The following is a 118,574-nucleotide window of genomic DNA, read 5'->3' as shown; positions in this document are numbered from 1 at the left end:
AGAACTTGTTACAATGCTTGGATCTGTACTTTACAGCCCTATCAAAAAAAAAAAAAAAATCCATATAAACATGTATATCATAGAATCGTATCACAGAATCATAGAATGGCTTGGGTTGGAAGGGACCTTAAAGATCATCTAGTTCCAAACCCTCCCTGACACAGGCAGGGGTGCCACCCACTAGATCAGGTTGCTCAGGGCCCCATCCAGCCTGGTCTTGAACACCTCCAGGGATGCAGCATCTACATCCTCTCTGGGCAACCTGATGCAGTGCCTCACCACCCTCTGAGTGAAGAATTTCCTCCTAACCTCTAATCTAAATCTCCCCTCTTTTAGTTTAAAACCATTCCTTCTTGTCCTGTCAATATCTGATTGAGCAAAGAGTTTCTCTCCATCTTTTTTATAAAAAGTCCGCCTTCAAGTACAGAAATGCTGCAGTGAGGTCACCCCTGGAGCCTTCTCTTCTGTAGGCTGAACATCCCCAGCTCTCAGCCTGTCTTCGCAGGCAAGGTACTCCAGCCCCTTGATCATCTTTGTGGCCCTCCTCTGGACTCGCTCTAGCAGATCAACCCTTCTTGTGCTGGGGGCCCCAAAGCCGTACACAGTACTCCAGGTGGGACCTCACAAGGGCAGAGTAAAGGGGGACAATCACTTCCCTTGACCTACTGGCCACTCTTCTTTTAATGCAGCCCAGGATGCAGTTGGCCTTCTGGGATGCAAGTGCGCACTGCTGGCTCATGTCAAGCTTTTCATCCACCAGAACCCCCAAGTCCTTCTCTGCAGGGCTGCTCACAATGAGTTCTCCCAGTCTGTGCTCATGTCTGGGATTGCCCCGGCCCAAGTGCAGCATCTTTCACTTGGACTTGTTGAACCTCATTAGGTATGTGCATATATATATACACACACACACATAAATTAAAGCTCTTCCAGGTCAAAAAATGTAAATACCCTTAAGCAGAAATATGGAAAGGATGTAGTTAAAGAATCCTAAGCACTTAAAGACCAAACTCTTCAGTATGTTGCTCAGTGGTGGGAAGTGCACAATTTTGGAATGACTAGCATGGATCACACTGGTTCAACACCAAACTTCTCAAACCAAAACTACCTCCTTTCCAAAGTGTCAAGTGACGCAAGCACTTGCGCAGTCATTTCTATTTGACTCAATGACAAGATACTCGGGGCTTTTTGCCTAATCAAAAAAGTGGTCAGGACACATGCATCCACAATGGGAAGAAACAAAAGGTTGAAACATTCGAAACAGGAATCATCAGGTAAAATTCTCTATCTTTCATTAGGTCAAATCACAGATCTATTAGGTCAGACTATGCTTATCAGATCAGGAGATTCTTCTGAGGTTTTATTTTATTTATTTATTTATTTTAAGCTCTAACCATTCCGTCTGAAGGTGTAAGATATTTAATGTCCCCAAACCAGCAAAAGGTTGTCTTATTTCAGTTTACAAGAAAAGCAGATCCTGAATTTGAGTCCTGTGCATCATGGGCTTTAAGGAAACATACTTCACTTGTAATTCTTGCTCCTATTAAACGCACCAGGACCATCATATACATATACATGTCATATACAGTCTTACAATACCCTATTATTAACTTTTGTTCTAATGGTAGGTAGATTATAGTAGTGAATATGAACAAATGTACCTGTCTTTGGCTACAAAGCTGAAAAAGAACAGTATGTTTTAACTGAGTCCCACCTAAGTTAGTGGCATATTTCCATCTTGCTGGTGCTAATGCCCCTGACTTTCTTGGGGGTTGTACAACTCTAACAGGATGCACAGTTCAGTTAAATCTATGTAAGCATAAATAGAAGTAAACCCAAGCAGACCTTCAGTTTTATTTGAATTGCTTTCAAAACTAAATTGCTCTTTCCTTCTTTGGTCATTACAGCTAAAGTGGAAAAAGGCTGATAAGTGAGATAGCAGAAAAGGTCATCTTCATGAATGTTCAAATAATATGAAGAAACATATGTTCTGTAATTAACACACAAGCAAGTGCACACAAAAATGACATACAGTTCCATGGTGGTCCTGTAAAAGGCATTCTATAGCAGCACTACACCTTCAAGAGACCTCTGACATATACATGACAACGTTACACGACTTCCATCTGAAAATAATCTTTATTATGTACAGGAGCACATGCCCCAGGAAGCTATAGGCAAAGTATTTGGTCGCAGAATTTTATGCAGTTGAGGAAATTCACACAAATCATCAAGGATAGTGCACTAATGGCTATTTTGTGCCAGTGTTCTGCCAGAGATCTAATTATTTTAGCTACAATGATGAATTCAATCCATCCTCAAACAGGTTTTATTCAGTGCCTAGAGACTCTTAGGTTACCAGCAATATCAAAAGGACTCTCTCTTTCCCATGTGAAAAAATGCAAACATGAATAGTCCAGCAAAAGGCAGATAGAATCCTTCTGCCAAGTACTCTGAACAGAGCGATGGCTTGGTCTTTGACAAGAAACTGGACTAGCACTATCTTCTTTGCATTCAACATTCTCCCTTTGGAAGAGGGCACTGTCTCAACTCCAGGACATTTTCAGGAGTTCTTTAGAAAAACACAGCTTTTCATGTATCCTATTTGATCAAGTCCATTTACATCAGTTTGCTTTAGTCAAACAAGTCCAATGATCACAATTAGCATTCTACAAGCTTTTCTTAAAGCAACGATGCCAAAGGCCTCAGAACTCTGTTCCATTCCCCAGCACAAGGGGAACAGTTATAGTTCAAGTTCTTCTGCATTTGATTTGGACCCACATACCACATTATGGAACCCTTCAACACAGCCTGTACAGGTTTAATCTTGTGACAACGGTACAGTGGAGCAGAATGCAAGAGCACGGCTGCTCTCTTTTCAAGAAGTATGCAAGCACTTTCTCTCTTCAGTAAGAGGTGCACAAATGCTATAAGCAGCAAGGTTATTAACTTGGAGCTAAACAGTTTCTTCCTCCTATTCCTCTTCAATAATTACATTTCTGAAATTATTTTACAAGCTTGTCAGAGCAGACATACAACTGTTTTTAAATGGATTGCTCAGTAGGTCCAAACATACTAATTTTGTCCCTATTTCAACAGGCAATGCAACTGAGCAGGAAGCATGATTTTGAAATTCATATTCCTGAAAGTGTCCACAAACTCGTTAGGACATACATTTCAAATAGCACTGAGCTGTGGAGCATGAAATAGGGTACGAAAGAAAGGGAAGAAGCTTTCCTTTCTTGTACCTAGTTTTCTCAACCCAGCTCACTGATTCAGTCTAAGAGGGTGAAGATCCTGCAGTTCTTAGAAGCATTGAATTACTGCAGCAATTCATGAATATCTGATTTATTCCTACCATATCACGATATTACATAAAATGAGTGATGCTACCTCCAGGTATGGGATCAGATGCTGTCCTTTAAACTGTTAGCTTGAGGACCCCAGTTCAGAAAATGTACTGCTCAATCATTTAAAACCACTGAATGGAATGACAGACGTCCTGGAAACATACCCCAGGCATCAGCACTGGCTGCTGCATATTCAGATAGCAAGCAACTTGTGTTCAGGTTGCTGGGTGGTGCTGCCCCTTAAGGGCTGATTTGGAAAGGGAAGGCAGCTGGGAGGTGTGCTGGTTACAGCTACCTGGTGGATAGGGAGTACAGGCTCAGGGATTACACAGAGGGCTGTGGCTCAAGAAAAGGCTGTTGTTCTGTTCATAGGTGGCCTGTAAAGCACAGGAAGAGCAGGGCATGAAGAGCAAGCAGATACATGGCCACTAGCAAAGGCAAGTGGGTCCGGGAACGGAAGAGAGAGCATAACAAGCGTCGTAGTCCAACAATATTCCGAGTCTGGAAGAGAAAAAGAGAGACCAATCAGTGTTAGGAATGGCTAAGTCCCTAGCAACCTTCACCAAAAGTTCTCCATATCACAAATATAAGATTGTTTAAGCTAAATAAGCACAAATTTTCCCAAACCCATTCCAATGTCAGATTCGACCTCTAGAGCCAATCCTCACTGAAATACTCCCCTTTCCCATTTTCAGGTTTTCCCCAGAAAACCTGCTCTCTTCAGATTTCTCATGAACTAGCTCTCTCCAATTTCGAATGAGAAAGGACAACAGAATGCAGAATGTTTCCCCCTAACATTTGTTCTCTACAAATTCCTAGCCCCTCCCAGTGAAATACAGACAAACTGATCAATGGTACTTTTCTGCTAGAGACTCAAACTATTAGGAATCCTGATTCACCCATCCTCTGGGCTAGAAGAAGAAAATGGTTATTTATTTGATGAGATCTTTCATCCTTGCAGCTGAAAGGACTTTGGATCCTGTTGAATGCGCTGCCCTATGGTGATCTTATACTACAGGGGCCTTCAAGGAATCCTCAGACAATGTAACATCTACTGGCAAATTTCCATAACAAAGAGAAAACTGTCTATTCTAGTGACAAACCTCCAGCATTAGCAGAGGGTTCCATCCAGTTGTGGCTCTTGCCCTACTTCCAGTGATGCTGCTCTTGGGAGCAGCACCCCCAAATGCTGAAGAGATAAGAGGCCAAGCTCTTCAGCAGGGTTTATTCCTTAGCAAAACAGGACAAGTGGCTGTCAGACTCTTATTCAGTACAGTGAAAAAGCATCTCTCCACTTTGGATCCCAGCCTGACACAGGCTGAAAGATCGTGACTGAGGGAAAACTGAGATGGTTGCTAAATAAAAGGTCAGGCTCTCCAGACATTGCAGATGCTGGGCCAGTAACATGTATACTTCGTATGTAAGATGTTTGCACAGACTTTGCCTGTTGCTCACCATTGGGGCCTTGACTATGCCACAAGGAACCTGGGACCAGATCCTGGGCACAAACAATGCTGTTCTACATTTCAGTGGCTTCTGAAATTTACTCTGTTTCTGCAGATTGTAGCAGAAAAACAATTAGAACAGCATGTGGCTTTTGGCATGGAAAGCAGAGCAAGCCAAGAGCAGAAACCCACCAGACCTTTACAGACCTAAATATGCCTACAGAAGGATTTAGCTGCTATTGATTCAGAGTTTTCAGTTCACATTTTCTTACATCAGCCAGGGCTCACGTCATCGAGAGCTGTGAATGAAAATTCTTACTTTGCTGAAATTATTATCCGTGGAGTCAATCAGCAAGGAATGCTCATGACCTGGAGTCATATCAATGCTACCACTTAAGGAAGATGTCCACTCACTCGACTGCAACCTGCCACAAAAACAAACAAACAAACATTAAATCAATGAGTAGAAGGACTGGGTGATCCAAGTAGCAACAGTCCTCTTTCATTTTGTTAAATATGGTTTCAAAATTAAATTATTGCCAGATTTTCTGTAGGCTAGTGAAAACGTAACAGAGTTGGCATATTGTTAATCCATAATCGTTATACTTGCTCAGTGTAGCCTCTTTCTGTGTCCAAAGTCAGAGAAAAATTGAAAATTTCCATATTGCATGATTACCATTCCTCACCAGTAGAGGGAAGTTCACTTGTTGGCAGTGAAGTCCTTTCTCTCCTAATTTATGTCCTATAAATTCAGAACTCTTGATTTCTTTTTTGGTGCTGCTTTTCCTCTTCAGGAATTTCAATCTCTAACTTAACTGAGGTGTCTGTGTTGTGCATGGGGGCTTTTAAGTGAAATTTAATAGCATGTGATTTGAAAGAAGACAGGGCATATGATTTAATTATCTTAAATTCCATGAAAATATTTTGGAAGCCAGCTCAGGTCCCAACAGTGCTGGTTCTTGCTAACTATTTCCCAGTAACATATCTTCAAGACTGGTAAGATACTATTAAAGGATGAAATGCACAAGCAGCACCGTCAAATTTTAACATCTAGTCTATGTCAGACTCCTTTTCTCTACTGACTGTAATGGTACCTGTCAAGTAACCTGGGATAAAGTGGGCATAAACGGCAAGGTTTTGGTAACAGGGAGCTGCAGGGGGAGACTGTGTGGTAGGAAGCCATGAATTGCCCTGTGTCATTGACAGATGTTTTCATCTAGCTTGGCAATGGATGATGACACCTCACTGCATGCCAAAACATCAGAGGAACATATCGTGCATTTGCTTATTTAAAGAAAGGGTGGTAGCTCATAGGGGCAGAAGGAAGACACACATGTGGGCACAGAAGAAGATACATGAGGTGGTATGTGGAAAGGAACATTCTGGGCAACACAGATGGAGATTCACTCTTGTAAGGAGACACTCCATGCTGGAGAAAGCATGTCTAGGACTGTGTCTCAAAGATAAGACATGCTGGAGTAGCTACATCCCCAAAGGGACTGTGGCCTATGGAGGAAGCTACACTGGAGCTGGTGTTCCCCTAAATAGCCTGCAGCCATGATGGGAGCAGTTATGGGGGTAACCTGACTGTAGTAACAAAAGGTCTGACAACCTGAGAGCCAAGCCCAAGAACTTGGCCTAATTAAATGAGCCTGGGAACCAACATCCTTGAAGTGTGGCTGAATACTCATAATGGGGAGGCATCCTGAAGATACCACGCCGTTGATCAGTACAAAACAAGAAAAGGAGAACGACTTATCATCTGAGAAGGTGGGAATCGATGTGAGAAATAAGTTTTTGTTTAAAGGAAAATAGCAGAAACAAGAAATTTTATTTATTGACTCTCTCAGCAAGAAGACCACTACTAACAGCACCTGTTGATTACGTAAGCATGCTGTCCTACTCCTTCTTATGTCTCAATAATATAAAATGGGCCTGATTTTCACCCAAGACAGAGTTTTTCTCTCTGAGAAACATCTCTTTGTTTCCTTTGTTCCCTTTTCCCTCCTTAAACAAGTTGAAGTTTTGCTGGAACTTTAGGTTAACTTTGTGACTTGGCCAGGTCTACTCCTAACCCCCCTAATACTCCTCAAGTGGTGACACTTCAACTTTGAAGTGTGACTCTGTTACTTTATTCCCTTTCTGGGCCCCTTGGGGTTGTCCGTATTTTGGGGAATTGTTTTGTTTTTGACCTGTTTGGTAGTCAGTCTTTTTGGACATTGTTTTATTGACATTACCACCAGCCCCTTCCTTTGTTCCCTTTTAGGATCTGTTTGATGCATTCAGTACTGGTAGTTCTATGAATATGTATGTATATAATCTGTCGTAAGTCTAGAATTGATAAGGGTAACCTATCGTAAGTCTGTTTGCTGTCAAAGTATTGATAGGTTTGTCATAAGTATTTTCACTGTCATAGTAATACTGATAACTTTGTAAAACCTATAATTACTCCCAAATCATATCTGCTGTTACATTACTGATTTTCTTACCTCAAATTGCACTTCTACTACTCTTAAGTGATATTACTATTAATTGGTACTACATCCTTGACACTTGTTGCATATATCTATACCTATGCATGCTTGCTTCCTGGTAATATCTGTAATAGCTTGTTATCTATCTTTCATCTTAGAATCACAGAATATCCTAAGTGGAAGGGACCCATGAGGACCATCGAGTCCAACTCCTGACTCCACACAGGGCAACCTAACAGTTAAACCATACACCTTAAGAACATTTTCCAAACACTTCTTGAACACCAACAGTACATCTTCAGTACAGAAGGGAAGGTCCAACTAGAGAAGGACGTATTTATTTTTCCCCCCAGTGGCACCAATCAATTTTGTCAGAAATACAATTCCATCTGTATTTGCCTGATTAATCATAGCATTCTTGCTAGTGGTGATTCACACTGATTAGTAATAAATACAAATTCTTAGTGAATAAAGCCTGTGTGTCCTTGTGTATCACAGAATCCTACAAACTCACTGTTACGATCGTTACGATCATTGGGTTGGGCAGTTTCCTTCCCTCTTTGGATCATGATAGGCCAGTAGAGGAACCCACAGCAGAGCAGAGGAAATAAGTAAGAAGCAAGGAACTGCAGAAAGAAATCATAGCATACTGACTCCAACCTCTTGTGCTGCCTTTTGCCTCACTGAAGGAAATGAGTATAATGTAAGGTGCAAACAGGCATGGAGACTAGGAAAGGGGGAGGAGAAGTGTCTACGCTGAAGCTGAGCCTGGGGTAGGGAGAAGTGTTTACCCTAAATTAGTTGTTTCTCAATACCCAAAGTTTATGTTCATTGGCAATAAATTTAAATTCAGTGAAATTCATCAAGTCAAGATTGTTTTGCCCAAGACAGATAGGTGCTTACTAAAGAGACAAAACCCTTGGAAATATTGGGTATTGCCCTCTGTGTTAGGGAATGGATTGATTTGGAAAAGTTAAGGACCAGACCAATAAAGGGCACCTTGTGGTTGGGGTCTGCTACAAGCCAGCTGATCAAGGGGAGCCTGTTGATGAGGACTTCTTGCTTCACCTACAAGAAGCATCATGCTCACACACTCTCATCCTGATGGGGGACTTCAACCACTCAGATGTCTGCTGGAAAAGCTACATAGCAGGCTGTAAGTAATCCAGAAGATTCCTAGAGTGCGTTGAGGATAACTTCCTGGTCGATGCATTAGACAAATCAACCAGAAGAGAAGCGTTACTGGACCTGGTGCTCATCAATGCAAATGGACTCATTGAAAAGGTTAACATTGGAGGCAGTCTGGGCTGCAGTGACCATGCCCTGGTTGAGTTTGTGATCTTGAGGAATATGGGCCTGGGAGAAGAGCAAAGTCAGAACCCTGAATCTCTGAAGAGCAAACTTTGAGCTGTTTAAAGATCTAGTGGACGAGATCCCCTGGAACACTGTCCTTAGGGACAAAAGAGCTGAACAGAGCTGGCAACTCTTTAAGGATGTTTTTATCAGAGAACAAGAACTCTCCATCCCCCTGTATGTATAAAAGACCATGCAGCGAGGCACAAACAGTCCAGGAAGTTCCTGCAGAGCACTGATGGTAACTTTTTGATGCAGGTGGTCGAGGAGCCAACGAGGAGTGGTGTGCTGCTGAATACTGTGCTTACAAACAGAGAAGAGCTTGTTGGAGATGTGAAGGTTGGGGGCAGCCTTGGCTACAGTGACCATGAGATAGCAGAGTTCAGGGTCTTGCGAGAAGGAAGCTGGGCAAGAAATAGTATTACAATCGTGGACTTCAGGAGAGCTAACTGGCCTCTTCAGGGACCTACTTGGAGGAATCCCATGAGTCAGAAGGTCCAAGAGAGCTGGTGAGTATTCAAGCATCACTTCTTCCAAGCTCAAGAACTATGTATTCCTATGAGCAAAAAGGCAAGCAAAGGGGGCAGGAGACCTGCTTGGATGAGCAAGGAGCTCCTGGAAGGACTCAAATGGAAGAAGGATATATAGAGAATGTAGAAAATGGGACAGGCCACTTGGGAAGAATATAGGGACACTGTCAGAGGATTCAGGGATGCAACAAGGAAGGCCAAGGCCCATTTGGAGTTAAATCTGGCAAGGGGTGCCAAGGACAACAAGAAGGGCTTTTTCAAATATATTAATAGCAGAAGGAAGACTAAGAAAAATGTGGGCCTGCTGCTTAACGAGGTGGGTGCCCTGGTGACAAAGGATACAGAGAAGGCAGAATTACTGAATGCCTTTGTTGCTGAATGTCCTCATTTTTAAGACCAGCCCTCAGGAATCTCTGGCCCCAGAGACAAGGGAGGAAGTCTGGAGAAATAAGGTCTTTCCCTTAGTCAAAGAGGATCAGGTCAGAGATCTCTAAGGCAAACTTGACACCCACAAATCCAGGGGCACAGATGGGATGCATCCGTGAGTGGTGAGGGAGCTCACGGATGTTATTGCTAGCCCACTGTCCATCACCTTTGAAAAGTCATTGAGAGGTGCTTGAGGACTGAAAGAAAGTCCATGTGACCCCAGTCTTCAAAAAGGGCAAGAAACTACAGGCCAGTCAGCCTCACCTCCATCCCTGGAAAGGTGATGGAATTACTCATCCTGGAGGTCATCTCCAAGCACATGGAGGAGAAGGTGATCAAGAGTAGTCAGCATGGGTTCACCAAGGGGAAATCATGCTTGATCAACCTGATAGCTTTCTATGCTGGAAAGACTAGCTAGGTGGACAATGGCAGAGCAGTGGATGTTGTCTACCTTGACTTCAGTAAGGCTTTCAACACTGTCTCCCACAACATACTCATAGGCAAGCTCAGGAAGTGTGGGGTGGATGCGTGAACGGTGAGGTGGATTGAGAACTGGCTGGATGGCAGAGCTCAGAGGGTTATGATCAGTGGTGCTGAGTCTAGTTGGAGGCCTGTAGCTAGTGGTGTCCCCCAGGGGTCTGTACTGGGTCCAGTCCTGCTCAACTTATTCACCAGTGACCTGGATATGGAATAGAGTGCACCCTCAGCAAGTTTGTGGATGACACAAAACTGGGAGGAGTGGCTGATACACCAGAGGGCTGTGCTGCCATTCAGAGGGACCTGGACAGGCTGGAGAGTTCAGCAGCGAGGAATCTCATGAAGTTCAACAAAGGCAAATGCAGGGTCCTGCACCTACGGCAGAATAGCCCCATGCACCAGTACAGGTTGGGAACTAACCTGCTGGAAAGCAGCCCTGTGGAGAAGGACCTTGGATTCCTGGTGGATAGCAGATTTACCATGAGCCAGCATTGTGTCCTTGTGGCCAAGAAGGCCAATGGTATCCTGGGGTGTATTAGGAAGAGTGTTGCCAGCAGGTCGAGGGAGGTGATCCTGCCCCTCTACTGAGCCCTGGTGAGGTCTCACCTGGAGTACTGTGCCCAGTTCTGGGCTCCCGGTACAAAAGGGACACGGAGTTCCTGGAACAAGTCCAGCAGAGGGCTGTGAAGATGATGAGGGGACTGGAGCATCTCTCATATGAGGAGAGGCTGAGAGAGCTGGGTTTGTTTAGCATGGAGAAGAGAAGACTGAGAGGGGATATTATCAATGTGTACAAGTATCTGAAGGGTGGGAGTCAAGAGGATAGGGCCGGACTCCTTTTAGTGGTACCCAGTGACAGGACAAAAGGCAACAGGCACAAACTGAAACATGGGAAGTTCTGGCTGAATATGAGAAAACATTTTTTACTGTAAGGGTGACAGAGCACTGGAACAGGTTGCCCAGAGTCTCCTTCTTTGGAGATATTCAAAACCCACCTGGATGCGATCCTGTGCAACACATGGTAGGTGACCCTGCTTGGCAGTGGGGTTGGACCAGATGATCTCCAGAGGTCCCTTCCAACTTCAACCATTCTGTGATTCTGTGTAAGAAAGCAGGCAGGAAGGACAGAAACTGGGATGGCTGTGCAAAGACCTGCGGGTCAAACTGAAGTGGAAGAAAGAAATGCACAGGCACTAGAAGCAGGGACACGTGTCCTGGAAGAGTACAGGGATGCTGTCCCGATGGGCAGGGATGGGGTAAGGAAAGCCAATGCACAGATGGAAATGAGCTTGGCAAGGTATGCAAAAAATAACAAGATGGGATTCTATAGGTACATTGGCCAGAAAAGAAAGGCCAAGGAGAATGTTCCCCCTCTGATAAACAAGAAGGTAAAAAAAAAAACAACAAACAACCAAAAACCAACCAACAACAACAACAACAACACTGATAATGACAGGCATGGAGAAGGTTGAGGTACTCAACAACTTCTTTGCCTCAGTCTTCACCTCCAGCCAGGCTTCCCACATCTTTCATTTCTCTGAATCTGTAGATGAGGGCTTAGGGAGCAAAGTCCCTCTCACTGTAAACAAAGAGCAGATTTGAGACCGCCTGATGTAACTGAACAGCTACAAGTCCATGGGTCCCGATGACATGCATTCCAGAGTCTTGAGGGAACTGACTGATATAGTTGCCAAGCCTCTGTCCATCTCCATATTTGAAAAGTCCTGTCAGTCAGGTGAAGTCCCTGGTGACTGGAAAAGGGAAACAACACTTCCATTTTTAAAAAGAGTAGAAAGTGGGACTCTAGGAACTACACACTGGCAAACTTCACCTCTGTGCCTGGGAAGATCATGGAACGAAATCCTCCTGGAGGCAATGTCAAGGCACATGAAGGAAAAGGAGGTGATCCAAGACAGCCAGCATGGCTTCATAAAGGGCAAATTGTGCCTGATCAATCTGGTGGCCTTCTATGATGGAGTGACTGCATCAGTTGACAAGGGAAGACTGACCGATGTCATCTACCCAGGCTTCTGTAAGGCCTTTGACATGGTCACACACGACATCCTGATCTCTAAACTGAAGAGAGATATGGATTTGAAGGGTGGACCATTCAGTGGATAAAGAATTGGCTTGAAAGCCACACCCAGATAGTTGTGGTCAATGGCTCTATGTCCAGATGGAAGCTGGTGACTCCCTCAGGGGTCTGTCTTGAGACCAGTACTGTTTAATATCTTTATCAGTGACATAGACAGGGGGATCAAGTGCACCCTCAGCAAGTTTGCAGATGACGCAAAGCTGAGTGTTGCAGTTTATATAATAAAAGGAAGGGATGCCATCCAAAGGCACCTGGACAAGCTAAAGAAGTGGGCCCATGTGAACCTAATGTGGTTCAACAAGTCTAAATGCAAGGTGCTGCACTTGTACGTGGAGCAATCCCAGACATGAGTACAGACTGGGAGAACTCATTGAGAGCAGCCCTGCAGAGAAGGACTTGGGGGTTCTGATGGATGAAAAGCTTGACATGAGCCAGCAGTGCATGCTTGCAGCCTATAAGGCCAGCTGCATCCTGGGCTCTGGGGAGACCTCACTGCAGCTTTTCAATACTTAAAGGGGGCTTACAAAAAAAGATGGAGAACAACTATTTGCTTAGGCATACAATGACAGAATAAGGGGGAATAGCTCAAAACTAAAAGAAGGGAGATTTAGATTAGATGTTAAGAGGAAATTCTTCACTCAGAGGGTGGTGAGGCACTGGAAAAGGTTGCCCAAGATAAGCTGTGGATGCCCCATCCCTGGTGGTGTTCAAGACCAGGCTGGACAAGGCCCTGGACAGCTTGATCTAGGGGGTGGCATCCCAGTGCATGGCAGGGGGTTTGGAACTAGGTGATCTTTAAGGTTCCTTCCAACCCAAACCTTTCTATGATTCTATGAAATACCTGAAAACTCCTTTTTTGTCTTCATCCAATTCTCATATCCAAATTATATTTTCCAATAGTTAATATAATTCATTAAGAAAATTGGCATTCCTAGTCAGAATTTGTCTTACATGAGTTTTCACTCAGTTGTCTCATTCAGTCTTTGTCTACAGTTGAAGGATAGACATGGTATAGTCATTTCAATGTCCAACAGTGTAGAGAACAGTCATACTTGTTCTGAGAAGCACAAGCCATGGGCAAAGAGGAATTGAGCATCTTGTTCTAGTTTATCTCTTATACAAACTTCGTGGTTGGAGGTCCGCAAGCTTGATGAGAGGTTGCTGAAGGAGGGAGTTTTGTGTTGGTGGGACAGCCCTGTTTTGGCAGCAGAGCAGAATCTTAAGGGCCACTGTGCATGAATGTAACCTTTTGCTTCATTATGTGTAACATTAATATTAAAATTCACATCGCTGAATATGATAATGAGCTTAAAGAAGTACATGCTAAACATGTACGATTATAGTACTCAACACTTCACCCAGATCATGCTAAACGTCACCCCAGGGAGGGAAGAGATGATAGATAAGGTTAGGATATAAAAGAGTGTTAGGAGTTAGTGTACATATATAGGAGAAGAAAAAAGAAAAAAAATGAGAAGATGAAGTTAGAGTGAAGAGCTGGGGGGTTGGGGGGGGGAAGAAGAAATTCTAAACGTAGAAGAGGATGTGACCTTTCTCCTCCACCAAGACAGGGACACCTTCTTGGTAAGCTTTGTGCCTTTACCCTTTGTTGAGGAATAAACGGGATAGAATTTTGCTGGCGCTATTATCATATATTAGCACTATTGCAGTAAGTGAATTTATTAATGACAATCCCAAATCTGTTATACCTGTCACGTTATTAAATACATTAAAATATTGTTGAATGTCATGTTGAACATATGAATGTAATGAAGTGCAGAAATGAACAAAGAGCTATGATCACCATACTCTTATGGTAATACTGCCCATTTGGTCAAGCTCCCTCACCTCCTGATCTGATCCTGTGCTGCAGAGAGTGCTTCCTCTACAGCAAGACGACGGTCCCGTTCTTCCTCCAGTTGCTCCTCTAAATACCTCAGATCTTGCTTTGTGCTGCTGTGTAAATTTTCAGTTTCAGACAACCTGTCAGAAAATAACCAAGCACATGTGAAAAAATGGGCTAATTCACAGACTATTCTGTTTCTATTCAATAATGCAGTATGTGAACAGATTCCAACTCCCTTCCACTTACAAAGAAGATGGGTATTTTTCATGAATATATTTAAATTATTTGGAAATCAAGAGTGAGAATATAAGCCTCTTAAAGATTCTGTGTCACATCTGGAATGAGCTTCTTGGCTTTGTCATCCATGACCCCACCTTCTGCTAACTGTTTTGAAAGGGCACAGTGAATCATGTGCTAGGTTTCAATTCCAGACACACTCGCAACAACACTGAGACCAGGCTAACAACTAACAACACTGAGACCAGGCCAAATTAATATACTTCGGCAGTTACTGAGGAACCAGCCCGTCAAATCAAAGATGGTAGTTCGGCTGGTGATGGTGAACCGGAATTGCTACTGAATGTTGTCTCTTCGTTGTTTGAAGTTCTATGCAAAGAAACAACTAAATATAGCTGTCAAGCATGTGTGACAGTACCTCCACTTCAACAAAGTCCTAGTGTGGAAATGAGCTGCTGAAAGCTCTGACAAAGTGTAACTCAACTGTGCTCTTCCCAGCCTGAAGATCTCCGTCAGGACTAACACTCCTCCTGGCCCCCCAGTTTCTTAGGCTTTCTTTACCTCAGCTGCAACTCCTGTAGTTCAGGTGTGTAACTCCCTCCAGGCTCATTCTTTTCTTGGGGTGCTCCAGGAGCAGCATCTGTTGTAAAAGACTCCTGAGAGAAAGCATGAATATATGGCATAGGGCACTGGAAGAAGATAGAAACTAGCTACAATGCTGCACGCTTAGTGGAGCCATCTGCAGTAAGTTTTGCACTCTCTTGCACCCAGAGGAAGACCCTTACCATGCTCTTGTCTGCAGACTGCAGCTCCTGGAGCTGCCTTTCAAGCACCAAGCAGCGGTTCAGAACCTCATTGTAGTGCTGGTGACTATCACAGATGTTTCGACTGCTACCACGCAGCTGGAGGGAGAGGGCATTTTTCTCCTCAAATACCTGAGAGAGCTGAGAAGAGAAGACAACTGTTGAGTAAAGAACTCAAACGTTTTTGTGAAAGTGAAATTTTCTGTGTAACTGAGGCTAATAATTCTAATGGGAACATAGGTATTACCACATTGTACATTTCTAAGGTTCATAGACCAGTGATAATCTCCAACAGTAGCTTGTGGCTAAAGTTTCCAGCATACTTTTACTTTCTGCAACTTGGGGACTTGCCAGTGAAGACAGGCAAAAAAGTCATTGAGTACCTCAGCCTTCTCTGTATGCTGGATAACTAGGTCTCCTGTTTCCTTCTGGAGAGGGCCCGCAGTTTCCCTAATCATCATTTTATTGCCGACAAACCTATGGAAGCTTTATTGCTGCCTTTCTCACTCTTCCTCCTTCCCCTGCTTCCCTTCACTCCCTCTCCCCTTCCTCCCCCCCAACCCTTCATCTAGCTATCAGTTGGACAAATGAATTGCTACATAGGCCCAAAATTGGCTGGACTCAAAGGTAGTGGTCAATGGCTTGACAGACAGCAATGGACAGAATACTCCTCTGGCCTGCCTGAGGTACATACTGCTAAGTACTGACAGCAACATAAATTGACACAGTATAGCATCAGGAAATTTGCAGGCAATATTGAATTTGTGGGATTGGCTGACATAACAAAGACTGAAACTTCAATCTAGAGGGACCTTGTACCAACAGAAATCTTTAGTTCAATAAAGGGAAGTGCAAACTTCTGCTCCTGAGGCAAAACCCACGCATCAATACAGGATGGGAAGAGACTGTCAAGGCAACAGCTCTGCTGTGAAGGACGGGAATTACAGCAGCTGCCCAGCTGAATACAAGTCAAGAGGACACTCTCATTGTGGACAAGGAAAATTGTATCCTGGGTTACATTAGGAGAAGCAAGGCCAGCAGACTGAGGAATGCTACTACCTGATCTGTTTGGTAACAGTAAGACTGTACCTGGAATACGGTGATTAGTTTTGGGACCCAGTTTCAAAATGGACAGAGAGAGTCCAGAAAAAGGCTACAGTGATAGTCAAAGGATTGAAGCACATGATGCCTGTGAGAGCTGAGCTGCTTTATCCTGGTAAAAGGAGTCTTAAGGGTGATTTTACAGTATTTTACAGTTACCTTAAAGGGAGTCATAAAGCAGGCAGATTGAAACTCTTTTTGGTAGTGGCAGAAAATATAAGAACAGACCATAGACGGTGGCTTACAGAAGTCAAGCTGGACATTAAGAAAAACATTTCATTAAAATTGTAGAGCAGCACTGGACAAGGACCGAGAGAGGTTCTGGAATATCTGTTCTTGGTGGTTTTCACCACTTGGCTAGGGAAGGGCATGGATGACTTCATCTAATGTTCCTGACAGTGTTGCTTTGAGCACCAGAAGGGTGTACTAGATCATCTCCAGAGGTCTCTTCTAACTAATATTTCTGATTCTGTGTTCACTTCAGTGAACGCCCACAAAAACAGAACGATCTATTCCTGCTCCCTGAGCCTTATTCAAGCCTACCCTCTTCCTCACGTTCCTCAGCCCAAACTCTGCGAATAGAAAATGTAATTTGTACCTTACTGTTTAAATGCTGAATTCTGAGTTCTTTTTGGTGCAGTTCTTTCAGGCAGTCACTTAACTGGGACTGGAGATGTTTTGTCTCTGTTTCTAGGCTTGAAAAGTCCCCTCTCAGAGCTTCTGGAGAAATCTGCCAGGGAAAGTATAATGAAGAACATATCACGTGCCAATCTATTCTCATATTATTCCTCCCTGTTTAGTACTTCAAGGTTAAAGCCCTACATTATTCCTAGACTGGAACTTGATCTGCCCAAGCAAAACAGCAAATGGCAAATAAATAGAAATAACCCAAAAGCCATCTGAAAAGCTAAACAATTAGGAATGATCACTCTATGTGCACATAGGATGGGTCTTTCTCAAAAGCTGTCTCGGGCCTGTCTACAATACAGGAAGAAAAAAAAAGCATATGGAAGAGAACAGGAAAACAAGACAAAACACAAATCAATGTCCTGATTACTCTCATTCAGCACAGACTAAAAGGTTAGCACTGAAGCATTCTCCTGGGAAAAAAAAAAAAAATCACATGCACATTGTTCTAGCTTTTTCTTTGTGTATATGCATGTGTGTCAAAGGGATAGGGAAGGTTTCCTCCCTCCTTCACTAACAGAAAAGCTTTTCACTGAACTGTTACAGATATTGACAGGAGAGTGCTTTCCTTATTCATAATGTTAAGGTACTGCACACGCAGCAGGGAAGTGTCTTTCCCTAGACCAAGCAAAACAGTCAACTTATTCCACTCTTAGGACTGCCATATGAAAAAAAGAAGGCAGAAAGTGCAACATTCAATCCTCAACCTCTCTGGGCTTGAGTCAGGATTGTAGATTCCTGTCACAGTACAAACAACAATAAAAATTCTGTAAAAGACTTAAAAATTAGAATGTGACACTACAAAGGACTAAAACAGAAAATAAGATTTCAGACTCAAAAACAGTGCAAGAGGCAACTCTAAAATAGACAGATTGAAAGACCTGAGAAGATCCAAACTGCTCAGAGGAACAAAGGTGCCTATGAAGCCCCATCTCTTTTACTCTCTTTCTTGAAACATTAGGAAAAGTGAATAAAAGGAAGTGCATATAAGGTTATGTCAGAGTTTTCTAAAAGTTTTCAACAATTCAAGTTACAACACTGGTATAGCCCTTGAAGGCCACACAACACAATACAATACTACACTCTGGAAAATGTTTGATCCCCAAGATCTAAATACAAGCAACACACGCTACTTTGGCTGAATTTCAAACCTCACATTTCCATGCAGTACAGAATCTGTATATTTCTACTCACCTTCTTTTGGTACTGCTCCTCTACAGTTTGAAACTTGGTAAGGGGCAGCCTCATTTCTTGCATGATCTTTTGGAAATGGTTCAGCTGCTTGTCTTTTTCTGCTATGACCATCAGGTACTGCTCTTTGATGCTGCAGATCTGCTTTTCCCAAGTAATTTTCTCTTGCCTGCAAAGCACCATGCAAAGGAAGTTACCAGGAAGTTACTAGTATTGCTTATGACATCCAGGCACCCAGCTTAGAATGAGACAAGAAGGATTACAACTATTTCCTACCACTATTCCATGCCAGATAAGAAGTTTTATAACGAAGACAAACCGAAACAAAAACCACTGAAGTACAGGAACCTTAAAAGCAAGTATAAGGAAGTGTTCTCCATTCAGCTCAACAGTGCAGATTGTTCAAGGCTCATAGTTTTGGTATTCCTGGATATTGTCTTGTTCTTGCTGAACAAAGCTTTTTTCTAGGATGCTATTAACAATGCCTCTTGTCATTATAACATTAGCACTGCCTCAGTCACATATGCACAAGAACCACAGCATGGATCACAACATACAGACTTGGGGCCTTAGTATCGCTTGTGTTGTAAAAGCTATCCAAGAAATAACCCTTTTCTTCTATCAGGTGATACATAAAATTTGTAAGCTGCTTCACACTTAATGAGATTTGTTTAGTTTGGAGGTCAGATTTGTGGGGAAGGGAAAAGGAGCACTAAAAGCTGTTATATAACTTTGGACAAAAATAAGCCATACATCTTTCTACCAAATGCCCCCTGCTCTTCCCCCTCCTCCCCCTTTCACTCCAGGTTCAGTCATTCTTGCAGTCATTCTTCAGGATCTCTGAAGTATCTGAAACATTTTTTTTCCCCATTTTTAGCACAGAGCCTATTTGTCTGATTAGTTTTAGTCCAATGGGGGATGACAACTTACTAGACTTAAATTACAGACATTTTTTAATACAAGATGTAAAGCAAGTGAAACAAAGGATTAGACAGTCATACAAAATTAGTATTTTTCATACAATGATATCAGAAAGGTAATAAAGGGTGTTCATTCTATTATCAGCTTTGAATGGAGGGTGCTATAATTATATATAAATAAATTCCAATAAAAGAAACAGCTTAAGTTTCCTCTGAAGCAGATAACATTGGCCACCACTGGAGGAAGGAAATAAAAATTAAAAGGCCATTAACTATTTCACAAAGGCTCTTCCTTCCAGTATGTCAGGCTGTAAATCTCCACTCTAAGCGTGAAGTAAATTGCTGAACAAGGGAAATGTGTGCCCACGCCTGAATAGGGCAGGTGATTTCGTGACAGTAGACACGTGTGAGGCTGAGGTACTCAATGTTTTCTTTGCCTTCTGCCCACAATGGCATTTGGAAAGAAAGAAATGATACATTAACAACTCTGAGAAAGAAAGAAGATAATTCTCACCTAAGCTGCTGGAGCTCCTGCTGGTAGAAAATACTTTCTTGCTCCAGCTGCTCTTGGAGATGGTGCTGTTTATCTGCTTCTTGCTGATATTCCTGTACTTGTGCCTTTAAGCGAGAGTTTTCAGCTGATTCTATCCCAACTAGTATGTATTGCTGCTGCAGATTCTTCAGCTCTCTTACCTTTAATTAAAGGGAAATATCAGTGTGCATGACAACTGAGCAAGCAGCTATGTTTACTATTTCCAAGCATTTAAGAACATTTGTCACTGTGGCATCTGGAGAAAAAGTCATATTCAAATGACAGAGAAACTAGAAATTGACATCAGTGATTACAACAGGCTACTAAGAAATGCTCAGAAAAAAAAATATCAGAGAGTTCTGTTGTGAATAACAGCATAGTGAGTTTTGAGACCTTCCTGGAAGATTTGACACACATCAACAAAAAGACCCTGGACTACAACATTAATTTACGTATTCAGAGGAAACCATAAAGTAAGACAGAAGGAGCTGGTTAAGAATAAATCCTGAAGATGGTACTTAGTGTAAACTAGAGCACTGAGGAACTAAAATCCTTCCAACAGTCTACTCTGACTGGAGTTAGAATAAGTTGTCATTACATTGCAACCAGTTTTTGAGGTCTAGATGACATGATTGAGTCTGGAGACATAATGAGCCAGATCTCTCTACTAAGGCTCTCTCTTAGTATTAGCAGTGCTACACAGGTATGCAAGTTCAACAAAACAGTAGCAGAAGAGACATAAGTCTACAAATAACTGAGATATTAAATGGACAAAAATGGTCCTTTGTGAGGAGGGCCACGAAGATGATCAGAAGGCTGGAGCTCCTCTCCTCCAAAGAAGACAAGCTGAGAGAGCTGGGGATGTTCAGCCTAAAGAAGAGAAGGCTCCGGGCTGACCTCATTGCAGCTTTTCAGTACTTAAGGGGGGCTTATAAAAAAGATGGCGGGAAATTTTTTGCTCAGATAATGACAAGACAAAGGACAATGGTTTTAAACTAAAAGAGGGGAGATTTAGATTAGAGGTTAGGAGGAAGTTCTTCACTCAGAGGGTGGTGAGGCACTGGAACACGTTGCCCAAAGAGGTTGTGGGTGCCCCATCCCTGGAGGTGTTCAAGACCAGGCTGGATGAGGCCCTGGGCAACCTGATCTAGTGGGAGGCATCCCTGCTCATGGCACGTGGTTGGAACTAGACGATCTTTAAGGTCCCTTCCTTCCAACCTGAGCCATTCTGTGATTCTACAAAAAAAATAAGTGTTTAAGACAGTATCACAAAGTATGTTGTGAATTAACAGAACAAAGAGAAAACTAAGACCAAGCATCAGTGGAAAACGATGGTAAAAGTCTGTCATCTGAGCAGCAACTAGAAGTCAAACTCACTGAGCTGCATTGTGTCAGAGAATACACAAAGACAGACACAATAAGTATGCAAGCAAGGATATTAAAATGAAGTTGCAATGTCTTGTACCTGTCTTGAGAATCAGAAATCAAGAGGAGAAACCAACCCTTGTCTTAGATTACTAGCAGACTATAGCAAAGACCAATGCACGAGCTTCCACAGATGGCAGACTAACAGGGAACACATACCTTACTTCTATGGTTCCATGTTTTAAAAGAAACTAATAAGAGAAACTACTTTGCAAAGTTAACTATGAAATCATAATTAAGCTTCCCTATGTCAGAGAGGGTAAGATAGATGGCACATACTAAGTTCATGGGATCCAATGGAGTGCACCCACAAGCAATGAGGTCACTGGCAATTCTCAATTACCTTTGAAATATCATGGCAATCAGTAGAGGTTTCTGAAGACTGGAAGAGGTATCATCCCTACCTTCAAGAAGGGCAAGGAGGAGGATGTGGGAAACTGCAGGCTGGTCACCCTCACCTCAATCCCTAGGAAGGTGATGGAGCAACAAATCCTTGAAACCATTTCCAGATATATGAAAGAACAGGTTGTCCAGAGGACTTGTGGAATATTCACCACTGGAGATACTCAAAACCTGAGTGGACACTGTTTTGGGCAACCTGTTCTAGCTGACCCTCTTTAAGCAGAGGTGTTGGACTTGATTTCCAGAGGTCCCTTCCAACCTCAGTGATAACTGTGGTTCTGCAAGGACAATGATCCGTTTTTAACACTGTGAATGACAGATTAAATGTGATGAATTCTGAAGATCCTAATCTCCTACGGAGCTTTAAATAAGAGCAAGAAGAGAAAACAAGGACGTACTAATCTGTCTCTGTCATTCTGCAAGGAGGACAGTGCCTTCTTAAGACTCTGCACTTCTGAAGGAGTCGTCAAAGTGCTCCCTTCTGCTCGCTGCTTTGCTTCTTCAATCTTACGCGTTTTGTCTAATTCATTCAGCAGACGGTCTCTTTCATCCTGCAGGCTTGCCATAGCCTTGGAGAAAGATTTGACTTGGTTGGAAGAGCCTTCCAGTTCTGAAGACAAATGGAGAAGCTCATCATCTTTGGCTCTGAGCTTCTTATAAAGTATCTCAATCTGGGCCAAGAGACCTCTTTCATCAGTGGCTTTCTGCAGTTCTGTCAGCTCAGACCTCAATGTGTCTCGGTCCCTGGCAGTAGAATTTTGCTCCTCTTGTAACTGAACCATCTTTTTCTGAAGCTCCTGCACTAGACTCTGTTGTTCCTCCAAGTCTGCAGAGTATTTCTGTTTCAAAACTTGAAGCTCTTCATTGGCCTGGTCCCTGCTATCCTGAAGAGAGCTCATGGACTTCCCAAAAGACTGAATTTGGGCTCTCAGATCTTTGTTTTCATCTGTAACTGCAAGAAATTTCTGTTCCATTTCCATCAGGTCCCGTGCCAACTCTGCTACTCTCTCCTCTGCTGTTTCTGTTTCATTCCTCATTATCCCTGCATCATGATGCAGGTACTTTAATTCCTTTTTAAGCCTGTCTTCAACCTCTCCCACTCTTCTGGCTGCATCCCTTTGGACACATACTAGTTCTCCCTCAAGTTCCCTTATTCTTTTCTGTGAGAGGGCAAGCTTATGATTCAGTTCTTGTGCCTCTTCCTGTTGGGCCTTCAGTTGTGCTTGACACTCCATGATAGGACCCCCCTCACATAATGCTGCCATCTCACTCTGTACCCGGGACAGAGAGGATGTAAGGGTTTCAACCTCTTGAGACATACTGACTTTATCCTCTCTCAAGACTTCCATGCACTTCCTGAGATTATCCTGAGTATGCTCAGACTCCTTCAGCTGTGTTTCTACTATTGCCTTCTCCTTTTCCAGAGTCTGTATCCGCTGAAGCTGTGTTTTGAGAAGTTGCTTCTGTTGGGAGTCCTTTATTGAAATTACTTGGTTCAGATCTTCTCTGTACCGCACCAACTCTGCACTCAGCTTGGCATTCTCAGAGTTGAGGTCATCCATCTGGCTATGAAAACTTCTGATTTCTTCCTTGAGTTTATTATTTTCAGCTGCAGCCTCTTGAATTAGTTGGTCTTTTTCCAAGATTATAACAAGATGACGTTCCTCAAGTTGCTTGTAGTCTCTCAGTACACGATCTCTGTCATCTTGCAAAGATGACATGGATTTGGTGAAGGATTCCAGTTGTGCCTTCTGCTGCTTATTTTCTTCTCTGATTATCTTAATCTTTTCAGTGAGATGATCAAGTTTGTCAAGAAATTTGTTCTTCTCATTTTCCAAGGCTTTTTTATCTTCTTCCTCCTTAGTTAGCCTATCCTCCATCAATGTCATTTCTTCAGAATATTGCTGCCGTAATTCAGATAGAGCTGCTGTAACTGCTTCTTCCTTGGCAGACAGCAAACTAATGATCTTTTGATCTTTGGCACTGGTTTCTTCATGCAGCTTATTTGTTAAGTCCTTGGAAGCCCGCAGATCAGCCTCAAGCTGTTCATAGCTGAATTTAAAATTCTGGATACTGGTCTCTTGCTGCTTGACCATACTCTCCAGCTCTTCTCTGACCAATTCACATCTGGCAAAGGAACTCTGCAAGTCAGCAAGTTGGTCTCTCAGACTCTGGATTTCTGACTCCAGTTTCTGCTGTTCATTCTGAGACTCCTTGTACAGTTTCTGAGACCCTTCTAGCTGAGTTAAAAGCTCCTTTTTTTCTGCCTGCAATATTTCGCATGTCTTTTGATGATGCTGAATCTCCTCCTTATATTCAGATTCCCAGTCTTTCTTATTGCATTCCAGCCTGAAAACAGAGAAAAGAAAATCAGTCACAAATCAATGAAGCATCTCAGTATTCAAAACCACACAGAAAAGCCACACAATTAGTTTTACTGTAAGAAAATTATCTAGAAATATCCAGATTATTAGCTTCCCTCAATTTAAAATTCAAAGTATCAGGCGCTCTTCTGGACCTCATACACACCAACAAGCGGCTTGTTGGGAATGTGGTGGTCAAAGGCAGCCTTGACTGCAGTGACCATGAGACAGTGGAATTAAGGATCCTGAGGACAGGGAGGAGGGGGGAAAAGGAAGCTCACAAGTCTTGATTTTCATGTCCCTTCTGCTCAAGCAGGGACACCTAGACCAAGTTGCCCAGGACCATTTCCAGATGGCTTTTGAAGATCTTCAAGGTTGGAGACTCCACAGCCTTTCTGGGCCGCTTTTGCCAATGCCTGGTCACCCACACAGGGAAGGAGTGTTTCCTAATGTTCAGATGGCACCTCCTGTGTTCCGGTTTGTGCTCATTGCCTTTTGTCCTGTCACTGGGCACCCCCCAGCGTCTTCTGGTGTCTGGAGTTGTTCTGCCCTGGGTTCAGGACTTTATACTTTTCTTTGTTGAAATTCATGAGGTTTCTATCAGCCTGTCCAGGTCCTGCTGGATGGCAGTATGACGCTCTGACAAACATAATCATAGAATGGTACACACCTTAAGTAGCAAACAAAATCTGAGCCTCACTGTGCATGGAAATGAATTTCTCCTATAAAAGACTGAAGATGAAACAAGCTGTAGCTTGGAATGGAAAGGGCATAATATTTGCATGTTCTAGAGAGGACCATTGTGTCTTGGCTAATGTAATTATAGAATCATAGAGTCATTTATGTTGGAAGAGACCCTTAAGATCATCAAGTCCAACCATCAACCTAACACTACCAAGTCCACCACTAAACCATGTCCCTAAGTGCCACATCCATGTCTCTCTTAAATACCTCCAGGGATGGTTACTTAAGCACTTCCTTAGGCAGCCTGTTCCAATGCCTAGCCTCCTTTTCCATGAAGAAATTTTTCCTGATATACAACCTAAAGCTTGTGCAACTTGAGACCATTTCCTTGCATCCTATCACTTGTCTCCTGATAAATGAGACTGACACCCTCCTTGCTGCAACCTCCTTTCTGGTAGCTTTAGAGAGCAATGAGGTCTCCCCTCAGTCTTGTTGGAGTATCAGCCACTCGTCCCTGTTTTGTGTCATCTGCAAACTTGCTGAGTGTACACTCTGCCCCATCATCTAGCACATCAATAAAGATGTTAAATAAGACTGGACCCAGTACTGACCCCTGGGCTACACCACTAGTTACTGTCCTCCAACTGGACTTTGTGCCACTGCTCATCACTCTCTGGACCCAGCCATTTAGCTAGTTTTCAACCCACCTCACTATTTGCTCATCCAGACTGTACATCAAGAGCTTGTCTATAAGGATCTTATGCGAGACAGTGTCAAAGGCCTTACTGAAATCAAAGTAGACAATATCCATTGCTCTCCTCTCATCTACCAGGCTGGTCATTTCTTTGTAGAAGCTTATAAAATCAGTCAAGTATGAATTCCCCTTGGTAAATCCGTGGTAAGTGTTCCTCATGAACATGAGCCAGCAGTGTGCCCAGGTGGCCAAGAAGGCTAATGGCATTCTGGCTTGTATCAGGAATAGTGTAGCCAGCGGGACCAGGGAGGTGATCGTCCCCTTGTACTCTGCTCTGGTGAGGCCACACCTCGAGTGCTGTGTTCAGTTTTGGGTCCCTCACTACAAGAAAGACACTGAGGCCCTGAAGCATGTCCAGAGAATGACTACAAAACTGGTGAAGGGTCTGGAACGCAAGTCCTATGAGGAGTGGCCGAGGGAACTGAAATTGTTTAGTCTGGAGCAGAAGAGGCTCATGGGAGACCTTATTGCTCTCTACAACTACCTGAAAGGAAGGTGTAGGGAGCTGGGGGTTGGTCTCTTCTTCCAGATAACTAGTGATAGGACTAGAGGGAATGGCCTCAAGTTGTGCCACAGGAGGTTCAGGTTGGATATTAGGAGAAATTTCTTCTCAGAAAGAATAGTTAGGCATTGGAATGGGTTGCCCAGGGAGGCGGTGGAGTCACCATCCTTGGGGGTGTTTAAGGAAAGGTTTGATGTGGTACTTCGGGACGTGGTTTAATGACTAATATTGGTGGTCGGGGGATGGTTGGACCAGATGATCTTGGAGGTCTCTTCCAACCTTAACGAATCTATGAGTCTATGATTTTCCTGTCCCTCATGTGCCTGGAAATGGTTTCCAGGATTAGCTGTTTTATCATCTTCCTAGGGTTTGAGGCGAGGCTGGCCAGGCCTGTTCCCTGGGTCCTCCTCCCTGCTCTTTTTAAAGATAGGAGTGATACTTGCTTTCCTCCACTCTTCAGGCACTTCTTCCTTTCACCATGATCTATCAAGGTTTATCAAGAGTGTCCTTGCCATGACATCTGCCAGCTGCCTCAGCACTCATAGGTGTATTCCATCACGGCCCACAGTGAATGGGCCCCATGAATGTCCAGTTTGCTTAAACCTGATACAGTCTGATCCTCTTTCTTGGTACATCTTCCTTGCTCTGGCCTTTCACTCTAGTCTCTGGGACCTGGGATTCCTGAAGGGAAGTCTTGCCAGTAAAGACTGAGGCAAAGAATGCATCCGAGTACCTCAGCCTGTGTACCTTTACCCTGTCCTGGGTACCCTGGTACCCCATTTCATACAGCAGCAGGCCCACATTTTCCTTAGTCTTCCTTTCATTACTGGTGTACTTACATAAGCCCTTTTAATGATCTTGGCCAGACTCAATTCCATTCAGGCCTTAGCTTTTCTGACTTCATGCCTAAATGCTCAGACAATGTCTCTGTATTCTTCCCAGGTTACTCATCCTTGCTTCCACCCTCTACAAGCTTATTTTTGTGTTTGTACTTGGCCAGGAGCTTCCTGTTTAGCCATGCAGGCCTCCTGGCATTTTTGCCGTTCTATTCATTAGGGTGGACTGCTCTTGAGCCTGAAGGAGGTGATCCTTGAATATCATTCAGCTTTCTTGGGCCACTCTTTCTTCCAGAGCCTTATCCCACAGGACTCTTCCAAGCAGAGCCTTGAAGAAGCCAAAGTCAGTTTTCCTGAAAACAAGATGCCAGATGTCCCTTTCAACCTCAAACATTCTGTGATTCTGTGAATATTTTTCAGTGTTCAGTGAAATAAATCTTTATGTCAATATTGTCAAAAATTGTGAAGGTTAGATGTTGAGTATTATCACCTCCTTTTCATCAAAATACTCCTTTCTCTCACCCATTTCATCTGGGAAATATAAATCAACGAAGTTGCTGTTCTCAGTTGCTTGATACTCATTTCACTTTCCAGCATACAAAAGTAGAGCATTTTGATTGCAAACTTTGTCAAACGATTTTCCTCATGAAAGAATGGGTTGGTTTTTAATTTGGGAAAATAAAAGATACGCATTTCATTATATTTCTCTTGCTCCATCTTTCCCTCAAAATCTAATTTGGGATTAAACTGGAATTATGTATCCCAACCCTCTATTGACCTGCCAAGTTTAATCTCTAGGAGTGACAATACGATGCAAAAGAATATTTCAAATTTCAGAGTACTAAAGACTCGGGATAATACTCAGTTGGCTACTGCCTGTTACAGGGAATAGATCTAAGAGCAGTACTCTCATGATGAGAAGGGGGAATAGTTCACAGTGTTAATCCCCCTGCATCTTTGTGCATTCAACAAATACATACTAACTCCCTACAGCGTAACTCCAAACCTCTTTTCTGTTCAAATGCAAGTGATCCAAGAGATGAGACTAATTATGTTTTTTTTAGGAAGAATAATTCTGCTCTCCATCTTAGGCATTCATTAATTTTGCCAGCTGTCATGTTTAGCATATTTCTGTATTCATAATTCTTTCTTTACAGTATGTTGCAAAAGGAAGTGGAAGTCCTTCCTTACCTCTGTCTGCTGCTTCTTAAAAGGAAATACATTAATACCAGCTTAGTCATTATCACCTTCTTTACCTGGATATATGAATCTGAAGTTCTTCCACACGTACAGTCATCTGCTTCATCTGGTCCTTTAGCATAACACACATTTCCTCTTTTGAACGTATTTCTTCCTCCTTCTTTTGAATAGTTTCTGTGAATTTCTTCTCCCATGTTTTGGATTCATCTATCACTCTATCCCTGTCATCCTGAAGGGAAGACATGCTCTTGGTGAACGCTGCAAGTTGGGCTAGTGTTTTGTTTAGGTTGCCTTCCAATTCCTTGGCTTCTTGATCCTTTGTTGTCAAGGAGCCTTGAACATCACGAACAGTTGTTTCCATGTAGTCTTTCTCCCTCTGCAAAGTTGCCAGCTTTTCTTCCATGTTCTTGATTTCCTTTGAGTGCTTGTTTTTCTCCTGTTCCAGTCTTCTTTCAAAGTCCTCATCTTTTTTCTTCATTTGAATTTGAATATTCTCTTTGTTTGCCCGTAACTCTTCTTTTACTTTGACACTCTCTGCTAGAACCCTTGCTGCCTCACTCTGTGTGTCATCCAATACTACTCTGCAGAGAGCAAGCTCTTTCTGGGCTTTACTGGTGTCTTCAAGTGCTTTTGCTAAAGTCTCTTTGGCTGCTTCTAGATCTTTCTGAGACTCACTCCGGACAAATTCCAGAGCTTTAACAGTTCTTTCTAAACTACTGATTTTTTCCTGGCTTTTAATACAGTCTTTCTGCAGCTGCTTAATCTCCTGCTGTTTCTGTCTCAGCAATTCCTGAAGCTCCTTTACATGTGTGCTACTGTCTCCCCTCCACGTGTTTTTTAGATTTTCTAAATATTCCTTTTGCTTTTCTGAACTTGCTTTACTATTCTCCTTTGCCATCTGACGTTTCTCCTCCTCTACTTCATGTATCATTCTCTGCAAACTCTGAAGCTCACGTTTCAGTTGCTCATTTTCAATTTGGAACTCTGTTGCATTTTGCTGATAATTTCCAATACTCCCATTAAGTTCTGCCAGCTGATTCATGAGCCGTTCTTCCAAATCATCCTTCTCAGCCTCTAGAGTGTCTTTCAGTTCAGACATCCTGATGAGGTCTTCTTTTGTGTTTTGAACTGTTTGCTCCATCTTTGCTACTGTGTCCTGGAGAATATTCAGTTCATGGACTTTCACTTCCATTTGGGTCTCTAAAGCCCTTTTCTCACCTGCTAAAGTCTCCACACACACGCGGATGTCACCCAGCTGTTGTTCTGAAGCCCTCCTATTATCTTCTAGTTCTGTGATACGCTCTGTGAGCTCAGCTATCCTTTTTACATAGATATTAAGATCCTCAGATAAGCTACTATCTTCAAAAGCTTTTTGTTCCAGCTCTGCATTAGGAGATTTTGGTCTAAAGCTTAAGTCCACTTGATTTTCAGTCCTCTCCATAGGTGGTGGCATGACAACTGCCTGATTTGTTTCTTCCGCTGTTGTCTTCTGGGCAACATACTTGTCTATCAGTTCTCTGCTTTCCTTCAGCTTGGATTCTGTTAACTCCAAGTGATGCTTTAAGTCTGTGATCTCTCGAGTAAGAGACTCTTTTTCAGCCATTACTGTTTCAAGCTGAGTAGAAAGAGACTGATAATCCCTCCTAGAGCTCTCCAGATCTTCTTTCAGGCTAATATTTGTAAATAAAGATACATCTCCGGTCCTGTGTAGATCCTCATCTGTAGAATGCATCTCTGATCTAAGCTTCTCATTCTCCTCCTCTAGTTCCAGGATCTTTTGTTGCTTTGATTTTGCAAATTTCCTCATTTTCTCCTTCATTCCATCAATTTCCTGCCCAGCTTCCTGCAGCTGCTTATCTGTTTCTTCTCTTTTTGCTTCAGCACTTTTCAGCTTAATGAAAATTTCCTGCTTTTCCTGTCTAACAGTTTCCAAAACACGCTGAATCCGCTCAACCTCATTGCTCACATTTTCATATGACTGCAGGAGAGTTTCATATTCTGTCTGAAGCTCCCTGTATTTCTCACGCCACTCAGAACTCTCAGCAGCTTGAAAACATTTCAAGGATTCCATCTCCTTCTCCTGCTTCTCCTTCTCTAGAACAACTCTGTCTAGAGTCAATTTAAGGTTTTTACAGCATCCATCAAGATTCTGATTTTCTCTAACTACCTTATCAACTTCTGCAATAAGTTTTTCTCGCTCTTCAGTGAGACCCACTAACTTTTCTGTTAAACTATCTGTTTCTTTAACATGGCCACATATTTGGCTTTCCATATTTGTCAACTTGACAGAAAGATTCTCAATAATAGTTTTGGCATTTGCCAGTTCCTCTTTCAGAGATTTGCTCTCCTTTAATGCTTCTTTTCTAGAAATAAGTGCAGCTTGCAACTTTCTCTGCATTTGATTCTTCTGTTTAGCTGTTTCTGCATTGTCATCTTGCTTGTGCTGAATTTCAGGCTGCTCAGTTTGCAGTCTCTTGCTTTGTTCCTCATGTACCTGAGCTTGAGTTTCAAACTGACTACAGAGTCTCTTGACTGAATCTTCTTTTTCCAGCAACTGTGCCTGTGCGTTAATGAGAGCTTCACTTTTCTGCCTTAACTGCAAATTAAGGAATTCAATTTCTTCATCCTTTTGATGCATAAGTGTTTTCAGGTCTTCCAAATTGCCTTCTCTAGAAACTTTTACTTGACCTTCCTCCAATTCTATCTTAAGTCTTGCTGTGTCAGCTTCAGCTTGGTCAGAGGTTCTAGTCAGTCCTTCTGTCTCCGGAAACAACTGTGCTATGCGCTCTTGCAAATGAAAGACTAATTCTGATTTGCAAGCAAGTTCACTTTCCATATGGCTGACCTTATGTTCCAACTCCTCTTTTTCCATCTGCAATTTCTCAAATTTTGTCTTATACTCTTCCCCAGAAACACCTGCAACTTGTATAAGCTTGCTGTTTGTAGTATTTTCTGCTTCCAAGCACGAAGAATCCAACCAACCTTGATTCTCAGGAATACTCTCTGTTGATCCTCTCTGTTCTTGGAGTTGTCTGAGCTGAGCTTGGATGCTTTCCTTCTCTTTGCTTTGCATATCAAATTGTTCTTGTAGAATGTTGTAATCATCTTTCTGCTGTTTAAGCTGTTCTCTGTGATGCCTGTCTTTTTCTTGAGCCTTCTTTATAGTGTCTTTGCGAGACACCAGGGCTTCCTGAAGTTTTTTTTGAAGTTGTTCTTTTTCTTGTTCAAGAGTTGAAATCCTCTCTTTCAGAGCAGACTTCTGGTTTTCTTCAAGATTTGTAGCTGCTGAACAATTTTTTTCATTTTCTTCATAATCTTCTGGGCTTTTATTGGTTTCAGTTAGTTTGTCAGCAATTGTCTGACTTTCCGTGATTTCAACTTTAATTGAATCAATGTTTGTCTTTCCTTGCAAGCTTTGCTTCATTTCCTCAGTCACTGCATGTAACTGTGCTTCAGCAGTTTCTTTATCCAGCAGGTCCTTCTGGATGCTCTGCAACTCAGATTCCTTTTCAGAAAGCAGTTGAATTAGATATCCCTCTCTGGGATGGCTTTCAAGATTCACTTCTTGGCTTATTCTAATTGTTGTATTTTCCCCTCCTTCAGCTTCTTGAGCCACTGAGTTTTCTGATTCAGCCTCTCTTCTCAGCTGTACTAATTCGTTCTCCAATTTGCTAACCTTCTTCAGGAGCTCCTTCCTGTTAACAAGTGCTGCTTGCAGCTTCCGCTTTACTTGTTCATTTTCTTTTTTCAGAAGTTCAAGTTCACTTACTAACGTCTCACTTTCTTTACATGCTGCTTCTGTCTCATACTGCTGCTCAGATGATTCACGGTTCAGGTATGTATCTTTTGCTTTTATGTTTTTGTCTTTTTCCTCCTCGGCTTTTAATAAGAGGCTTGTTTTCTCTTTGAGACTCTTTAACTCAGTTTCTAGAGAAAATTTTTCTTCATTCAGCAGTACTATTTTCTCAGACATGCTGACACTGATCTCTGTCATCTGTTCTTCTTTGTCAAACAAGGTTTGTTGCAGGGTCTCTATACACCTGGTACGTTCAGCAACAAGCTGTTCTAGGCTTGCTGCTTCAAGGCCCTTTAAGGCTAAACTTTGGGAAAGCTCTTCAATCTCAGCTGTGTTTTTCCTCAGAAGTTGCTCCAGATCAAGTACTTCACATTCCTTGTTCTGGACCTGGCTTCTCATATCTTTTAGTTGCAGGTCCTGATCAGAAAGCTGAAGTTGTGCTTCATCCAAATCTTTTTGCAAAGCTTCAATTTTTCTCTCTTTGGATTTAAATTCATGTTTTAGGCTTTGGATTTGTTCTCTCAGAAGACTGCTCTGACTGTCTGACAGTCTCTGCTTTTCTGAATGAGCTAGATTTTCCTCCAGTTGCTTCACTTGCTCCTTCAGTTCTGTTATGGTAGAAAGGTCCTTCGCCTGACAAAGGAGCTGATCTCTTTCTTCAGCCAAAACACAAAATGCACTGTCAGAATCCTCTATCTTTTTTCTGTATTCCTCAGCCAACTGGTTTAGCCTATTTATTTCTTCATCTTTTTCTCCCAGATCTTTCTTATAGGATTCTTCTGATTTCAGCAGAATTATTTGCAGTTCTGTAACTTGGTTTTGCAGCTTTATCAGCTCTTCACATTGAGAGATGCGAGGCTCTGAAACTGTTGTAGAGACTTCCTGTGTTGCTTCCATTTCCCTTCTGTCATGAACAGCACTCCCCTGGGGCACTTCTTGAAGACTGGTTTTGTTTTCCTGAAGTGCACTAATTTGCTGTATTTCTGTTTCTCTCAGCAATGAGCTATTGATCAACTCATTTTGTGCATCTGAAGCCTTTTGCTCTTCCCTGTCAAGATGCCGTGTCTGGGAATTATCTTCCAGCTGGTTAGTTTCTTCTCCTGCTTCATTTACTGCAGAAGTTTGACTGTTTGGGTCCTTGAGCTGCCCTTTCAGAAATGCTATTTCTTCTTGGGCTTCTTTCAGTTCCAGCAGCAAAACTGACAGCTCCTTCTGTTTCTCTGCAGCAAGATATTCTAGAATTCCAGACATACATTTTTCCCCAGTAAACTGCTCACTTCCCCTGGGAAAGCCATCTGTTCTTGCCTAAAACACAACAAAAGGTTTCAATTTTCCTTTGAATCCTGTCAAAGGGACACTTTTCATTGTTCTCAAAGTATCTGCTTTCCACATTTTGTAGCTTAAGGTTACCCTTACTTGTGCTAGCAGGTGCAATACCCTTATTAAAAACAGGACTCCTCCTCAGGTCATTTCAGTTCCTGAATATGTTAAGGACAATATAAGGACATGGTTGTATTAGAGCAAGTCTAGAGGAGGGCCACAAGGATGACCAAAGGGCTGGAACATACCTCTCCTATGAAGACAGGCTGAGGGAGGTGGGGTTGTTCAGCCTGGAGAAGAGAAGGCTCTGGGGAGACCTTATAAGTGGCCTTCCAGAACTTAAAGAGAGCCTACAGGAAAGCTGGGGAGGGACTCCTTATCAGGGAGTGTAGTGATAGGACAAGGACTAATGGCTTTAAACTAAAAGAGGGTAGATTTAGATTCGATATTGGGAAGAAGTTATTTACTATGAGGATAATAGTAAAATTTATTTACTGGAACAGGTTGCCCAGAGAATTTGTGGATGCCCCATCCCTGGAATTGTTTAAGGCCAGGTTGGATGAAGCTTTGAGTAACTTGGTCTAGTGGAAGGTGTCCTTGCCCACGGCAGGGTGGGGGGGGTTGGAATTAGATGATCTTTAAGGTCCCTTCCAACCCAAGCCATTCTATGATCCTATGAAGCTGCAGCATGAAAGACTCTGTTTTGAGGATTAAACCATAAATGTAACTTCCTGTTCCCTTATTTCACATTCTTTCTTGGTTACAGGATAGTATGATTCTGAAATGTCTCAGTTCTCCTGTAATTCTCAGATGTATTCCACTAGACTTATACGCTGTATCCATAGTCTCTGAAATAGGAGGTTTTGTCCCCTATTCTACTTGCCCATTTAACATGGTTAAGAAATAATATAGAAACCCATATTCCAGTATGTGTCTATCTCCAAAGTATGAACACTAAACAAAACAACTGGTCTAAAGTGCTTGATTTTTTCCAAATATTAATCTTAAAGTTTTCTGCTACCCCCCAAAACAGATGAAAAGACAAAAACAGTCACAAATCCTGGCCATAAAGCATGGATCACCAGTACACAAATAAGTCAGTATCTTGTGTTGCAAAGGCTGTCCATTCTACCAGGTTGGAGGGCAGAAATAATTTATCAGGAACTATTAAAAAAAAGCTATGTGTTAAAGCTTACTACACCATTGCAACAACTAGTTGTTATTATGGGACGCTAAAACAAAAAACTGTTCTTTGGGGCTTCTGAAATTACAAGTAGTTACCATATCCATGGATGCATACAATATTGAGAAGTAAAAAGTATAGGGTAAAATTTGTACCTCAGGTAGCACCGAAGTATCATCAAAAGGCTTTTGCACTTCTGAATTCACCATCTCTCCTGACACACCTAGTCATAAAATGTACATGTCACCATAAGTAAATGAGTTGTACATTAATTCAGTAGGTAATCGGACAGACAATTTACAGGACTGGAGTTTCTCCAGTTTCCAAGGTAGGAAAGAAAAAAAGGTCAAGAGTTTGAGCCTATGTACTGGGTCCAGACATCCCCAAGCTCTGCAGATGCAAAAACTACTGCATTTACTGCATGCTGGCATCACCCAAGTCTACAGTATATCTAACCTCTACAGAAGAATGAAGAGAAAAAGAGAAAAGTGAACCAGTACACTTGCACCCTTCAAAAAAAAAAAAACACACAGGATTTAATTATGAATCCTGTAATTACACCTCTTCTTTGAGAAAATAACTTTTCTGATAGCTAACAGCTAGCTCTGTCACACTGCTAGAATTATCATTAAAAAAACTCTGAAACCTCAGTTTCTGTTTTGTTTGTTTGTTTTGGGTTGCTTCTTTTTTTGTTGTTTTGTTTGTTATTGTTGTCAAAAACAAAAAAAAATAGAAAGCTATAAACGTGTGCATTAAGAAAAGCAAGGTTGTAAATCTAAGCTCTTAAATGCTAGGAAACACCAGAGATTATAGTAGTTGCCCATTCAGGTTTGACTTTGCTATTTTGTACGTATTTTCTCCAACTACCTGAAAGGAAGTTGTGGGGAGCTGGGGGTCAGCCTCTTCTCACAGATAACTAAGGACAGGACTAGAGGGAATGGCCTTAAGTTGCACCAGGGGAGCTTTAGGTTGGAAATTAGGATAAATTTCTTCTTAGAAAGAGTAGTCAGGCATTGGAACGGGTTGTCCAGGGAGGTGGTAGAGTCACCGTCCCTTGGGGTGGTTATGGAAAGGTTGGACATAGTGCTTAGGGATGTGGTTTAGTGGGTGATATTGGTAGCAGGGCGATGGTCGGACCAGATGATCTTGGAGGTCTTTTACAACCTTAATTATTCTATGATTCTATGATTGTTGGCAACAGCTTAAACGTTCAAGCAATTAAGCAAGTGATCATCTCTTCATGAAGTGCAAGAAGGTAGAGATATGAACATTTAATCATAGCATTACTAATTTTTAGAAGCCTTACTCTGCAACCACCCAGGTAACAGTTTTTAGTTGGTGGTGATGGTGGTTGGTTTTTTTGTTTGTTTGGTTGGTTTTTTGTTTTTTTTTGATAATTTAGGGGTAGGGTGGGGAGGGGAGGCAGTAGTACCAGAGACAAAAAAAAAGCTTGCTAGTTTGAAGACAGGAACCCAATCCTTCATCTTACCTTAAGTCTCTTCCATGTACGACACATCAGTCTCTGCATCTACAAACAGCCTCCTTCAAAACGTTCTCCCTTTCTCATCTTAGGGACTACTTTTTTCTTCTCTTCTGATGTATTACTTCTTGCCTGCAATAGTGTTTTCTCTTCTACCTCCTGTGTATCTTTGCTAATTCCTGTATATCTTTAGATTCTGACTTCAAAGCTCCTCTTTCCAGATTGCCTTGGATTTTTCCATGACGATTCTCAAATTTCCACAGTTTTAAGATCAATGTAATTTATTCTATGTCCTTACCTCTCAGCGTAGGAGAGCAATCTACATAAGAGGCTGGATCTTCCAGAGTCTGCAAGTCTTGCATTTTCACCTCAGATCCAGCATTTTTGTTCTATTGGTGGAAGAAAACATACTTAGTTTTGAGCTACGATCTTTGCATTGGAAGACAGCTATCTTAGCTGCTATTCTGCCAAGCTTTGTGTAAAAACTGACATTTCCTACTTTAAACCCATCTCTGATGCCTAACAGAAATAAAATTAAAAAAAAAAAAGATTATTTATGATGTTAAGCAAAAGACTAAGATGTCTTTCTAAGACAAAAGACTAAGACATCAGATTAGGGTATCCGATCAGATTTAGGATATGAGTTCAGGATATTAATGAATGCAATTAATCTCCTTCCCACCTTGCTTCCTCTTTCATCTTCAGTGCTTCAAAGCAACTGACTATAGATTCTTAACTTTTCACTGAACCATCCAAGCAGTGAATGTGAGAAGTCATGTGTTTGTCACTCTATGCTTTACTGTTAGAGCAGATAAAGAACCTCCAGTCTCTCAAGGAAAGTTACACTAGGCTACAAAACATAAACAAATGAACTACTCATCAAGAATCTATTAACTGCTATACATCTCCTGCTTCTCTTTCAGATAGGAAAGAACCTGACTGCTGAAGTTGGAGCATACTGCTAAGAGAGAGGAGACTTTGCTATTTCACAGACACAGACTCCTTTTGCACACAAAAATATTGAATAAAACTCAGGAAATTGGTTAGTTTGCTATTGACATTCATAAAAGAAGTAAGACTTACAGGTCGAGTTGCACTTCGAGCAAATTGCAATATTCCATGACAGTTCCTAACATACACTGTCTCTCACAACAACTACCTCTGTGGGAAAAGGTTTGAACTAGAGTACAAAGGGACTACGAGTCAGAACTAAGTAGAAATATTTTGTTTGTCTGGGATAGAGTTAATTTTCTTCATAGTAGATCATATGGTGCTATGATTTGGATTTGTGATGAAAGGAGTGTTAATAACACACCAATGTTCTTTTAGTTTTTGCTGAGCAGTGCTTGCACAGCATCAAGACCTTTTCTGTTTCTCACAATGCCCAGCCAGTGTGTAGACTGGGGATGCACAAGAAGCTGGGAGGGGACACAGCTAGGACAGATGTCCCCCGCTGACCAATACGGTATTTCAAATATGATGCTGTGCTCAGCAATCGGATGAAGAAATAGTGAATGAAATCAGATGGGAAGTAGTGAATGAACTCCTTATTTTGCTTTGCTTGTACACACAGCTTTTGCTTTACAATATTAAACTGTCTTTATCTCAACTCTGGAGTTCTCTCACTTTTACCCTTTTGATTCTCTTCCCCATCCCACTAGGTGAGAGTGAGCAAGTGGCTGTGTGGTGCTTAGCTGCTTACTGGTGTTAACCCACAACACTAGAGTAAAACATCTTTAAAAAAAATCTACTCCTCTCTCCTCTTGAAAAACAAAGACAAAAAAACATCCCAGCAATGTAAGGACATAAAACAAAATGAAGTGAATAGAATTAACACTTGCTGTAACTATCTAGAACGTAAGTACATGGGGTGCTAACAGGTTACCCAGTCATACAGAAGCAATCTCCAGACCCACATTCTAGAGTACTTTTGCCTTTGCAAGCTGCACACACTGAAATGAAATGTATGGGCTGCATTAAAATAATTTGTGTACACAACACAAACGCATGTACTGGATTTGGATTCATACATATCTTTGCCTAAAGTAATGGGTCAGGAGCATAAGTGGCAGGATACAGCTGTCCAAATGTGAACACTCCACAAAAACTATTTATATAGGCATATATATGTATGAAGGCACTGAAATGGACGCTTCCAGAGTTGGATTCGTCAACTGTTTTAAACACCCACCTTGGTCAAGGTGAATCATATGCTAAAGTACCTATTCACACCAATGCTTATAAAGGAGCTCTATAAAATAGCTCAGAGGCTTATAGCTGCCCTTGAAAAGACCACATGCATGCATGTGTTTACGCGTGTATGTACCTGTTGATCCACTAGATTAGACCTCAACAATAGGCAATTGGAATGTAAGGCTCTGAAGTCAAGCAGGATGAACTGACTCAGAATGCATGAGTCCCAGATGTCAACTTTTGCCCTAATTACTTCACAGCAGTAAAAACTTAAGGAAACAGTCTTTGGCATTTTCATATGTAACACCTTCCATCCCCATTTTTTAAATCAAAAGCTAATAAAAAAGTCATTAAATATGAAGCTTGATATTTTGCTATGCAATTACTGGAGAAGGAGAGAAGCTGGAAACTTTAAACCACCAACTCTCTCAGTTGGAGAGGACTGTTTTAGATAAAACACAGCATCATCTTCTTCCCCCTGCAGGCAGACTGGAACAGAGCGTGGCAGTCTGGAAAGAGCCAAGACCTTGCTCTAAGCTGACAAACAATTCTACAACAAATTCGTACTACAGGTATACACTGGCAGCCATCTCCATCACCTGGCTGACTGAGTATAAAGCAAAGTAGAAGGCAGGCAACCCTGCACTCTTCTCACCAATGGATTGCCTGCAACTGTACCTAAACCTGTTCACAGTGAAAGAATATAAAGATACAGTCTAGTCTCCTGTTTGACAAAGTGAACTCAGCTTCTTCCAGTCAGTCTGCCAGATCCCCAAAAAGGCAGCGGGGATAAGTAGGGTTTGAAAGGTATCCTATAATGACAATTGAACCTTTGGAATCGTGTTTCCTGAGACTTCCCCCAGTTTAGCCTATGATTTTGCTGCAGAACTAACTCATAAGAGGTATAAAATAGCAAGAATATGGATTGGGTGAATGAAGGACACAAGAATTCCACACAGACAGCAAAGGGAAATACAGTCTGATAAGAACACAGGACAAGCAGTATTTGGAAGCTATTTCTGTCTTTCACCATTAATCCGGTTAATAACAACCTTTCAAAGAGGATTGTTAAAAAAGGCCATAACAGCTTAGCTGTTTTAAGGCCAGTCCTTGACCTGTTTTAGTTTTGGCTTATTTCTGCTGCTTAATCATTACCTCCTTTGAATTTTCTGCAACCATCACAGCTTCCTGCTGAGGCTCCTGGAGAACAAGTTGCAAGCGTTGTATCTCTGAAACATTCAAAAACGCATGCACATGAAACAATTTCTTTGAAAATTAAAACTCTCGTTTAGAGAGTGACATGATATTCTTTCAGGAACTTTAGAGAACAGGACACATGGCTCCACACAGCACTTCTGCACAGAAGATATATAACATTATCATTGGATAACGTGTTAGTTATTTTTTTCCCTGAAAGAAACAAACCACCAAAACAAATTAATGATTTTAAGCACCTTTTAGAAAAGAAAATTTATTGTTCTTTTCCCTTTCTCCTTCCCCTGAAGAGGGGAAATAGAGAGAGATGTGATGGTCTCTTCTCTCTGGTAACCAGTGATACAGAATGTGTGGGAATGGTATAAAGCTGCACCAGGGAAGATCCAGACTAGATATTTGGAAAAATTTCTTTACCATGAGGATGGTCAAACACTGGAGCAGGCTTCTTAGCAAGGTGGTTGATGACTAATGGCTGTCAACATTCAAGAGGCATTTGGATAACGTCCTTAATAATATGCTTAAACTTTGGGCTAGCCCTGAAGAGGTCAGACAGGTGGACTTGATGATCTTCGTTGGTCCTTTCCAACTGAATTATTCTATTCTATTGTTATTTAGATTGAAATTAAAGGATAGCTGATAGAGCTTCAAGTTTTAAAAATCATTCTTAAAAAGTAGGAGAAAGAAAGAATTATTGTAGCAGAATGCTTCAAATTTCATTAGCATAAAAATGAAAAGAGAAATTGTCAAAACTGGGAAAGAATAAAAACACTGGAGGGCCATTGTCCAAATCAAGAACAGTACAAGAACTCATCTGCTGTTTGACTCAGGATATTTTTATTTTTATTTCTGAGAACTGGCATATAAACACCTTTCATGATAGGTATGTCACTATACTGTATATGATGAAATGACTGGACTGGTAGATAAGGGGAGAGCAGTGAGTATTGTCTACACAGACTTCAGTAAGGCTTCTGCCACAGTGCAACATAAAATCCTTACAGACAAGCTCTTGAGGTATGGGCCAGGCCCAGAGGATGGTTTTTAGCAGAACGAAGTCTAGTTGGAAGCCAGTAACTAACCACAGAGCCAATGTGTCAATACTGGGTCCAAGGCTAGTCAACCTCTTCATTAATCATCTAGAGACCAACAAAGGCCACTAAGATGATTAAAGGGTTAGAGCATGTCTCCTGTGAGGAAAGGCTGAGAAAGCTGGGACTTTTTAGCCTAGAGACCTGAAGGGGGGGGGGGGGGGGGGGAGGGGTCAGAGAAGATGGAGCCAGGCTCCTTCCAGTGGTGCCCAGTGACAAGACAAGAGGCAATGGACACAAATTTGAAACACTGTCTGAACACACAAAAAAAACATTTTTTGTTGTCTTTTTTTTTAAAAAAAACAAACTGTGAAGGTAACCAAGCACTGGTATATGTTGCCTAGAGAGGCTGCGGAGTTTCCCTTGGAGATATTTAAAAGACAGCTGGACATGGTCCTGGATAAGCAGCTCTGTGTGATCCTTCTTGAGCAGGAGGGATGGGCAAGATTACCTTCAAAGGTCCCTTCCAACCTTAACTGTTCTACAATACTCAAAACATTCTGATACTCAAAAGCAAAAGAAAGGCAAAAACATGTCCTGTACCGTATAGAATCATAGAATGGTTTGGGTAGGAAGGCACCTTTAAAGATCATCTAGTCCAACCCTCGTGTCAAGGTTAAGGACATCTTTCACTACATTACATCACTCTAAACCCCATTCAACCTGACTTTGAACACTTCCAGTGACTGGGCATCCACGACTACTCTGAGCAACTTGTTCCATTGCATCACAACCTTCATCATGAAACACTTCTTCCTTATGTCCAATCTAAATCTACCCTCTTTCAGATTAAAACCTTTGCCCCTCCTCCTGTCACTACAGGCCCTAGCAAAAAGCCTTTCTTATCAGCCCCCTTTATAAATTCAAAAAGGTCTCCTCAGAGGCTTCTATTCATGTCCAGGCTGAACAACACCAACCTTCTCAACTTTTCTTCCTAGAAGAGGTGTTCCAACCCTCTGATCATTTTCGTGGCCCTCCTCTGGACCTAATCTAACACGTCCATATCTTTCTTGTACTGGTGGTTGTAGAGCTAGTTACAGTACTCCAGGTGAGGTCTCATGAGCAGAGTGCAAGGAGAGAATCATCCTTGACCTGCTGGCCACACTTCTTACAAAGCCCAGGATATGATTGGTTTTCCAATCTACAAGCACTTGTTGCGAGCTCATATCCAATTTTTCATCCACCAGTATCCCCAAGTCCTTCTTTGCAGGGCTACTCTCAATCAATTCATCATCCAGTCCATACTCATGTTGGGGATTGCTCTGATCCAGGTGCAGGACCTTGTACTTGACTTTGTTGGACTTCATGAGGTTTACATAGGCACAGTTATCACACCTGTGAAGGTCCCTCTGGATGGCATCCCTTCCCACTAGTGTATCAACTGCACCATTCAGCTTGATGTCATCCGCAAACTTGTTGAGGTTGCATTCAATCCCACTATTGATGTTATTAGTGAAGATATTAAGTTGTATTGGTCCCAGTACAGACCTTTGAGGGACAGCACTCATCACTGGTTTCCATTTGAACGCTGAGTCATTGACTGTAACTCCTTGGATGCTGTCATCCAGTCAATTCGTTATCCATCTATCAGTTCATCCATCAAAACCATATCTACCCAATTTTGAAGCAAGAGTGCTGTGCGGGACTAGAAAGGCATTATAGAAATCCACGTAGATGACAACAGTTGTTCCTGCCTTGTTCACTGATGCAATGATCAGTTATGGAAACTGGGGTCCACAGTGACTGGAAAAATACAAATGTTGTATCCTACTTCAAACAAAAGAACAAAAAGATGATCTGGAAAACTGCAAGCTGGTATGCCTTACTTTGGTCTCTTGGAAAAATTACAAAATGTATCCTCTTGGTAGAGAGAATCATAGAATCATTCAGGTTGGAAAAGACGTCTAAGATCATCTAGTCCAACTGTTCACCTAGTACTAATGTCCACCACTAAAACATGACACTAAGGTCTAAACATACACAGTTTTTGAAGACCTTCACAGGTGGTGACTCAACCACTTCCCTGGGCAGCCTATTACAATGCCGCACAACCCCTTCAGTAAAGAAATTTATCCTAATATCCAACCTAAACCTCCTCTGGTGCAACTTGAGACCATTTCCCCTCGTCTAACCACTTGGTGCTTGGGAGAAGCACCCACCTCGCTACAACGCCTTTAAGGTAATTGTACAGTATGGTAAGGTCTCCCCTTAGCCTTCTTTTCTCTAGGCTAAGCAACCCTAGGTCCCTCAGCTACTCCTAATAAGGCTTGTTTTCTAGACCCTTCACCAGCTTCATTGCCCTCCTTTGGACACACTCCAGCACCTCAATGACCTTGTAGAGTGAGACCCAAAACTGAACACAGTATTAGAGGTGTGACCTCATCAGAGCCAAGTCTCATCAGAGCCAAGTACAGTGGGACGATCACTTCCCTAGTCCTTTTGGCCACATTATTTCTGATACAAGCCAGGATGCTGTTGGCCTTCTTGGCTACCTGAGCACATTGCTGGCTCATATTCAACAGGCTACCAGCCACCTAGAGAGTTTTTAATCCAAAAAAGAGTATAGCTGTCCAAGCCATGAGCAGCCAGCTTCTTCAGGAGAATGCTGTGGGAAATGGTGTCAAAAGCCATACTGAAGTCTAGGTAGACCACATCCACAGCCTTTCCCTCATCCACTGAGGATGACACCTTGTCGTGGGAGATCAGGCTTGTAAAGCAGGACCTGCCTTTGATAAACCTATGCTGACTGGGCCTGGTCACCCGGCTGTCCTCTAAGTGCTGCATGATGGCTCTCAAGATAATCTGCTCCATGAGCTTCCCTGGCACTGAGGTCAGACTGACAGACCTGTAGTTCCCCAGATCCTCCTTCTGGCCCTTCTTGTAGATGAAATGTATCACATTTCATAGAATCACAGAATCATTAACATTGGAAAATACCTCCAAGATCATCTAGTCCAACTGTCCCCCAATATAAACCACTAAACCATGTCCCTAAATACCACATTGAACCTTTCCATAAACACCCCCAGGGACGGTGTCTTCACCACCTCCCTGGGCAACCCCTTCCAATGCCTAACCACTCTTTCTAAGAAGAAATTTCTCCTAATTTCCAACCTGAACCTCCCCTGGTGCAATTTAAGCCTATTCCATCTTTTTCTATTTCTAGCTATCTGTGAGAAGAGGCTGACCCCCAGCTCCCCACAACTTCCTTTCAGGTAGTTGGAGAGAGCAATAAGATCTCCCCTGAGCCCCCTCTTCTCCAGACTAAATAACCCCAGTTCCCAGTCCCCTATTTGTTCCTCACAGGACTTGTGTTCCAGGCCCTTCACCAGCTTTGTAGCCCTTTTCTGGACACTCCACAGCCTCGATGTATTTCCTGTAGTGAGGGGCAATTTGCTAGCCACCAGTCAACTGGGACCTCCCTGGATAGGCAGACTGCTGTTAAATGATGGAAAGCGGTTTGGTGAGCATTTCTGCCAGCTCCCTCAGTACCCCTGAGCAGATCCCATCTGACCCTACAGACTTGCATACATCTAAGTGGAGTAGCAGATAGCTAACCATTTCCTCGTGGATTGTGAGGTCTTCATTCTGCTCCCTGTTCCTATCTACCAGCCCAGGGGGCTGAGTACCTGGAGAACAACTGGTCTTGCTGCTAAAGACTGAGGCAAAGAAGGCATTAGTTACCTCACCTCAGCTTTTTCCTCATCTTCTGTCACTATGTTTCCCCCCCACATCCAATAAAGGAAGGAAATTCTCTTTACTCCTCCTTTTCTCATTTACCTATTTGTAAAAACATGTTTATTTTCTTTAACAGTGTCCTGGTTCCAGTTAGGACAGAGTTAATTTTCCCTCATAGTAGCTGGTAGGGTGCTATGTTTTAGATTAGGATGAGAAGAGCGCTGATAACATGCTGATGTTTTAATTGTTGCAGAGCAGTGTTTACACCAGGCCAAGGACTTTTCGGCTTCTCGCTCTGTCCTGCCAGCGAGCAGGCTGGGGGTGCAGCAGGAGCTGGGAGTGGACAGACCCAGGACAGCTGACCCAAACTGGCCAAAGGGGTATTCCATACCATCTGACGTCATGCTAAACAATATATAGGGGTGGCTGGCCGGGGTGGGGGGCCGGGCTGCTCGGGGATAGGCTGGGCATCGGTTAGCGGGTGGTGAGCAATTGCATTGTGCATCACTTGTTTTCTTACACATTATTATTATTAATACTATTATCATTATCACTATTATTATTGTTATTATTATATTCCTGTCTTAATAAACTGTCTTTATCTCAACTCACCGGCTTCACTTTCCCGTTTCTCTCCCCCATCCCAGAGAGGGAGGGGGGAGGGTGAGCGAACGGCTGTGTGGTGTTTAGCTGCCAGCCGGGTTAAACCACAACAAACAGCAATAGTCAGATTGAGCTCAAATCGGGCTTTGGCCCTTCTAATTTTGTTCCTGCAGAGCCTCCTGACGTTTGTAGTCCTCCTGAGTGTCCCCTTCTTCTAAAGGTCATGAACCTTCTTTTTCTTCCTGAGCTCTAGCCACAACTCCCTGTTCAGTGAGGCTGGTCTTCCACACTGGCTCACCTTTTGGCATGTGGGGACAGCCTGCTCCTGTAAGTTTAGGATTTTTCTTGAAAAGTGTCCAACCTTCCTGGATTCCTTTGCCCTTCAGGACTGCCTCCCAAGGGACTCCTCTAACCAGTCTCCTTATCAGGCCAAAGTCTGCCCTCTGAAAGTCCAGGGTGGCAGTTCTGCTAACCCCCCTCCATACTTTTCCAAGAATCAGAAACTCTATTAATTCACAATTGCTGTGCCTGAGGTGGCCTCTAACCTCTTGAAGCACATTACCACGCACAGGGAAGAGGAAGTGGTGACTGAGAAATAGTCAGCATGCATTTACCAAGGGCAAGTCAGACTACTTGATTGCCTTCCATGCATTTGTGGATACAGAGAGAGCAGGGAATGTCATTTACCTTCACTTTAGCAAGGCTTTTGCCAGTGTCTCACAAAATATTTTTGTATCCAAGATAAGAGACGGTCTGGACTTCAGGACAACTCGATGCATAAAAAAAAAATGATTGTATGGTCAGGCTCAGAGAACAGTGCTGAATGAGTCATTCACTATCTGGAGGCTAGTAACAAGTGGAGCATCACAGAGGTCCATCTTGTGACCTCTTCCATTTAACAACTTCATCTATGACCTGAAGGTGGCAGAGTGCACACTCAAGTTTGGAGAACACATCACACTGGGGAGAAACAGTTGATACCCTCAAGGGCTGGGCTGCCGCTTAGAGAAACCTAGACAGGCTAGAGGAAGGGTGTTAAAGAAACCTCATGAAATTCAACAAGGACAAATGCAAAGTCCTCTCCCTGGGAGTACAGGCTAGGAACTAGTTCTCTGGGAAAGGATCAAGAAAATCGGATCGACAGTAGGCTAAATACCAGCCAGCAGTGTGCCTGGCAGTACACATCACCAGCAGCATTCTGGGCTGCATGAACAGCAGTCTAGCCAGCAGATACAAAGATATTATTCTTGTCTACCTGGCACTCGTTAGACTGCATTTCAACTACTGTATTCAGTTTTGTATGGACAATACAGGAAAACATTGATAAACTGAAGCAAGCTTAGAAGACCATCGAGATGGTCATGTGGCTGGAGCACTTGCCATGTGAGGAGAGGCTGAGGCAACAGGGCTTATTTAGCCTGGAGAAGACACAGCTTTGTAGACACCTAAAAGAAGCCTTCCAAAACCTGTGAAGAGGTTCTTGAGAAGACAAAGCCAGGGTTTTTAGAGTGATGCAAGTTATGAGGATGTAAGACAACAGGCATATGCTGAAACAGAACAGGTTCCAACTGGATATCATAAAAATCATTTCTGCCATGAGGACAGTCAAGTGTCAGAAGAGTTGTTGTATAGTCACCATCCTGGAAGTTTTCAAGACCTGACTAGACAAAGGCCTCAGCAACATGGTCTGATCTCATAGCTGACCCTGCTTTGAACAGGAAGCTTGACTACAGTCTCCCTGAGATAACTTCCAGCGTAAATTATTCTGTGATTCATCTTTGTTCTAGCTAATTCTATTAGAGGTGCTGCCTGAACCCTTCAGTATAAGAGCTAATAAATTCTACTTTTAAGAACTGGAAAGGATTAGCATTTTTTAAGATCTTGTCAACAAAAGCATATTGAACCAGTAACCGTGGACATGTTTTTTTATCTAAAATAGATAAGAAGAAGGATAATAATACCATCTTCAGTCTTCCGTCTTTCCACGTTTTCTGTGGATAGTAGTAAAGTCCCAGTCCCATCTTCCTTCTCTATCGTTTTTTCCTGTGAAGTTGTTTCATCCTGTTTAAACATAGGATGGAGGAGAGAGACAAGTTTGCACACAGTTTTTACAGAAGCATTAGTCTTTGATTTTTCAGTTATCCCTTTAATGTATCAGTTGGCAACTTCTGAATTAGTCAGATTGTCTCCTATTTTTGCCCAGGCTCTTATAGTCATAACACGTCTGCCCATGAGCTGAGAGAACCCAAAAGAATGTTTCTGAAGCAACACCACATGAAAAAGAAATTCTAAACATTTCACTCTGTTTCAGTTCCTCCTCAACATATGGGAAAATTTTACGAGACCTATGAAAATACCATACCTCTTTGTTCAATTCAGAGACCTCCAACCAGGATTTCAGCTTATTCTGACAGCATACAAATTCTTCAGATTTCTGTATAAGTTCATCTAAAGGAGGAAGGAAAAAAGGGAGTTAAGGCGTATCTTTTTTTTGCTGAAATATACCCAGTTTAAATGTATGCACTACAGTACATGGAATCTCTATATCCCAGTCACTGCTCCAGTTTTGGGACCTAAAGTAGCTGGAAAAAATCAGTTTGAAATATTAGCCTCCAGTAAGATTAGTATTTTTAGTTCTGATTCAATATAAGCGTACAGAGAAAAGTGGTACAGTTTGCTTTCCTTGGTTGCTTGTTTAACATTTCAGTAGAAGAATCTGAAAGATTTTGAAGAATGTGGCACATCCAAGAAGAACTCGCACAAGTCGATGGAAGAAAAAGGAATCCAATAAATTATTAAAATTAATTAGAAATATATATATGGCTCAAGAAATTAGCAAGTCTCAAAAAATTATAGGCTACGACACCACAGGAAGAAAGTACAACAAATGCTACCCTTTTCAAATAATATTTGGGAAGTTGTGGCAGCCTGGTGAAGTGCCAGTGACTGGAAAAGGGGAAATAAAACCCCCATTTTTAAGAATGGGAAAAAAGAAGATCCAGGGAACTACAGGCTTGTCAGTCTCACTTCTATGCCCAGTATGACCATGAAGTAGATCTGCCTGGAAACTACACTGAGGCACATGGAAAACAGAGACGACTGGTGACAGGTAGCATATCTTCACTAAGGTCAAATCGTGCCTGACAAATTTGATGGCCTTCTACAGTGGGGTTATAGCACAGGTTAATAAGGGGAGAGCAACTGATGCCATCTACCTGGACTAGTGCAAAGCACACAATACTGTCCTGCACAACTTTCTTGTCCCTAAAATGGGGAGACATGGATTGCATAGATGGACCATGTGTTAGGTAAGGAATTGGCTAGACGGTTGGATTCAAAGAGTTGTGGTCAACAGCTCAATGTTCAGGTGGAAACCAGGATATCCTGGCTTTTATCAGAAGTAGTGTGCCCAGCAGGACTAGGGAAGCGATCCACTCAGCTCTGGGGAGGCCGCACCTCTAATACTGTGTTCAGTTTTGGGCCCCTCACTACAAGAAGGACATCGAGGTGCTGGAGTGTGTCCAAAGAAGGGCAACAAAGCTGATGAAGGGTCTAGAAAACAAGTCTTATTAGGAGTGGCTGAGGGAACTAGGGATGTTTAGCCTAGAGAAAAGAAGGCTACGGGGAGACCTTATCATACTTAAGTAGGATATTAGAAGAAATTACTTTACTGAAGGGGCTGTGCAGCATTGGAATAGGCTGCCCAGGGAAGTGGTTGAGACACCACCCCTGAAAGTCTTCAAGAAACATGTAGATTTAGAACTTAGTAGCATGGTTTAGTGGTGGACATTAATACAATCTTAAAGGTTGATGATCTTAGAGGTCTTCTCCAGCCTGAAGGATTCTACGATCAGTAGTTTCTTACGAGCCATCATAAAAGCAAAGCCAAGTAGAAGGCAACCCAGTGATTCTTCGGTTCTTGAAAACCTGCTTCACCAAAATACCATGCTTACTCACCTTGTAGTTTCTTTATTGTAGTACTGTTCTCAGCAGACAGCATCAACAGCTGGTCAACATCCTGTTTCAGCTTATCATTTTCAGCTACAAGGGCAGCATAGCTAGATTGGAGTTCTTGCTCAGCCACCTTTAGACAACTGATCTGTAGGTTTTTCTCTTCCACCTCCTGCCTTCGTTTCTTCTCCAGGCCTCTGTATCTCTCTAATTCCACTTGCGCCCTTCTTGTCTCTTGTAGCTGTTCTGAGAGACACTGTACCTCCTCCTGCAAGTGATGGCAGGACAGCTTCCTCTCGGCTAGTTCCATCTCCATTTTCTCTCTAAGACTCCGAGACTCTCGTCTCTCTGCATCTAGCACATCTTTCAGGGAGCTTAGATCCACTGACATCTTCTGGCATTGATCTTGTAACATCTGTAAAAGGATATGAAAATTAAATTAACTCTTATCTAGATCAATTCAGCACCAAAGCGAAGTACCTGAATTAAATCTTAAAATTGCCATTATATCCTCCTCAAATATTTAAGTAGCAGAAAGAATGAAATAAACATGAGAGGAATCTCAATTTGTTAGAAAGAACCTGCCCTACTACTTGCTTCTTGAAAGGATATAAAGCTGGGGTAAACATGAACTCACAATTTGAGTTCAACTCCCAAAACTAAAGAAAAGAAAAATCTAAATTTAGTGCAGGGGAATAGACAGGAAGAAAACAGTAGAACAGTTACCATGAGTTGTGTTTTAGAGGGAAGAAAGCTTCCCAAAAAGGTGAGGAAGCACTACAACAGAAAAAGGAGAATTATAGACGACAATTAACAAATGGAACAAAAGTGTATATGTGAAATTGGGTTAAAAATGTTGAAAAAGGAAGCCATAAGTGACAGAACACTCTACACAATGCCCAGTGATTCATGAAAGATCTCAGAAAGCTGGTGGACACTGACCACAGATTTAAGACAAACAAGGAACAGACACAGAACCTATACTTGCCAGAATTCCTTTCATCAAATTTCCTTCTCCTAGGCCTATGTATGGTCAACATAGTTAGTTTCTGGAGGAGGCTGATGAGGAGCTCCTTTTACACTATGGGTAGGAAGAGAAGCTTCCACCCCATGGCCTTAGGGTATAGGTACACCCAGATCTCCTGATGACCATATAGTGGGCACAAGGGGATTCAGGGCATAGAAGAGGAATCAGGGGACCCCAACAACCATGCCATGAAGATATCCATGCTATCACTCCACAAAACTCTTTGGCAAGCAGTATAATCAACAGTGAGTACAAGTCAGCTCACCGAGGTTCTTCACCTCTTCTTGACAGTAAGAGGTCCCACCACTGTGCCTGGTTGGGACACATGAACAAGAAAATAGAGTGGTGCATAAAAGTTTTAAAGAAAAGAAAAAAGTTTCCGAAGTGAGGCTCAGCACTGGACGGGCTTTGCGGAGTGCTGTGTGCGGAAAAGCTATGAAGGCTTGCAAAACAGATGCCCATGAGGGACATCTGGGTATCACGTGGGAAATATTTTCTCTCGGCATGTGACTGAAGCAAGACAGGACTCCTGGCCATTGCTGGAGGAGTTATTGGGCAGGCTACAATTCTGACTCATTATGGTGACTCCTATGAGAAGAGGTCCAGAGCATCTTGCTTACTTGTAAACTGTATCGTAATCTAGCATTACTCTACCACTGGGGGATGGGCTATAAGTGGTCAGAAGAAAGCCATTGTGAAAGAGCTCCAAATTGTGTTTACAAAACCTGTTGAAAATCAGAGCTCTTCAACCAATATACATGAAAGGAACAAAAAGTGGCTTCTTGCCTCCTCATCAAAACTACATTTCATCCACTAAACACCTTATGCAAGTTCTATAATAATAATGATAATAACAAAATACACGTACATTACCCACAAGAACCACCAAAATAAACGTATGTTTCTCTGTTCATTGTCTTCAAGGTCTAAACAGGAAGAAACTATTTCCAAGATATTTAAGAAGTTTCCAGCATTTTGGTCAGAAATCAATTTCTTTCTGCTTCTCTCCAAACGTACAAGACAATGAATCAGCTCACATTTGCTCCCTACAAATACCTTGAGAGTTTTCAAAGCCTGACCAAAAAATCTGGAAGTAGATCAACCTGTTGTGTTCTGATAGAGAATAATTATAAATAAATAAAGGAAGAGAGGTGGTAGAATTAGATATTGCTTTGAGACCAAGGATATTTATAATAAAAGCTAGCATTTCTCCAGGAAGAACAATATTAATGTTCAAAACTTGAATTAACTAAGGACACTGGAGGACAGCACAACCAATGACAACAGTAGAGGTCCCTTTTGTTTCTAAGTAGAAATGATGAGCATTTGAGCTTAAAAATGAATTTGTAACATATCTGCTTGTTTGACCAGAAGTGCAGCTGATGTACTGCACCACCCTCCCACGAGACTGATAAAGCAGAAGTTCATTCTGAACGGTGGAGATTTTCAGTTGTGCTACTGAGGAAAAAAAAAGGTACTCATCATATATCTGCAAACAAACCTTTTAAGGGATCTCATCTCAAGGGGCACATGTATATATAGTCATGTATGTAGAGACTTGATCTCATTTTATTCACACTCCAAAATGACTAGGTGAGAGCCAATACCACTGCAGAAGCTGTGTCATATTACCAAGTCCTTCACAAGTTGCACCAAAGAACATCTGTCTTTGATCTGGCCTGGACATTGTATTCCAGAACAGTGTAGCTATATTAGCACCATGCTAGGTACTTTTGCCTTAGGTGAAGCACCGTGTATTTGTCAGCTTTGAATGCACCAGGCCGCACTGCACAGTATGGTTAGATTTTGTCCCTGTTCACATGCACAAAAACTGGGCTGCTAGAGAGGTCTTCTGAAGCATCTTTATCCCTGTTGCTTGGCTGGACCAACTGTAAGCAATGCACAGAGACCTGTAGCTCTAAAACCTGCCTTAGAAAAAGTTCAAGTTCAGTGCAGATGCACGTGTTAGTGTGGTGGCTAGAGCCCCCTAAACAGCTATCACCTGGAAAATCTATAGCTAGCCACAAAACCAGATTAATAGTTACAGAGCCTTGTAGTCCAATAATGTAGCATTGACACTACTAGTAACAGGACTCAAAGCTTTACATTGCATTTACAAGTCCTCTGGAACAAGGCTCGTCAAGCCTGCTGTTTGAACATGCCTTAAATTCCTGGAAATGATTTTACTCAGTTTAGCTACAAAAATATTTTCTCTTACCATGTAATTAAGCAAAATTTGTTTTACTTATCTTCATCCATTTACATTATTGCAGCTTTTTTTGTTTTTCTGTAACAGATAGCAGCTACAAAGACCTACTCTTTGTAAAATGAAATAGGTATGACTAACAACAGTATAGTGTAGAAAAATGCGGGCCTGGTGAGACAGCAGAGGCACTGAGAAGCAGGAACACAGAATGGGATGCAGGAAGTACATGAAGGCAGGGAATGATAGAAGGTGAGGCACACATTGGAATTGGAGACCCCAACGCTATAAACACTTCACCAGTGGTCAGTTGAAAAAATGCAATCTGGGAACTGGAGAAAATTGGATAGAGTAGTAACAAAATAGACAAAGAAATAGAACTCTATTTGATGACATAAAGCATGACATATAGACAATATCATTTTATTTCTATGACATAAAACACATCATGTATAGTAAAATCAGATGCAGCATGAACTTGCTTTCTAATGAAGACAAAACAAAGTGTAAAACCATTTTAGCAAACATAAAAATAACTCCAAGTGGATCCTGGATTGAGGAATAAGCTACGGACACAAAATTCCTCCTGTTTGGAGATTTGTGGTGCTGTCAACTCGCTGCAAGCCCTTATCCTCAACCAGACAGAAGCCATCAACTTTTGGGGAGACTATACAAGGCTGAGCATAAAGCCAGAAATAAGGTTAGAAAGTGTGCCTAGTAATCTTTAATAGCAATATTATTGAAATCTTTTCTGCATAGTAGTAATCATTTTCTTTTCTTTTCCAGAACCAAAAAAATCTGTCCTCTTCTTTGAAAGGGAGGAGTATCTTAATTTTGAGGTAACAATCACATGATTCCCCACTCAGACTAAATTTTCTCTTATCCAAGAATTAACATTTTTTCTCTCTGAGCTGAGGGATTTGCCAGCTTGATTTCATGCTCGAAACTTGGTGCCAGAAATAAGCCGGTCTGGTAACTGGCTACTGACAAAAGTCCAGTCCACCGCATTCAGTCTGGTGCACAAAAAGTTTGACACGAGCCAGCAGTGCGTGCTTGCAGCCCAGAAGAACAGCTGCATCCTGGGCTGGATCAATAGAGGAGGGGCCAGCAGGCCAAGGAAGGTGATTTGGCCCCCTCTGCTCTGCCCTTCTGAGGCCCCACTTGGAGTGCTGCATCCAGGTCTGGGGCCCCCACAACAAAAAGGATGTGCACCTGTTAGAGCAGGTCCAGAGAAAGGCCACAAAGATGATCAGAGGGCTGGAGCACTTCTCCTATGAAGAAAGGCTCAGAGAGCTGGGTCTGTTCAGACTGAGGATGAGAAGGCTCTGAGGAGACCTCACTGCAGCTTTTCAATACTTAAAGGAGGCTTATTAAAAAGATAGAGAGCATCTTTTTGCTCAGGCAGGTACTGATAGGATAAGGGTGAATGGCTTTAAACTAAAAGAGGGGGAATTAGATTAGATGTTAAGAGAAAATTCTTCACTCAGAGGGTGGTGAGGCACTGCAACAGGTTGCCCAAAGAAGCTGTGGATGCCCCATCCCTGGAGGTGGATGAGGCCCCGGGCAGCCTGATCTAGTGGGGTGGCATCCCAGTGCATGGCAGGCGGTTCAAACTAGATGATCTTTAAGGTCCATTCCAACCCAAGCCATTCTATGACTCCACTAAAGAGACATGACAGTAAAGCAACAAGCAAAACATGAAAAAGTACCTGTTTTTGTTGTTCAGCCATATGCAATTCCTGCTCCAGAAATTCTACCACCTGAGTTTGTTCTAGCAGAGCTGTTTCCTTTTCCTGTAGCTTTCTCTGAAGTGTATGCAGGTTCTGTAAGAGAGACAGCACTGTAACAGTAATCTGAGAGGCTAACATAAGAAGGCTAGATTCCCTTGTTTCATCCATAGACCTACTTTTCATAACACAGTTACTTTAACAGCCTAAATAACTTTGTTCTTTATTGACATTTATTCTGGAACCATGGTACAGTAAGAGCACACCACTGTTTCACAAATAGGGAACTAGAGCTCAATAAACGAGTACTTCTTAACTGTGACAGGGAAGGTTTTATAGCAAATCAGCACACTGAAGCTGGAACTCTGAAAGTCTAAGATAGCATCCTAAAAGTAAACAACCAAAAAAAGCAGACAATCAGATCAAACCCCTTCTCGTCCCTTCTGACTTACTTTGCTGAGAACTGCTTTCCCAGTGAGTCCTCAGACTAATAAAAATTATTTTCTTTTCTCTTCACCTTCATAAGATTATAATAACAAATATACCTGCTGCATCTCTACATCCAGATTTGACTCAGCCGCTATCTTCAGCAATTCAGCTTGGTGCTGTTGAACCTGCTCTTTTAGGAAAGCTTCCTTCTCCTCAATTACTTCCTGCAGGTGACTCAGCTGAAAACATAAGCCACAATATATATATATATATAAACAAACAAACAACAAAAACAAACAAAAACCTGCACAACAACAACAAAAAAAACAAACAAGAAAGTTATGAGCTTAACAAATGTGCAGGCCAGCTTTCAACATCAGCACACCACGTGTGTGTGTGATGATGTCTTCAGCTTGGTAATCCTTTACGTCACCTTGGTCACACGGTATCTTTAACCTCCTAATATATATACGTTAACTGATATTTGTGATTCCAGAAAGCAGAAAATGTAGAATTTTCATTTACAACTACACAGAACGATAAAAGATATAATTTCTATATAAGTCCAACTTCATAAAACTTCTGGTTTTGTATTTGCGTAGGATACAGTCTATTTCACATACCAAAACCTAAAACTGACATCCATAGTATTAACATAAATCATTTTATAAATAAACACAATAGCAGCAACAGCTGTTAAGTTATGTGATAAAAAGCTCATCTACACATCCATGGCAGAGCAGAGAGAGGCAATGGCAGGTGTGGGAGTCAAAAATAATACTGTGTCCCAGCTACTCCAAAGCCCATCACAGGACAACAATAATCCCACCAAAAGCCCACCTACGCAAGCCTAGAAGCACAACGGCAGGCAGACAGGAAACCAAATTCTGACTCAGAGTAAGGGACACCCTTCCAAGGGCTGCTTCCGTAGTACTTCTTCCTCAGAGAGCCATCACTCCCATTATTCAAGCATGAGACTCATTAAGATAACTGCAGAGCACTTTTAGCAGTGGCTACTGCCTAGGGATACAGGATGTATTAGTGGAAGCAGCCAAAGAGGACTGCAATTCTGGGACTGTACAAGACTTATTATGGGATGTTTAGAAGAGGAAGCAAGGGCAGGGAAATGGATGGATCTAGGATATCTGGAGAGGAGCAAGCATGAAAAAAACCAGGCAGTAAAGGCATACAAAAATAAAAGTCAGTTGTGTGTGCAAACAGTGGCTTCCCTGGCCATGCCCTGTACCTGATCAGCAGTCTGTCCGATCTTCTTATAAAAGTCCATTTCTCTTTTTCTTTTCTGTGGGAAGCACCCTCTATCCAGCGTGCATGTGTGTGTATCACGGGGAGGGAGGTCTGAGTACCAGTAACTAGAATCAGACCGTGGGTCAAAGGGCCCATGTGTCTGTGGTGCCAGCAACTGTAGCAAGTGTCAGCATGTAAATGAGTGTATGATCACTTTCTAATACCAAGCCAGACTATCTGGCAAGTAGGTGAAGAGGCCTGGGAGCCAGGACAGAGGGTGTATGGTGCCCAAGGACAACCACAAGCAGACTTGACGACTGGATGGCCAGGGGAGCTTTAGCTAGCTACCAGAGACACCACTGGGTCCTGGTGAGGTTCTCTAAGAGCAAGACCTGCCTTTGTGTATTTGCATGTCCCTGAGGGTGAGACCACAGGGAGCTGGCTACTGGAAAGACCAAAAGAGTCCTGGTCAGGGTGTGCATGAGTGTATGTTATGTATGTCCATTAGTACACCTGTACCTCTCCAAGGCAGGTACAGAGAGTTAGCAACTGGAGGGACCAGGGGAGTCCGAGTCAGCTCTGTGCGTGTGTGTGAGCAGAGGAGTGGGGCTGTGGGCCCTGTGGGTTTGCATGTCTACCTACAAGCAACTGGAGAGACTAGGATCCAGGGGGCAGTTACTGGGCAGTGTCAAAGCACAGCTGCTGGTAGGAAACAATCTCTGTCTGTACATATTCTCACTATTCTCTCATCTGAACTGAGAGGCAAATAGGGTGAGGCTTTTGATACTGCGTGTGTTCATGCAAGTGCTGGTGCTTCATTCTGTGCTGATCTGTATGGCTGTCTGTGTACATGTATAAATGAGCTGTACATGCATAGCTGCCAGGAATTGCATTTTCAGGCTGCACCTGGGATCATGGAGCTATGGTAGCCTCACTTCTGTCAAGACTGCCATATTTGGCCATATCCCCTAAGCAGCAGCATGTCCTCAAGAACAACTGTCCTAAATTATGCCAGTGTCAGTGGTGGAGTGAGAAACACATAAAAATAGAAGCCTTTTCGTGTACCTGTGTCGCGTACTTGATTTCAGCATCATTAAGATTCATCTTGGCTAGAGCCAGCTGTTCCTTCAGATCCTGAACAGTATCCTCTTGTGCCCTGAGCTGCTCTATTAGTCCTTTGACTTCATCTCTGTGCCCTTCATTTGTATTTTGATTACTCTGACACTGCAAGAAGAAAGAATTGAGAAGAAAAGAAACACAAGAAAGAAAACTGATTGGTACTATTGCTCAATTTTGAAAATAAACAAAATAAATCAAACATGAAATGCTACATCACTCTTTACTCCTAATCATAAAACATTTTTTTATTTCTTTACTTATTCTTTGTTTCTTAAAATGAAGTTAGGCTACATTAAGTAACATTTTTCCTCATTTCTATATAGGCATGTACAAGATGTCTTTAATTGGGAAGTGTTTCCTAAGTGTTTGCATTGACAAATCTGGTGGCCGCCTACAATGGGGTTACAGCATTAGTGGATAGGGGAAGAGCAACTGACATTATCTATCCGGACTTGTGCAAAGAATTGGATACTGTCCCACATAATAGCCTTGTCTCTAAACTGGAGAGCCATGGATTTGACAGATGAGCTGCTTGGTGGGTAATGAATCGGCTGGATGGTTGCACTCAGAGTGTTGCAGTCAACAGCTCAGTGTCCAAGTTGAGATAAGTAACAACCGGTGTTCTTCAGGGGTCAGTTTCTTTGTCACTGAAATGGACAGTGCACAAGCAAGCCTGCCAACAACACCAAGCTGTATGGTGTGGTCAACATGCTAGTGGGAAGGGATGCCATCCAGAGGGACTATGACAGGCTTGAGAACCTCATGAAGGTTTGTACAGGTTCATAAGGCCAAGTGCAAGGTCCTGCATCTGGGTCCTGCATCTGCAAGCTGTGCATACCCCATCCCTGGAGGTGTGTGACATCAGGTTGGACGAGGCCCTGGGCAGCCTGATCTAGTGGGTGGTATCCCTGTGCATGGCAGGCATTTGGAACTATATGTTCTTTAAGGTCCCTTCCAGCCTAAGCCATTCTGTGCTTTTATGTCTAGGTCTTTCTTGTACTGAGTACAGGGGAAGGATCACCTCTCTTGACCTGCTGGTGATAATTTGCCTAATGCAGCCACTAGCCTTCTTAGCAGCAAGGGCACATTGCTGACTCATGTTCAACTTGGTGTCTACCAGGAGTCCTTGGTCCTTTTCTGCAGATCTGCTTTCCAGCTGAGTAGCCCCAGCCGGTACTGTTGCCTGGGGTTATTACAGTGAGGAGAAAGCCCCTGTCATGGAGAGGAGAAAAAAGGCAAACCAAATAAGAAAAAGTTTTGCTGTGTAGATCCCTCATGATTTCCTAGTTGAACCACTTATGTTCAACACAACATGCAACCCTAACCTGAATGTTTTTTTTTTCCTTCAAGTAACAAGATATCTCCCGTGGAAATATCACCATTACTCAAGGCAGCATCTTCTTAGGTAAATAATTATAAAGGAATCTGTAGCTTCTCAGTAGGCATAGCCTTAAAACAAAATATTTGGCAAGTTATTTCTGAGTCAAATACATAATATTGCCAGTAATTGTCCTAACATCATTTCTCTGAACTAAAACCCGGTAACACTCTGGTGCCCAACATTTCCGCTGAATGCTGTACCAAGATCTCTTTCTTCTAATTAGAAGCTTTTTCTAAACCATTTTTCTTAATAGATAATTAATACCCACTCATTCACCTGTCATTATGGTCCTTTCACTTTGACAGTTCTGTCATTTTCTTGGTGCTTACTTTCCTCACACAGTTCTAGAAAAAAATTGTGGCCTCTAAGCCTTTGGCTGACTAAATAGCCAAAATATTTTGCATGTCTAGTAAAAGCAGTTGCTAGTATGACTGGGAGACAGAAAGTCCTTTGCTGCTGTCAGAATTCATCTTTCCTAATTCTAAGTGATCTGAACATGAATACACTCCATATTAAGGCCTTGCCACTCTTGATATAATGGGACAACTGTTTGCCTTAAACAAAAACCTACCCTTTTAATGAAAATCTACATCACATTGATTCACTGGTAATAAACTCTCTCTGATTTTGCCTTCAACTGATGAATTTGAATTTTGCAGCAGAAATGCTCATTAGTCCATAACAGTCTACATAAAATAATGCAACAGCACACCGGACTACACATGCTACAGCCAAATAAGGTAAATAAAGCCTCAGTGAAATAAAGCCTGAGTGACATATCTACACAGACTGAGGATTTTTTTCCATGGCCTTGCAGTATACAGTGGCGGGATACCAAAACTGCTTGATCTCCTGTTTGTTAAATTGTCTCATTTTCATATTATGTTAATCCTCAAAATCATCCAGTTCCTCCCGTATGAAAACCAAGTGCTACTTTGTATTGAAAAAGGTTATCAGATGATAGTGTAAAGCAATTTACAGCAACAAATTCCTGTAATTTTTGTGATGTCATCCATCAACAATATTAAGTACAAGTCACGTAGCCAATCATTACTCCATTAGAATCATAGAATATCCTGAGTTGGAAGGGACCCACGAGGATCATCAAGTCCAACTCTTGGCTCCAGACAGGACCACCCATAAATCAGAACATATGTCTGTGTTACCCAAATGCTTCTTGAACTCCATCACACTTAGTGCCATGAACACTTCCCTGTGGAGCCTGTTCCAGTGCCCAACCATCCTCTCAGTGAATAACCTCTTCCTAATATCCAGCCTGAACCTCCCCTGACACAGCTCCATGCCATTCCCTTAAGACCTGTTGCTGGTCCCTACAGAAGAGATGAGCGTCTGCCCCTCCACACTCCCATCATGAGGAAGCTGTCGGCTGCCATGAGGTCTCCCTTCAGCCTCCTCTTCTCTAGGTTGAATGAGTTAAGTGTCCTCAGCCACTCCTCATGCATCTTGTCCTCTGGACCCTTCACCATCTTTATGTAGTCTTCCTTTGGACACTAAGAGCTTTATGTCCTTCTTATATTCTGGCACCCAAAACTGCACACAGCACTCACGGTGAGGCTGCACCAATGCAGACTAGAGCAGGACAGTCACTTCCCTCAACCAGCTAGCAATGTTGTGCCTGACGCACCCCAGGATATGGTTGGACCTTTTGAAGGCCATGACACACGGTTGACTCAGATTCAGCTTGCCATTAATCAGAGCCCCCTAGATCCCTGTCTGTGGAGCTGCTCTCCAGCCTCTCATCTCCCTAGTCTGTACATATATCCAGGGTGACCCCAACCCAGGTGCAGAATCCAGCACTTGTTCAACTTCATGTGGTTGGTGATTGCCCCGGTCTCTAATTTGTCAAGATCTCTCTGCAAGGCCTGTCTACCGTGGATGAAGTCAGCCACTCCTCCCAATTTAGAATTGTCCACAAAGTTACTTAGTATACCTTTGAGTCCTGCATCCAAGTCCTTTATGAAAACGTTAAAGAGAACTGGCCCCAAAACAGAGCCCTGCAGAATCCCACCAAGTGACTGGCCACCAGCCTAATGTAACCCCATTTACTATAAACCTTCGAGACTGACCTATCAGCCAACAGTTCACCCACCGTACTATGCATTTGGTCAGCTGTATACTGGACATTTTGTCCAGAAGGATACTGTGAGAAACAGTATTGAAAGCTTTACTGAAATCCAAAAAGATTACATCAACTGGCTTCCCTTGGTCAGCTAAGTGGGTACCTTGTTACAAAAGGAAATTAAGTTCATTAAACTGGTCCTTCCCCTAGTTAATCAGTGTTGGCTGTGACCAATGACTGGACTGTCTTTCAGGTGTCTTTCAATTAATAGCCACTCTTTACCTGACAGTTCACCATTAAATATCACTTACACTCACCTTTTAACATCTTCCATAATCTTTTAATCTTTTTTTCAATGTTTCTATTAGCCCTCATCTTCCCTAGTGTAATGAAGATCATCTGCAGCCAGTTCTCTTTAGTATCTTTAACAATGAAACGGACAAGAGGATCAAGTGTAACCTCAGTAAGTTTGCAGACAACACCAAGTTGGGTGGGAGCATTGATCTTCTTGAGGGCAGGAAGGCTCTACAGAGGGATCTGAACAGACCGAATTGATGGGCTGAGGCCAGCTGTATGAGGTTGAACAAGGTGAGATCCTGCACTTGGGGCACTACAACCCCCTGTAACACTACAGGCTGGGGGAAGAGTGTCTGGAAAACTGCCTAGCAGAAAAGGAACCTGGATGTATTGCTCAATAGCCAGCTGAACATAAGCCAGCAGCGTGCTCACTTGGTCAAGAAGGCCAACAGCATCCTGGCTCACATCAGAAATAGCATGGCCAGCAGGACTAGGGAAGTGATTGAACCCCTGCACTCAGCTCTGGTGAGGCTGCACCTCAAACACTGTGTTCAGTTTTGGGTCTCTCACCCACTACAAGGACATAGAGGTACTGCAGCATGTCCAAAGAAGGGCAACAAAGCCAGTGAAGGGTCTAGAGAACAAGTCTTATAAGGAAACATTGAGGGAACTTACTTAGTCTAGAGAAAAGGAGGCTCAGAGAAGACCTTATTGTTTTCTACAACTACCTCAAAGAAGGCTTTAGCAGGATGGGGGGGTCAGTCTTTTCTCCCAGGCAACAAGCAATAGAACAAGAGGAAATGGCCTTAACTTGCACCAGGGCACGTTTAAATTGGATATTAGGAAAAAAAAAGTCCTCGCTGAAAGGATTGGGAGTCACTGGAACACACTTTCCAGGAAAGTAGTTGAGTCACCATCCCTGAAGGTCTTCAAAAGACGTGTAGATGTGATACACGGGGACATGGTTTAGAGGTAGACTTGGCAGTACTTGGTTAACAGTTGGACTTGATGATCTTAGAGGTCTTTTCCAGCCTACATGATTCTATGAGTCCAATGTCCTGTGATCCGTTTGGACTTCTATTGCATTTGCCTTGCCTAGTCATATTAACTTTTTAAAGAAAAAAGTATGTGGTCAGCAGAACAATTTCAAAATTTTTCAGAAATTGCCAACCATGGTAGTTTCTAGCTAGTAGCTAATAGCTTCTTTCTCTCTACACTCTTTCTCCCTACTTTTACCCAGTTTTATATGAACAGGTCTTGTTAGTCACAAAACTTTGAGGTAGCACAGCAAGCTACATGGCTTCAAATGCCTTTCAAATTTAATGACCTTCTTGTTCTTGTATTCCAGCCAACCTCATCTTTCCTTTGCTGTACTTACATGACAGGTAATCTTTTGAAACTTACAGCTTAGACACAGAGATGTGATTTCTGCAGGGAAAAACTTAACTGTAACAGATTACCAAAGATATGCCAAAGGTATGCAAAGTGAAACTGGCCCACACCCTTGAGGACATCAAGCTGTGCACCCCAAGGGCATCTGTAGTACAAAAAAGCTAGACAGACCAGCTTCCTACAGGACAGACATCCTAGTTGGAACTATGAATGACCTGCTAATAACAGAGATAGGTCCTACTAGCTCTCTGGGACCTAAGATGTAAGAGAATACCAAACTATATATAGAGGCTAACATCTTTTAAGTAGCCCTGTTCTCCCAACCTTAGAATACACTTGTTCTTCTGATAAGGTCTGTGTAGGCATCGGTGATCCTTTCTCTGTCAACTCCTCAATGCGTTTGTTCAGAGAGGCCAGTTTGGCTTTGGCCTGAAGTTTCAGCTTCATCAGTTTTGCATCTGCAGCCTCCCGCTCTTCCTGTAAAAGAAGGATTCAAAGGGATTATGCTTAAAACACATACATATCTTTGGTTACGTGCCATAAAACCACTGGACTGCTGGATGGCTGCAATACAGCCCATTCTGTCTCAGATACTCTGAACTGGAAAAAAAATCACAAGAGATATTAGTATTTTTTATACTAGTATAACAATATATATGAGGACTCCATGTGGGCACAGAGGAGCTCCACAACAAAATACATGGCATGCAATGTATCTACTCTAGAGGCAACTACACCTAAGGTAAGTGTAATCCTACATCTCTATGGTTAGCGCACATTCTTTGGAATTTAATCACTCTGAAATTGATGCATTTAGTAGTGCAGATATCTCTAAGGCTTGGAAGAAAACAGAGACTGACTTGCACAGAAAGCTGATGCAGCATTTCACTCTTGTTCCCAGGTCCCCACTAAAAGAAATGATACCTTGAGTACGGTTTCTTTTTGCTGGAGCAGAGCATCCTTTTCTCGGATCAAATCCTTCAGCTGGACAACTAGTTTTTCTGTTTGAGCTAGGCGCTCCAGTAACTCCCCAGGTGCCTCCTCCATGCTTTCTGCTCCTGACTCTGAAGTTTGTACCTGAAATGGTGAAATGAGCACTCTGGAGGAAAGAAGTCCAAAAAGACTGAAATATAGCATCCAAATGGTATCTTCATTGCCACTCCTAAATGCTGCACTCTTTCATGCAGCCTACAGAACTACACACAATTAGGTGAAACCAGGAGAAAAGCTCGGGATAGCCTTGAAAAAAAATATACAAGAAAAAAAAAAACAAAACATTTGCCAAAGACAACAGCAAATCTGAAACAGTTTGGGGGGGATGCTACTACCCACATGTTCTGCACTGTCTCAGGTATCAGAGAGCAACGTGCAGATCAACCCTTCCACTGTAACCCAATTATGCAGAGCTCCCTTTTAAGCTTTACAGAATATTTAGCACTCTCATAAGTCTTTCTTCACTCAGAATTTTTTTTTCTATATGAGGTGCTGAAACTAAGACTATGGTCTGCATCGCAAAAGTGCTGACTTAAGAGGTCAGAAATACAGGAAACAGAGTGGAATGCCAGTTCGGTCTAGCACTCAGCAGCGAAGAAACAGGAAACGGTTTTCACTGAAACCACATACTTTACACTCCCCAAGTAACTCTCAATAAGATGTGAAAATCTTTCCACTACAATGTACTTACAGTCACAGAGGATTCAGTAACTGCATCTGCACCATCACCTGACAGCTCCTGTAGAACAGTATTTGCTAAACCTGACAAACGGCTCAGCATCTTCAGCCTGAAACAAAACAAAGAGTCAGAATACAGTTGCAGTCAAAACTGCTAGGATAACGCAGGTATCCCTCCATGCTGATTTTCAGTGTTACAGAGGAGACCAGTCTTATAGAGAATACATCTCTTCTGCCAAGAGAGTGTCATGGCTTTGGATGGGATAGAGTTAATTTTCTTTGTAGAGGCTCCTATGAGGCTGTGTTTTGGATTTTTGATGAAAATAGCGGTGGTAACACACCAATGCTTTTCGTGGATGGAGAGTAGTGCTTACATAGAGTCAAGGACCTTGCTTCTTATGCTGTCCTACCAGCAACGAGGCTGAAGGCACACAAGAAGACTGGAGAGGATGCAGGTAGGACAACTGACCTGAAATGACCAAAGGAATATCCCATACTATATGACATCATGCTCAGCAATAAGAACTAGGGTAAAGAATCATAGAATGAATCATAGAATGGCCTGGGTTGAAAAGAACCTTAAAGATTATGTAGTTTCAACCCCCCTGCTCTGGGCAGGGTTGCCAGCCACTAGAGCAGGCTGCCAAGAGTTGCATCAAACCTGGCCTTGAATGCCTCCAGCGATGGGGCATCCACAACCTCCCTGGGCAACCCATTCCAGTGCCTCACCACCCTCTGAGTGAAAAACTTTCTCCTAATTTCCAACCTAAATCTCCCGTCTTAGTTTAAAACCATTCCCCCTTGTCCTATCGCTACCAACACATGTAAGCAGGTGTACCCCCTCCTGTTTATATGCTCCCTTCAAGTACTGGACTGCCGCAATGAGGTCTTCCCGGAGCCTTCTCTTCTTCAAGCTAAACAAGCCCAGTTCCCTCAACCTTTCTGCATAGGAGAGGTGCTCCAGCCCTCTGATCATCTTAGTGGCCCTCTTCTGGACCCATTCCAAGAGCTCCACATCCTTCTTGTGCTGGGGACCCCAGGCCTGCACGCAGTATTCCAGGTGGGGTCTCACAAGAGCAGAGTAGAGGGGGACAATCACCTCCCTCTCCCTGCTGGCCACCCCTTTTTTAATGCAGCCCAGGACATAGTTGGCCTTCCAGGCTGCAAGCGCGCACTGCCAGCTCATGTCCAGCTTCTCGTCCATCAGGACCCCCAAGTCCTTCTCCACAAGGTTGCTCTCAAGTTCCTCTTCTCCCAGTCTATATAAATACCTGGGATTGCCCCAGCTCAAGTGCAACACCTTGCACTTGGCCTTGCTGAACCTCATTGGGTTCTCATCGGCCCACTTCTTCAGCTTGTCCAAGAAGGTGGACAGCAGAGACGTTTGGAGCGATGGTGTTTGTTTTCCCTATGTGATGAGCTCTGCTTTCCTGGAAGTGGCTGAACACCTACCTGCTGATGGGAAGTAGCAAACTGATTCCTTGTTTTATTTTGCTTGTGCACAAAAGTTTTGCTTTACTTAGTAAGCTGTCTTTACCTCAACCATGAGTTATCACATTTTTACCTTTCCAATTTTCTCCCCCATACCACATGGGTAGAGTGAACAAGAGACTATGTGGTACTTACCTGCCAACTCGGGGTGAAACCACAACAGAGAGAAAAGCCAAAGCCAAGCCTCAGGAGTTGTGTTGGGTTTACATGGCAAGGTTTTGGTAGCTGGGGGGGGCTGGCCTCTATGAGAAGAGTCCAGACGCTTCCCCATGTTAGATAAGAGCCAGTTCCAAACAAACTGGTCCAGCTCCAAAAGGGACCCGCCATGGGCCAAAGTTAAGCCAATGAGTAACGCTAGTTATGCCTATGTGAGAGCATGTTTAAGGTTAAGAAATGCTGTACAACAGCAGCTGAGAGAGATGAGTGAGAAAACGTTGAGAGAAACACCAAGGTCAGTGAAGAATGAGGGGGAGTAGGTACTCCAGGCACTGGAACTGATCACCTGCAGCCCATAGAGACAACCATGGTAGAGCAGGCTGTCCCCCTGCAACCCATCTCCCTGCAGCCCATAGTGTATCACAGTAGAGCAAATATCCATGGAGGAGCCCACAGTGGAATAAGCAGGTATGGCCTGAAGGAAGTTGCACCCCGTGGACAGTCCATGCAGGCAGAGACTCTGGGCCAGAACTGCAGCCTCTATAGACAAGCCAATGCGGTAGTAGGCTGTCTGGCAGGAGATGCAGCCTGTGGAGCACCCATACTGGAGCATGTCCATTCCTGAAGGACTGCACCCCATGGTATAGACCCACATTGGAGCAGCTCTTGAAGAACTGCAGTCTGTGGGAAGCCCATGTAGAATCAGTTCAAGGAAGGACTACATCCTGTGGGAGGGACCCCACTCTGGAGCAGGGAAAAAGAATACGGATGAAAGAGTGGCAGAAATGAAGCATTATAAACTGACGATAACTTCCATTCCCCACTCCCCTGTGCTGCTTGGAGGGAGGAGGTATAAGAAGGTGGATGTGAAGGAGTATTTAAGTTTGCTTTTAGTTCTCACTGCTCTAGTCCATTTTTAATTGGCAATAAATTATATTCGTCTCCCTTATGCTGAGTCTGTCTTGCCCATGACAGTAACTGGTGGGTGATCTCCCTGTCCTCACCTCAACCCACAAGCTTTCTTTCATCATATTTTCTCTGCCTGTCCTTCCGAGGAGGGGGAGTGAGGAAGCAGTGTTGTGGTGTCTGGCTGCTAGTCAGTGTTAAACTACCAAAGGAATACATAAGTGGTCACGTAACCAAGAAAAGCCAAACTCTTTAAACACATAAGCAGATGTATTGTTAAGATAAGATGGTATCTTTACCACTCTACACGCGTTATTGCAAAATACATTTTTATACAGGATTTCAATTTACCCTCATAGTTCATTCTTGACCTTCCTTAACAATGTCATTACATAACCACAGACAAAGAATCGTCAAGGTTGGAAGGGACCTCTGAAGATCATCTAGTCCAACCCCCCTGCTGAGCAGGATCACCTAGACCACGTTGCACAGGATGGCATCCAGACAGGTTTTGAATATCTCCAGAGAAGGAGACTCCACAACTTCTCTGGGCAATCTGTTCCAGTGCTCTGTCACCCTCACAGTAAAGAAATGCCCTCTCACGTTCAGCCAGAATTTCCTGTGCTTCCGTTTGTGCCCGTTGCCTCTCGTCCTCTCAATGGGCACAACTGAAAAGAGACCAGCTCCAGTTTACTGAATTATAGTTATTCAAAAGAAGAATAACTGACTCTTACACGAATAGACGCTTCTTTCCAGGCCAAGCATATATACAGGCAACAATACCTGCAAAACAAGCTTTCTAGTTATAAGTAGTGGGAATGCTGAACTGAGTCCTGATGCTTAAGTAGATGAAGGTATGTCCCATGAGAAAGAGGAGACCTTTGCATAACACATATATGACAGGACAGGACCTTGACATAGAGATATAGACTGGAGAGGGCATATATTCCCTGGCTGACACTTAGCATACCTTCTTTCCTTTCCTTGAAACTCAGAAGCCAAAATGGGGCTGAAGAATCACAAAATGGCAGCCGTAACACACAGCAACACAATTTGCCATCCTGGGATAAGTGGCAGAATATGATCTTCATTAATAACCTGAACAAGGGGATGCAATCCACCCTCAAAAAATTCTCCAAATTGTGAGGAGCAGTTGATAAGCCAGAGTACAGAGCTGACAATCAGAAGAATGTCAGCAGGCTAGAGAAATAGACTGATTGAAACCTCATGAAGTTCAGCAAACTCAAATAGAATCCTACACGCAGGGTAGGATAAACATATGCAGAAGCACAAAATAGGGGCCAACTGGCTGTAAAACTGTGCTGCAGAAGACAAACTTGGGATGCTTGCAGATAAGTTTAAGACAAATCAGCAGTGTTCCCTTGCAGTAGAGAAGACCAAGTACATACTGGTTTGTATTAATAAGACTGTACCAAGTAGGCTGAGGGAAGCAATTCATCCTTTCTATTCAGCACTTGTAAGACTACATTTAAAGCATAGTGTCCACTTTCAGGCTCCTTGGTACATAAAAAAGGTCAGGAAGGAAGTGGAGCAAACACAGCAGAAAGCTCCCATGATGATCAGGTTCTGGATTTTAAGACACAGAGAGGCTGAGAATGCTGGTTTGTTCAGCTTTGAGAACAGAGGGCAAGAAGGGACATATAATCATTGTCTTCCCTGTAATAGAAAAGGACCGAAGGAACAGCAAGAAGCTACATCAGGTGAAGTGCATATTGGGTATTAGGAAAAGGTTCTTTACTGATAGGGTGATCAGTCACTGGAACAGGCTCCCCAGAGAAGTGGTCACAGCACCAAGCCTGATGGAGTTCAAGAACTGTTGGAACAAGGCTCTCAGACATATGATTTAGTTTTTAGTTAGTCCTCTGTGGAGCCAAATGTTGGACTCAATGATCCTTGTGGGTCTCTTCCAACTCAGGATATTTTATGATTCTGTGATTCTATAATCACAGAACGGTGTTTTCTATCCATCAGGTAGTTGAAGACAGAGCCAGACAATTCTAAAAGGTTCACAGCAAAAGGATACGAGTCAGTGCACACAAGTTGCATGCAGTATATGGAATTTCAATCAGAGAAAAAAAAATAAACAGCAAAGGCGACAAAAGAAAACAAAACACACAAAACCACACTGGAATAGGCTTACAGCAACCTGATCTAACTTTAAAGTTGGCCAGACTAAAAACAGAGGGTTGAACCAAATGAACTCCCAAGATCCCTTACGACCTAAGTTATTCTAACATACTATGAAGACCAGGTCACATGGGACATTTGACATCTCTCTTAACAAAAAAACATGCTATCTGTCCCAACTGTAAGACATGCAAGTATCACATTAGATATAAACTCTAGTTCATATTAGAATAATTATCTCCACCATACAGAATCTTTCAGTTTGACAAGATGTATGTTTTACCTAGAGGTAGGCTTCTAAGGCTGGCTACAATGATCTACTTATTCTTGCCCCCATTTATCTTTGTAAGCTAATCTTTCACATTACATTGCCACTTAAAGCATGGAAATACTGACAGTTAAGAGGACACCGGTGCATTACTTTTTTGTAGCAGTCACCTTTTAACTACCTGATTTTACAGAAGTAGAAAATCATAGAATCATGGTAACAATGCACATTTCAATATCAGTAGCAGAAAAGGCCATGTGAACACCAACCTCTCCCATGCACTGAGTAGCTGGTAGGTATGCTTATTCAGCAGTGAAGAGACTTCCAGACAGTACTATTCATCATGCACAGGTCCTTCACACCATTCTTTTTTTTTTTTTTTTTTTTAAATCTCTTGGATACTGACAGGTCACAGGAACCAAGATTCTTGGGGAGAGAAGAAAACAATTTAACAGTAAGGAAATAAGCACATTCTTCATCCTACACAGCACACTCTTGGATTATTACAATCACTCATTTGGAATAAGCGTAAGAAGTGAAAAGTCTTCCTTGTTCATAAAATATAATTTCTCCTGTTCTTGCAAACACACACTCTGATTTCTAATGCTTAATGGCATGAACTTAAATCTCTGCAGCCTACAGAATAAAATACTTACGAAGTTAGTGAAGCAAAAAAAAAAAAGAAAGAAAGAAAGAAAGAAAGAAAAAGCCAGGCCTCAAATAGACTTTCCTGCAAAGAATTCTGGAGATGACACTGCTGCTGGAGAAGGACACCGTCATAAAGCTATGATTGCACATGTTCTGTATCAATATGATAGCCAGTGAAAAAAAGCACTAGCATTTTGCACACATCTTAGCTGGCCCTGCACGAATCTAAGTCATAGAACTCCACAGTAATATAGGCTTTATAATTTCTACCAGAGACATTTCTTCCTTCAGCATTAACTGGTCACCAAGTCAGTAATACAAAAGACTCATTCAAAGACCTGAAATCACTGGTTCATAAGAACAATAAGCTATTAAAGAATAAAAATAATAAAGGTGGCTTGTAAACCACCACCCCCACCGTCCTCCAATGAGGAACACGCCCTACTCTCTTGGCAGTGGTAAAAGCATATTTCTAAAATGTCAGCCAAATGCACAAATGCCTATTGGTGACAATCACCAATATTTGAAGAGGATGACTCTGATTTTCCTACTGACCATTAGGCTACATCTCAAAGTCACAAATACACAATATGTGGCTGAGAGGTAACATGAAATATCATACAACATGATTCAGGATTGATAGAACTTAAATGCTACACGAAAGAGGAATTATTAGAAGTGGTATTAGAAACATGGGGGAAAAAATATAGAATCTAGGCATCTGCAGGCATTCGTTGTAAGCAGAATGTGTTATAGGGCTCAACACGTATCTTTAGTCTACAGGAATTACAATTTCAAGCGTCTGCACATGGACTTTGAGGAGAAACTTAAGATTCCCTGGCCTATGTCCAGACTGACTGCAATAACCTGATACTGAACTACAGGTTCTTGCCAGTCTTGGCTCAAAACTGGGCTCCTCAAGATGCAAACAGAGGAGCTGGTACCTATTTGCATAGACATGGAGTTTAATAACATGAGCTCAAGTCTTAAAGATTCATGTCTTTCTAACTCACTTTTAAATTATTTTCTCAGGTGAGTTGAATATGGCAAGGGATGCAAAGAACAACAAGAAGGGATTCTGCAAATACATAAACAGCAAAAGGAAGTCTAGGTAAAACATGGGCCCACTGCAAAATGTGACAGATGTCCTGATGACAAAGTGCACGGAGTGCTGAGGTACTCAATGCCCTCTTCCCCTCGGCACATACAGGTAAGACCTTCAGGAATCCCAGTGCCCTGACAACAGACTGAAAGTCTGGAGCAATGCAGATTTACACTCCGAAGAGGACCAAGTTAGGGAGCACAAACTGGTCATACACAAGTCCACAAGGATGTACCCACAAGTGCAAAATGAGCTAGCCGATACCATTGCAGAGCGTACCCTCAGCAAATTTTCACAACACACAATGAGGAAGAGGTGCTGATACACCAGAGGGTCATGCTGCCACCCAAAGGGATCTGGAAAGGCTGAAGAAACACATTGACAGGAACCTCATGAAGTTCAACCAACAGAAATGCAAAGTCCTGCACCCGGGGAGGAACAACCGCAGGCACATGCTAGGGACCACCCAGCTAGAAAGCAGCTCTGCAAAGAAGGACCTAGGGGTCATGGTAGACAACAGGTTGACCATAAGCCAGCAACACAGCCTCATGACAAAGACGAACAGCATCCTGGGCTGCACCAGGAGCATCGCCAGGAGTGAGGTGTTATCCTTACTCCCCACTCAGCATTGGCAGAGCCGTAACTGGAGTACTGTGTCCAGTTCTGGTCTCCCCAGTACAAGAAAGCTGTGAACTTGATGGACCAAATTCAGCAACTAAGAGAAAGCTGAGCGGAGGAAGATCTTTTTCACAGAATGGTTGAGGTTGGAAAGGACCTCTGGGGGGTCATCTTGTCCAACTCCAACGCTAAAGCAGGGCCACTCAGAACCACTTGCTCCAGACTATGCCCAGTTGACTTTCCAAGGAGGTCAACTCCACAGTCTCTCTGCGAAACCTGTGCTACTGCTTTGTCACCCATGCAGTTAAAAAAAAAAAAAAGTGTTTCCTGATGTTCAGAGAGAATCTCCTGTGCTTCAGTTTGTGCCTGCTGCCTCTTGTTCTGTCACTGCTCACCACTGGAGAGCTTGGCATCATCTTCTTTGCTCCCTCCCTGAGGTTAAATCCAAGAACAAGCTTAACACCTTCAAATACCATCCCAAAGCCAAGAGTCAGCAGACAAGCTGGTAGCTGTCCTATACATTAGCCTCACAGACCTGTAGCAGAAATAGCCTGGTGCTTGCACTTCATATTTACTTAGAATCATGTAACGGTTGAGGTTGGAAAAGTCCCTTAACATTATCAAGCCCAAGCACCACCTAATACTACCAACTCCATATTAAACCATGTCCTTAAGTACCTCTAGGGATGGCAACTCCACCACTTCCCTGGGCAGCCTGTTCCAAAACCTAACTACCCTTTCCATGAAGAAATTCTTCCCAGTATCCAATCTAAACCTCCCTGGTGCAACTTGAGACTGTTTCCTCACATCCTATCACTTATTATCTGAGAAAAGAGATCGACACCCTCTTTGCTGCAACCTTTCAGGTAGTTGTACAGAGCGATGAGGTTTTCTCTCAGCTGCCTTTACTCTAGACTCAACAATAACCTTCTTACAGTGAGGGGCCCAAAACTGAACACAGTACTTGAAATGCAGTCTTGCCTGTCCTGTTTACAGAGGAACAATTCCTTCCCTCCCTAGTCCTGCTGGCAACACCATTTTTGATACAGGCCAGGATGGCATTGGCCTTATTGGCCACTTGGGCACACCAATGGCTCCTGTTCAGCCATCTGTTGACCAGCACCCCCAGGTTCCTTTTTTGCTGGGCAGCTTCCCAGCCACTCTTCTCTAAGCCTGTACTGCTGCACTGGTGTTGCTATGACTTAAGTGCAGCAGCTGGTACTCAGCCTTGTTGGGCCACATCCCATTATACGGCATTCATCTATCCAGATTCCCCTGCAGAGCCTTCCTTTTCTCAAGTAGACCAATATACCCACCCAACTTGGCATCATCTGCAAATTTGCTGAGGGTGTACTCAATCTCTTCATCAAGATCATTAATAAAAATGTTAAACAAAACTGACCTCAATATTGAGCACAAAAGAATACCACTTATGATCGGCCACCAACTGGATTTAACTTCATTCACGAGGACCCTTTGGACCCAGACATTTTTTTTTTCTAACCCAGAGAACAGTACATCCGTTCAAGCCATGAACGGCCAGTTTCTCCAGGAGAATGCTGTGGGAAACTGTATCAAATTATTTGCTAAAGCTGAGCTTATAGCAGTAAAGCATTACATAGTGCTGGCCAATTTCCTTATAAACAGAAGTAGACAAGCACAAAAGGACACAGGTTATTCTGTGCTCCACTGCCTCACCCAAATAAGTAAACAGTACAGCTGGCAGAGGCAAGCATATTGCTCTTCTGGTATCATACTGACTTGGATTTCCATTTTCGCATACAAGCAATATATTAGGCATAAATGTATCCATTTCTATCTCTACGTATCAATTAATGATGAAAGCCTTGACAGTATCTGTAACTGATTTATTCTATTGTAACTTTATTATACATAAATTAACTTTAATTCTTTGTGGGTTTTTTTCCCTCCTTTGGGAAGCAAACAGGCATTGAAAGCACTGTCGCTATACAGAAGCCCTGGGACAAACCTCTCACGGGGAGCAGAGAGTCCCTAAAAGCAACACGGAACGAAGGAGCACAACAGGCACCAACCACCGCCGCCTGCCCACAGCTCCAGATCTCAAGGAGCCGGCAGCAAGCCCTGCCAGCGGGTTCGCCCGCGCGTCCCAACGACAGTGCAGCTACGGGAGCGTCCGGCTGCCCCGCCAATCCCGCACTTACCGGCGAGGACAAGGTGATCGCTATGCCTCCGGCGGGGCTCACGGCGCAGAAACCTTCCCAGGAAGGGCTCCACTGCTGGTTAAACCTGGGCACCGAGCTCAGACCCCCAACAAAAGAAGCTCGGTCGTAGCGCGGGCACCGGCATGCCGAGACCAGGCCTGACCACAGAGCCCGGTGAAGGCGGAGACCGCCGCCGGCCCAGCCCGCCCGGCCGTTCCTCACCGCCCTGGACCCCAAGGAGCCGCGAACCCGCCCCGATTCCTCCCACACACCAGCGGAGCCGCTCCCGCCAGAGCTGGCAGCGGTGCCCAGCGCCGCACAGCGGCCCGTGTCCGGTCCAGGTCCAGGTCCGCCGCCGAGAGCCGCGCGGCAGCCCCACAGACCTCACACAACCGCAGGACGGCACCAGGAGGCGGAAGGTACCGACCTACCAGCAACCGGCACGCAGCGACAACCGAGCCGCCACGGCACCGAGCCCGCCCCAGCCACCTCAGCACCGGAACGCTCCGCCGCGGCTTCCGCCTCCCGTCCGGCCCCGCCTACCCGCCGGAGAACAGCCAATCGGCTGCGGGGCGCAGGAGATCGCTCAGCCAATCGCGGCGAAGGACCCGCCTCGGCGCCGCGGTTGCGCTGACACACGGCACAAACCCACCAACCCCGAGGGGGCCTTGCGGGCCCGCCCGATAACGAGGAAGCCGCCCGTTAGCCGAGGCTTCTGAGGCATGCCGAGGGCTGCGGGGGGACGGCGGGCGGGACCGTGCATCTCGTCCGCGCGGGAGGGCGGGGCCACCCCGACGCTTGGACGCCCCGCCCCCGGCTGGCCCCGCTCCGAGGGCCCCGCCCCCGCACGGCCGCGCCGCGCCCCTCAGGCCGCGCTCTGAGCGCTGAGGGGCTGCGCAGCGCGGCGTTGGCTGCCGGCTGTGTTAACGCGGACGCTCGAACGCGCTGGTGTTTCTGCTGCCGATGTGACCACGATGTAACAAGGCATTGCTATGGCTAGGAACAGAGCGTCGGCTCTGTATTGAGCTCATAAGGCTACAGGACTGAGGCTGGTCTGAACTGTCTGAACCTTTGCGGTCTGTCTCTGGCTTCGTTTCACTTTGTTTAGATGAGAGAGCAATTTCTCTAATTATCAGGTGCCTATGGCTAATTTATTTACTTTTGTTTGTGTGGTATAATCATAGTTTCATATAGGTAGTAATAACAAGCAATTATTCTAGAACGATATTTAAAACTCTAACATTAGATGCAGAGTAGAGAAATGCAGGTCTGGTACACCGGCTGAGGTCTTGAAAAGTAGAGACAGTATTTGGTGTAGAGAATAGGTGCAGGATAACAAGAGGCATGGCACAGGCTCCAGTGCTGGAGACCCCTTGTCTATAAACAAGTAACTAATGATTAGTTTAATAATGTAGAGCTGGACAAAACAGGTTTTGGTATGTGTGCGGGGCACCATATCAAGTAAATTCAGATGTAATGGAGCTGCAGATCAGTGAAGAAAGATGCAGGCATAAATGTAGGTTACAAAACATAGATAAGTAAGCCTAAGGGGAAGGAAAAAGAGGAAAGGGAAAAAAAGGAGAAGGAAACCATCCACAAGGACATCACTTTCCTCCCAGTGAAGGGCTCAAGATGCTGACAACTGGCTATGACACCTCCCCACTGCCAACGCTACAGTGAACCTCAGACTTTAGGACCCAGAGCAGTGGTCTGGTGAATGTAAAACCAGAAATTGTGTCGAAACCATGTGTGTGTTTTGCAATATTGATTGTATCATTGCTATTAGTACAACTTTTACCTGAGTATAAGTACTCAATCAACATTATTTTTCTTTGTTTTTCTGTGATTAGATCTAGACTTACGATGATTCTTGAATTAGACTATTAAAATTTCCATTACACTAATAATAAATTCTTGGCTTTACATACGTACGTAAATTGTTCTTCCTCTTTGCCCATAAACAAGATTTTGAATGTGACACTGCAGTCTAAGTCTAAGAATGTTTAGTAATGTTTTCTAACAGAGACAGAAGCTATCTCCTTTATGTACTTATGTCTGTCTTACATGAATTACCATTGATATTTTTCAGGGCTCAGTTCCAATAGTATCACACTACATTCACTAACACCAACATTTTTGAATGGTCACAATGATTTTTTTTTTTTACATTATATAATGCTTCAGTATAAGTAACTGAAACATTTGTTATACATAGTTTTGTTGCATTGATTTAATATGCTCCTGAGAAAGTAAATTTATGTACTGCTTACATTGTTATATGATGCTAGACGTAAAAGATAAGTACATGCATTGTTTAGTACTGTTAATTGTTTCATCATCTAAAATTACTTCTGTTTTATTATAAAGTGTTTCTGTTTGAGGGGTTGTTTGTTTGTTCATAAATTACACTATAAAAATAAACTATTACTGTGTTTTAACAGAAACCAGTTTTTGAGGAAAAAACTTGGAATTACAACCATTCCTAAGTAAAGCAGGTAATTGTCTCTGATTCTTCTGTGCTGTTGTTAGGAGCTGCCAGATCTCCTGGCCTGATAGAAGTGAGGCTGCTACAGCTCCATGCTCCTAGGCCCAACCAGTTGCAAGGCTAAGACTGCGTTCCTAATAGGCACACTCACACAAACACATGTATATAATATGTGTACGTTACACCCAGCAAGCAACACAGACAGAAGCACCCAGCACTCACAGAAACACAATTAGCACCAATGGCTGCAGACTGTCCACGACTCTGGCTGATCAGGCTGATGATCCCTTAGAGGGAGATAAAAACATATACGCAATGCAGATCCTTCCATTAGTGGGGCTGAGATACTTGGTCTATGCTGTAACTAACCCTGCAGGCCCAGTCTCCCCAGCACCTGTGCATGCCAGACCCTGAGGCCCACAGTCCCACTACAGTTGTTAGTGTTCATGAAAACACATAATCCACAAAGTGATTATATAAAGGTGCTTTATTAGGCGCCGGAAGTTAGGAGCATGCCTGCCCAAATCTAACTTCGTCCGATTTGTTCACTCAGTTCTCTTTTATCTCCTAAAATATTACATATGCATTAAGTTTCACAACACATCTATGCATATTAATTTCCTAGCTCCACCTAGCCCCGCTTCGTATGCTAATTATCTTATCAGTCCTTCTGCGCTTGCGTATTACTCTCTGGTGGTCGTCGGGATGAAGTAAGATGTCTTCATCAGAGTTGAACTTTTTAACCTTTTCTTCTTACGCATGCTCTCTGAGCCCTCGGTCTCAGTCCAAACTGCAAGGTTGGTTTGATCCAGTTCCCAGGGTCCAAGAGGCCCCAGTTATCTAGATGTCTTGCAAATTGAGCATTCTTTTAGTCCTCCTTACTCCTCATCATGAATCGGTGCATTCTCCCATGGTATCCTTGCACATATATTTTGTATCTTCCAAGCGCAGCCCCGGAATAGTACATCGCAAATGTAACACATATTAAACAATATTGTATTATTTCATCTTCTATTACCAACACAGTTGCTGCTAAAGATCCCCTTGCACACACCCACACACAGAGAGGCACATGCTCTGTGGGTCCCATCAGTAATTGCAATACGACTCAGGCCATCCAGTAGCTGGCCCAGGATCCTTGCTCTGAAGGCTGTCTGTCTCCTGCACAGAGAAACACAGAGGAGTGGGTCTCAGTTGACTGCATGCCTTACAGTCTCTCCAACAGTTGGGCTGGACCCCAGGTCCTTCTCTGGTGGTTAACTCCTCCAGTCGTTTCACTAACATACACACGCACACATCTGGTTCCCAAATCAATAAACCTATCTGGTGCCTAGTCCATCTTGATATTCATTAACGATCCCATGACCACATACCGACAAGCATACTCTCACTTGCTCCATTTGCTGGCATCCAAGACATGCTGTCCCCACTCCAGTTCTAGTCCATCTAGTCCAACTCTCTGACCTCTTCAGGGCTAACCAAAAGTCAAAGCATATTATTGAGAGCATTGTCCAAATGCCTCTTGAACACTGACAGGGATGGGGCATCAACCACCTCTCTAGGAAGCATGTTCCAGTGTTTGACTACCCTCACAGTAGACATTTTTCCTAATGTCCAGTCTGACCCTCCCCTGGTGCAGTTTTGTGTCCATGCCCATGCATCCTGTTATCAGTTACCAGGGAGAAGAGATTGGTGTTGTCCTCTCCACTTCCTCTCCTCAGGAAGCTGGAGAGAGCAATGAGGTTTCCTCTTTGTTCTCCAGACTACACAACCCAGGTGTCCTCAGCCTCTCCTCATAAGGCATGTCTTCAAGCCCTTTTACGAGCTTTGTTGCCCTTCTCTGATGCTTTCAAGGACCTTAACATTCTTTTTATATTGTGGAGACCAGAACTGCACACACTGATGTTAAATATAGTATGAGAATCACCGCTTTTGACCAGCTCTCTATGCTGTGTTTAATGCATCCTAAAATGCAGTTTGCCCTTCTGGCTGCCAAAGCACTCTGCTTGCTTATGTTGAGCCTGCTGTCAGCTAGCACCCCCAGATCTCTGGATGTTTAATAAGAAGACAAGAGTCTTCCAGCATCCCCAGAACTCTAGAGTTTAATAAGAAGTCAGGAAAGACTGTGCTGATCTGGTGCAGGGCATGCATACTAAACAGCAATCTGTTTACATTCAACCAGCCCCTTTCATCCATTTTCCTTCTATTCTGCCGTGCTTGTTCCTTCCCAGACCACCTAGACCCATCCCTTTCCCTACCTTTGGTTCCTCCCCTAACCACCCCATAGTCTTGTGCAATCCCCTCATTGCCCTTCCCATGCAACCCACAATGTTTTCTATGCCCCTGAGCAGTAACCCCCCAGTCAGCAAGGTACTCTGGCAACCTGTCCCATTGACTCATGGTGATGGGTGTCACCTTCAGGCCGATGGGGCTGATGGGTCTCCTATGACAGCCTTAGGAGAAGCTGAGGCAGGGGCTTATTCTCTCTTACTAGGTTAATGGGCTTCCCTCCCTGTTATTGTCTTTTTTTGCTCCTTCCTGTTTGTGCAGTTGTCTTTTATGGGTTGATTGCCCCTCTGTAGTATCTCTGGGGCTAGCCAGATCAGGAGACTAATTTGGTTCCCCCACCTGCTGTTGTTCTTCTATGCCCCTTCATGTGTGTGGAGATGAGGTTTTTCCCACATAGCTTAATACTTATGAGGGGTCATTTATGTGAAATCTTTTGTTCCTATACTCTAAATTATTCAAGTTCTCTAGCTGAGAAGACTCAAATCCAGTTAGAGGAGCAGATCTTCACATCAAATACACCATCGTGTAGCTTTTTCCTCTCATCTTCATGTATAATTATATAAATGTTAAAAATAGGGTAGTGTACAAAACCAGTATAGCTCCTGATGTATCTGCTTAACCTTCTCACCCCTTCTGATTTGTCTCCTGAAATAGCAGTGATTTACTAGATTATCTCACACCTTCTTTCCATTCTAAGAAGACTGTTTGTATCATTGAAACTTTCAGGTTTGTAAATCAGCATTTAAGAAGATTAACATTTATAATTGGCTTGGGGAAGGTTAGATCTTTACTTATCTAAGATTAACGTTGAATGTGGAAAGGAGCAAACGGGCATTGCTGTGAGAGCTACAGGACGAAGAGGATCATTCCTATAACATCCATTCTTCTGAACACACGTACATATGGGGAACAATAGCAGCTCCACAGTGGATGATCTGCAGGCTGTTGAGATCCACCACTGGTACAAAAAGTTCATGACGGAGTGTCCTTCTGGACAGCTGACAGAGCATGAATTTAAACAGTTCTTTGGGCTTCGAGGGCTGGATCCACAGGCCAATGAATACATTGAGCAGATGTTTCGCACATTTGATATGAATAAGGTGAGTTATCCAGCAAGGAAATGAAATACCTTGTACTGCTTAAAAGTAAACCAACTCTTGCAACTTTTGGGAGTCCCTGTATTTTTTTATTTTTTGTTTTTTTTTCAAAACTGCTGAGGGATGTCAATGTAAAGTAGCAGAATGTAAGGGGCAAATTAACAAGTGTAGATAATGGCATAGATAACACCCATAGGTAATAAGACCTCATTATCTAACTACCTTGTTCAAGTTCACCCTTGAATTTTAAGAATTCCTTATAGTGTATTAATTGGTTTGGCCTTGTTTGACTAGCAAAATGCTAATAGAAAGAGATGATGCTGAAATCTAGAGCTTTTAAAGCCTTTTATTATTCTTCAAAAATACGCATGTTAGATAGTAGATGATTCAAAGTCAATAGAAATCTTTATAACATTTGTAGAGGAAGTAATTTCCAGTTATTTCACAGATGAAATTAATCTTGCATGGGGAGACAATCTGTCTCAACGGCTCTCCTGAGCAGTAGGAGGTAGAGCACACAGCAGCAGCTAGGAGGCAGGTAGTATTTCTCACTGTGACAGGTGACCTCTGGCTGTCCCATGTAAAAAACAGTAGCTCCCATAATGTCTTTAATCATTAAATGCCCCTCATTTTTGCCTGTTTTTTATCTGTATATACTTCATCCTGTGCTTGCAGGCCTGTAATCTCAATGGCAGATAAATTTGCTCATATAGCAACACAGGAAAACTCAGCTCTGCTCTGTGTTCCAACATTCTGAAATAGCCCGAATCAAGGAGGAACTAGGTGCTGAGACATGTGAAACAGGTGGGAAATCTCAGGGTAAGTTTTGAAGAAGGAAAGGCTGGGGACTGAGGAAGGAATGGCAGTTTGGACAATGTAAAAAGGCACATGGAGTTAAGGAATGCTAAAGAATATTGCAAAATTACTACAGAAAGGTAAGAGAGGAGCAGCTAGACTCCATTAGGGTTGCTGAGATATTGTGGTGGATGTAATGACTGCAAGTGACTGCAGACATCAAAGAATCTTCTTTCTCATTCTAATGTTCTCAGTGCCCAGGATAGTGATGGTGATGAGAAGCAGTTTTATAAACTAAACCAACATGTTTACAGTTCTTGCACAAGCTTTTCCCTTTACCTCTGTCATTTCTTGAGAAGTTTAAGGATTTGAATATTTGTTCAAAAACGTTGCACTGTCCAAAGTTCCTCGTGAGCTCCAAGTTATGCAGTGAACGATGTTTTAATAAAAGTTTCAAATTCAAATTAGATCATATTAAGATAAAAAGCTATCATCCGAAGAAAATGATTTCAAGAGGAATGAAGTAAGAGTGTGACAACCAGTGGGGTTGGACCTACATCAGTTAATCTTAGCTTGTTAATAGCCATTTAATCTACGTTCATTTTATAATCAATGGCAAGGAACAAAAGCACCCAGGGGAAGAGCCACCCTGCAGTAATACAGATATCGACACTGGATGAAATCACCTGCCTGGATATTCACATTCTGAGAACTCTGCTGAGGGCAAAGAATAAAAATTTTCAATGGAGTTATTTTATAAATTACAATTATCTTCTCCTTCCCATATTGAAAGTTGGTTATCTGTGTTTTCTGTTATTTTGCTCAATGAAGTTATGAAAAACTCATGTAATGGGAATATGACAATGATCCTGAATGAATATTCTAAAATATTGTGGTCCTTGCTGTAAAACGGTAGTGCTCTGCTAGTCTACCAACATTTGCATTTTACATATATTAACATGCATTCCAGAAAGGCATCTGACTTTGCTTAAATAAAGTTTCATTTTTTTCCTTTGCAATTTGTTGAAGTAGTTACTCAGAATCACTGAGGAACATATGCACTTTGTTTTTTGTTTTTTTGTGTCTAACTAATATAAATTTTAGTCAGTGTTAAATCTAGGGATTAGAAACCTTTACTGTAAAAAGAGCACTGGCCACGAGGAATGACATGTTCTATCTGCAGTTGGTGATGACAGAGTATCCTAGACATGTAATAGATCATAAGTACAGGAATCCAGGTGTTTAGGAAATCTTAAAGGCAACCAGAAAAATAGTGTGTATATATTCTTGTTCTAAAGCTTGTACATACATATGCGGTTCTGTGACATTTGTTTTTCTCTTTTAGCTGCAAATCTACACAGGAATAAGGTAAAGCAGTTCCAGAGCCACAACTCCCTCTGTTTGTTCCTGTCACAAGTTGGTTTTTGTTTTGCCGTAGGATGGATATATTGACTTCATGGAATACGTGGCTGCCCTCAGCCTTGTTCTCCGTGGGAAGATGGAACAGAAATTGCGGTGGTATTTCAAACTGTATGATGTAGATGGCAATGGCTGCATTGATCGACATGAATTGCTCAACATCATTAAGGTGAGTCTCCAGGGGTACATCTCTCCTCTCCTCTCCTCTCCTCTCCTCTCCTCTCCTCTCCTCTCCTCTCCTCTCCTCCTCTCCTCTCCTCTCCTCTCCTCTCCTCTCCTCTCCTCTCCTCTCCTCTCCTCTCCTCTCCTCTCCTCTCCTCTCCTCTCCTCTCCTCTCCTCTCCTCTCCTCTCCTCTCCTCTCCTCTCCTCTCCTCTCCTCTCCTCTCCTCTCCTCTCCTCTCCTCTCCTCTCCTCTCCTCTCCTCTCCTCTCCTCTCCTCTCCTCTCCTCTCCTCTCCTCTCCTCTCCTCTCCTCTCCTCTCCTCTCCTCTCCTCTCCTCTCCTCTCCTCTCCTCTCCTCTCCTCTCCTCTCCTCTCCTCTCCTCTCCTCTCCTCTCCTCTCCTCTCCTCTCCTCTCCTCTCCTCTCCTCTCCTCTCCTCTCCTCTCCTCTCCTCTCCTCTCCTCTCCTCTCCTCTCCTCTCCTCTCCTCTCCTCTCCTCTCCTCTCCTCTCCTCTCCTCTCCTCTCCTCTCCTCTCCTCTCCTCTCCTCTCCTCTCCTCTCCTCTCCTCTCCTCTCCTCTCCTCTCCTCTCCTCTCCTCTCCTCTCCTCTCCTCTCCTCTCCTCTCCTCTCCTCTCCTCTCCTCTCCTCTCCTCTCCTCTCCTCTCCTCTCCTCTCCTCTCCTCTCCTCTCCTCTCCTCTCCTCTCCTCTCCTCTCCTCTCCTCTCCTCTCCTCTTCCCCCCCTCTTCCCCCCCTCTTCCCCCCCTCTTCCCCCCCTTCCCCTCCCTTCCCACACAAGTAGGACTTCTGACGTTCCTCACATGGATGGTCATGGTTGACATCTTCTATAAAAGCCATAGTCCAATAAGCAGACTTAGCAGTCTTCTTTACCACCATAGCATATATTACTGCATAGAATCATAGAACATCTTGGTTTGGAAGGGACTTTAAAGATCATCAAATTTCAACGCCCCTGCCATGGCCAGGGACACCTTCCACCAGACCAGATTGCTCAAAGCCCCATCCAACCTGGCCATAAAGACTTCCAGAGATGGGGCATCCACAACTTCTCTGGACAACCTCTCTCACTGCCCTCATAGTAAAGAATTTCAGCATGTCAAATGCAGGGAATGTTTGACAGTGTTTATTGAGCCTAGTGCACCATAGGGTAGTAGAAGGTGGATTATCAAAAGAACAAGGCATGCAAGGAAGTTAAATTGTGTCTTTGTATCATGTTTAACTACAGAGGAATCTAGGAAGATTCACATAGAAAATAGAGTATTTTCGTGCCTTTTCTCAATCAATTCATGTGTGGAATACTTCAAAAATGCATAGCATTTGCAATTATACTTGATAATATGAACTGTTAGCAAGATTTTCTGTGTGGAGCATGAAATCCCAAAGGGCTGCGAGTGATCTTTTTATATCCAGTGCTTCACAGATAAATTTGAAGGTTTTGCTTTTAACCTGTCAGATTCTGAAGGTGTAATTTATTCCATCTTCACTTCACACCTGAAAAATGATAATCTAGTTTTAGATTTGGCAAGATTCGGCTGCAGTGGATGCATTGAAATGGGCATCTGTAGAGAGACGTTCATGATATCCATCTAATAGTTCTCAGTACAGAGTAAATTGGTCTCTGGAAATGTGTCTATCAATATTCTTATTTTGTTTAGAGGTAGCATAGATGGCCATCTTATATCTGTGAATGTAGATGGCTTAAGTTAGGTATGTTTGATCTGGGTAAGTGGCCGTGATCCTGATTCTGCCATATCTGCAGTGCTAAAGCTCTACCGAAGCAGATTTAGGGCAGTCCTCTGGTTTTAACTGCTCGTTACATGCTCCAGAACCACTCTTCTTTCCTACCCTTCAGTGCAAACCATAAGGCCAGATGATGTCTGCTGTGTTTTTCCTATGATTATGGCATGGAAAGGTACCATGCATGACTACCTTGTTCTGAATCTAGGCTGACAGGCTGCAATGGAGTAGTCTGTTGTTCTGGGAGTCAATAGGCAGCTTCCCATTCTTGCTCTTTTCTTTTAGGCTATTCGGGCTATCAATGGTGGTGACCATGAAACTAGTGCAGAAGAGTTCACCAACAGAGTCTTCAACAAAATTGATGTGAATGGAGATGGTGAGAATGCTATGTCTGTCATCCTACTTAGATAGTTTCAGTGCTAAAGAGAGAGATCCATGTTTTCTTTTCTTTCTTGAACTTTATGCTTCTTCATTTTATATTTGCTTGTTACATGAATCCATTTTTCATGAGTTTTGCTAAGATACTTTTCTCCTTGAATCATACATAATCAGTACTATAGAATTTGTTCCCTGGTACTAATTCTTAGCTACATTTTCTCCACATTAGTTTTGTAGGGTTTCTTTTTTCCTTCCTTTTTGTATGTTTCTGTGTAACTTATGTCAGAATTAGAAGTGGGTTGGGCTAACAGGTGCTCCCAGCTGCTCCTAACTCTTTCAGCAACAGGAGAAGGAAGAACTGGAATTTAATGTTGAAGTTCCGAATTCCTTCACTGAGACTGTTACAAGCTGTACAGCAAGTACTTTAAGTGCTATGGACCAGTCAGCCAAAAGATATTCAGTGGCACTGTAATCGTTGCATGTCCCTGAGAGGTACTTCTTTCCTTGCTACTTCATGTGCTTACCTTATCATACGCTCTTGTTATTCCAGAAGAATTCTGCTGAGCTGCTTCCCTCAACAAGATCTTATTAGTCTAGGGCAGAAAACCTATTTCTGACTGGCACAATTCCTACTGTCACTTCTTTTAACATGAAAAACAGCAATTATGGGACAGGTTTAGCAGTATGACAGGTTACACCAAAAAGAAGCAGACTAATCCAGCCTTATAAATAGGAATCTATGACCCTGTTCTTTAGCCACAGTTTTCCTGTATTTTTTGTAATGTACTCTCCCTTGCAAGGGAAAAATGTGAGAGTTGTAGTTCCTGGATATCGGCTAAGTTTCAAATAAAGTTGAAATGACTCTCAGGCCTCTTGGTGCATGAGAACAGTGTATGTATACCACGTGGTCCCTAATGTCAGATTACTGTACTCCTTTTACTGTTCAAATGTGGATTGGCATGATTCTGAGGTCTTCTGTTTGTGCCTGACACAGGTGAACTTTCTCTGGATGAATTTGTGGAAGGAGCAAGGAAAGACGAGGAGTTCATGGAGGTTATGATGAAAAGTTTGGATCTGTCGCACATTGTGGCCATGATCAACAACCGTCGGCATAGTGTATAAATCAAGCTGGGAGAAAATGGTGTGCCAATAGACCGAAGACTGTACACATACCAGGAAGGACAGAGGTTGTTAAAAAACAAACAAAATTTCCATAAGCATACATATGGAAGTAGGAACAGAAAGAAACTGTTATATGTGTGTACCTGAGTCCATGTTCTTGTGCAAGCATTGAAACTCAGACACACATATGCAGGGGAGGTTCAGAAAAACTGGGTCTGTGTAGCAGTATTCAACTTGACTTCCTAAACTCTAAAGGGCAAGTTTCAAGACACAAATTACTTCCTTCTGTGTCCCAGATTGTCACTTTGCAATGGACTAACGGTAATCCTAAATTTGCAAAGAGCACTGGGAGAAAGGGGCGATGGGCTGTGGAAAATATCAGATGTGTACAAAAGAAGAGCTACGAATTGTTATCAATGGAGAGAACTGTCAATACATTGTAACATCCCCTGTTCTTGTCATGATATTAGATCATAAACACCAGCAGGCTTGTCTGCTGCAGACGTGCTCATATTTGGTAGTCTCTGATAGCCTTGGTAGCTTTATCCATAAGAACTTGAGAGCTGAAAGAAACATCAGTCTTTAAGGCTCGTAATGACTATTCTGTTCCCAGCTGCACTGTCAGTAATGCTGCCGTTTGCAGCTTTCTTTGATAAAAGTACTCTTTACCAAACTAGTCAATAGTTTACGAGCAACTTCAGTAATCAGAGAAAACATGCCAGTCATGTTCTCAAAGAAAAAGAATTACCTGAGATATCAGATCTTTTTTACATTCCTTGTAATTCCTACTGCTGTGCTCTCATACAACTGAATAAATGAAGTATGTGAAGATGATCCTAAGTATTGTTGCTTCACACATCCTTATTGGTCATTCTTTTTATTCTTGGGGAGAAAACCTGAGAAGCAAAAGGCAACTCAGTAAGGTGACTTGTGAATTCTGCTGTTCATGCAATTGGTGAAGTTCATACTATAGATCAGTGTTGCCACAAATGACCATGCGTCTTTGTAGATGATGGGATGAGTAATGTAGCATGGATAGAAAATGAGCCATGTAGCATGGGTAGAAACTGAGCCAACTGTTTCTTGTTCACTGATGTTAGGTAAGGTCAGAATCAGAGGCTCCTTTGAATCTGGAGAGAGAGAGAGAAGGTAAGAGAACACAGGAAAAGTTCAGCAGAGTGCCTGTGCCACAGTTGTGTATGCGATTCCTGTGCAGAAGGAAGAACTTGCAGATCTATAACAAGAAGACTTTAGACATTAGGAGGGGGATTAATCTTGCTTATATTTTAGCTTCCGTGATGTACCTATATATACTTAGCAAAGTGTCTAAGCTTTCATCTAAGTCAAGGAAGATTTAGTCAGGATTGTCGCTAGAGCTTGAGAGAGTGACTGATCATTTTTAGCCTAGGTGCCAATATTTTGCCAAGGGGGCTTACACTCTGGGTCCCAGTGGCATGTACCCATCTGTAGTCTTAGAGCTGCTGAGAGGAATCACAACCTGGATATTAGCAAACATTTCTCAGTTTTCCAGAGGATTATTATGAACATACGCTGTTGGATTCTGCTGTCCCTTTGTACTAAGGAAGACAGACTTTTTTTTTTTTTTAAAAAAAAAAAGCACCTCTATTAAACCTGTCCTGTACCTGTTACAAGTCCTCGCTCTATTGTACCTTTGTCACTTAGCTACATGTAAAACTGCACTTTTAGTATCATCTGACATACAGAAAAAAATATCTAATTTTAGTTCTTAGGAAAGTAAAGAATTTTTGTAAGTTTATTTGTAATAGACACAAAAAAATATCCAATATATTATCATTACACTCAGTTGCAGACATGCATTGTGTTCTCAGTTTCTAGATTTTTATGTCCTTCTGTTACTGGATGATTTCACTTATTTTTGGCTCTCAAGCAAGCATGTTTTTTGTGACACCATGCTGACAGTGTATGTGCCTTTGTCAGAACCTACACGGAAGAAAACTGAGGGTGCAGGAGAGAGGAAATCTCTGTAAAGGGGACGATAGTTGTTTTCTAACCTATTTGGCTTTCTTTGTATATAAAGGATTAAAAAAGTATAAAAAAATCTACCTTGGAACTGTTCCCTTTGTTAGAAGAATAGAATCACAGAATCGCAGAATCACAAAATCACAGAATCACAGAAGGTTAGGGACTGAAAGGGACCTTGAAAGATCATCTAGTCCAATCCCCCTGCCAGAGTAGGAATACCTAGATCAGGTCACACAGGAATGCATCCAGATGGGTTTTGAATGTCTCCAGAGAAAGAGACTCCACAACCTTTCTGGGCAGCCTGTTCCAGTGTTCTGTCACCCTCACCGAGAAGAAGTTTCTTCTCTCATTTAAGTGGAACTGCCTATGTTCCAGCTTTAACCCATTGCCCCTTGTCTTCTCATTGCGTATCATTGAGAAGAGCTTGGCTCCATCCTCCTGACATTCACTCTTTACGTATTTATAAACATAAACGATGTCACCCCTCAACCTCCTCTTCTCCGAGCTAGAGACCCAGTTCCCTCAGCCTTTCCTCATAAGGGAGATGCTTCACTCCCTTAATCATCCTTGTGGCTCTGCACTGGACTCTCTCAAGCAGTTCCCTGTACTTGAACTGAGGGGCCCAGAACTGGACACAATATTCTAGATGCAGTCTCAGCAGGGCACAGTAGAGGGGGAGAAGAACCTCTCTCGACCTACTAACCACAGCCCTTCTGATACACCCCAGGAAGCCATTGGCCTTCTTGGCCACAAGGGCACAGTGCTGGCTCATGGTCATCCTGCTGTCCACCAGGACCCCCAGGTCCCTTTCCCCTATGCTGCTCTCCAACAGGTCAGTCCCTAACTTATACTGATATCTGGGGTTGTTCTTGCCCAGATGCAGGACTCTATACTTGCTCTTGTTATATTTCATTAAATTTCTCCCTGCGCACTTTTCCAGCCTGTCTAGGTCTCACTGGATGGCAGCACAGCCTTCTGGTGTGTCAGCCACTCCTCCCAGTTTAGTGTCACCAGCAAACTTGCTGACAATGAGCTCTATTCCCTCATCCAAGTTGTTGATGAATATACTGAATAGTACTCGTTCCCGTACTGACCCTTGACGGAGTCCACTAGATACAGGCCTACAACTAGACTCTATCCTATTGACCACAACTCTCTGCTTTCTTTCCTTCAGCCAGTTCACAGTCCACCTCACTACCCAATCGTCCAGACCATGCTTCCTCAGTTTAGCTGCGAGGATGCTGTGGGAGATGGCGTCAAATGCTTTACTGAAATCAAGATAGACCACATCCACTGCTTTATCATCTATCCACCTGGTTATGTCTTCATAAAAGTCTATCAGGTTGGTTAAGCATGACTTCCCCTTGGTGAAGTCATGTTGACTGCCATAATGACCCTCTTATCTTTGATATGCTTAGAGATAGTGCCAAGGATAAGTTATTACATCACCTTTCCAGGGATGGAGGTGAGGCTGACTGGTCTATAGCTACCTGAGTCTTCCTTCTTGCCCTTTTCGAAGACTGGAGTGACATTTGCTTTCCTCCAGTCCTCAGGCACCTCTCCCATTCCCCACGACTTACCAAAGATGATAGAGAGTGGCCTAACAATGACTTCTGCCAGCTCCCTCAGCACCCACAGGTGCATCCTGTCAGGACCACGGATTTATGGATGTCCAGATTGCTTAATTGGTCCTTAACCTAGTCCTCATCAACCGAGGCAAACTCCTCCATTATCCTGACTTCCTCTGGGGCCTCAAGGGTACAGGGCTCCTCAGGACAGCCTCCGGCAGTATAGACAGAGACAAAGAAGCACTTGTCTTTGCCCAACAGTTCCCTGTTTAACCATGCAGGTCTCCTGGCTCCCTTTCTTGACTTCCTACGGGTTGGGATGTTCTGATCTTGAGCTCGGAAGAAGCAGTCCTTGAATGCTAACCAACTACCTTGGGCCCCTTTACCTTCAAGTACCCTGTCCCATTGGATTTCCTCTAGCAATTGCTTGAAAAGGTCAAAGTCGGCCCTACTGAAGTCCGGGGTTGTGATTCTGCTTGGTATTCTGTTCCTGCCACGTGATATCCTGAACTCCACAATCTCATGGCCACTGCAACCAAGGCTGCCCTAAACCTTCACCACTTCAACCAGACCCTCCCTGTTAGTGAGAATAAGATCCAGCAGCGCTCCTCTCCTAGTTGGCACATCCACCATTTGCATCAGGAAGTTATCACCAATGCACTGGAGGAACCTCCTGGACTGTGGGTGGCTGGCTGAGTAGGCTTTCTGCAAATATCAGGGTAGTTAAAAGCCCCCACGATAACCAGGTCCTGCAATTGCGAGGCTGCTATCAGCTGCCTGTAGAAGGCCTCATCAACTTCCTCATCCTGATCTGGTGGCCTGTAATAGACACCCACAATAGTATCACCCATGCCAGCCTGCCCCTTAATCGTCACCCACAGACTCAACTTGCTCCTCATCCGCCCCTGGACAGTACTCAATACACTGTAGTTGCTCTCTCATGTAAAGATCAAATCCACCACCTTGCCTTGCTGGCCTGTCTTTCCTGAGGAGGGCATAACCATCCATGACCACTTTCCAGTCATGTGAGCTGTCCCACCATGACTCTGTAATTGCCACCAGATCATAATCTCCTGACTGAACATGGATTTCTAACTACTCCTGCTTATTCCCCATGCTCCGTGAATTGGACTTCCCCACTTCCCCTTCCTCTCTCTGCTCATCCTAGGCTTTTCCTTCTCTGTCCTTGTCGTTCTTTTCCCCACTCTGTCCTTCGTTCCGTCTTTCTCAATTATACACCAATTCTCCCCTGCTAATGTGTCACTACCCTCATCTGCCCTGCTCTTTGCTCTTGTGGTCCTTCCGCTCCTTGTCCTACCCGTCTGCATGTCTCTGTCCCATGGCCTCTACCATCGTGCCATCAAGCCCTCTGTCCAGCTTGCTCACCTTTTTCTTCTGTGCCCCTGTCCTTCTCCCCTTCCCTTGACACTCTTTTGCCGTCTCAACCCTGCTGCACACTGCTCTCTCCTTTCTCATCTCTGTCCCATTCTGAGACCCCTCAGTCTCAGTGCTCCAGTGTTCTCCCCCTGCCCACTCCCTCTAAGAACTTCTCAGTTCTCCATCTCTCAGTCCTGTTGCCCCAGCAGTATTTGATTTTTCTCAATCTTTCTTTCCTGCTCCTTACGCTCTTCACTGAGAGGGTTGTTGCGCACTGGAACAGGCTCCCCAGGGACATAGTCACAGCACGAAGCCTGTCAGAGTTCAAGAAGCGCTTGGACTGTGTACTTTGTCATATGGTCTGAATTTTTGGATAGACCTGTGTGGAGCCAGGAGTTGGACTCAGTGATCCTTATGGGTCCTTTCCAACTCGGGATATTCTATGATTGTATGATTCTATTTATCTTGCAATTTCTTTCTGTCAGTTTTTTCCCACTTTGTCTACCTCTGCTTTTCTGTGTTGTTACATCCTGTTCCGCTCCACTGTTTCGATTGTGCTTCCTTGCTCTCCACCCCTCTGTTTCAGTCCATCTGTTGTGCTCCCTGTCGCCTTTCCCAGTCAAACCCCACGTCCCTGTGCTGACCTTTCTCTGCACCCCACACCCCCCGTGATTCTCTCTCTCCCTCTTTCTCGTGCCTCCCCCCCCCTATTCCTCTGTCCCAGTTCCTGTCCCTTTCCTCGTCTTTGTCTGCCTCAAAGCATAGCCCAGTTGTTCCTTTGCTTACTTTTCTCTGTCACTCTGTCCAGCTTCCTCTGCCCCTGGTGTTTCCTGATGCACCCCTCCCTGTCCCTGTGTTTATTCTCACTTCTGGTCCCTCTCTGTTCTGCTTCCTGTCCTTATCTTTTCTGTCTCTCTCCCCGTGCTGTTTCCTATTTCCTCCTTTCTCACTAGACCCCCATATTCAGCCTTTGACTTCCTTTGTCCATTGCTCGGTCCTTCTGGCCATCGCAGTTGTGCCTCTGTTCTGCTCCCAGTCCAATCCTCTTGATCATCCCTGTCCTGCTCCCTATGTGGTTCTGTCGCTCTGCCCTGCTGTCTGTCGTCTGTCCATTTTCTCGCTGCTTGTGTCCTTTTTCTTTGCCCTTCCTCCTTTTGTGCTTCAGAGCCCATGGCTGCAGGAGGCAACTATTCCCTGCGGGATGGATGGACAGAGGGAGTGAAGCTGCTCGATGCTGGAGCCCTGTGCCCCCCCCCCCAGGGGAAGGGGAGAACGTATGGGCAGAGAACCCTGCCACAGCCTCCCTCTGGGGAGTCCTGCGCACGAGTTAATAAAGAGTTGGTTTTCTGGCTTGCGCTGCTGTCTGTGTTTGTGGCCGTGGGTAAGTGGCCATCCCGGTGTTGGTGGGTGCAGGTTCCGTAGTGGGGTGGGTGGCAGAAGGGTGCAGAGGCTGGTACCCAGTTCCTGGAGCAGGGCCCCAGGTGAGGCTGTGGGGGCTGATAGATGCGGACTGCTCCTTGGTGTGTGGGGGCCACCTTGCTGGGGGGCTGCAGGCTGTTGGGCCAGGGGAGTGGGGGGAAAGCGAAGGCAGCAGTGGGGTAGCCCTGTGCTGTCTTTGCTCCCTGGGGTAGGTATGCTGGGGCTGGTCTATATGGACGGAGTGGTTGGCAAGCGTGGCGAGGGCTGCTTCTGCTTGCAGGGGAGAGGCAAGGGTGTCGGGGAGGCTGGGACAGAGAAAGCCTCTGGTGGGGGAGCAGGGCTAGCCGCGGGGGTGGGGGCGGGTCACAAAGCCCGAGGCTGGCTCCGGGACATCCGCATCCGCAGGGTCAGGTGGCTGTGAGCGCCGTGCCCCGCAGCATGCCGGGAGTTGTGGTCTTTGGGCTACGAGCGTCCGCTCAGCCACGTTGGTTTCCAGGGCAAGCCGGGAAATGTAGTTTCACGTTGCCACTCAGCTTTCGAGCCCACAATAGCACTGCGCAGTTCGGAAGGGCAGTTCATCCCGCATTAGTGGAGCGGGGTGTCTTTTCTTGCCGTTTTCGTGTGGTGTTCCGCAGGGTTCCCGCTGCTTCCCTTAACGAGCAAACGGTCTCGGAAGCTGTTCCTGCAGCTCTGACTCCGCGCATGAGCAGAGCAGGCTGGCTCTGCACGGGCGCCGGGACGCTATCTGGTGCCACCTGCTGGCCGAAGGTCGGTACTGCGGGCGCAGAAGCGGTCCGCGCTCTCTGCTGCCACCTGCTGGCGAGAACTTGGTACTGCAGGAGGAGAGGCTTCTCGCATGCGCAGTACCGGTGGCTAGCCGTCGTGCCCCACAGCATGCCGGGAATTGTCGTCTTTGGGTTCTGGGTTTCCGGTCCGCCATGCCGGTTCATGGGGCATGCCGGGAAATGTAGTTTTGCGTTCGTGCTCGGCTTCCAAGCCAGGAGCGGCACGTTGCTCTGGGCAGTTATTTCCTCCCCTAGATAGCGTGGTGTGCGTGCTTTTTGCTGTTTTTGAGCAGGTACTGCAGGCTGAGCGGCACCGCGCATGCACGTTTTTTTTTCCTGAAAGTGATGTTACTATATTGATTTTTTTTGGCATGTAATCTGTTATGCTCCTAGATTTTTCTTCCTGTGTAAAAGAAAGGTTTGAGCTAATTCCAGTTGAAAAAGTTTCAGTTACTTGCTTGGTCATATTGTCCTTTCAATATTCAAAGCTGAAGCAAAAGCATGGGGATTGTTGCTTCTAGAAACATCCCAGTTCTCTTGTCTGCACTCTGCTACGCTAGAAAAAACAAAACAAAACAAAACAACAAAAAAACACAGCGGCTGCTCCTCCTGCTGTCTTTCTAGGTTCTTGTGCTTTGCCCCCCCCCTTTCCCAGGTGATTGGCTTTGGGTTCCAGGCAGGGCCTAATGGTAATTGAGTCACAGGCATCCCATCAGAGAGCTCATTCTGCCTGGGCTGCACTTTAGGGTAAATGCTTTGTTTTTCCTTCAGTCAGTTGCAGGGTCCTTTAGGTGGGTCAGAGTCTATGGCCTGACGTGTTTCCAAGTAGAGGCCAGTACATGCTTCTTTTGGAGGTAACAACTAGTAGGATCTGTTAGAGTAAAGCAATCTGTATAGTAGTAGGTGCATTTATTGCATGCAGCTCCTCTTCAGGTGAGTAATTGTTATAGCATGTTTGTGGATAGGATAACACACGTTATCCACGTTTGTGGATAGTAAACACAAGTTACTTTGTGTGTTTGCTTTGTGGTTCTAGGTCCCTTATGATTTTTGCAGGATTACAGGGCAGATGCTATGTAGTATGATAAATGCATACTTCTAAGCATTTATGGCCTTTTGGCATTTTTGGACCGCGGGCGCCTGCCAGGTCTACCCGTGTTTTTTTTTTTCTTTCTTTCAGGCGGCCACCAGTTCTACCTCTTCTTTTTTTCTTGTTTTTTGTTTTGGGGCGGCTGCCAGGTCTACACGGCAGCCACTGACGGCAGAAGCGGCTATGTGAATGGCAGGAAACCGAGGGCAGAAGTGACGTTAGGGCGTGCCTTCACTGAGGGCCAAAGCGGCTCCGTGATTGGCTGGACCATGAGGGCGGATGTGCCGTTGGGGCGAGACTTCCCTGAGGGCAGAATTACTTCGTCATTGGCTGGGAACTGAGGGCGGAAGTGACGTCTCGGCGAGCCTTCTGTGAAGGCGGAGGCACTCCGTGATTGCCTGGAGAAACCCGGGGCGGAAGTGGCGTCACGGCGTGCCTTCACTCAAGGCGGAAACGCTCCGTGATTGGCTCGGAGGAACCCAGGGCGGAGGTGCCGTACAGGGCGTGTTGGCACTGAGGGCGGAAGCTGTCGGGCCGGGCCGGGCGGCCGAGGCGCGGTGCCGCAACGAGGTTGGTGGTCGGTGCCGGGACGGGCCAGGACGGGACGGGAGCGGGTGAGGCGGCGGGCGGATGGGGCGCCACGCGCTCGGCGGCTTCTGCGGAAACGGCCCTTGTGCGGGGCGGGGGCGGCGCCGCACCGGACCGGACCGGACCGGGCGTGCGGCGGGGTCTGCACTGCGCGGGGCTTCGGAGGGCTGGGGGAGAGAGGGGCGAAGCGGCGCGGGGGGGGCGGGCGGGCGCAGGGAGGGCGGCGGGGGGGGGGGGGGGGGCGGTTGCGTGCGCGTGGCCGACTCGCCTGTGGGTTGGATGGACTGCTCCGTCCCGCGGCATGCTGGGAGCTGTAGTTCTGTGGTGCGCGGCCGGTCTTTCCCCGAGCCGGGGCCGGGGCCGGGCCGTGCGCGCCGGGAGGCGCAGGTTGCCGCTGGCTGCGAGCGCGGCTGCCGGCGGTGAGGCGAGCGAGAGCCTTCGGGGGCGCTTCCCCGGAGCGTCGGGCCGGGAGGGGTGGGGGCTGCGGCGGCCGGGCGCGGGTCCTCGCTGCGCTCGATCGTCGGGCTGCGCCTCGGAGATTTTCCTCCCCCCGCGTGCTGACGGCCGGCTCTCTCCTTTCCCTGCGGCTCACCAGGGCAGAAGCAGCTCCCCGCCGCTGGGACCCCCGCGGGGTTTGTCGCCGAGCGAAGGTGGCGCGGCAGCTGAAGGGAGGAAAGCTGCAGCTGGCGTGCTGCAGTCGCAGGTTTCCCAGGAGAAAGAGCAGCCCGTCTGTCCCAGCTGTCCGGGTAAGTCGCAGCGACCTCCGGGTGAAATCCAGGCGTGAAGGGGATTTTGGTGGCTCTCTTAGACAGCTAGTCCTACCAAAGATCGCATCGGTTACAAAAGGTAGTAGTAACCTTGCAGTTTGTATGTTCTGTAACGTCTGTAGCACAATAAACTGGCAGGTGAATAAATGAGCGGGTACAAATACACGTGACTCTATAGCTGAGATTAAATAACGTGCAGTTTCTTCTGTGTTTTGTCTTTCAAAGCGCGTTGTTTGACTCGGTGATCCTTAACGATGATCCTCGGTGGTCCCTTCCAACTCAGGATATTCTATGATTCTGTTGTTGCTGAGCGCCTGAGCTTTTTGCTCACATTACTGAGGAAAGGAATGGCTGTGCTTCTTCCCCACCCTCCTCTTTTTTCTTTTTTTTTCCTCTCCTCTTCTCCCTCGATGATGGGGACTCGAAATGTTTTCCTCAGAAGTCCATGTGAAAATTTAAAAAAAAAAAAAAAAAGCTGATGGTGAACACTGACAGAATTGGGTGACACTTTGATGACTTTGACGACAAGGTAGAGGGCAAAGAACGTGGAAATTTCTAGTACGTTAGTGTTACTCTGTTAGCAAAACCGACGTACACGCTGCTTGCTGTTCCTGGTTTTTTGGTTTGGCCTGGTTTTCCTTTCAGAAGTCTCCCCAAAGGCCTTTGTGGACAAAACTTTGTCCCGCTTCAGCTTTAAGAATTATCCTAGAAATAATGAACAAGTGCTTGCAGGGCTTTCCGGGACGCTAGCTGTGGTCAGTCAAGAACGACTTGGGAGGCAATTCCTTTCGTGGAATTGTAGAGTGGTTTGGGTTGGAAGGGACACTTAGAGATCCTCTAGTCCATCCCCCCGCCTCGACCAGCGGCGTCTTGCACTAGGTCAGGTTGCTCACAGCCCCAGCTACCGCAGCTTTGAGCACCTCCGGTAACGGGGCCTCCGCAGTTTCTCTGGGCAGCCCGTTCCAGTGTCTTACTACCCTCATCGTGAAGAATTTCTTCCTTTTGTTCAATCTAAATACGTCCTCTTTCGGTTTACAGCTGTTGCCTTGCCCTGTCGCTGCAGGCTCTGGTAAAAAGTCCTTGCCTGTCTTTTCTGTGAGTCCACTATACGTGTTTAAAGGCAGTAATGAGGTCTCCCCAGAGCCTTCTCTTCTCCGGGCTGAAGTGTGACAGAACCCTGCTGCTGGTGCTGGCTTGCGGGTCAGTGCCGAGCTACCGGAAGGAGGTTTTTATGTACTTTTCTACTTCCTTCAAAGGGAAGTTGAAGTACAGACAAGCTGACTGAGAACACTCCAAAGTGGTAGGCGTGAGACTTTTTGTAGGACACCAGCTCTTCTCCTCTGTGAGCGGAAAGAAAGCTTGTTCGGGCACAGGTATCTAGCACAGAGGGCCTACTGCAACTACTCAGAGCTGCGGTTAGTTCATTCAACCACCCAGCTTTTAGGCTGTAGGGTGTGCCTGGGACTGCTCTCTGAAATGATGGGTAATAGCCAGACGTGTTTGTTCGCATAGAACCTCTGGGAAGTTTGGCGGTAGAGTTTAGGGTTTACATGTTAGGTAAACAGAAGTATCACTCAACTCAGAACATAGTTAAATAAAAGTACAACATTTATTTAAAATGAATAAGTGTGTGTCTATAGTCTTGTGTCCTTTCTTTGCAGAACTCAATAGTTAGCCTTTATACATATTTCTAAGTTGCCCGGTTTATCAGTGTACAACACAGCATTCGGGAATATCATCTGAGATTTTAGGTGAAGAGGACTGTCCTTTGTTCAGTTGTGCACTCTTGTGTGTCAGCCCTGATTCTGAACCATATAAAAGCTGTAAACTTCTTTCTGGTTTTCTCTCTAACCTCACTGAAATGTGGGTACTTCCCAGCTTACGTGATACTATTCAGCATGTGGATATTCTGTTTCCTCACACTAGCTACAATTCCGGTGAAGTGACACATCTTGAGCCTGCATGTTAGTGTTTCATCCTTTCAGTTCCACAAAAGGAGGGTTCTGTGGGAGTTTTGAATCCTGTAAAGTGGAATACAGGTTTTTAGCCTCAAAGGCTTTAGTTATTTTTCCCTGGTGAGCTTTGGAACAGAAGATATGTAACATTAACAGTTTTTTGTTATTCATTTCAGGACTCTTTGACAGCCCTCCAGGATCCGATGATGCAAAGCTCACTGACACATCCTACCCAGGAGACCAACAATCTGTGACATTTGGAACCAAATCCCAGGTGGGAATGGGAGGAATGGAAGCCAAGGTAGAAATGTAGAACACTTATTCTCTTACTGAGAGGGAAAGGGAGATGTGGAAAGGGGACTTGATAATACAAGATTGAGAGGAGTGGCCGATAGAGCAGATAATTGTGTTGCCATTCAGAGGAACCTTGACAGGCTGCAGATAGGGGCAGGCAGGAACCTTTTGAAGTTCAGTAGAGGGAAATGCCAAGCCCTACCCCTAGGGAGGAACAGCTCTCTTCACCAGCACTGGTGGTTGTATGTCTGGGCTCAGAAGGTCTTTGGAGTTCAATCCAGTTGTCAGCTGGTCACAAGCAGCGTTCTAGAAAGTTGCCTGGCAGAAAAGGACTTGGGGGTGTTGTGCTGGTCAACAGCTCGTTGAACAGGAGGCAGCGGTATGCCCAGGAGGCCAAGATGGCCAATAACATCCTGGCTTGTATCAGAAATAGCGTGGCCGGCAGTACAACGGAAGCGATGGTCCGTCTGTGCTTGGCACTGGTGAGACCGCACCTTGAGCACTGCGCTCGGTTTTGGTCCCCTCCTGTGATGGTTTTACCTTGCTAGACAGCTGAACTCCACCACAACCGCTCTCTCGCTCCCCCTCCTTGGAAGAGGAGGGGGAAGAAGAGAAAGAAAGAAACAACTCACGGGTTGAGATAAGGATAATTTAACTAAAGGAAAAAAAAAATTAAGGAAAAATTATTATTAATAAATTAGTCTGACTAAAGGGAAAAAAATAAAAACAACAGGCAAAGGCTGTGTGAAAGTGCAGAGGAGAGAAATTACTCTCTACTTCCCACAAACGAGCGATGCTTGACCACGTCGTTGAAGCAGGGCCTCAACACACAGACGTTTTCACGAGAGCCCACCCCTCCCTTCTTTTACTTTTTTCCACCTTTTATTGCTGAGTGTGACATCATAGGGTATGGACTATCCCTTTGGTTGGTTTAGGTCAGCTGCCCTGGTGATGTTCCTTCCTCGCCTTTTGCCCGCCCCCAACTTGCTAGCTCTGGGAGGTGTTAGAGGGAGTCCTGATGCTGTGCCGGTATTGCTCAGCAGCAGACACGACGCTGGTGCGATACCAGTGCTGTTCTAGCTACAAGCGCAGAGCACAGCACTGTATGGGCTGCTGCAGGGAAAGTTAACTCCATCCCAGCCAGACCCAGTACATCTCACTGCAATAAAGGTACTGAGTTTCTGGGAATACACTCGGAGAAGAGCAGCAAATCTGGCAAAGAAACTAGAAAACAACGTGAGGAACAGCTAAGGGAGCTGGGATTTAAGTCTGGAGAGAAGAAGGCAGTGGGGAGGCCACATTGATCTCTACAGCTACTGAAAGGAGGTTGTAGCAAGGTGTCGGTCTCTTTTGTCAAGTGACAAGTGATAGTGTGTGAGGGAATGGCCTCAAGTTGTGCCAGGGGAGGTTTAGGTTGGCTATCAGGAAGCATTTCTTCATGGAAGGGGTGGTTAGACGTTAGAACAGGCTGCCCGAGGAAGTGGTAGAGTCCCCATCCTTAAAAATATTTAAAAGACATGTGGACATAGCACTTAGGGATATGGTTTAGTGGTAGCATTAGGACGATGGTTGGACTCGATGGTCTGAAGGGTCTTTTCCAACGTAAGTGATCAAAGTGGAGCAAGAATTCCTGTTGAGCATGGGGATTCAAATAACAAGTGCATTTTCGGGAACTGGCTCTATCCTTCATCGTAGGTGAAAGCAGCTCTGTGGGCCCTCCAAGGAGGCACCTCTGCAGTGATTGCAAGTGGAACCCACCCAAAGATCTCGGGTCATGTCATCACAGATGTTGTGGAAGGGAAGAAAGTTGGAACTTTTTTTTCAGAGGTAAAACCTGCAGGTGAGTACGGAAGTAACATGTACATTGGGAGCTGTAGAGACTTCCTGAAAGTTTAGGGTTGAAACTTGGCTAGGCCTACCTGTTCAACAAATGGGAAACTATGCTCTGCTTGACAAACGGCTTTTGAAAGGTAATTTTTAATGTTGGAATAGAACATCTTGAATCCTCTGCTCGGGTTCCTTCCAGCTGATGACTTGCTGCATCAGTCTTGCATTCAAAGAACTAGGTAGAATTTGTATTGCTTTTAGTCTTAGAGGTTATCATCTATTATTGAAGATTTCAGGGTGAAAGCGTGCATATAGAATGTACCTATATATATGGTATATATATATACTATATATATGTGCATATAGAATGTGCAGTACCAAGGCCTGATTTCCCCTTTTGCCTCTGCATCGCTTCACGTTTATCTGCTTTGAATTGTACTTGCTATTTTGTTGCATAGCGGCTGCAAAGGAATCACAGGCTGGTTGAGGTCGGAAGGACCTCCAGAGGTCACCTGGTCCAACACCCCTGCTCAAGCAGAGCCACCCAGATCTGGTTTTCCAGGACCATGTCCAAACAGGGTTTGAAACGTCACGAAGACTGTGACTCCACGACCTCCCTGGGCAGCCTATGCTAGTGCTCAGTCACCCTCACAGCGAAAAAGTATTTACTGATGTTCAGGAAACCACAGGAGGGGAACATCCTATGTTTCGGCCTGTGTCTGTTGCCTCCTTTTTTGTTCCTTGGGTACCAGTTAGAAAAGTCTGGCTTTGTCTTCTTTCCACCCTCCCTTCGTGTGTTTACAGACATCGATGAGATCCCCTCCAAGCCTCCTCTTCTCCAGGCCGAACAGTCCCAGCTCTCCCAGCCTGTCCTCATAGGAAAGGTGCTTCAGTCCCTTACCATCCTCGTGGCCCTCCGTTGGACTCTTTGCAGTGTGTCCAGGTCTCTCTTGTACTGGGAGGCCCAGGCCCAGCACTCCAGGTGCAGCCTCACTGTTCCTGAGCAGAGGGGGAGGATCGCCTTTCTTGACCTGCTGGCAATACTTTGCCTAATGCCACCCAGGATACCCTCAGCTGCCTTTGCAGCAAAGGCACATTGCTGTTTCGTGTTCAAGTTGGTGTCCACCAGGAAACTTAGCTCCTTTTCCGAGAAGTTCCTTTCTAGGAAAAAGTGCGATATCAGCGCTTTTCACTTTGTCCTGCTGCAATAAATTTGTATCAGCTATAAAGCTTTTCATCTTGTAACCCCACGTCTCAGACAATTACAAATATGGTGAACAGCAAAAGTAAAGGTGAAATCTTATTGCGACCCTTCCTCTACCATGGAACGTGGTTACTCCCATTCTTTCTTTTGTCTTCTGTCTTCCAAAACACACTTTAAATATTCAGGTAACTTTTTAAAATGAACTCTTATCTCCTCGCGTGTGTCACTTTTTTTCAAAGAACACGAAAATACACTCTACTTTATAAAGTATGACCTCGCTTTAAAAAGCTGTTTTAACACTCCTTAATTAAGTCTTCTTAATCAAGTGTCCGCTAGTTCTTTTCTTACCTCCTGTTATTTTCCTTAACGTGGGAATTCCTGCTCTGGCAATTTCTGTAGGACGCTTCTGAAATAGAAGTCCAGGCGTATTAGTCACATTTCAAGTCATCTGTCCTACAGACAATTTCAAGAGAGTTAAAAATGAAAACGTAGCTTATCCGTGAGCTACTTGAGAACTCCTTAGTGAAATGCTGCGTGAGCCTTTTGACTTGTTACTTCTGCTTCTGTTTCAAAACTTGTTCTGTATCATTTCAGTTTGAGACAGGTTCTTTGATATCCATGCCAAGAAGAAAACCTTTCTTCCGTAGGAACCCTTCAGTGTGCACAGGGAGGGGCGTGGAGAGAGCAGCTATTCTGCAAGCTGTTACTCAGGCCGCTTTTGGCTTCCAGTACTGTTTGTACATTCCCATGTTGTTTTGCAATCTTTTCTCTTTTCGTTAGTTGTCTAATTAAACTTTTTCAAAGGATGCCTCCCTGTTTTCAGTTTTCTCCTACGCCCTGAGATTTAGCCGTCCTTGTATTCTTTTGCTCTTTGTCAAGTCTTTTTGATACAAGCTGTATACAGCTTTGATACAAGCTTGTTCGTCCCCTGTGACCTGGATGATCTTGCTGAATCTCCGTGATGCCTTGAAAAGGGCTGTGCTCGGGGACCGTGGCAGCATTTTGGTATCTGATACAGATTTTCCTGTTCTGGCATACAGTGAATTTCTTTGATATGTCTATTAGGACCGTACCTGTTTTCCTGCTTTGAGTAAGGAGTTGGAAGATGAAAGGTTAGCATTCGTTTCCTGCCACGTGGGCTGTAACCTCTGTCTGCATGTCTTGTGGTTGTGTTTTGTTTGTTTGTTTGTTTGTTTTGGCAGGCCCTCCAGCAGAGCAGCAGGGTGAAAGGTCTCGAGCTGGTGGCAGGACCCTGGCAGCGCTGCAGCCTGAGCAGGTGAGAGAACAGTATGTGCTCACTCTTTAAGGTTGGGAACATGTGGCAAGTCTTAAAATACAGGTTTATAACACAAATGGGTCCTGGAAAAAATCAGCTGGCTCCAAGCATTCAGGGAGTCAAGACAGTGAGAAGGTGTGTCAGTAGAAATGAGCTGAAGTGAGCCAGATGTCAGACACCATGGACTTCATATAAGGATGCAGTTCAGAAACTTTTCTCTTTCAGAGAGCGGAGATTGATTATTGTCTTGCTGATTTATTACCTGATCAGAGAGAAGAAATTCTCTTGGCAAACGAGAAGGACTTAGAAGAAGCTGAAAATAAAGGTAATATTATGGGTCCTTTCATGGTACTCCTGTTGTCATGAGCTTTTCTGGGCCTCAAAGGAAATGAGCAGAACTAGAATATTCCGTCACCTGCAATTGGATATTATGGCTGTCACAGGTTAGTGAGCCCAGGACTTTGAGAGCTTGTCAGTGGAAACAGCTGCAGCTTCCATAATTACATGAGAGATGTCTTCATCAGAGAAGACAGAGAGGCCTTTGAAAACAGCAACCCACAGCATTGTTTAAAAAAAAAAAAAAATCAAAATAAATAAATAAATAGCATTTTCTTTTGCCAAAGGAGGCTCGCTTTAGAAATTGAATATAGCAAGTATCTTCCCTGTTATCGTCATGTATGAAATAGCATGAGTATCTCCTGGGCTGGTTAACGTAATGTTTGGCCCCTGTGTGGAAGGTTGTTACTTAAAAATGATGCTTTCCGGAACGAACCATATTACCTTCTGACCGAGGAAAGTACAGTTCAGGCAGCATAGACTAAATCCATTCTTTTGTGTTCGAGTGGTACATCGAGAAGCTGGTCTTGGGTTAGAAAATGTGTGAAACTGGCACGTCACAAACTGTAATGCAGAGAGATCTTTGATAACAAAAGTGTATTTCTGTTGGTGAGTTACTGGAAGGCTGCAAGAAGTCTTGCCTCAAAAGACTCTTCTGAAATGAATTCTGTTGCCATCCCAATTTTTTTTTTCTACAGGCACATTCTTGGGACTTGCTTCTGCAATGTCAAGAGTTATTCAGGGTTGGTTTTTGATACCCAGCGTAGAGAAGGAGTTAGCTTACATTCAGGTGCTGCGGTTTCTGCACGTGTCTTATAACGTAGGTTCCCTGCTGAACTTGCAATTTGTGAGGTTCCTACCAATGAGCACTTTCCTTCCATGCCGAACGCAGCTGAGTTGCAGGCTACCATTCAACATCAAATGTTTAATATAGATTGTTAATAACAAATCGCAACTGTTAAGAATATGTGTTAAAAAAAAACTTAGCACAGAAAGTAGAAGCTCTAGGCTGTGAGTGGTCTGTCCCATACTGATACTGCATGTTTGCACTGAGGCAGAATGATTGCTTTTACTCACTTGTGGAGCGATGAGTCTAGGCGCTCACTGCTAGTATTTTTAGCAAGAGTGATTGAGCATTTCTCTAACATATGAGCAAGTGTTTGAGGAGCAAGTGATGGGTATGGGCACTTAGAAAGAGACTGCTAAAGGGCAGCTTCCTATTTTATAACTGAATTTTGTGAGTGTTGGTCCTTGTTTCATACTGAAGGGGAGTATGCTCACGTGAAAGGAAAAGGCACTAGTCTCCCTCGTCTGCCATTATTACTTCCTTGCTGCTAGCTCTGTTCTTCATAGAAAGCCAGTATGTTTCCTCGTCAAATTCTAGTCTGCCTTCCTAGACTTCAGCCTTTGCCTCCTGGGTCTCTTGCCTTGCATAGACAATCTCTCCCCTTCTCCTCTTCTTCTTCATCTCATTTGTAAACCTTTTATCAGGCTGATTCTTACTGGCTTCCCACCCCCCAACCTTTTTCTATTTTTTCCTTTTTTTCTATTTTTTTTTTACGGACTTAGGATGGCTTGTCTTGTTAGTTACTTTTCTTCCTGCCAGCCCCCAGCCTCAAGTTCTCCGATGCGACTTCAGAGGATCATCTTTGATACCTCCGCATCTGAATAATACGGTTCCTGTCCCATGCTGTAGCTGACGGCAGGACGGACTCTGAGTGCAGAGGAGGGGTTGCTTCCTCCGTAGTTTCCTATTGCGTCTCATACTGCCTTGGGTAAGCAATTACAGAGGAAATTTGACTTCTCCGTGGAGCAGTGTGCGCCTGACAGCTAGCTGGAGGCAGCACACACGGCATTGAGTCAGTGCTCCAAGTGCGGTCCTGAGTTGCAGTAAAGGTAAAACAATTGCAGACTGACAGTTTAGCTTCTAAGGAGCATATACAGATAGCACGTTTGCCTCTAATGCTTAAAAGGCGAGGGTCCGCGATCACATTTCACGGACTGCTTCCTATAGATTTCAAGAAATCCAATCTTTTCTCATCCTAATCCAAAACATAGTTGATGCTTTGCTTACTGCAATGCGCTCCTGAAGTACAGCCGCGCTCTGTTATTGTTTAAAAGGAACAAACTGCCTTGAGACCCGTTACGTGGGAGGGAACCGGGGGCGGAAGTGACGTCAGGGCTTGCCCTCACCGAGGGCCAAAATGGCTCCGTGATTGGCTGGACCGTGAGGGCGGATGTGGTGTCCGAGCGAGCCCTCAGTGAGGGCAGCAGCATTCCACGATTGGCTGGGAACCCAGGGCGGAAGTGGCGTCACGGCTAGCCTTCACTCAGGGCGGAAACGCTCCGTGATTGGCTCGGAGGAACCCAGGGCGGAGGTGCAGTGCAGGGCTTGCCGGCACTATGGGCGGCAGCGGCCGGGTCGGGCCGCTGAGGCGCGGTGCCGCAACGAAGTTGGTGGTCGGTGCCGCCCCGGGCACGGAGTAGTGTGCACCCCGAGCACACGGCGCTTGCCAGCTTTACGGGAGCAGGTTATGTAGCGGGGCTACATAACACATAACAGCAGCGGGGCAGCGGGAGCCTCTCCGGCTGCTGAGCTTCAACCTGCCGCACAGCTCAGCGCCGCGCAGCCGTTTCCTCGCTGCCTCAGTCCCCCACTCCGGGAAAGGCGGGAGAATCGGGGGTGGGGTGGGGTGGGTAAAGCGTGCGGGTTGAGATAAAGACAGTTTAATAGGACAGCAAATTAAGAGAAAGTAACGACAACAACGTGTACGCGCACGCAAAGCTACCGCCGCACGCGTGTCCGGTTGCCCGGCCGGTTCCTGAGCAGCAGCCGCCCCCCGGCCGTCCTTCCCAGTTCCGGACGCCCCTTCGCGGCCAGCTCGGGTCGCCGTCCCGGTCGCGTCTCCTCCCGGCTCCCGGAGCAGACAAAGCGTCTCCCCTCCGGCCCGAGCGCGCTCAGCGCTCGCAGCCCCTTCTCGTGCGGCGGCTCCGCTCCCCCGGTCGCCGCGCCGGGCCGAGCCCCGCGGCCCCGTGCCCCGCTCCGGAGGCGTCCGCAGGCGCTGAACGGAGGGTCGGAGGACCCCCGCCGGCGGCAGCCTTCCCCCTTCTGCCGCGCCCGGCCGGTCGCCCGGGCCTTCCTTGCCGACGAGAGCGGCCCGGCCCGGCCGGCCGCGCGCAGGTCCCGCGGCGCTGCTCGGTGCCGCCCGGGGCGGGCGGCCCGGGGCCCCGGCCAACGAGGCGGCAGCCGGCGGCGTGGCTCCGGGGAGATGGGCGGGGCATGCAAATCACGCCGGAGGGGAGGGGAGGGAGGGAGGACGAAGGGGCGGGGCGAACGCTCGGAGGAGGCCGAGCTGCGCCAATCAGCGCGGAGCGGAGGTCGGGCGCAGGGGCTCGGTGGGCGGGGCACGCGGGCGGCGAGCCGCGGGGAGGGAGAGGCGGTGCCGGGGGCGGGGCATGCAAATTCCGCGCGGGGCCGAGCGAATCGGGCGCGCGGGGGCCCGAACGGGCCGCTGGGAGGCAGCGGCGGCGGGGCGCTCGGGGGTAGCGGCTGCGACCGGAGCGCTCGAGAGTGGGCGAGGGCGGCGGGTTGAGCCCCGGGAGGGCGGGGACGGGCGGTGGAGCAGCGGCCGTGAGGTGGGGTGGTGGGCGCGGGAGGGGGTGGTGTGTGAGCGGGAGCGACCATTGTTGCACTTGAATGCCCAGCAATAGTGACCCTGAGGGTAGCGCAGTAATTGGAGCGTTGCAAGGGTTTCCCGCCCTTGCCAGTGAATGGACAGAGTAATTAGGAAGCGGCCTTTCCGTCACGGGATGTTCGGAATGTTGGCTCGGTAAATGGAAAGGGATCCTGGAGTCCGTATCTGCGTCCTTGATCGTAGTAGCACGAGTTTTGACGACCCTTGGTTGTTGCATTATCCCCTGTGTAAAAGGACTCGTACAGTGGTTCACTGAAACTGCAATATCGAAACAAATGACCGTGGAGCCACCACCTTACTCACGTAAGGTGATGATATTAGAGGGGATGGAAAGCAAAGAAGGTGAAGAAGAGGAAGAGATCTACCAAATTACACCGCAGAGAAAAGTTTTGCAAAAATCAACAATTTATAAAGAAGAAAAGGGGGGAATTGTGGGAATAAAAATGTTGTTTTTGCAGAGTTACGTTGTTTAGAGGGAAGGAATGCGGTGTTGAGATAGGCTCGCAGTGATAAGAAAGCTTAACGGACAACCTTGTAAAATGCAGACATCCGGACTCCTCAGAGCAGCTAGGTGAAAATCACGGTGTCAAGTCAGATCAGTGAAGAAACATTACCACTTCGAACAGTAAAAAAGTCAAAAGAAATTTGAAATTGAACAGGCCGGCAACTGAAGGCCACGTAGTGTCTGTGAAGCGTCGGATAGGTTGTGAACCTGGAATACCCAGTCAATGGGGTCATCATCCCAGTTGATGCATCATCCTAATCCAAAACATAGCACCCTACCAGCTACTAGGAGGAAAATTAACTCTATAATAGCTGAAACCAGGACAAGCTGAGGTTAAATAACGTGCAGTTTCTTCTGTTTTATCTTTCAAAGAATGTTTTTGCTGAGTGCCTGAGCTTTTTGCTCGCCTTACCAAGCAAAGGAATGGCTGTGCTTCTTCCCCCCCTCATCCCTATTTTTTTTTCTCTTGTCCCTCGATGACAGGGACTTGGAATGTTTTTCTCAGATGTCCATGTGAAAGTTTTAAAGAATGCTAATGGTGAACGCTGACAGAATTGGGTGACTTTTTAAAGGTGGAGGGTAAAGAACGTGGAAATTCCTAGTACGTTAATGTTACTTTGTTAACAAAACTGATGTAATAGCCACTTGCTGTTTCTTTTTTTTTGGTTTGGCTTGGTTTTCCTTTCAGTAGTCTCCCGAAAGGCTTTTGCTGACAAAACTTTGTCCTGCTTCAGCTTTAAGAATTATCCTAGAAATAATGAACAAGTGCTTGCAGGGCTTTCCAGAATGCTAATTGTAGTCAGTCAAGAATGACTTGGGAGGCAATTCCTTTCATGTAATCGTAGAGTGGTTTGGGTTGGAAGGGACGCTTAAAGATCATCTAGTCCATCCCCCCTGCCTCGATCAGTGGCATCTTGCACTAGGTCAGGTTGCTCAAAGCCCCATCCAGCCCAGCTTTGAGTACCTCCAGTAATGAGGCCTCTACAACTTCTCTGGGCAGCCTGTTTCAGTGTCTTACTACCCTCATTGAGAAGAACTTCTTCCTTTTGTTCAATCTAAATCTATTTTCCTTCAGTTTAAAACTTGTCTTGCCTTGTCGCTACAGGACCTGGTAAAAAGTCCTTGCCTGTCTCTTTTGTAAGTCCACTATACGTGTTTAAAGGTAGTAATGAGGTCTCCCCAGAGCCTTCTCTTCTCCGGGCTGAAGTGTGACACAGCCCTTCTCCTGGTGCTGACTTGCAGGTCAGTGCCAAGCTACCGGAAGGAGGTTTTTATGTACTTTGCTACTTCCTTCAAAGGGAAGTTGAAGTACAGACAAGCTGACTGAGAACACTCCAAAGTGGTAGACGCGAGACGTTTTGTAGGACGCCAGCTCTTTTCCTCTGTGAGCGGAAGGAAAGCTTGTTCGGACACAGGTATCTATCACAGAGGGATGCAGCTCTCTCATTACCACTTCTGCTGACTCCTGAAGTGTTCCTATGCGCTGGTCTGATATCCCTGCCCATCTGTGGCAGAAGAGTTTGTCCCTCAGATTGCAGAAGCAGCATTGTGGAATTTAGGTTTTGGAATGTATTGAGATTGTACTCCTGAAATCTGACCTATTTCAAGATACTACCTATCCTTTCAAACCTTGCTTCTCTGAAATCCAAGTCATTGTCGTTACCCCAGAAATACCGAAGGGAGAAATGCTCCATTGAGCAAATTATCAGAAAGACAGAAACAATTTAGGCAAGCCTCCCTCCCGTGGAATTTGTGGATTCCTTAAACTGGCCTTGCAGGAGTATTTGAAGTAAATACTATCCAAGAAAAAATTATTCTCACATGTCCCCTCAAGACTAGGAGATGGTTACCCAGCAAAATGCTTGCTCGAGGCACGGGCTCAACAGCTGATTAAATAATTGGAGTGTGTGGGATAAAATATTGCAGACAGCACAGTCCACGCGTTTGGTTGTTTAATGCCACTGAGATATGCTTTTATAGCAGAAATGTGTCAGAATTAACAGTAATACAAGGAAACGATGCAAACCTGGAGGTAGGCAGTGAGCTTTGTGAGCAGGGAGTGCTGGTGTGGCCCTGTTCCTCTGACTACACCTGTGCGAATCAAGTAGGGGAAGTGAGTATGGATGTGGTATTTCAGCCCTTTCAGGGAGCTGAACGTCACCTGAAAAGATGACAACATCCCTGCCCTGAAGGACCTGCCCACCACAGTCTGTAGCATTGTGTGCATTTGTAGATTGCTGGGCCTGAGAGTAGGGGACTATGGGATGTTGGGGCTGGGATTTGATTTGGGGATTCCCCCCAGCCCCACAAGCTTATGTTTTAAGTTAAAGCTTGGAAATAAAAGAGGGAGTGAGGGAAGAAAAAAGCAAAGCCTTACAGAGCCTCAGCTCCATTGAGGAACGAATAACAGTCTGTTTGCTTCTGGAAGAACTTCCCACTGCTGAGGATAGATGGGGTGGACCCCAAAAACTAGATGGGATTCTGTGTGAGCTGGTGATACTGCCAGCAGGACTCCATAGCTGACGAGAGACATTATTTGTTTTGATGTCTGTCACAATGAAAAATGCTTGTTTCATCCAACTTGGGGAAGTAGTATCAAACTCACAGACAGAAACAATATTAGTAAGACTCTATTATACAGTCATTGTGAAAGTTTAGCATAGCGAAGAAACTGTGTGTATAAGGTGAAAAATGGAGACATACCTCCGAGAAGTCCCAGTTTGTGGCCTTTAATCTTTTTTCTTGTTTTTTTTTGGGGGGGAGGGGAGGGGAGGGGAGGGAAGGGGGGTAATGGGGGAGAGAGATGAACATTACCCAAAAAGGTGACAAAATCCGTGCCTAAAAAGCTCACCTGCTACAGCTTTTATAAATGATCTTTGCACTGCAAGTTTCAGTTTTCGTGAAGCCAAATTGACATAAATCTGAAAATTTCCATGGGTTTAAAAGAACGCTTACTGAAATATTCTTGTCATTCACAGTGATAATGGAGTGAGTGAACTTGTTCCGCATAGTGACCTTACTTTATTTTTTTTGTATTCCAGCAAACCTGTGCAATCCCAGGAGTGTAAGTACAGTCTTGTGTAGCATTGTCATTCTGCCCCACCACTCTGATATCTAACAAGGTAATACTTTCTGGATGTTGTCTACAAATTCTTTCCTTTCTTATGTAAGAGGTAGATGCATGTATTGCCTAGTTTGTCATAGATTATTGCTGAAGTACTGTTTTATTTGTATTTGTGAAGACAGCAGAATCAAAGATAGCAGCTCGGCGACTTCCACCGAGATGGTCATTAAGATAAAACAGCGAAGTTTCTAGCATATATTAAAAAGCCTGGAGGAATTAGCATAGCTTGCCGGAAATTGTGCTGGAAAGAGATGATATTTGACAGCAAACATGAAAATGTTGTCTTTTTACCAAGAATGATGAGAACTGCTGCGTCTGCCCTGTGTTTGGATGGGTAAGTGGGGTGAGTGAGTTAAGAGGAGCTGAGCGTAGAGTTTGTGGCGGAATTGAGAAACGAATGAGATAATTTAACCTCTTTTCTGTGCGTGTTTTTTTTTTAAATCCCATGCTTTTGTTATTATCCAGAATTTTTAATGTAACTCTCTATTTTAACTGGTTTGGTTTTATGGATAGCAGCTAACTATAGAAAGAACTAAGATCCTGAAGTGTCCTTGGAGCTGCTAACTCTACTTCTTTATCTCTTCCCTAAGAAGACGCCCTGGATTTAAAGACGGTGTGTATTAAATGAAGTATGAGAAGAAACAGCTTCTTCGGACACTTGCGCTCCTCTTCTTCAGCTCGTGCAGAAGGCTGACAGCCTGTCTCACTCTTGTCAGTGCTATCCCACCAGCTCCTGTAGGAGCTCAGCACCGCGTTTGGCCTGTTGCGATCTTCCCGCTCCCCTCATTTCTGTGCTGCAACGCCACCATCCACGAGAAGTCAGGTAGGATCTGGAAACCTTTGAAATTGCTAAAGAATCAAACCTCAGCTGTCAGTTTTAGCCCATTGTATTCCAGACGTTTGCTTTGCTGGATGATGGTTTGGTTTCGTTTTTGATTTTGTAATACGTTCTTTGTAGAGGTTATTTTAAGCAGACAAGTAGGTAGCCTCCTTCCTTCGGTGGATTTGTGCAGGTTTTAGCTGGGCTTTGCACATCTGAGCGATTGCCCAGTGGCTGTTCTGGTCTTGACGAGTCCCTAAAACCTTTGTCTGCCTTGCCCCTCCTCTTTGTGTAGTAAGATGCATGTTTGCGCAAAAATTATGTACACCGTGCATAAGCCCCCCAGTGGTTATGGGGCATTTTCAGCATTTCACAGATAAGACTCCGTGTTTACTTAATCACTTAGGCATAGTCCTGGCTTTCAGCGTAGGCATAGCTAATGATAGTTACTCAAGTGGTTATGAAGTTCCCAACGTTTGTTTGTTTATATATATATATACATAGAGAGAGAGAGAGATACATACACATATGTATATGTATGTATATACATAAATGAAACTGAGTCTGTGGAGTAAAAGACTTTTCTGCTTGCTGTATATACTCACGTATCAGCAGACTCATACGCAAGCTGATCCAAACTGGGTGCCAAGCTGTGCCTTTTTTGTCGCATGGAATATGCAATCTGTGCACCTCAGGTGTACCTTGTCTATTAACTATCTCTTACATTGTGCCACCCCATTAATATCAGTGGATGTACCCAGCATCACCTTGGGGCTACATAGAATGTGGAAATTTCTAGTATGTTAATGTTACTCTGTTAACAAAACCGACGTACTAGCTGCATGCTGTTTCTATTTTTTTGTTTTTCTTTTCAGTAGCCTCCCCAAAAGTTTTTGTGGACATGTTGTGTATCTTTTCTTGTTCTTCCAGGATTCATTTGGCAGGAAAGACGACCATGGAATCCGAGGGCTGTGGACAACCATCTACCAGATAGCTGTTGCAGATGCCTTCGGTCACGTCATTTGTCCTTTTAGCTCGCCCTTTCCTTTATCTTGAGTTGAATTTTTGTGCAGCGCTATGTTTGCAGTGGTAACACTGCTGCTGAGGTGTTTTCGATTAAAAACGATCTTACCTGTAATAGTGAATTCACCGAGTGTGGCTTTGTATAACGACTTCCACGACCATAACATTTTTCTCCTTTGTCACAGATAGGAGGAAAACTCTTTCCAGAGAGATGGAGAAGGAATTAATTATACCTCTGCCTCATCCCGTGAGACCAGAAGATGTGGAGTAACTGTAAGCTGTGATTCTCAGGAGACATACTAAGCATCTCTGGTTCCTTCTCTGCCTGCCCCCCTAAGGCCTTAGGGATGAGAAATCTTAGGCTTGATGTTTTTCCCTATGAAATACTGTCGCGTTAAGGGGCGTAGCTGACTAACTGTTACGGGTCTGGTCGGATTCGGGGTACTGAACTACCACGGTCACGGATTCACCAATAACGTAGCACACCCTCGCTCTAGTTGTGTTCAATGAGAACTGTCACGGCTAGGAACAATGCAACGAAGGGCAGTTTATTACAGCAACAGGGACACAGGTTCTTTGGAATTGCCGGCGATAAATTCACTGTCCGCAAAAGCAAGCGAGCACACATGAAATACACAGGTACTCGTCCTGGCTATTAACGCATTAAAAGGCACAAAGGCTGTAGAGATTTCTAAGTTTCTACGGAGACGCCTGGTACAACCAAGCATTCAAATCTTACCCCACGACATCCCAGTGCGGGGGGAAGAGAGGCTCAGCCCGTCGACTGATCCTGGAAGTCAGAAAGGTATCCTTTTGTGATGGTATCTTCCCTAACATCCCCTTTCACTTAAGCCAGTTTACATTATCCACCAATCTATTCTCTTTAGTGACCAGTGATAGGACCCGTGGGAATGGTGTCAACCTGCGGCAGGAGAGGTTCAGGCTAGACATCAGGAAGAGATTCTTCGCTGAGAGGGTTGCTGAGCACTGGAACAGTCTCCCCAGGGCGGTAGTCGCTTCACCAAGTCTGTCGGAGTTTAAGAAGCGTTTGGACTGTGCACTTAGTCATATGGTCTGAATTTTGGGGTTGAGCTGTGTGATGCCGGGAGTTGGGCTCGATGATCCTTGTGGATCCCTTCCAATTCAGGATATTCTATGATTCTGTGATTATTTTCTGTCCCTTTTAGGTGGAGCTTGAGTGACTCTAGTCAGGCATATCTTGGTTATGATTTGTAAAGTTTTCTTGCTTTCGTTTAAAGCTATAGGGGTCTGAGAAATTCAGAGCGTGTGCTCAGTGAGGGGTGGCCGCAGCTTGGAGGCATGGAGCTTTTGGGATGGAGATGTGTTTTGGTATTATAATGATGATATAATGAGCAAAAGTTCACTAGAGTACAACGTTCTGTCAAAACCATGACAGGTGGTTGGCTCAGGGTGTGAGAAACAAAGTTGTGTTTTTGCAGTACAGAATTACTTTTCTGTATTCCAAGGTAATTGTGTAGTCATAATAAGGAGAAATGCTAAGTAGATAAGTGAAGGGAATGAGGACACAGACTCCAAGATAGTCGAGAAATGGAGACCCTTTATTGTTCCAATGCCAGATATTATATAACTTTCTGAGCCAGCTACATGCACTGCACGCAGCTAGCGTGCGTAGTTACAGACTTCTGATTAGCGCATTCCTTTTGATCATGCATAGCCCTCTATAGGCCCGTCCGAGCCTAGCAACTTCCTATTGGTTCCCACTTCCTCTTATTCTAGCCTGGTTACCACTCTATGCCTGTGAGTAACCTTCTTCTTAACCCTTAGTGCACCGCTGTATCAATCAGCTCCAGTTTATCATCGAATGGGTCACCTGTAGATAAGTGGACAGTAGAAGGCCTCACTGTTCCAAAATAAGGTAGAAGCTTGAGAAAAACAAGATGAGCAATGTGAGAACAGTAAAACAAAGATCACAAGTTCTCAAAACATAAGAAAGGAGAAATTAAAGGGTTGAAAAAACAGAAAAATTGTACATACATGGTATAGAGGAGCGTCGAGTAGCTTGTGAACCTGTAGTACTTAGCCAATGAGGAAACAGGGGAGGTGATCAGGTGTCGGGTAATAGGGAATAAAAGGTTATGATTTGTTTACTAAAATGTGTTCCTGATTGACAGGACACTCGCCATTGCAATCACGAATAAAATAGCCTCACAGAAGATCCTGTCTGAAGAAAATTGAGATTTTTCTCACAAGGATGGTAAACCTGCAGCTTATCAGTCTTGGTGCACATAAGAGCATCAGGTCCACGTCTCATCACAGAGCCTATCCGTGGTGTCTCCACTCTGCTCTACGCTCTGTACTGTTCCTTAGAGTCAGCACACCAAGTTCCCCTAGTGCAATAGCATGTAAAGTTGGAGGCCTAGGGAACGCTTAGGAAGCGCAGCTACCCTCCACCCTGAAAGCTTTTTGAATGCTGTACATTTTCTTTAAAATGTGAATATTAGTTTAATTTGCCTAGTTACTCAAGGCAATTACTCCACAAGTACCAAAAGCGATATTGAGAAGCCTACTTCCAGCATCTCTGTTGGTAATAATAGCTTCATACTTGTGTGCTTATCCTCATGCCTTTTCCTTTCAAATACTGGAAAGGCAGAGACTGTTCAACCAAGTCATCTCTGATCCAAAAACCAAAACTCTGATTTCATCCCAAACTAATGCTGTCTGATGTCAGTAAAATTGCTATTACTCTCGGTCATCCTGGCTGTCGCAATTGTGCCTCTGTTGGACTCTCTGTCCAACCCTGTCGATCACCCCTGTCCTGCTCCCTGCCCGCCGGGTGGTTCTTCTGTCCCTCTGCCCTGCTGTCTGTCTGTCCACCCAGTTCCTCTCTTGCTGCTTGTATCCCACTTGTGCCCTTTTCCTTTTTCTTGCTCCTTCTGTGCCTCACAGCCCATTTCTGCAGGAGGCAGCTGTTCCCCAGGGCATGGATGCTGAGACGGACGGATGGACCTGCTGGATGCCTGAGCCCCGCAGCCCCCCAGGGGAAGGGGAGAATGTCTGGGCAGGGAGTTCTGCCGCAGTCTCCCTCCCAGGAGTCCTGTGTAAGAGTTTAATAAAGTTTGCTTTCTGGCTTGTGCTGCCCTCTGTGTTTGTGGACACTGTAAGTGGCCGTGGCTGTGCTGCTGGGTGCAGGTTCCTGGGTGTGGAGGGGGCGGGGGCTGGGGTGTTGGCCCTGTGTTTATTGTCCATGGGGGAGCCAATGGACACAGACAAGTGATCTGGGTGTGGGGGCCACCCTGCGGGGGGGGGCAAGGGCAGCAATGGTGGGGGTAGGCCTGTGCTGTCTTTACTCCCTGGGCCAGGTGTGCTGGGGCTGGTCTGCGTGGACGGAGTGATTGGCGAGGGTGACCTGGGCTGTGGCTGCTGCGGAGGAGCAGGTGAGGGAGGGCCTGGGCGTCCGTGGCAGAGGGGAGGGAAGGGTGTTGGGGCGGCTGGGTCCTGCGGGATCCGTGGCTGGGGTAGTAGGCAGCGGATCAGAAAGCACGGATTTGACTCTGGGGCGGGGCGTCAGCTGGGTCAGGTGGCTGGGAGCGTCTTGCCCCACGGCATGCCGGGAGTTGTGGTCTTTGAGCTCCGGGCTTTTGATCGGCCACATTGGTTTCCAGAGCATGCTGCGAACTGTAGTTTCACGTTGCTGCTCAGCACGGGGCCATTTAGGATGGGCAGTTACTTCCTCCGTGCCCGTGGAGCGGGGTGCTTTTTCTTGCCGTTCTTGTGTGGTGTTCCACGCGGCTCCCGCCGCTTCCCTTAACGAGCAGACGGCCTGGGAAGCCGTGCCTGCCGTTCTGTTTCCGCCCATGCATGGAGCAGGGTGGCGCGGCGGCGCCTGGTGTCACCTGGTGGCCGAACAGCGAGCGGTGCTGTAGGCGAAGAGGCGCTGCGGTGACGCGTCGCTCTCTGCTCCCACCTGCTGGCGAAAGGGAGGTACTGCAGACGGAGGAGATACGCATGCGCTGTAGCAACTGCCAGGCCTCGTGCCCCGCAGCATGCCGGGAGTTGAGGTCTTTGGGCTCCGAGCTTCCTGTCGGCCACTTTGGCTTCTGCGGTATGCTGGGAAATATAGTTCCACGTTGCCACTCGGCTTCCAAGCCGGGAGCAACACGGAGCCAGGTAGGAAGAGCAGTTGTTTCCTCCCCACCAGTGGACCGGGGTACCTCTTTTTGCTGTTTCCGTGTGGTTTTCTGCGTGGATCCCACTGCTTCTGTTAACAAGAAAACATTATGAGAAGCCGTGCCTGGTTCCACGCATGCACGGAGTCGGCTGGTGAAAAAGCAGTACCTCCAGCGGGGGGCCGGCGTGCATGCGCAGTAGTTGTGCTTCGCCCTATGCTGCCACCTGCTGCTGGAAACGTGATACTGCTGGCGGAGTGGCTGGGGCAGGGAAAGCCTCGGGTGGGGGGTGGGGGGTGGGGGGTGGGGGGGTGGGGGTCGGGCTGCAGGTGAGGAAGCCAGGGGCTGGCTCCAGGGCATCCACAGAGTCAGGTGACCTGAGGATCTTGCCCCACAGCATGCTGGGAGTCGTGGTCTTTGGGTTTTGAGCTTCCTGTCGGCCATGTTGGTTTCCGTGGCATGCCGGGAAATGTAGTTTTTCACATTGCCGCTCAGCTTCGTAGTGGGTAAGGGCACGTTGCTCAGGGCAGTTACTTCCTCCCTGAGACGACATGGGGCACATGTTTCTGCTGTTTTCACGTGTGGTTTTCCACGTGGTTTGCACTGCTTCCATTATTGAGAAAACAGTTTGGGAAGCTGTGTCAGCTGTTCTGACGATGAGGGTGGTAGCATCCTCTGCCCCCACCTGCTGGCGAAAAAATTCAGTAACGCAGGCAGAGCCATGTAGGACTTAGAGGTAAGAAGCCTTCAATGTACGGGGGCCCCTAAACTCATGTGCTGAGCATGTGAGACAAATGTCTGTGGCATGAAGATCAAGGACTACTGCTCAGAAGTAAGCAGCTTTCCCTTTGTTTCCCCGTCCTCTCAGGAGCCCTCTTTATGATGCTTGTACACACTTCAGGCTCACAACGCTCATTTTCTCCTCAACTTAGTATTCCTAGTCCCTGCCTACCCCCCCCCCCACACACACACTTTCCAAGGACCTAGGTGCTCTGCTCAGGTCCCTCCTGAGGTCTTACAGATCTTTTAAATCTGCGCAGCATCCTTTCCAGCTTGTACTGTGCCACTATTTTTTCCTTTCTCCTTTTGAGAATGTCTGTACCCTTTTCAGATCTTGATTGGGTTGACTTTTTCGGACCTATCTGCATAGCCTTTTGTTTTTTAGATAGTCTACTAAGGTATGTTACTTCTCCTGTGAGTTATTTTACTACATTGAATTGCTTTTTTGGTGGTTTGTAATCTGTTACACTCCTAGATTATTTCTACCTATGTAAAGAAAGGTTTCAACTAATTACAGTCAAAAAAAAGTTTTAGTTACCTACTTGGTCATATTGTTGTCTCAATAATCAGAATTGAAGCAAAAGCACAGAAATTGTTGCTTCTAGTAACACTCCACACACCATTGAGCTAAGCCAAATAAAAAAAATGCAGCTGCTGCTCCTCCTGCACTCTTTATCCCTTCCTGTGCTTTGCCCCTCCTCTTTCCCAGGTGATTGGGGCAGGGTGCCGGGTGGGGCCTAATGCTGTGAGCCGCAGGTGTCCTATTAGAGAGCTCATTCTGCCTGAGCTGCTCTTTGGGGGTAAGTGCTTTGTTTTTCCTTCAGTCAGTTGCAGTTTTTTGTGTTTTTTTTGTTTTGTTTTGTTTTGTTTTTTTTTCTTTTTTTTAGGTGGGTCAGAGTCTATGGGCTGGTGTGTTTCCAAGTTGAAAGAGATAAGTATGTCTATTTAAGGTACCATCTAGTAGGATCATCTAAAGTAGATTAATCTATATAGTAGTAGGTGCCTTTATTGCATGCAGCTCTTCTTCAGGTGAGTAATTGTTATAGTAATTCTTATAGTGTAAGTAATTCTTTTCCCATGTTTTGTTCATGATGTTTGTAGTGTGCCTTTTTATGTGTGTGTTTGGCCTGGAGCTGTCCTGCCTGGCAATTAGTAATGGTAGCTAACATGGTGGTCCAACAGTGCAATAACACATTGTCCTGACTCTTTTGGGAAAGACATCTGGTCTGTCTCTGGGCGAATACTCAAGCTCTGGGTGAGTACTTAAGGGCAGCTGGCACAGAGTCTTTTTTTCTTTTTTTCCAGCAGTAGGTAAACCTTAGGAGGAACCGGTCAAAGGAAACAGCACTTCCTGGAACTGTCAAGTTCTTGTTCGGCAACTTGGTGACTGGTTTGATCTGCCTTTTCAGATGTAAAGGCAAGCGGACTGCTGTTTTGAAATGATAAAATTAAAAACATGAAGTTTGTCAAATGTGGCGATGCCTGTTTGCAGTCTGTTTATTGCTTTTGCTAGTGGTAGGTAACACTTATGAGGAATCAGTCGAATGAAAGAGCACCTTCTGGAACTGTGAAGCTCTGCGTTGGCAACTCGTTGACTGGCTTGACCTACTGTCCATTTCCAGAGGGAAGCGGAAGGGAAGCTTCGAAGGGAAGCTGTTTTGAAATTAAAAAAGAAAAAAAATAATGGCGCTGCTCTATGGCACCTGGAGGACCACCGCTCTGCGTGACAGTTAAAAGAATGTGATTTGGAGATGGAGAGCAGCAGAGGTAAAACAGCTGGGAAGAGAGGTATAAGTATTGCAGAGGTATTGCAGTAGGTAGGTAGGCTGTGGTTATGAGGTGCCTCAGGGTGTGCTTTGTCTTGGTTCTGCAGTTCCCTCGTGCAGCCTTGGAGAGGTGAATTCCCCATGTTGTGGAGTGGTGCAAAAAGGTGAGAGGGTTGTCAGCCCGGTCAGTTTCCTTCACCAAAGCTAAGGTAAGTCTTTCAGGAGAAACAGGCTGATTGCCTGTGCTGCACTCTGCACGCTGTTGACCTAAGCCAGACCAAAAACAGGGCTGCTGTTCCTCCTGCTCTCTTTATCTCTTCTCATGCACGGCCCCTCCCATTTTCCACATGATTAGGGCAGGCATTCTGCCTGGGCTGCTCTTTGGGGTGGGGGCTTTGTTTTTCCTTCAGTCAGTTGCAGGGTTCTTTAGGTGGGTCAGAGCCTATGGACTGATGCGTTTCAAATCGAGACCGGTAAGCCCATCTTTTTGAGGTAACTAGTAGGGTCTGTTAGAGCAAAACTGCCAGGTGCCCCCCCCACCTTGCAGGTGGCTGCCAAATGCCTCCCCCTCCCCCCCCCCCCCCCCCGGCCTTGCAGGTGGCCGCGTTTGAGCTTGGATCTACTTTCCAGGTACAGAGGCAAGTGGACTGCTCTTTTGAAATGATAAAATTAAATATAGGGTCACTTGTGGTGTTGAAGGGTGGGTGGTAATGCTGGCAGCTGAATGTTTATCTTTTGACCGTGTTTTCCTTTGTTCAAGCTGAAATGCAGTGCGCAATACAGGACGTTGCGACCCGAGCTACCTAAGGCAAGGTGAGCAATGAACAGAGGTAGCAGTTATTTTTGGGGTGTGGTTGTCACCGCAGTTAAGTTATTACAAAAAGTAGAATAAAAATCCATTTTGCCTTTTAGAGGTGCTTTAGGTGGCTTGAGAGCAGATGGAAACATCTGCCTCGGGGGTTAGGTGAGTGGGTGAAGTAAAAGAGCGGTTGAGAGTAACTGTCCTAGGGGTGCTGTGGCTTTTGCTGCTGTGGTTGCTTTCTCTTCTGCTTATCAGGTGCCACAGGCAAGGTGGGCTGTGATAGTCTTTAGAATAGGAGCAAAGCAGGTCACTTTCTTAGTAACAGAAGAAGAAATAATACAATATTGTTTAATATGTTACATTTGCGATGTACTGTTCCGAGGCTGTACTTGGAAGATACAAAATATATGTGCAAGGGTAACATGAGAATGCACCAATTCATGATGAGGAGTAAGGAGGACTAAAAGAATGCTCAATTTGCCAGACATCTAGATAACTGGGGCTTCTTGGACTCTGGGAACTGGATCAAACCAACCTTGCAGTTTGGACTGAGACCAAGGGCTTAGAGAGCATGCGTGAGAAGGAAAGGTTAAAAAGTTCAACTCTGATGAAGACATCTTACTTCATCCCGACGACCCCCCAGACGACCACCAGAGATTAGTACGCAAGCGCAGAAGGACTGATAAGATAATTAGCATACGAAGCGAGGCTAGGCGGAGCTAGGAAATGAATATGCATAGATGAGTTGTGAAACCTAATGCATATGTAATATCTTAGGAGATAAAAGAGAACTAAGAGAACAAATCAGATGAAGTTAGATTTGGGCAGGCGTGCCCCTAACTTCCGGCGCCTAATAAAGCACCTTTATATAATCACTTTGTGGATTATGTGTTTTCATGAACGCTAACATTTTGGCGACCCAGGTGGGGCCTCGTGGGCACTGCTGAGGCGGCTCGCGAACTGATCACGCTCCAGCCGGCACCGAGGAGTTTCTCGGGGAGCCATCGGCCGCGACCGACCCCCGCTGCTCACAACGTACCTCTGAAAGGGTAAGAAAAAGGTGCTTTCTGGTAATCGGTACCGATCTGGTCTGGGAGCTTGCCGGTCAGACGCAGCGAAAGCCACGCACGGTTGGGCTAGGGAATTCCCGTGGTAAGCCTAGGCGCCGTCCGTCAGACAGTCGCGAAAGCGCTGCAGGTTTGGCATCAGTGGTCTGGTTTTGCTGCAGGCTCAGCATCTGGTTCGGTTCGGTAAAAGCTATAGCTGATAATGGAAAAACTTAAAAGTACTCTGTGCGGTAATGCTTCGGTACCGCGATCCTCCCCTTTGGGCTGTTTACTAGCACACTGGAAGGAGGGGTGTTTCGGGCAGGAGTTACGAAAGGGTAAACTGGTTGATTACTGTAATGTTTGGTGGCCACAGTATGAACTAGAAGATCAAGAAAGTTGTCCAGAAAACGGAACCTTACAGTACAATACTATCTTACAATTAATGTTATTTTGTGAGCGAGAAGTGCAAGGGGCCTCTCTGTGTGATTGCGTGATTGTGTTGTGAGTGAGACGCAGCATCGCTGCGAAGCGAGTGCGGAGTTCCGATCCGCGGTTCCGTATTCTCTGCGAGGGGAGCGGCCGGAGACGAACAAAGCGCATGACAGACCGAAAAGAAGTGCTGTTTTATCCAAATGTTGATT

The 118,574-nt window shown here is 44.7% G+C and overlaps 3 protein-coding genes and 1 long non-coding RNA gene across 11 annotated transcripts in view; 3 read left to right on the top strand and 1 right to left on the bottom strand.

The window, feature by feature from the left end:
* Nucleotides 1-2,120: 2,120 nt before the first annotated feature.
* GOLGB1 (golgin B1) lies at nucleotides 2,121-74,595 on the bottom strand. Of its 8 annotated transcripts, none has more exons than XM_080563908.1 (24): nucleotides 72,229-74,594; nucleotides 67,947-68,103; nucleotides 62,722-62,818; nucleotides 61,962-62,114; nucleotides 61,362-61,514; nucleotides 55,834-55,992; nucleotides 53,640-53,762; nucleotides 53,077-53,190; nucleotides 48,144-48,552; nucleotides 46,549-46,634; nucleotides 46,148-46,247; nucleotides 38,758-38,831; nucleotides 35,708-35,798; nucleotides 34,085-34,152; nucleotides 27,687-32,731; nucleotides 21,690-23,640; nucleotides 19,447-19,625; nucleotides 18,016-18,181; nucleotides 16,733-16,864; nucleotides 15,016-15,174; nucleotides 14,792-14,886; nucleotides 13,996-14,130; nucleotides 5,112-5,217; nucleotides 2,121-3,848 (listed from the first exon to the last, which is right to left on the bottom strand). In XM_080563908.1, exons 3-24 carry the CDS (start codon nucleotides 62,809-62,811, stop codon nucleotides 3,714-3,716), a joined length of 9,723 nt encoding a protein of 3,240 aa, XP_080420034.1. In that variant the 5' UTR covers nucleotides 62,812-62,818; nucleotides 67,947-68,103; nucleotides 72,229-74,594; the 3' UTR covers nucleotides 2,121-3,713. The 8 variants fall into 8 exon arrangements, with proteins under 8 accessions (XP_080420034.1, XP_080420035.1, XP_080420038.1 ...); XM_080563909.1 differs by having other exon boundaries at nucleotides 72,501-74,594; XM_080563912.1 differs by having other exon boundaries at nucleotides 72,656-74,594.
* Nucleotides 74,596-77,904: 3,309 nt separating this feature from the next.
* Nucleotides 77,905-90,785, top strand: LOC308181180 (guanylyl cyclase-activating protein 1-like; the record flags this gene model as incomplete). The annotated part of the gene is made up of 4 exons (XM_080564036.1): nucleotides 77,905-78,102; nucleotides 80,333-80,482; nucleotides 82,517-82,607; nucleotides 83,604-90,785. 4 exons carry the CDS (start codon nucleotides 77,905-77,907, stop codon nucleotides 83,729-83,731), a joined length of 567 nt encoding a protein of 188 aa, XP_080420162.1. The 3' UTR covers nucleotides 83,732-90,785.
* Nucleotides 90,786-91,800: 1,015 nt separating this feature from the next.
* LOC308187750 (delta-1-pyrroline-5-carboxylate synthase-like) lies at nucleotides 91,801-100,487 on the top strand (the record flags this gene model as incomplete). The annotated part of the gene is made up of 8 exons (XM_080575990.1): nucleotides 91,801-91,817; nucleotides 92,352-92,544; nucleotides 93,158-93,308; nucleotides 95,461-95,558; nucleotides 97,274-97,418; nucleotides 99,812-99,885; nucleotides 100,111-100,210; nucleotides 100,329-100,487. 8 exons carry the CDS (start codon nucleotides 91,801-91,803, stop codon nucleotides 100,331-100,333), a joined length of 783 nt encoding a protein of 260 aa, XP_080432116.1. The 3' UTR covers nucleotides 100,334-100,487.
* A 3,393-nt stretch (nucleotides 100,488-103,880) lies between these two features.
* The window catches only part of LOC308196806, a 32,301-nt gene continuing 17,607 nt past the window's right edge, over nucleotides 103,881-118,574 (top strand). Inside the window, exons 1-9 of the long non-coding RNA XR_013952413.1 lie at nucleotides 103,881-105,836; nucleotides 107,463-107,543; nucleotides 108,136-108,368; nucleotides 109,574-110,193; nucleotides 112,317-112,804; nucleotides 115,622-116,083; nucleotides 116,190-116,291; nucleotides 116,843-116,895; nucleotides 117,808-118,574. The exon at nucleotides 117,808-118,574 is cut by the window's right edge and continues 1,910 nt beyond it. This is a non-coding gene — a long non-coding RNA (uncharacterized lncRNA). The remainder of the gene's footprint in view (nucleotides 105,837-107,462; nucleotides 107,544-108,135; nucleotides 108,369-109,573; nucleotides 110,194-112,316; nucleotides 112,805-115,621; nucleotides 116,084-116,189; nucleotides 116,292-116,842; nucleotides 116,896-117,807) is intronic.

This window comes from Anser brachyrhynchus, assembly GCF_964034855.1.
Source record: "Anser brachyrhynchus genome assembly, chromosome: 1".
Lineage (NCBI taxonomy): Eukaryota > Metazoa > Chordata > Aves > Anseriformes > Anatidae > Anser > Anser brachyrhynchus.
This window is presented reverse-complemented; position numbering and strand designations above follow the sequence as displayed.

Coding starts and splice junctions, on each gene's coding strand:
- GOLGB1 (XM_080563910.1), bottom strand. CDS start 62,811: ATGCTGAGCCGTTTGTCAGGTTTAGCAAATACTGTTCTACAGGAGCTG. Junction 18,182..19,446: donor CAGGAGCTCCAGCAGCTTAG/GTGAGAATTATC, acceptor GGTGCTTTGCAG/GCAAGAGAAAATTACTTGGG. Junction 3,849..5,111: donor CGGATAATAATTTCAGCAAA/GTAAGAATTTTC, acceptor TTTCTCTTCCAG/ACTCGGAATATTGTTGGACT.